The sequence below is a fragment of the Ovis canadensis genome, chromosome 14, assembly GCF_042477335.2.
Source record: "Ovis canadensis isolate MfBH-ARS-UI-01 breed Bighorn chromosome 14, ARS-UI_OviCan_v2, whole genome shotgun sequence".
Classification (NCBI taxonomy): domain Eukaryota; kingdom Metazoa; phylum Chordata; class Mammalia; order Artiodactyla; family Bovidae; genus Ovis; species Ovis canadensis.
This window is the reverse complement of record NC_091258.1, coordinates 24,289,688-24,431,779: the sequence shown is the minus strand read 5'-3', so window position 1 is coordinate 24,431,779 and position 142,092 is coordinate 24,289,688. Positions and strand designations below refer to the sequence as shown.

Below are 142,092 nucleotides of genomic sequence, written 5' to 3'. Positions count from 1 at the left end.
TCTAATGAGTCAACTCTTTGCATGACAACCCAACAATAAAAAGACAAGCTAGTTTTTAAATGGGTAAAGTATTCGAATGGATAGTTCTTCAAAGAAGACATACAAATGGCCAACAAGCACGTGAAAAGATGCTCAACACCTTTAGTCATTAGGGGAATGTAAACCAAAACCACAATGAGATAGCACTTCACATCCACTAGAATGGCTAGAATCAAAAAGAGGGTAGTAAGTGTTGGTGAGGATGCAGAGAAATTGGAGTGCTCATACATTGCTGATGGGAATGTAAAATGAGGCAGCTGCTTTGGAAAACAGCCTGGCAGCTCCTCAAAATGTGAAATGTAGAGTCACCATATGACCTGGCAATTCCACCCCTAGGTATATGAAAAGTGAAAACATTCACCCACATTATATCTCATCCACAAATGTTCAGAGCAGCATTATTCATAACAGCCCCAAGTGAATGCAACTCAAATGTCCATCCATTGGTGAATGGATCAATGTATATGGTTTATCCATACACTGGGATATTATTCAGCCTCAAAAAAGAGTGACAGACAACATGGATGAACCTTAGCAATATGGCGTCGAGTAAAAGAAGCCAATCGCAAAAGACCACATAGTGTAAGTTCTATCTACATGAAATGTCCAAAGCAGGCAAATGGCTTGAGACAGAAAGTAAATCAGTGGTAGCTTAGGGCTGGGGAGTTGAGCAAAATGGGTAGTTGGAGGGAATGGAGTTTCTTTTCAGGTTGATGAAAATGTTCTGGCTTTGGGAGTCTTGGTGGTTGCAGAATCTCTGAATAATTTACAAACACATATACTTTACAGGGGTCAACTGCATGGTACATGGACTATACATCAATGACGCAGTTGCACGTTAAAAAGCAGACGGACTTTTAGCTGCTTTGTCAAATTCTCTGCAGATGACTTGCCCCACTCTGGCCCCACCACCTGCAGGCCCCCACGGCCTTGCTCTCGGTCACTCCACAGTGGCGTCTGGTGAGGCCCAGAGTGCAGCAGGCACTCAGGGAGAAAGAGGCGGCCTGCTGTCTGTGCTGTTCCTCCCCAGGCAGCAGTCACGGCCCTGCCATCTGCCTGCCAGGACCCCTGACACACACCCATCATTCGCACATGTCCTTTCACTCCAGTGACCTGTGCAGCCACCCAGATCCTCTCAAAGGGGATCCGTCCTGACCCCTGGTGGGGCGGTAAGCCCTTCCCAGGTCAGGCCCTTCCCAGGCAGCTGGGCTCAGTGACCTGGTGCATAAAGTTCAATCATCTCAGCCCAGCTGGATATAGCACCAAGGGCCACCTCAGCCCAGGAGCTCCTGAGGGGACCAGCCAAGATGCCTTCCTCCTCATGGTGCTGACCCAGGCCCCCCAAATTCCTGCAGGTTGGCTCCCTCGCAGAGCTGGCTTCACGCTACTGGTGTCTGTGGGTGGACATCAGGGATGCTGCTTGACACCCTACAGGGCACAGGACAGCCCTGTCCAAGAGGATGGGCCAGCCCTAATGTCCACGGTCCTGAACCTGAGAACCTGAGAAGCCCTGACAGTGCAGGAGGATTACACTTTTATATACGTGTGTGTGTGTGTGTGTGTGTGTGCACACTCAACAATAGACTCCTATGACTGTGGAAGACAATCCTGTTTCTTCAACAAATAGACTGTAATGAAACAGAGAGGGAAAGGGAGAGACAGGACAGCGGCAGACAGAGAGATGGGGAGGAGGGAGAGAGAGGCAGAGAAAAAACCAGAAAGAAATAGAGAAACTGATGTATTAAATTAGGAGTGTGGGGGACTTCCCTGGTGGCCCAGTGGTTAAGAATCCACTGGGCAATGCAGGGAATATGGGTTTGATCCCTGGTGGGGGAACCAAGACCCATATGCCATGGAGCACCTAAGCTTGTGTGCTGCAGCTACTAAGCCCATGCACCACACTGCACACTGCAACAAAAGATCCCACATGATGCAACAAAGATCCTGCATGCCACATCTGAGACCCGAGAGAGCTGAATAAATAAATTAAAGGGTATGTTAAAAATTAGGGGAGTTTGGGATTAACATACACAAGCTACTATATATAAAATAGACAATCAACAAAGACCTATGTTTAGCATGGGAAACTCTACTCAATATCCTGTAATCACCTATAAGGAAAAATAATCTGAAAAAGAGGAGCTGAATGTATACATACAACTGAATCACTTAGCTGTATATCTGAAACTAACACGACATCATAAACCAACTATATGCCAATATAAAACCAGAAGTTTAAAAGAATCTGTATGTAACTCTTTACAGTGTGGATCCTGATGCAAATCCACCCTGGGGCCAGGCAGCCGGGGGACAGTGTTAAGAATGGAACTAAGCTGTGCACATCTTCATCCCCCAAAGACAGCAGCGCTCGCTCTGCTCTCCCTGGAAAGGCCCACGGCAGATGACAGGCTGATGCCGAGTTAAATGGGCTCATTAATGCGTACGTTATAGTTATGGGGTGACAACGATGAGCCTCGTAAATAACAGTGGGCCTAATTCCTGTAATCTGTGTTTCTCCTTCCATTTCGTCCAGTTCTCCAAACACTGCCTTTTATGACCAAGGGGCCACCTCATCAACCAGCCTCAAGTGCTGCTCTGAAAGCCTCCTCTGCAGCGAGGAACTCAATTGCTTTAAATACCTTAGTTATTGTTTTTCAGCTAGGTTGTTCATACAATGGCTTTAATAGTCAAACATATCATGGATTTCCTCTTTTAATTAAAAAAGATCCTGTTCCTAGGGACTTCCCTGGTGGTTCAGTGGTTAAGAATCCACCTGTCAATCAAGGGACACGGGTCTGGGAAGATCCCACATGCTGTGGGGCAACTAAACCCGCCTATCACAACCACTGAAACCTGCGCGCCCTGGGGCCCTAGAGAAGCCGCTGCAATAAGAAGCCCACTCACTGCAGCTAGAGTAGCCCCTACTCGCCTCAACTAGAGAAAGCCTGCATACAGCAACAAAGACCCAGCACGGACATAAATAAATACATAATTTTTAAAAAAGATCCTGTTCCTAGTACACACCAAAAGAGAACATGATGCCAACACCTGGGTCTGGGTGATACTCCTTCCAGAGGTCGGAGATGGGGCCAGGTTAGACGGATCCAGGTAGGACAACCCCAGGCTACCATAAAGCACCAGTGCAGGAGGGACAAACAGAGCCATGAGAACTCCAGGGCCTATAACATGGAACTATCTCCCAAAGCCTAATTTGACCTCTCTCAGCCAACTCCTCTGTCACACAGCGAGACAAGAGCAGGGCTGGGACCTGAACTTGGATCTCTAACTCCTGAGCCCACTGCACCACGTGTGCCACACGCCACCTCCCAGGTGAGGCCTGTTAGACTCGGCTGCTCGATGACTGATTCTCACAGGACAAAGCAGCTGAGTTAGAACTAACTCTTCTGGACCTTACACTGCCAGTAGCCACTGGGATTACTCAAAACCCCAGAATTGATGATGACACTGAGACTTAAACCTTCCCTTGGCCCTGGGTCCTCAAAACAAAGTCTTCTGCCCTCTGTGACCTCAAGACTGGTCACAGCCCAGCCCTGATTGGCTCCTCATCCTCATCTCACTCTGGAGAACCCTGACCTGCTGGAGTCCTCAAACGTGCCTGCTTCCTCTCATCTCCAGTCCTCCGCACGGGTTGCTCCCATTGCCTGGAACAGTACTTTCCTCCTGCCCACCCCCTTTTCCCCTAGCTCTTACTCCTCTTTCCATTTTCAGCTTAAATGTCTCCTCCTCCAGGAAGCCCTCCTGATTGTTCCAGACTAGGATTGTCCCAAGGCTGGTTTGAATGCCCCTCATGAACAACTCCTGCAGCCCTCAGAGCTGCCTCTATATTTTATGTTTTTTATTCTGTTGTGTAAATGCTTGTTTAACTGTTCCCCTTCCTAATCAGGCCCTTATGGGGGGACCCTTTGACTTCTCCAGGTTTACCCTGTTATTTTCTACCTTCATGTCACTATCATCTCTGCCTAAATGATTACAATGGACTCGTCCCTGCTCTCTGCCTCCCCCTGTATGCTCCTCCACCTTAAAAGTGGTCTTTCTTTCCTGAAACATAAGCTAGACCATGACACTCCCCTGCTGAAGCTCATGGAATGACTCAGAACAAAGCCCAAAGTCCTAGCCAGTCTGCAGGGACCCAGTTATCAGGCCCCATACCCCCAGTGTTCTCTTATTCCTCTCTCCTTCCTTCTCCCTTCCTCCCTCTGTTCAAGCCCTGCCAGCTTCCATTCAGATCCTAGAACCAAGCTGCTGCTGCCCCAGGGCCTTTGCATGTGTTGCTCCTGATGCCTGGAGCATTCTTCCCTCTCTTCACAAGAGTGGACCCTCTCTTTCTGCCCAGCCCAGGTTGGAGGAGCTCCAGCTCTGAAGCAGGTCAACCTAGGATCCATGGGCTTCAGTGCCTTTATAGATCCACCTCCCTAACTGTAATTATTTGCATTCACTTGGTTTTATTTCTAACATTCCACTAAAATAAAAGAGGCAGGAACATTCTATCTTGCACACTCTTATAATTTAGATACCTGGCACATGCCTTGATGCCCAGATGGACTCTGTCAATATTTGTGAAATAAATGAACAGTAAAAGGGACACAAGAAACATTCCCGACCAAGCCATGGGGATGTTGAGAGCCTCAGCAACACTTCAGGGCTTCTCGGAGCTTAGAGGAGACCAGGGACTAGTATCCCCTGGACCCTGCCCCGCTAAAGACACTCAGCCTTTCCGTGATGAGGTTTTTCATTAGAGAAGAGTTGGACACTTTCAAACAAAATAAACATGTCATAATAAATAAATTAAATGGCCAGGTATTGGTACGGGTTTGAGCAGGTGGCTACTGGAAGGAGCCACAGATAGAGGGATAGATGTGCAGACTGAGGGCCAGGAAAGCAAGGGGCTGCCTGATGCCCTGCCAGACAGGCTGGTGGGTTCATGGCTGCCTCAAAGGGCTCCTTAGGACCTTGGTCTAGTTCACAAGCTGCCAAGCTCTGTGCCGTCCTTTCTGCACCTGAGTTCACCTCAGAAGCAAGCATCTGTGATCCATGAGCACAAGGGAAGCTCTGGGCCTGCAGTTGGAGGCTGAAGGGTCATTTCTCTCTTTTAAAGGCTGGAGGGGAAGGGGACGCAGCACATGACAAAGAGAGGTAGGCAAGAGCACAACAGCTCCTCCCCGATCCCATTATCTTTAAGCAGAAAGACTAGGTTTGTCCAAAATGATGTTATTCAGTCTCTTGCTTGCTTCCTGCTATTTCAAAGGTGGTTTTTGAGGATGTGCTCTTGGAGTGGGAAGAGGAAAAAGTCATTCGAAGGGGAGGAGAGGAGAAAAAAGGAAGAAAGGAAGGAAAGGTGAAGAAGAAAGGAAGGGAGGGAGGGACACAGGGAAGAAAGAAAAAGAAAGAAAAGAAAAAAAAAAAGGGGGAGAATTTACACCTCAACCCCTAGCCAGAGAAGCCCCACTGCCCTGGCACCTGAAGCTACCCACCCTCAGAGGCCCTCTTCTGGACCTGGCAGGCCAGGCTTGCTGGTGGGACCCCACCCTGGGCCCAGGCCATCCCCTCCCTCCTGGACAAGACTGGTTACACAACCCCTCTGTGGAAGCAGTCCAGGAGGCCAGTCACATGGGGTAGCTTCACAGGAGGGGCTGGGGAGGAAGGCTTCCCAGACCCAGGCTGTCGCCACCGCTGCCTGCCCTGCCCCCATCAGCTTGGCCTGGGAGCCAGCTCTTCAGCCCACTGGCTCAGCCAGACTGATCCAAGAGTGTTCCCAGATGTGCGCTGCGGGTAATAAAAAGGCAAACGGTTCCTGTCAGCAGCAGGAAACTCCAGGAGGGCGACCCCCAGCAGCCAGCAGGGCAGATGTCTGCAACGTGTGCTCTGGCAGCAGGGAAGGGAGGCCTGAGGCACCAGGACAGCTACCCAGGGCCCGCACAGTGGGTGTCACTGTACCCCTTCTCCTTGGATACACAGCAGAAGGGGTCCCATGCATTCCCCTTGCTGGCCCTGCCCACCTAGCTCCATCTCACCCTGCTTCACCCCACCTTGGACTTAGCCCGAGTGTAGACATCTGGGGTTTGGGTTTTTTCCCATACCCCCACACCCTGCCCCTTGAAACTGCAGAACTGCATCCCTGACTTAGGGGAGTGGATTCTCCTGCACCAACCCTGAGGTTCTGGGGGAAGGTGTCAATCACAGTATTTTGCTCTTGTGCCTTGGCAACACGCAAGAGTAAGTGACCCAGTCCAGGCCAATCACAGTTTCACATTCTCCTAGCCTCTGTGACGTGCAAGGGTGGGCGTGTGACCCAACCAGGACCAATCGAAGTCCTTCCTGAGACTTCTCTAGGAGGATGAGGTGTAGAGAAACACCACTCTGAGTGTGGATCTTGTGGGGAGTGGAGCTAGAAGGATGTTCAGGTGGTCTGACCATCTACCATCCAGACAAGGAGATGAGATCCAGGCTTACAGGGACAGAAGGCGAGGACTGACCATAGTGGATGACCCACTGACCTTGAGCTCTAGAGCAACAGGAAATCGGAGTCACTGGAAGGGTCAGCAGTGCTGCAGCTGGGCAGGGTGGGGAGACCATGCCCAGAGAGGTCACTTTTGCCTTCAGATGCAGGTTGAGACCAATTAAACCAACAGGGCCAGGTCAGACGCTGGCCAAGTGGCTGAGATGACTCTGGGCAGGGGAGGGGTTATATCAGGGCAAGCCTGATTGCCCAGATTGGGACAGGAAGTGGGGCCAAACCAAAGCCAGGTCCTGGAGGAAATGGCAAATTATTTCCTTCAACCTACAAACTGAACTTTTGGTATGGTCTGAGCCTTCTTCCTTTTTCTTAATATGTAAGAGCACCAAGAAGCACACTAAGTTCATCTTGATAGCTCAACTACTCCTCACAACCACCCATGACATACGTTGTGCTTGCCTTTCAGATGAAGAGGCTAAGGATCAGAGTGGTAATTCCAAGTCTCTAAGAACGTGACTGCTCACACGGGCCAGGGCTCTCTCTTTGGCAGCACAGGGCTTTACTGGCGATCTGAGGGACCATATCCACACCTGAGGAGCCACACCTCTCTCATAACTGCCCACCCTCCCGCCCCAGCCTTGTGGCTTCAGTGTGTTCCCTGCCACCATCTGCCTTCATCTTTCTTCTGACACCCAGGTTCTGAGGAGACATCTGTCCTCCGGGCATAGGAGGACACCCACATAAACCCCCACCATGGTCTGTCCTGGAAAAACCTCAGAAGGAAGAAACACGACCCCTTCTGCCTTTCTGGTCTCCCCCTGCAAGAATTGCTGTTTGAGCAAAGTCCATTCAGCTTTCTCGTCTATTCAGGGTGTTCTGTTGGATGTTACTGGAGCCAGGAATGCGGGGGGTAGCATGAGGGGGAATGTTCTCTCTGATTCCAACATAGTCCTGGGTATCTTCACCAGTGTGAGAATTTCAGATGCAGCCTGAGTGAACGGGCTGAAGTCCTGGGGTCTGTAGAGCCTCTGCAAGGCAGACCGGCAGAGTGGTTGGACATTCCCCATTTGGAAGCAGACATGCTGAACTCAAACCTCAACCACCTCTCACAAACTTAACTGTATGACCTTGTCAAGTCCCTCAACTGAGAGCATCGTGTCCCCACCTGTGAGTTGAGGTAACGACCCATTACACAGCTGAGCACTGCTGTCTCAAGACCCATCCTCAGCGAGCGTGATGCATGAGTCCTCCACACAGAGCCAGAGCTGCCACACCCACATCTGTCACCTGCTTGGGGCTGAGGACTCCAGCTCCATGCCCCAAGGGAACAGCCTGGAAAAGTTGGGGGTGGTGGCAGGGAGAAACTGGAGCAGCATGGCCAGCAGGGTGGGGGCCGGGAAGAGAAGAGGCAGCCACAGGAAAGGTGTGGCCGGAACCCCTGGAGCCAGCAGCTGGAAGGAAGGAGTCGCCAGGTGGGCCCCACCCTCGGCAGTCAGTGCCGGGCGGGCAGAAGGCCAGGGCCCTTGGCAGGACCAGTCCAGCCTCCGGAGACCCCGGGATGTCCTTCGAGACTGAGGGCCAAGCATTGTCCCTGATTATAAGAGGTTCTGGCTGGCGGCTTTCACACGGCTCACTGTGTCCCAGGGCCTGTGGGAACTGGCTTCTTTCCCTTGGTTCAGTGGGGTTTCAGACTGGCCCCTCCGTCTGCCACCATCCCTGAGCTCAGCACTGTGCGGGATGCAGACAAGGAGGGAGGGGAGAGGCTTGGACTTGGCTTCCATTCACACAGGCATTCATTCAGGCTGCCTTAAGTAGCCCACTGCGTGCCAGGCCTTGTGCTAGGAACGGGGAGAGACTGGCACAAACTTGGACTGAATCCCTACACCTCTCTTCCTTCTAGTCCTTCCTTTCTGATGCATCAGAGTTCTTGGTCATTAGTGGCGAGAAGCTGGGATGAGGCCAAACTGCAAGGCAGCTAAGCCATGGGATGAGCCGGTCGCACCCAGGCTGTGAGAGGCAGACTCGAGTTCAAGTGTGCTGCTCATCAGGGCTGCTACGCTCGGTTACTCAGCGTGTGCACTGCACAGGTGTCCTATCCAAGGGGATGCTATTCACACTCTAAGCATCTTTATTATTTAAAAACATTTTTGAATTTCTATTATAGCTTTATTGATATGAAAGATGGGCTATTTGCACATCAATTATGCCTATTTTTTTGTCAGATGGCGACAAATGGACACATGACAACAAAACTGACCCCTTCCCTTATTTAGTCCTAATTATAAATAAGGACCCCTTCCCTTATTTATTCCTAATGAATGTTATGAAAAAACTGAATTTCTATTTTTCTTATGTTAAACAGTTTATAGAGAATGCCTTTACATTTGGCATCCTGTTGTTAAACAGAGAAGGGCAAAACTTAAAATTATCTACTGGGGAAGAGGTGGTTCTTCCTAATGAGTCTGGGCCAGATCATCTGCCTCTCTGAGCTTCAGTTCCCACATCTGTCTTATGGACCTAACGGCCAGCTCCTTGCAAGGACGTGTGCAGGGAAGCCTGTGGTGCACAGCGGGCGCCCAGCAAGCTGTATTTGTGGTCATCCTCCCCCAACATGCAGCCCTCCTGGAAACTCACGCTGAAAAGTGAAGGCACCTTGGTGCCTCAGTTTACCCTCCTCCCACCCCCAAGAAGCAAAGGCAGCTGGCCCCAGGACCGCGCGGGGGGAAGGTGCGCTGCCTTTACAGACAGTCCCGTCCCCTCCTGGGCTGCAACGCTTGCCCCTGAGTCTCTCCAAATTTGGTCCTGCCCAGACTCTCGACCCTGTTTCCTGCCCCCACCCCCGGCACCGCCCCTCTGTGCTGGCCGCCACTGCTGGGGGCCCTCCCTTGAGCCCCCAGAAGCCGCCCACAGAGGAAATCCTCTTCCTTCTTACAGGCTGGAAACTACAGAACGTTTCTTTTGGAATTTTTTGGCTTTCACCTAGCAGAATGTTCTAGCCTCATCAGCCACAGGCTCCCTTTCCCTGCTGGCCGGCAATTCTTCTGCCAAAGACGTGCTTGGACCTTACCTCCCCTTACACCACCCCCTTCGCCTATGTTTGCTGCAAGCCAAACAAAATATGCCAAGGAGCCCAGAAGAACCAACCGGAAATGACCCAAACACGCCTACGACTGATCCTTTCCAAAACTAGAGAGGCTGGGGTAGCAGGAACATGACAGCTGCGGCCCCCAACATGACACAGGGCGGGAGGACAGGGGGAAATCAGAAGGGCCAGATCGGATTCTGCCGTGGCCTTTGAAAAGAAAAATCCAGTTCTTTATTCATTTAGCTTCCAACCCTCCCCTCTTGGCAGCAGAATAATTAAATATTCATGCATTTTCTCCTTCCCCTAAGAAAGTGATAAGTCAGATTTCTGCACACACATAGAAAAAGTGCCCCAAGGCAAGGGGCTGGAGCCAAATTTCAGTTGAAGACAAAGCCTCCACTTCAATTTACGAATGAAAACACCCTTCACCTTTGCTGCTGTGAAATTCTTAGATACACATGGTCAAGACAATCTGAGAATTATGAGGCTCCAGGACCAATTAGGGCTGTTTGTGTTGACGTAAAGTCTGGGGGAGTTTTTTTTCTTCCCTTTGCAAGTATTTATGATACTGACAGATGTAACAGGAAAAAAAAAAAATCCCGAATGAGAATAAGCTTTGTGGGACAACGAGGATAAGGATTCAAGGTGAAGAGCAGCCCAGGGTTTTGTTTAAGCTGCCAGATCTGTGTGCGCTGCCACGTGAAGTGAAGGTGGGGACAGAGCCACTGCCACTGGTGCTGACACCCCCAGGTGCACTGCAGGGAGGGGGTGGTTGAAGCTGCACAAGAAACCTGCAGGCAAGGTGTTCACACCATTCTGCAGGTGAGGAAACTGAGGTCCTAGGCAGCCACGCATTTTCTGAAGGTGGCAATGCCAGGGCTGGGGTTTGAACACTGGCTCTCCCAGCAGCAGAGATGACCATGCAGTCTGGAATTCAGTCCATTTAGGTCCTACTGTGTGCAAAGCGCTCTGGGGTGAGGGGAGATGCAGTTGTGGGTTCTGCTCCAGAGGGGCCAGTGGGAGGCAAAGGCTGGCAATCTTGGGACTCTGTCCTGAAATACACTTCTTCTGGGTACCAGCAAAGTCGGAAAAAGAGGGTGAAAGGGTGAAGGCTCCCATCAGACTTCATGACCGACTTGGCCTCCCAGGGAATGCAGTCTCCCCCCCGCATCTCACAAAACTGCCTGGAGAGGAGCACACAGGCACAACCCAGCACCTACTCTGTGCATGGGCACAGTGTGGTGGCATAATAGGGCCTCCTCCTTTCCTGGACAAGCAAGCAATTGAACCCTCTGACCTCAGTGCACAAGGAGAAAAGCCCCTGGGAGGGGGATCTGAAGGACTCCCTGAGATGAGGCAGCACAGGATCTCATGGGTTTATGTACCCAGAGGCTTGGGTTCAGATCCAGCCTCTATCATTCACTGTGTGATCTCAGGCCTGCAACTATTACTAACTAACCCTCTGCATCTCAGTTTCTTCATCTGGAAAATGGGATAGTAACAGTGACCACTCTGTGGGGCTGCTGTGAAGGTTAAAGGTGTTTCTAGTTTGTTAGTACATACATGTTTGAGCAGTTTTCTGTATCGTGCTTCGTAATGTAAAGACTGCATGTGATGGGGAAGAGGCATTGCACACAAAATCCTTTAGCATAGTCTGGGCATACAGTAAATGGTTAGGAAATGTAAGGGCTATTATTGTTATTATTCTATCTTGCAGGTCAGTGGGAGCCATGGAGAGTCTCTGAGTTGTGGGGGGGTGGAGTGGTCCTCACTTAGCAAAGTTCTGCTTTAGGCATATAAGTAAAGATACAGGAGCCAGCACTGTGGATCCAGGTGGTCCTTGGTGTGTGTGAGGAAAAGCTGCCCCGCTGAGTGGCAGAGCCCTATGCCAGGGCACACGGCATGCAGGACACAGCCAGGTCCTCTCCAGAGTGAACCTGCCCAACAGCCCCCGGCAGCAAGGAAAGAAAGGGATGGTTAGTGGAGGAGGTCCACCTCTGAGTGACTTTGCCTCCTGGGCCAGCACCCGCCCCCTCCACAGTGCAGGCAGCCCACACAGCAGATGGAAAGGCTCCCCAGCTGGCATGTGTGTGGGTGGGTGGAAAGGGGGCGGAGCAGCCACTTCCTGTGCCCCAATCCCAGCTTACTCGCTCCCTGACCACATTTTTCCACCTCACTTTTTTCCTTCTAAGATCTAGATTGTTTTTTGTGAATGGAATGTAACTGGAGAGCTGGAGAGGAAAGTCCCGGGAGGCCCTACAGATGGAGAAGGTCCCCTCACTGTGAAAGGCTCCCTGGTGGCCCGGGCAGCCGGTGAGATGGACGGGGCCAGGTGGGGAAGGTCACGGCGCCAGCAAGGCCGAAACAGGAGAGGCCAGGGCTCGCCCCCGCCCCCCTGCTCCCCTACCAGGCCAGAGGCCCCTCCAGCTCTGTTTTCTGGGTTTTGTACTGATCAAACCCCAGCGGAGGACCACCCACGGAGAATCTGACCTCTGCTAGGATGGGGCACCTGGGGACTGTGGCCTCTTCTATGAGGGGTCTGGTGATAGGGGCCCATCTTGCAGTCTCAGCCCAGCCTCCAGCACTGAGTAGCACTTATTCATTTATTCACTCATTCTTCAAAAAATATTAATTACATGCTTAGTACAATTGCACTAGGCACTGGGTACTGCTCTGAAGAGGACAGCTAGGCCCCTGCCGGCATGTACTGATAGGGAAATACAACCAGCACAGGATGGTGAACCAGAGAGCTTCAACAATTTGCATAAGAACAGAAACAGCAAGGTTGGACATAGGTCCCATTGACCCCTGGCACAAGCATTTAACCACTGTGCTGCCCCCAGCTAAGGCCCCTCTACGCCCGGGGAGGCTTGGGGTGGTGGAGAACCCCCAGCTCCACCCAGCAGTCAGGCAGGGCCTGCTCTACAAGAAGGCCGGGCTCCAGCCAGAGTTATACCGCTCCCAGCAGAGCTGTGAAAGGAGCGGAGTTCTCTGGAATCATGAAACTTCCCAAGGCCCTTGCCTTTATACACTGAAGAGAACAACTCTCACCCAAGGGTGAGTATGAAGATTGAACAAAGTTTATCATAGAAAATGAGCTCAGTACAGTTTCTGGTATATTGCAAATGTTCAATAAATGCTGCTTACACAGTGAACAACCTGCCCAATAGTACCTGGCAGTACCCTCGCTATTACCTTTCACTAAAAGGCTATATATACATTTAAATGGAGAGGGTCCAACAAGAGCTGGCCTTGAGGGGCAGAAAGATTTGAATGATGTTTTGACCTCTGAAGAAAAGCAAAGATGTGACTGCCTCAGACACCTCCATAGCTTCTGATATGACTGACCTTTCTGAGCATTTACTGTGCTCAAAATGTTCCAGCAACGTCTATGGACCACCCAGGCCACAAAGATAACCCCTAGCCAGAAGCAGGGGGCCACAACTCTGTGGGCTGCAACATCCTGGAAAGCTAAAAAGGAATGATGACTATCTTACATACTTTCCAGGACTTACAAGGGAAGAGATCCTTGAAAGATTGAAAGCCCTCACTTCCCAGCCCTTCTCTCTCTTTTTTTTAATGTTGAGATATATTTCATATACCATAAAATTCACAGTTTTAAAGTGTGCAGTTCAGCAGGGTTTTTTTTAACATGCTCACGAGGGCATATGCTCCTCAGCACTGTGTAACTGCAGAGCACCTTCCAAAGAAACCGCACATCCTTTAGTGCCACCCGCTCCGATCTCCCTTCCCCCAGCTCTGGCAACCACTAATCTACTTTGCATCTCTGTGAATGTCTCTGTTCTTGACATTTCATACAAGAGGACTCATACAATATGTGGGTCTCTTGTGACTTGGCTTCTTTCACTTAATAGGATGTTTTCAAAGTTTATCCATGCCATAGCCTGTGCTTCATCCCTTTTCACGGGAGAGTAATATCCCAGTGCCCAGACAGACCACATTTTGTTTACTCATTCATCCACTGATGGATATTTGAGTTGTTTCCACTGTGGGGCTATTGTGAATAGTGCTGCTGTGAACACTCGTGGACACATTTTTGTGTGGGCTTTTCCATTTGTCTTGGGTAGATACCTAGGAGTGGAATGCCTGGGTCACGTGGTCACTCTATGTTTAACCTTTTGAGGAGCTGCCAGGCCATCTTTCCAAGCAGCTGCACCAGCAATGCGTGTGAGTTCTGATTTCTCTGCATCCTCACCAACACTTGTGACTGTCCATCTTTTTGATTGCAGCCGTCCGGGGTGGGGCGGGGGGCAGGTGATGTGGCTTCTTTCCGCTCTTAACTCTCTCTTCTGCCAGATATTCTGAACATAGTCTTTACCACCCACAAAAGTGCCAAGTAAGTAAGTAAGGGTTAGTCGCTCAGTTGTGCCCGACTCTTTGCGACCCCATGGACTGTAGCCCACCACGCTCCTCTGTCCATGAGATTTTCCAGGCAAGGATACTGGAGTGGATTGCCATTTCCTTCTCCAGGGAATCTTCCCAACCCAGCGATCAAACCCAGGTCTCCTGCACTGCAGGCAGATTCTTTACCAACTGAGCTACAAAGGAAGCCCCCAAAAGTGCCAAGCTCTTGTTTAAATGGAGGCTGCCTCTAGACTGAGATACCAGGAAGTTGGGGCACACACCTGTCCTGTCCACCGTGGTCCTCCAGGGTCTAGTACAGAACAGCTGCTGAATAAGAATCGTGTTGAATGAACGGATGGCTTTATGACCATCCTAAGCACCCACGTGGGAACATGGATCCTAATCACATACTTCTCTGAGTTCTAAGGACCTTTGTTCATTCAGAAGTCCAAGGAACCAAACCCAAACTGGTGTTCTATGGAAATTTCCAAGTTCTCATTAGGTTCTCCTCTGACATCGTATGGTCACTGAAGGCCCCACTGGAGTGGATGGCATCCTCGAAGTGACTGCCCTGGGAGGCACCTGGTCTCAGGCCACATTCCCTGCCCCACCTCCAATCTGAAGTTCTGCTCCTGAGAAGCACCCATCCCCTGAGTCTTGGCCTCTGCAGTGTCCATCCCAGCCAAACATGGCAGATGTGCAATGCTGCCTTGGGAGGGAGGAAGCACAGGAACTCGGCATTTATTGTTCAGAGAGAAATGTTCTACAGAGGCAAGGAAGACACTGAGTTGTTCTTGTGGAATCAAGGCGCCCTAAGAGAACTCACCCTCCAGTGCCTTGTACAGAGGTGGTGCAGCTTCACTGAAGCCTCAAGACAGTAGAGTTGATCTTGGCTATCCTCTCACTTTCCTGGCTCATGTTCCCCCTCCTCCCTGTCCCAAGCCCAGCCAGGTTCCTGCTCCAGGTCTGAGAACAAAAGTGGCCATCACGTCCTGGGCAGTCACCCCCACCACACCCTTTCAATGGGCTATCTTACTGTTCCTATTTTACAGATGAGGAAAATTTTACAGATGTGGGGCAGGTTAGACCTGGGCCACAGTCTCAGGACTGGGCGGTGGAGGAGCTGGGATTCAGACCAAGCAGTTTGGCTGAGGTCATCCCCAAAAGGTAGACCTAGGCCATAGGGAGCTCAAAATAGAAACAAAATAGGGATCTGAGCATTTAGAATCTGTAAGTGTGAAGGGGCCGCTGGCACCTCATCTGAGGCCATCTGTGTGTATATGCATGTACATACGTGTGCATGTGTGCTGCAGTATTCTTTCCTTGAACAAAATGCTGTGAAGTTTTCTGGGCTTTTGATAAATGTTTCTGGCTGTGCCAAATACAAAGTTGTCTTATCTGCATTCATTTACCCTAGATTATTATTTTTTAATTGTCCTGATTGGTGAAATCAGGATGCTATATGGACAGAAGGCACAGACTTGGGCACCCAACTCTGATCTCCCTGGGCACAGAACACAAGCCCTTCTATGCTTCAGTTTCCTCGTTTGGAAAGCTGGAATAAAGGTGCCCACATCACATGTCCTAGAGAACTGTATCCCTGCAGCCACAAACATCCTTTCCCCTTCTCCCTCACTGACTGTGATGGCTCACCTGCCTCCCAGGTGACATTGCCCTTCCCCTCCAAAGCCTGGGGCCTGTGGATACTGGGACAGGCTGGACAGTAGGAAATTTAAGCTGCACACTATTCACAATCGCTAAGACGTGGAAACAACATTAAGTGGCCAACAACAGAGGAACGGATAAATAAGATGTGATACCTATATACAGTAGAGTATTACTCAGCCATAAAAAGAACAAGATAACGCCATTTGCAGTAACATGGTGGACCTAGAGATGTTCACACTAAGTGAACTAAGTCAGAAAAAGAAAGATGAATACCATATGATATCGTTCATATGTGGGCTCTAAAATATGGCACAAATGAACTCATCTACGAAACAGAATGACAACAACAACACGAAACAGAAACAGTCTCACAGACACAGAGAATGGACCTGTAGCTGCCAAGGGAGAGGAAAGTGGAGGAGAGATGGACTGGGAGCTTGGGGCTAGTTCCTGTGAAAGTCGCTCAGTCATGTCCGACTCTTTGCTACCCCATGGACTATCCAGTCCATGGAATTCTCCAGGCCAGAATACTGGAGTGGGTAGCTTTTCCCTTCTCCAGGGGATCTTCCCAACCCAGGGATTGAACCCAGGTCTCCCGCATTGCAGGCAGATTCTTTACCAGCTGAGCCTCAAGGGAAGCCCTTGGGGTTAGTAGATGCAACCTATTATATATGCAATGGATAAACAACAAAGTCCTACTGGAATAGCACAGGGAACTATGTTCAGTATCTTGTGATAAACCATAATGGAAAAGAACATGAAAAAGAATGTGTGGGTGTGTGTATATATATATATATACATATACATATATACGTGTGTGTATATATATATACATATACATATGTATATATATACATATATATATATATACACACACACACATACATACATACATATGTAACTGAATGGGCCGTAAAGTAGAAATTAACACAACATTGTAAATCAACCATACTTTCATAAATAAAGGGAAAAAAGGATTCAAATTACAGATCAGAAAGCAGGAAAGGGTCACCATGCCTTACTGTCCCCATCCTCTGTGAATGTATGAGATAGACCAGATGGCAGTTTTCAGCTCTTAGACATCACAGGTTGATAATTCTTCCTTTTCCCTAACTTTAGGAACCAGCAGAGGACTGCCAACTCTTTGTTTTGTCAAGAAAGGACAAATTTTAAAGTACCACTTACAACCACTGCCATTTTGTATCAAACAAGAGACACGTTGGCATCAAAAGCAAAGGAAATCAACAGTCTTGGAAGTTTTTTAAAATGGGATCATCCCCACTTTGTAAGTATATTTCTGCATCTCCCATGTCCCTTCCTATTTGCTTTGGACTCCAAATGCTAACCACGCCTGCTTTGGCATGTGTTCAGCCTTCAGGGACCAGTGGCTGGACCCTATGGTGGTGGTGTCCTACACACAGCTGGTGGCTGTCGTGGAGATGTGGCTGAAAAAATTTGGGGACCATTTGGCACTCATTTCCCACTGGCTGGAGCATGCCCTGGTGATTCCATCCTACTGAGGAAATCGGCCTCAAACTGATGGGCCAAAAGTCCCTGAAAAATATACAAAACAGATAACCAACAAGGGCCTACTGTACAGCACAGGGAACTCTGCTCAATATTCTATACTAACCCATATGGGGAAAATGTGAAAAAGACTGAACATGCATATATTTATAACTGAATTTATAACTGAATAACTGTACACTATGATGTACACCTGAAACTAACAAAACTATCTTGTAAATCAACTGTATTCTGATAAAATTAAATACACACACACACACACACACACACACACACGAAAACCAAAACTCCCTGTAGAGAGCTCCATCCATCCTGAGGGTGCTCTGAGCTCCCAGGAAGGCTAGGCTGCATGTTAGAAATTCTACTTCACCTGCTGGCTGTTGGTTCCCTGATCTGGCTGTTCCCCCTGGAATGTCCACTCGGCAAACACAGGGCTACTGCTCCTTGATGTGGCTCCAGTGCCTAAGAGATCACTGGGCACAGACTAGCCACTTAATAAACGTGGACTCACTGACTGAGTCCAAGTACACATACTCTCATGAAATATTATACAGCCATTAAAACAAGGTCAATGACTGACAAACATTAACAGTGTCTGAATCTAGATGGTGGGGACACAAATTATACTGTCCTATTTTTTTTTTCCACTGCTGTATATATTTGAAATCGTTCCTGATAAAAAGCTGGAACAAATAATCCAAAAATTATACTCATGCAGAGTTTATAAGAAACAACATGGGGAGGCCTGTGAAATGTAGAAATTATGAAATCATACAAATTATTTACCAAAGAGATTATAAGGTAACATACCCCAATGTAACTAATGGAAATTTCTGGATGTGGGTTACTGCCTTTTCCTCCATACTTTCTACCTATGTTTCTGAATTTTGTATAATTAAAGGGGAAAAGCTTTGCAAGAAATATAAATAAGATGCATCTCAGGGTTTTCTTTTCCCACCACTCTTCCCTTTCTCTCTTCTCCTGGGGAGTTGTTAATTGCTCCCAAATTGTCTTCTCTTTGCCTAGGAGGGAACAAGGCTTTCCTGTTCTGGAAATGTTTGTGCTGCCAGGAGTCCAGAAGATGAGAGAAAATGGAGAGAGGCCCCTTTACATGGAGCTGGGGCTGGGCTACCAGGAACTATGGGTTCCCAGGACAGTGCCGAGCTGTGGGCTGAAAGCATCTCAGAAAGCTATATAGGTCAGAGAGCAGGCTGTTCTGGCATATGGAACTGATGACAAGGCTTCAGAAGAGTTAGGGGGATGCTGGGTCCTACCCTCCAATTATACAGATAAGAACACAAGCTCTGGAGAGGGGGAGTGACCTGTCCAAGGTCACACAGCATCCGGCAGCCAAGGCAGGACTTGATCCCACAACTTCTGAGTTCTCCTCCCAGACTCCTCTCCAAGGAGTGCTCCTGAATTTTTCTGTTTGGTGGACCCACACAACTACTCCAACCCCTCCCAACATCCTGCATCACCAGGTTTCAAAATCACTCCTGGCTTTCCAAGGGAAACATAGTTTGGTTTTGGTTATTTCTTTTCTTCCACTCATATAAGGAAATCTGAGAGCACTTTCTAATTGTTTGGTCAAGACTGCAGACAGTCAATGAGGCATGCCACAAATAATATCCTGAGCCTGGGGAATCCAAGGCCACCACTGGCCTGGGGAAAGATGGGACACCAGGCCTGTCCCTGGTGCTTGTTCAGCACATGAGTGCCGAGTTCTTAGAACACAGGGTGGGGTGTTTGCCAAGCTTCCCAGATCCCTGACGCTGGGGCCCTGTCAGGGGAGACAGAGGGAGTCTATATTGAGCCCCTGGAGGCTGGGGCTTTAGTGGCTTCAAGTGCAGACTGAGTCTATGTAGACTTGGCACCTGTGGGCCCTCCCAGAAGAGGGGCCGTGCAGTTTAGCCTCTCTTGCAGCGAGGTGTGGTCATGTGACTAAGTTCTAGTCAGTGGGATATGATCACAAAGTGATGTGTTCAACTTAAGTAAAGACAGAGGCATGACCTTCTTTGTTCCTCCCTTCTTGCTGATTAGATAATAGATGTGATGACCAGAGTTCTAGCAGCCATTCTGGAGCCTGGAGGTGGATCTAGGAATAGCAAGAACAAGACAGGAGAAATCTAGGCCTTGACGTTATGGAGTCTCCCACAGTGAGAAATAAATCTCCATCTTTTTTTTTTCTTTTGCCACACTGTATGGCCTGTGGGATCTTAGTTCCCCAATCAGGAACTGAACCCAGGCCCTCAGCACTGAAAGCTTGGAGTCCTAACCACTGGACCACCAGGAAATTCCCAATTTCCATATTCCTAAAGCCACAATTATTTGGCGTTTCCTTTGATTTGTGATACTATTCTTAAGTAATGTACCATTTTTTTGGCTGGGAAGTGAGTTGCAGTCATTTGCAGAGGGTCTATGTGTAAGAGGCTCAAGGAAGCTCTGTGATGAGACTGATCATTATTGTGCGTAAGAATAATTGCTGACATTTATCAGTGTGTGTGTGTGTGTGTGTGTAAAACACTCAGCCCAGTGCCTGGCTCACAGTAAGAACCCAATAAACGTTAGCAACTGTATTGTCACTGTAGGTGATGAAACCATGTATCCTGGTACACAGGACACAGAGCGCTGTCCGAGGAGGAGGCATCTGAACTGGGCTCTAAAGATGGGACTCAGGAAAGCAGAGACTGGTGAGCAGGCACTGGGACCATGACATGATCTGGATTATATTACAGATATAATTTCACATAATGCCTACAGAGGGCTTCCTTGGTGGCTCAGTGGTAAAGAATCTGCCTACAGTGCAGAAGCCACAGGAGACATGGGTTTGATCCCTAGGTCGGGAAGCTCCCCTGGAGGAGGACATGGCAACCACTCCAGTATCCTTGCCTGGAGAATCGTACAGGCAGAGAAACCTGGCAGGCTACAGTCCATAGGGTCACAAAGAATTGGAGATGACTGAAGCAACTTAGCAAGGCATGGCATGGCAATGCCTACAGAACCAAGTGGAGTAGGTGCGCGCCACCCTCATTACATGGTGAGGTAGCTAAGCCTGGGGGAGGACAGGTGGCCCCCACCGAGGTTACCCGGCAGAGCCGAGTTGGGCTCTGCATTCTGAAGCTGTCTGTGGTTGTCCCCACTGAGGGTCTGTAGGGTGAGAAACAAGGCTCAGGCAATGGGAGGGACAGGAACAGAGGCTCCCCAGGAAAGTGCCGGGGTCCAGTCCAGAGCTTAGGCCCCGCGCCCAGGAGAGGGAAGTGTGAGAAAGGCCAGTGTGTGTGGAAGGCAGGGTCAGTCAGCACCCCCATGAGTCCTCTGGTCCCCCAGGGTTCACACTGGCTCTGTGTCCTCTGTGATCAGCCCCAGAGGGCGGTTGAAAGGCCAGGATTTGAATTAAAAAGGAGTTTCCTGGGACTGCCGTAACCAAATGACCCCAAGCAGCACACGTTTATTATCTCATGTTTCGGAGGCCAGGAGTCAGATCGGGAGCAGAATCTGGGGGGTGAGGGGTGAGCAGGATGAGTCCCACCCTGCCCCCGACGCCTCCCATTGTGTGAACTTGGGACACTTTGTGCCTCTTGACTGCTCTCTGCCATTCTGAGGCCTGGCATGGTTCAGGAACCTTTCCTATCTCCCCCTCTAGCTGTAGCCCCCCCAGCTGGCCTGATGCCCCCAGTGCCAGCCTGTCCAGGATGGAGCCATTTTTGGGGCAGGGGTCATCCCACTGCTTTCACCAAGCAGGACCCAGTGGGGCCCTCCCTGATCCCAGTCCCCCTGGGACCTCCAGGCACATCCCCCAAGCTGGGCTCAGAGTCAGAAGAAACGCCAGTCTGGCAGGGCTACAAAGTCACTGCCACTGTGGGGTCTGCAGCAGCCCTGACTGAACGCTCCTTTCTAAGTTTACATACCCACCTGCTGGCTTCGTGAACCCTGTGAAACGCCAGCTTGGTGTGATACATCGGCTAAGAAAAAATTATTATTCAATCTTGAGCGGCACTAAAAACGTCAGGGTTTAGATCTGGGAAGGCAGAGCTCCCTGGAGGCAGGCGTAGTCAGACCTCGCATGGGAATGGGGCACTGGCAGCCACCCCTATCCCACCCAGAGCTACTGTGGCCAGACACCAAAGATCCCTCCCCAACACCATCTCATGTCCTTCCTGAGGTTACCCTGTGAGGCTGGATAACGACTCACCCCACTGCCCAGATGAGGCTCAGCAGAGTCCTGGCCTGCCTGGGGCCCAGCTAGGAGGAAAGGGCCTGGACTTGGCCCCCGGTCACAAGCTGCAGGACACAGGGACCCATCTGCCTGTGTAGAGATATGTCTCTACCCAGCCACCCAGGGCCAGGGGTGGCAGAGACACTAAGCAAATGCTCGATGAGGGATGGAAGATGACTGAACCCAGATCCTGGGCTCACCAGGCCCTAAAGAGGCACAGATGGTGAGAGCCAGCGTCATGTGGGGAACAGCAGAGGGAAAAGAGTCAGCTATGAAGACAATCTCATAAACTGGGGCAGGGCTGTCTCTGAGTCCTCCTGTCTAGGTGTGAAACCTGCATCCAACTCCACAGAGCTCTGTGCCCCAAAGTAACTGCCCCCCCAACCAAAAGAAACATCAGAATTGTGCCAGCTAAGGACAGAGGGTGACCCTGGACTGGCCCCTGGAGCAAGAGAAAATGATCTGTTTGCTTACGTACCAAAATGACATTTCGGGGACAAGTATGAAATCTGAATACAGTCTGCAGATTAGATAATAGAAGGAAAGAACACGTAACAGTGCGAATGGTCTGGTTTCAAGATTTGTTTGTGGCTGTGTGTGAGGCTGGTCCTGCTCTTAGGAAACATATAGCAAATATTTTGGTAAAGGGGCATTGGGTCTGCAACTTGCTCTCAAATGGTTCAGAAAATAAAACAGAAAGAGGGAGGGAGGGAGGGAGGGATGGAGGAAGAGAAGAGAATGAAAAGGCAAACTCAGTAAAATGTTAACGACTGGAGAAATTAGGTGAAGGAATTCTTGTACTATTTTTGTACATCAGGAATTATTTCTGCTACAAACAGAAAGTCCATATCCTAAAAGGAAAACGCCTGGGGTGCCATTCTCAACTCAATGAGAGCAAACAGACTCAGCAGGAATTGCAACACACCCCGAATCAGCAGGAAAACCAGCCACCAGTGCTTTGGTGGGACAGCTGGGGAAACATGATGATGCAGAGTGTTGGATGCCAGCGCCGCATCCCACTTTCCTGGGTGTGAAGGTCACATGAGCTCTCGCAAGACGATGTATTTGCTCTCTGGAGGTGCACACTGCATTTGGGGGCAAAGGGTCAGGATGTCTAGAACCGGCTCTCATACGGCTGAGGAAAAAACAGTTTACAGCAGAGAGACTGAGAGGGTCGTGGGCTCTAAACGAGGGGCACACAGGGTTTGTGCCATTGTTCTCAAGGACACGGATATGCTTGCCCCTGCAGCCAAAGGCAATGAAGGAGTCTGTGCCCCAGCCTCTGCCGCCCAGTCTCTTGGCTTTTCTCTGGCCACCAGATGTCTCTGTTTGGCCCTTTCTAGAAGGCAGTTTCCGTTCTTTAAAGCTCTTAAAGTTCATAGATGACCCGCTGCCCTTTCTCTCTGACCCGCGGCTCCTTCTCCCATCCTGCGTGAAGGCATGTGCTTCCTCTGCTGCATTGCCTGAGGTCACAGCCCGCTCTGCCCGCCACATGGGAATTCCTCACTAGGGGGTCTCTGCTGCCCTCTGGTGGTGTTGCTGAAAACATTGACCCCCCGCCCCCATCTTCCAGGAGCCCCAGAAACCGGAAATGGCTTTGTAGCCAGTCCTGCTCTCCTGGTCCTAAGAGAGCTGGGGGCTCCACAGAAACAGAATCAATCGAATAGATGAGGAGATTTATTTTCAGGAACTGGTTCACATGATGTGGGGGCTGGCAAGTCTGAAAACCACAGGGCAGGTTGGAAACTCAGGCAGAAGCTAATACTGCCGGTTTGAGGCAGATTTCTCCATCTGCAAGAAAGCTCACTTTAGCTCTTAGGATCATCCAGTGACTGGGTGAAGCCTCCCCTCCGCCCCTCAATCACTTAGGGTCAGGTCATTTACTTAAGGACTGTGATGCCCACCACATATGCCAAGGCCTTCCCAGCAACCCATGCATGTGTGCTAGAGGAAACCACAGGACACTAGGGCCCGGTCAAGAAGACACAGAAGCCTGGCCATCGCAGTCAGTGAACTGAAAAGGCTGTATTTAAAAGTGAAATGTCATGCCTCAATTATGTTGTCCTGCTGATTCCCAACTCCCACTTTAAAAAACAAAAAGAACAAAAACCCACCCTTTTGAGTGTGTGAGTCAATCAGAGTAGGACAGGCCCAGGGCTGCCCCACAGGTATTGCTGTTATCGTTGTGACAGGAATCACTTCCATGAGTTGTTCATGAAGCTGGAAACGGACGAGCAGCGGGAAGGAAGGAGGGAGGGGGAGGGGAGAGACAGCGTGCGCCAGGGAGAGAACGAGGCCCAGGGGTGGAAATGAAGCTCTTCTCTAAACGTGCGGGAGCAAGGGATGCCAGGCCTGGCTCGTGGCCACCCCCCTCCAGGCTCGGCCCGCTGTCGCACGGCTGTCTTCCCTGTGTGTGCTTCTGCTTCCTCTTCTTCTAAGACCCCAGTCATGGGACCACAGGCATCTTGCTTTGCTCCAGGAGGGCTTACTCAGCTAACAACAGCTGCAAAGACCCTTCTTCCTAATAAGGTCACTCTCTGAGGTTCTGGGTGGATGTGCATTTGGGGGGACATTATTCAGTACCATGCAGCCCCCACAAGAGATGGAGCCGACAGCGTGTCAGCACAAGAAGGATGTGACCCCCACATACATCCAGGCATCATACAGGCAAGACTCGCACAGTGACCAGCAGAGCCTCAGGGCGCTGGTCAGAGGCACCACCTGGGGAAGTCAAGGAGGTGACATGCTCCAGACAGGAATAAACCGAGGTACGTGAATGCATCACTCAGGACCCGTGGGGAGCCCTCGGCTCCCATGAAGAGAGACAGCTGGAGTGATAAAGGAACCATACAGAGATGCAGGGGAGGGCAGGTACCAGCACAGGACCAGCCATAGTAGCGCTGTCGCTACCAAGGGCTGGCAGTCTCAGAATTGCCCTGGGGGCTGCCCTGCCCTGTCCCTTTACTGTTGCACCAGGGACTTAGTTCTCCTAATAACAAGGCAAGGAAAGAGGGCCGTGATCCAATTTTACAGGGGAGAAGACTGCTGCCCAGTGAGGTCAGGGGACTTGCCCCAGGTCACACAGCAGGGCTGGGGGCTGGGATCTGAATCTGTGTTTAGCTGACTCTAAAGTCCTTGCTTTAAAACTACGATTCAAACACATACATGCACCACAGTGCTCACAGCAGCACTATTAACAATAACCAAGACATGGAAGCAACATTAGTGTCCATCAACAGATGACTGGATAAGGATGATGTGGCGCGCGCGCGCGCGCACACACACACACACACACACACACAGGAATATTACTCAGCCATAAAAAGGAATGAAATAATGCCACTTGCAGCAACGTGAATGGATCTAAAGACCATCATACTAAGTGAAGTAAATCAGACAGAGAAAGACAAATACTATGTGAAATCTAGAATATGGCGCAAAGGAACTTATTCACAAAACAGAGACAGCCACAGGCATAGGAAACGAACTTATGGTTACTGAAAGGGAAAAGAGGGGAGGGGTAAATTAGGAGTTTGGGATTAACATATATACATCACTTTATTTCTGAGCACCAAAGAATTGATGGCTTTTGAACTGTGGTGTTGAAGAAGACTCTTGAGAGTCTCCTGGACTGCAAGGAGATCCAACCAGTCCATCCTAAAGGAAATCAGTCCTGAATGTTCATTGGAAGGACTGATGCTAAAGCTGAAACTCCAATACTTTGGCCAATTGATGCGAAGAACTGACTCATCAGAAAAGACCCTGATGCTGGGAAAGATTGAAGGTGGGAGAAGGGGACCACAGAGGATGAAACGGTTGGATGGCATCACTGACTCGATGGACATGAGTTTCAGTAAGCTCCAGGAGTTGGTGATGTACAGGGAAGCCTGGCGTGCTGCAGTCCATGGGATCGCCAAGAGTCAGACATGACTAAGCAACTGAACTGAAAGCTGAATCACTCTGTAATACACCAGAAACTAGCATACCATTGTAAATCTATGTTTCAATAAAAATAAAGTGCTTACTTTCACATACATTTTTTAAAAAGATCGCTCTTCATTATGAAGACCTCCGGGCATATACAAGTGAAGACTTGGGCAGTGGGTCCCCCATGGTAACAGTTACCAACATTCTGCTTTTCTGCTTTTCGCCTCTTCCCATCCAATCTCCTATCATTGTTGTGGTGGTTAGCTTCATAATTCTTTGGGTAAAATGTAGATGTACTGAAATGCACAAATCTAACAATTAGCAAAATGTACTCTACTCAGTACAGTTTGATGTGCTGCTGTATCCGTTTCTTTTTGTGTCATCTTTGTTTTCTTACTTTCCTAACAGTAAAAGTAAGTTCTTATAAAACTAAAAAGTAAGTTGATAACAAGGGGGAAACAAGCAGCAAAAATGAGGGTTAACATATTTAAGACATATTTATACCTCCCCTCCATTCAGCAACAAGTCCTCAGGACCCCCACATCCCCTCTGTGCTTTTTCACACACCTCTCCTGAGTAGCCAGGTCTCTCAGGAGCCTGGGGAGGGCGGGCGGCCTTCTCATGGGAGGAGTCCCAGCAACAGGACCCATGAACACAGCTAGGCCCAGGGCTGCATCCCAGGCCAGCAGCCCTAAACCCAGTCCCTGCACCTCTGGGGGAGCCCTCACACTGCCAGGTCCATAAGAACCTCTGTCTTCACCAGAGCAGGGGCCTCTCTGGGACCCTACCTGGACCAGTGCATGGCAGGGTGAGGCCTCCTAACCCCGCCTGGGGAGGCTGGCCCCAGGAGAGGTTGCCCTGGTGACCAGCAGAGGCTCCTCCCAGGGTTACTGTGGGCAGCCACGTTGCCCAGCAACCAAGTGGCAGCGTCCCCTGAGCCAGGACCACACAGCTGCGCCCAGCCCTGTGCAACTTCTCCCAGGCCTGGGGGACCCCTGGGGCCCTGCCCTTATTCCCCAAGACCAGGACAGCTGCTGCCTCTGATCACTATGAACATCATTCTCTCCAGGTAAGCAGCTCCATGCTGGCCCCAGCTGAGAGGGAGGGGGGCAACCAGGTTCTTAGGGCCAGATTAACTGAGACAGATGAGGCTGCCAGGACTGCTGAGGGGGTGGTGGTAAGGATGCTCTCCTGCCCGCACCACACACACCTCAAGGTCAAGGGACCATGGAGGCTTCCAGACTCTGGCCTCCATCTACTTCTCCAGCATTTTTGCCCACAGACCTGGGGTAGCTAAATTTACACGGTCCCCTCCAACTTCTCTAGCTCATCTCTACCTAGGAAACCCCTTCATGCTTCAAAATCCCACCAGGCATCATCCCTTCTGTGGAACTGTTCCCAACCCCACTGCCTACAGCCTGATTCGATCACTGTTTTCTCAACCTGCCTGTCCCTTAGCCAGCTGTTTCCACACCTGGATCCTCTGGGGATTGCAAACTCTGGACCACCTGATGTGTTTATTTACAAATGGAACCCCTGGGCCCCACTCACAGGAGGGTGGGCTGGGATTCTGCAGGCTTAACTTGTGCCCTAGGTGATTCTGATCAAGGGGGTCGAAGGACTCCACCTGGAGGGACAGAGAATGCAGCTGGCTGTGTGACCTGGAGCAAGGTGCTTCACCTCTCTGGCCTCCATTTACCTTGCTTGCAGGGTCATGCACACGATGGGCACTGCACCAGTTAGGGTTTCTGAGGAGGACAAAAAGCCCTCCTCCCAGCTTCCAGCCTTAGAGATACGATTAGAAGAATGCACGGCTGGGAGGTTTGGTCAAACAGAGGCGGCTAGGGCAGCAACCACCTGGGATGAGGGATGAGGAGAGGGTGCAGTGGGATGAGAGCGAGGCGAGTGTCTGAGGCTGTGCCACTCAGCTGTCTCAGGAAGACAAAATCCAGCAGGTCCTCACTCACTCTGTACTTCTTCATGGAACACCTCTGACGGGCAGGCTGCCGGCTAGCAGCACACAAAACATGAGTCAGCAAGCCCTCGCTCCCCACTCCTCTGCACAACAGGAAGTGATAAGTGCTGAAAAATGGTGCACCACAAGGACAAACAAGGTCCAGGGCTGGGAGAGGCAGGAGGGACCCAAGGGCAGAGCACAGGGTCTTCAGGGCAGTGAAACTTCTCTATGATGCTGTGATAGTTGGAGACAGGGCATTGAGCATTTGTCAAAACCTATGACATGTACCACACCAAGAGGGAACCTTCATGTAAATAAGGGCCTTTAGTTAATAAGAATGTATCACCATGGGTTCATCTTTTGTAACAAAGGTCCTGCAGAAAGGAAGGCTGTTAATAATAGGGGAAACCACTTGTGAGGGAACGGTTTGTGGGAACACTCTGTACTTTCCACTGTTTTTCTGTAAACCTAAAACTATTTCCCCCCCAAAAAAAGTTTATTAATTCCAAAAATAAAAGCTTTATGATGCAGAGAAGGCAGAGAATTTCAACAGCCCAGGAAAAAGAATCAGGGAATTTCATAGAAAAGAGGCCACTGCCCCTCAGGATGGCTGGAATACAGACCAACTCTACCGGGAAGATAAAGCCCCTCTAAAGGCTCTCACAGTGCGAAAGGCCAAGTTAGGAGACAAACCCACCTTGCATGCCTGCCTGGCCACTGACCAGTCCCATGACCCCTCTGGCCTCTGGCATCTGCCTTGCTGGCCTGACCCAGAGACTGCGGGTATTATCTTGGGGAGCAGGCGCCTGGGCCTGAGGAGGAGAGCAGTGGGTGGGCGATCCCTGTGTCACTGAGTGACCTGGCTGGGTGTCACTGCCCAGCACGGCCCCTCAGGCCCCTGCCTCCCCAGGAACAGCCAGGTGCGGGTGATGGAGGACACAGTGACCAATGCCGAGAAGTCCTTTGGCCAGTTCTGCTCACTGCTGGCCGCCTACACCCGCAAGACAGCCCGGCTGCGTGACAAGGCCGACCAGCTGGTCAAACAGCTCATCAGCTTCGCCAATACGGAGAACCCAGAGATGCGGGCCACCCTGAGGAACTTTGCTGAGGACTTGGCCAAAGTGCAAGATTACAGGCAAGCTGAGGTGAGCAGGCAGCTCTGGAGGACCCACTGCCCAGGGTGGGGGGGGCAGCCTGAGGGTTGGCGCAGCCTGATGGGGTCCACAGTTAGTGGATGCATCTCCAGCAAAGACATCCCCAGAGGAGCCAGGGTCAAATCTTAGTTTATAGAACTGAGAGCCTGGAGGCTTGTGCAAGACAAGAAAGATGCAGGGAGTCAGGGTAAGAATTAAAAATGGAAACTCCACGTGGTGTATATACAACGGAACACTACTCATCCATTAAAAACACCAATAATGCCATCTGCAATAACATGGATGGACCTAGAGATTATCATACTAAGTGAAATCAGAAAGATAAAGATAAGCGTCATAAGATATCACTTATATGTGGAATCTAATATATGACACAAATAAATATCTACGAAAAAGAAACAGACTCACAGATACAGAGGACAGACTTGTGGTTGCCAAGGGGAAGACGTGGGAGAGGCATGGATTGGGAATTTGGGATCAGCAGAGGCAAACTATTACATATAGGATAGATAAACAACACGGTCCTACTGTAGAACACAAGGAACTATACTCAATATCTTATGACAAACCACAATGGAAAAGAATGTGTAACTGAATCACTCTGCTGTACAGCAAAAATTAACAATATTGTAAATCAGTGTTTAGGGATAGACTAGGAGTTTGGGTGGAGAAGGCAATGTCACCCCACTCCAGTACTCTTGCCTGGAGAATCCCAGGGACGGGGGAGCCTGGTGGGCTGCGACACGGACACGACTGAAGTGACTTAGCAGCAGCAGTAGCAGGAGTTTGGGATTAAAAGTAAAATGAAATAAAATAAAACTAATAATCTCCAGCCAGCCCCCCAAAATCCCCTCTGCTATGGTAGAAAAGACTGAAACAGCTTTTCTATCGAATAAGCATTAAACCAGAAGAAATGCATGTCGCAGGTGATCAGATGGCAAAAACAGAGAATCCTCACTCCCCACCAAGCGCACTCTCTGGAGATCGGAGATGACTGTCCACAGGGAGGGGATGCCCTGAGAACAGGGAAGGGACAGAGCCTCTGTCACAGAGGACTTCCTAGTTCCACCTGGTGATTAAGGGGCCAACTGGGCTGGCCAATCATCTTTATCCAGAGAAAAACTAAAACCTCTTTCTAACAAGCAGGTAGGTACAGCCTGGAGCCAGGTGCCAGGGAAACTTCCTGGAGACACTGTCCTCCTGATGTTTACAGTTCAGAGATGACTGGCCTGGCCTGGTTGTAAAACCAGCCAGAGGCTTCTTTAGCTTTTAAGAGGTTTATACCTACCTCAAAGGGACAGACAAAGGATCTATAACTGCCAAGTTTTTCCAAAGAAATGCTGTACACAAAAGGAGGGGAATATGTTCCTTTCCCTTTTGGCATTTGGGAAAATTATTATTATTTTTTTAAGATTTGCATTTAGAAGAGCCACAAGCCTTGACAGAAGAGGAGGAAGGGGTTGGGTAGGGATTCCAGCTCCCCTGGCCCGTCTGTCAAGCCAGACTCAGATCTTATTAGAAAGGCAGATTTTGGGGCCATGCCCTGGACCTGCTGAGTCAGAACCTCTGGAGAGGGGGTGGCTGGTGATCAGGGTTATAAGAAAAGCCCTTGGAGGAACCCCTACGCCTGCTTAGTGTGACATCCACAGGGTAAGCACTTAATCCACAGCAGCTTTAACTGGACTGTTACTATTACCGATAATGTTTATTTAAGTGTCTAGCGTTGGGCTTGCACACAGACACTGACCCGGGGGCGTGAAGTGTCCCCCTCACCTACCCTGCCAGTCCCTGGGGCTTCACAGCGTGGTCCACTCTGGATTCTCTGCTAGTTCGTGTTCCAGGTGAATCTGTCAGCCTCCCTGGTGACGACTTAAGGCAGTCTGGAGAAATAAAATGCACTGGGTCCCACCCAGTTGCTAAGAAAGCCTGGGCAGGTACACTCCTTATACCCATTTTACAGGCCAGAAAACGGGGCTCATCGAGAGTAAATGTGTGACTGTGCTCTTGGGAGGCAGAGCCCTGAGCCCAGGCTGGTGCTCGCAACCCCAAGGCTGAGGGATGGCCCAATGTACAGTCCTGGGTATGCAGTTGGAGCACTATAACTGCAGGCCAGGGACAGCACAGCCTCTCAACATCTCTCTGGCTCCACCTGTTCTGACTGTGTGTGTGTTTATGTGCCCCCAGGTAGAGAGGCTGGAGACCAAGGTCGTCAACCCCCTGAAGTTCTATGGGATGCAAATAAAGCAGACCCGGGTGAGCAAGGGCATGGCGCTGCGAGGTGGGCCACAGGGAGGGAGACACTGGCTGGGCTGGGACCTCAAGAAACCACCCTCCTCCTTCCTTAGGCTGAGATCAAGAAATTCAAAAGTATCCGGAACGATGAAATCAAACAACTGGAGAAACTGGAGAAGCTGAGGCAGAAATCCCCTTCGGATAGACAGACCATCGTATCCCTCCCAGGGCAGGGGCTGGGGGCGGGGGGCCGGGGCAGCGTGTCACTGCACCCTCTGGGTGGGGGCTGCGTGGGCCACCCTAGGGGATGCTGGTTAACCTGGATCCCTAACAAAACCGTTCTTAGTCTCAGGTAAGCGTCACAAATCTGGGTGAGGAAGGCAAGCTCACATGCAGGTAATGAATAGACACACAAAATGGCAAGGTGAGCTCTACCCAGGCAGGTGTGCGCAGGGCCCTGGGCTCAGGATGGGAGGGTCAGAGGTGTTGGGAAAGCCATTGGTTGGGACTTGGGAGACCTGGGTTCTGTCCCATCAGCAATGCTACTCAGGCAACTAGAGGAGTCACTCCTCACCACAGCCTGCTTCCTTGTTGGGGTTACCTACTTACTGCTTGTAGAAGGCAGGCACTTGTAGATGAGGAAATTGAGAAAGGTGACTTGCCCAAGGTCACAGAGAGCTAAGGGGCCAACCCCAACTCAGCTCTGTGTGCTCCTTCACGTGCCAGGCCTGCCATGGAGTCAGGCCATAGAGATTAAATCAAAGCAACCAATAAAGTAATCAACTACAATTGTTCCACATGTAGGAATTAATTATCAGCAAATGTGGAGTACCTACGGAAAAGGCGATGGCACCCCACTCCAGTACTCTTGCCTGGAAAATCCCATGGATGGAGGAGCCTGGTGGGCTGCAGTCCATGGGGTCGCTAAGAGTCGGACACGACTGAGAGACTTCCCTTTCACTTTTCACTTTCATGCACTGGAGAAGGAAATGGCAACCCACTCCAGTGTTCTTGTCTGGAGAATCCCAAGGACGGGGGAGCCTGGTGGGCTGCCATCTATGGGGTCGCACAGAGTCGGACACGACTGAAGTGACCTAGCAGCAGCAGCAGCAGTGGAGTACCTAACAGATTATAGTCAGAGTAATAGCTCAGCTGTGCCCACTCTTTCATTCTTGGAACAGTCCTCCAAAGCAACCCTTATTACTGACCCATGTTTGCAGGCAAGTACACTGAGACTCTGAGAGGTTAAGCCACTTGACTGAGGTCACACAACTAAGAGGGTCTGTCGAAGTGGCAGCTGCCCCTTTTGCTGTGGTCCTACTTGGCCATTCCTTCGATGACCCAATTGGCAAGAGGTGCCTATTACACAGGACAGCTGGCCCAAAAGTAGGGCAAAGGAACAGAAAATGATTCAGAATGGAGTCCCCATGACACTTTCTATCTCTGGAGCCAGGCAGAGACCAGCGTGCACAGGGCCTCAGTGGATGCCAGCCGCACCTCCCACCAGCTGGAGGAGACAGTGGACACCTTCCAGAAGCAAAAGCTGAAGGACATTCAGGTAGGGGTGGTTGGTCCCCAGTCAGAAGTACTCTGAGCTGTCTCGTGTGTGAAATTTGGTGTGTTTGCTCATGTATGCCTGTGTATTTGTGTTTGCACTTGTGTGAGTACACATGTGTTCCCTGTGACAGTGTGTGTGTGACCTTGTGCCTGCCCAATTCTCAGGGCCCTCACTCCCAGAACAGTAAATCCTGCCGTGGGCGGTAAGAGGCCGGCTGCTTGGGCAGCTGTCCTGCACAGCTGTCTGCCCGGAAGCCAGCACTGGCAGCCCTGACTCTCACACCCGGCTGGCTCCCTGCCTGCCAGGAAAATTGGGCAGTCTGTCTCTCCCAGGCCCCTGCTTTTCCACACAGGACCCTCAGGGCTCACCCTGACTGCCTCCTTTCCTCCATGAAGCCCCAATCACACATAGCCTTCCTCCTTCCACCCAGACCCCACCCAGAAAGGCCCAGCACCCCAGCTCTTACCAGAGCCCCCAGGGAGTCAGGGTCTTTAAGGGCAAGATGGTCACAGAGGGCCCTGCACCCACTCTTGACCCCTCCTTTAATCCATTTTCCAAATTGCAGCCCCAGGAATCTCACAAAAGGCAGCTCTGATTTGTCACTGATGTGGGTTTAACACGTTCTATGCTTCCCTTGTTCCAAGAAGAAAAGCCGAAATCCTCCCAAGGTCCTAAAAACCCCAGTCCAGCCCTCTAGCCTCTTCTTGGACACACCACTCCAAGCTTGCCTGCACCAAGGCCTTTCATAACTCAGGGCCTTTGCACAGGCTTTGTCCTCCACCGAGGAGCTCTGGCATTACTCTGCATTGAATCCACACCTCCTTGTCCTTCAGAGAAATTCACCTGCCCCCTAGACTTGGTCCAATCAACTGTTAACACACCCCGATCCCACCCTGGCTTGGCGGCGGGACCGGCGGGACGGGGCGGGGGCGGGGGGTGGGGGGGTGGTGGTGGTGCGCAGCACAGTTATCCCTGAGAGTGCGTTCATTGTATCTTTAATTCACTGGTGAATCTAACCCACGTTGAATACGCACTGACTATGTGCAGGCACTACGCTTGAGGCTGGGGACACCACAGCCAGCCAAGAGAGGCCCTGTCCTGACAGGGCTGACACCTTGGGGGAGACAGATCATGCGGAGCCCTTGATGGGGTGGTGGAGAGTCTGGGAGAACTTGCCGTTCCATGCCTGCCTCCCATACAGGCAGGGGCCCTGCCTGCCACGGCCCCTCCTGGGTCCCGGGCACCAGCTCCAAGGCAGGGCACTCGGTGAGTACTCAGTTAACGTTTGGGAAATGAATGAAAGAACGAACGAATGAAGCGAGTGAAACACTAATAATGACGGCTCAAGCACGCACGTTGCAGGCAGAACCTACAACCGCCGGCAGCCTCTATTCTACACCCGATGCGCCGCGGCCAGCGCATGCGCACACGATGCTCCAGGGTCAGAGGCCGCCGGAGGCACGCGGGGCGCCGCGGGCGTCCTTCACATCTGGGGGATTCCGTCTGTAAGAGACACTTCCCCGAACCAACAAATTTTCAAAGAGATCAAAACCAGAACTGGAAATAATCGATACCGTTCTGTGGGTTTTACGTCACACTTCTAATGAAATATTTACAAATGAACTCCGACGCCGAGAAAAGAACAGAAGCCCCGCTCCCAAGCAGAGGGGTTCGCTTACCCGAGCGGGCGTCAGAAATCCCCTGGAGGGCTCCTTAAAACGCTGCCGACGGGCCCGCCTCGGAGTGGCAGCCAGTGGGCCCGGGTGGACCGGGAATCTGCATCCCTGACCGGCCCCCAGGTGAGGCCGGCGTCGACGAGGCGCCACAGGTCGAGGGCCGCGGCCCTGGCTGAACCTCTCACAGGTCTCTGTGACTGGGACCACTCCTGTCCCTCGTGTGCTGACGAAGAAACTGAGGTTTGAGAGGGAACGTCATTCCCTCGGGGACAAGCGCCAGTGAGGGGCAGGAGGAGGCCTCGCCTGACCGCCAGCACTGCCTCCGGCAGGGCACGAGGGAAGGAGGCGGGAAGCAGGGATTTCCAGCCCGCGCTTTGCCTCCTCAGGCCTTTCTTCTCCCAGGTGGCTTTGCGGCCCCCGCTGTCCCGCCGCCTTCTCCCAGGTGGCTTTGCGACTTTCTCTGGTCTGCCTACCCCAGGTGCTTCCCGTGTGACCGGAAAAGGCGAGCTCCAGAACTGCGGAGCTCCTGCTCCAACACCAAGCATGTGTCCTGATGATGCTTCCCTCACAGTGGGAACTTGTACTGCACACAGCACGTAGGAGAGGCCTGACACACAGTAGGTGCCTCCCCTCCGGTCTGGTGCACAGTAGCTGCTTGTGCTGGGTTCACGGTACAGCAGAAACCCCCACTGGGGCCTGAGACACAATAAGAGACTGTGCTGGACATGACGCATAGTAGGAGCTTATCTGGGCCTTGCACAGAGCCCCCACCGGAGCCAGCCACGCAGCAGGAGCTCTGTGAGAGTTTACTGAGCCAAGCCGAACCATCTGACCTAGAGAAGCAAAACTCTTTATCACTAATAACATTTTGACAAACTGGTCCATCAGGTTGTGGGGCCAGTGGACCTGGCATTGTCTTACCAGCAGCGCCCCCTTCCCATCCTGTAAGGCCCACTTCCAGTCTGTGGGCGACAGAGGCTGCAAGTTTGTAGCTGTCAATTTGCAAACACCAGTCCTTGGAGTGAGAGAAACAAGGGCTGAGTGAGGAAGCCCACCAGTCCTTGGAGTGAGAGAAACAAGGGCTGAGTGAGGAAGCCCAGCTGGACGAGAGCTGAGAAAATGACACCCTTCAGAAAGTTCACAAGACCTCACACATTTCTGGAACAACCCCTGTGCAATTTTTGAACCATGGGAATGCATTAACGGTTCAAACAAAAATAATTAGAAATAATATATTGAAATTCCCCACTGAGGACTTGCCCCCTGGTTGGTCCACATCTGAGGTGAGCCCAGAACAGTCCTTCTGACAGCATTACTTACATGATCTGGGTTTCTCTCCCCACAGAAAATTTTTTCAGACTTTGTGACCATTGAGATGGTCTTCCATGCCAAAGCAGTGGAGGTGTATTCCAGTGCCTTCCAGACTCTGGAGAGCTATGACCTGGAGAAAGATCTGGAGGTGGGTCACAGACACCCCATCTCCTATTTATGGGGTGGGGCTGAATTTGGGGGTGTTTTTGTATTTTTTTATTGAAGTATAGTTGATTTACAATGTTGTGCCAATCTCTGCTGTACAGCAAAGTGACTCAGATTTACACACACATAATTTTTTTTTTAAATATTCTTTTCCATTTTGGTTTATCCCAGGAGATTGGATACAGTTCCCAGTGCTATCAGTAGGACCTTGTTGTTTATCTATGCTATATATAATAATTTGCCTCTGCTAACCCCAAACTCCCAATTCATCCCTCCCCCATCTCACTCTCCCTTGGCAACCAGTCTGATCTCTGTCTGTGAGTCTGTTTCTGTTTTATGGATAGGTTCATTTGTGCCGTATTTTAGGTCCCGCATATAAATGATATCACATGGTATTTGTCTTTCTCTGTCTGGTTTACTTCGCTTGGTATGATAATCTCTAGTTGCATCCATGTTGCTGCAAATGGCATTATTTAGTTCTTTTGTGGCCAAGTAGTTGGTTTTGTCTTGATAGAATCAGTTTTTGTTGGCAACATTTTGTAATTTCTCAAACTTTGAAGGCTGGTTTTAATGAACTCTTTTAAATATCTGCCCCTGGGCACAGAACCAGAGGTGGAAAATTTCCCCAACACAATCTTTATGGACTATTCGTGAGTATCACCATCACCTGGGTGCTTAAAAACAAATGAATCAACAACAGCAAAAAGCATCTCCAGGCTGATGCCTGCTGTACTTTGCATGTAGACTAAGAGCTTATGGTCCTTATCTGATGTGATTAAGATCTAACATTAGCCTTCTGAGTTCTCTACAACGTCCCGTGCCATGCCTTGTGGTCAAAGCAGCACAGCGATTGTCTTCCTTGATTATCTTCTGTGGTTCTAGGGTTGGCGGGTTCAGCTGGGTCGTCATCACTTGGGTCTTTCAGCCACTCTGTAGCTGGGGCTGGAGTGGTTTCAAAGGCTTTCTGGCTCATGTATGGCTGTCATCTGGGTCCAGGACATGATTCACAAAGTTCAGGGCAAAATGAAGACACTGGCCCTTTGTTCAGTAATTATTAAGACTTCCAAGATAGAGGAGTCCTTCTGAGCTGGGAGCCTTGGAAAAGTGCATGAGCTGAACCCCCACAAGGCCCACCCTGTGTGGTCTGCAGTGGGGTCTGTGACCAAATAACTGCCCATGGCCCCTCCATAGGGCATAGGCTTCCTCACATCATGGCGGCTGATCCAAGGGTGAGCATCAGAGACAGAGCCAAGTGGATACTGTGTCGACTTTTATGACAGCTCTGCTACATTCTGTTTCTTAGAAGTGTGTCACTAAGGCTGTATTCAAGGGGAGGAAGATTGTAGTCCAGCTCCTGATGGGAGGAGTCAAAGAATTTGTGGATGAGCTTTAAAACCATCATAGGAGGGTCAGTGAAGATTAGCCTGGCTCTGATGCCTTCACTCATCTCTATTTTGGTGATGGGGGGAGTGTGACCTCTAATCTTCCTGTGGGACTATGGACTTGTTACCTAGCCTTTCTGGGCCTCAGTTTTCCCATCTGTAAAATGTGATGACAGTACCCACTAATGTCAGTCTGCTGCAGATCATATGGCTCTGATGGACCTGGTGCAGGCGGACGTCCTAGCAGTGACCTCTGCACCAGCCTTTTGGTTCTGCCTTCTTTCCTTCCTGCTCCCACCACTTTGTTTCCTGACCAGATCCAACCCTCCTGACAGGATTTTAGAGCCAAGATGCATAGAGTTTATGGGCGTTGCGATGCTCGGCCAGCACTCATGGACACCACCCTGTCCCCAGCTCTCCCATGGTCTCTTGCCCAGGTGAGTACTGGGTGGGGCGTGAAACCTGTGACAAGGTGAAGTGACGAGAGGCCGGCTGAGAATTCAGGTCTGAGAAGGAGGTGCTGCTCGTGGGGGTGGGAGGGTGGCCCTGAGTCTGACCTGGACCCTCCTGAAGCAAACTCAGGGAACCACAAGTGGGGATGAGGAGTGTCTCCTGCTTTCTGAATAATTCTCTCCAAAGGCAGTGGAGGAAGTACAGTCCCAAGCCAGACTGCCTGGGTCCAAACGCACTGCTCCCAAGCTGTGTGACCCTGGGAAAGCTCTTTAACCTCTCTGTGCCTTAGATTCCTCACTTGCAAAGTGGGGCTAATGATAGTAACCCCTCAGAGGGTTGTGGTGTTAGGTGAACCCATCTACCTGAAGCACTTAATAAATAATCCTTGTCACCATTATTATTATTACTGTTATTGTTGCTGTGATGATGATGATTTTATTATTATTGCTACTCTTATTTAGAGTTCTCAGAGCACCATACAGAGCCAGAGAAAAGAAGCAGTGAGTGAGGATGACTCTGCTGAGGAGGACCCCGTGGAGGACCTCAGGGGACAGGCACAGAGGCTCCATCAATAGGACAAGAACTCCCCAGTCGGGAGATGGGGCTCACACTGGACCCTCACAGGCTCTACTGTGTGCAAGTCACATGTTTTCTGAGTCCCGGTTTCCTCATCTATACGACAGGGATCATATCCCTTGGCTCACAGGCTGCCCTGGGGACCAAGGTGCCCAGCAGGTGCTCAGTAAACATGGGTGCCTCTCACCCTAACTCATACTGGGTCTCATTTCCTGTCTTATGACCAGGGCTCCAGCGTGTTTAAGCCTGTGTTAATGTTGAGAGTTTGGTGTGTTACCGAACCAAACTCAGGTTCACTTGCCTGTGTGTGGTAAAGTCACTTTACTGACACCAGGCTGTGGTGAAGGAAGTGAAGTGCTTATTGCAGGTGCGTGGCAGAGTCCTGGGCAGCTGGTGCTCAAAAGGCCTGAACTTCCCATGGCTTTCAGAGAACGGTTTTTAAAGACAAAGGGAGGGAGGGTGGCTGTGGGGTGTGTAACCTTGGGACCAGGGACATATCACCAAAGTAGAGGGTGAGACTACAGACTCTGCTGGCTACCTGCAGGAGCCCTCTGGGTATGCACATTTGGGGAGAAGAACCCTAATAGTGTGGGGGGTCATCTGAGCACTGGGTCACTCAGGGCTCAGCACACCTCCCACTGCCTCCTGGAGACCTCTGCTGGGGAGAGGATGTCCTGCAGCCTCTTGGGAGAGACGCTTGGCTCTGCTGATTTGATTCCCCATAGGGGCACCACAAGCACCTCGTCAGCAAAGTGGGAAAAATAAACCTTCCTCGTGGGTGTGAAGAAAAGGGTGGGAATGTAAGCTGGTGCACCCACTGTGGCAAACAGTTTGGAGTGCCTCATAAAACTAAAAGTAGGATTAAAACACCTTTGCTCCATCAGAGCTCTGGTCCCCGTGTCTCTCTCTCTGTCTTCCCCCCTCTCTCTTTCAGGCTGATCCCCTGGAGCACAGAGGCTCTCTGAGTTCACTTTGCTCCGCGGGCTTCTAAGACCCTCTTGAGAAGGCACTCTGCACCTTCACCCCATCGAGAGGGCACCTGAGGCCTTTGTGAACAGAGCAAGCCCCATGCAGGGGCTTTATTGGCTTTCTGCATAAACCAAGGAATATTAGCCTCTTTCTCTCCTTTACTTTCTTATCATTGACTCCGGACCACCAGGTCCATTAAAGGACCTCAACAAGTTGCACCCGAACAGGAGCCTGGTACACTTGGCAGATCGGACAGAGTGACCTCGAGGGCCTATTGAGGCCGATTCGACCAAAGGCGGCCCCCAGCATTCAAAAATGGAGATGAAACAAGAACCCCAGGAAGAAGAAATTCCAATACAGGCTATGTCTGCTCTAAAGATCTCCAGAAAGCACCGCCCGCAGTGGCATCACCCCTATGATCTCCCCACTTGGGGACAAATAAAAACCCTTACTAATCGAGCTGAAAATTTGGTCTCTCAACAGGGATTGCCTCCGAGTCCTGAATACATTCTCCTGGCAATGTTCAGTCTTTTGGCCTGTACCTCCCCCGCTCCAGCTTAGACTAATACCCAACCCCCTCTATTACAGGTGGTCGAATGGACAGAGATAGGACCAATCATTTCAACTAATGACTCTACACATATGCTTTCTCCCTAGTACATGAAAGGGCCCTCACACCCTGGGCAGGAAAGAAAACTAATATTTCTTTATGAAGTCCTTCCCTTGTGCATGGGCCCAGCAAAATTGTGCATAAACATCAGCCAACAAACCTGGGCTTTCGTCCTGCCTCCAAAAGAAGACTTTCAGACATTGCTTAGATTATTTACTGCCCTTTCTTTGTCTGTAAACCATGTTTATACTACTGAGACTTTAGGGAACAAGTTAGGGAAAGAACAAAGAACATTATGCAAAGGGTTTACTTATAAACACTTTACTTATACTCCTGTTTGTTGGGACAAATGTCAAACCAAATCAAGAAAATCAATGTTTGTGGCTAATCATACAATTGTTGATTGGGGACCCCATGGTATGTGGTTATCTGACTGCTCAGATGATATTAACAACACTGTGTGTGATATGGAAGGTCACTGACACTCGATGGAACATTACTATGACAAAGGACTTCTTGAGAGGCTTGACGGTGGATTAGCCCCACCTCGTCCTAGGATCGTCCTCGATAAACAGTGGGCCTCAACAATGGGCCATTTGGAAACTTGCTGCAAGCACCAGAGCACAGAACAACTTGGGACTTGGACCGGACATTTCATAGGGACCAGTCGTGGTCATAGTAACTATTTCTTTCGCTATAATCAGCCATGTTTTATACAGGCCTGTGTCCCACTTCCTTTTGTTACACACATAGAAAATTTACTATTTAATAAGACTTTTATGTTCTGTAACTTGTATTAATTGCAAACCATATACTTGTATTATTAACTCCTCTATTTCTTTAAGCTACTCAATTTTGTGTTATTCCTGTTCAATCATAGTGCCTACAACTGGGAACAAATCAAATTTCATTTACAAAATATACATGATCATGCCTCTCTGTACAATTACTGCAAAAGAAAATCTTTAAAACTTCTTCTAAAAATCTGCCCTCTTCCCCTAATTTGGAAATTTTAGCTGAACAAATTATCTGGGCTAGACCCACGAGGATAGTTTCAAAGTATTACCCACAGTATCAGGTCTGGAACTGTAACTTTGGTGATTGTCTTGATAATTATATTTGTTGTTTACCGTCACCTTTCTGTAAGGTTGGTTAATACCTGTGGTCATGTATGGATGTGAGAGTTGGACTGTGAAAAAGGCTGAGCGCCGAAGAATTGATGCTTTTGAACTGTGGTGTTGGAGAAGACTCTTGAGAGTCCCCTGGACTGCAAGGAGATCCAACCAGTCCATTCTGAAGGAGATCAACCCTGGGATTTCTTTGGAGGGAATGATGCTGAAGCTGAAACTCCAGGACTTTGGCCACCTCATGCAAGAGTTGACTCATTGGAAAAGACTCTGATGCTGGGAAGGACTGGGGCAGTAGGAGAAAGGGACGACCGAGGATGAGGTGGCTGGATGGCATCATGGACTTGATGGACATGAGTCTGAGTGAACTCCGGGAGATGGTGACGAACAGGGAGGCCTGGCGTGCTGCAATTCATGGGGTCGCAAAGAATCGGACATGACTGAGCGACTGAACTGAACTGAACTGAATACTAACCAAACTCATTTGGTCAAGACCCTTTTTACAAATATAATAAAATAGGGGGAATTGTCAAGAAGCATTTAACGGGAGGCTTCCTGTGTGCTGTTTTGGATCTGTCAGGAATTCTCTGCTCCTTATTAATTCCTGAATACTCAGGAATTAAGAGGAGAGGCAAGCCTCTCCCGGGGGCTGAAGAATCCAGGCATTTCCTTCATTAGTTTTTCTATACAGTGATAAGTACCCTCTTCCTTCTTGTGAACCATAGGGTAAAAGTGATTGTTTACAACTCTCTTTCCCTTTAATATGGATTGCCTATGTTTTGTAAGTCTGGAATTTTAATCTTTATCTTTGCTGAGAATAACTACCTTGTAAGACAGTATATATGCCCACACCATGTTGATTAAAACACCTTTGCTCCATCAAAAAAAAAAACAAAAACAAAATTAAAAGTAGAGCTACCATAAGATCCAGCAATCTCACTCCTGGGCATATACCCAGACAAAACTATAAAGCTATAATTCAAAAAGGTATATGTGGGGACCCCCTGGTGGTACAGTGGTTAAGAATCCACCTGCCAATGCAAGAGACGTGGGTTCAATGTCTGGAATATTCCAGACGCCACGGAGCAACTAAGCCTGTGCTCCACAACTACGGAGCTGGCGCTCTAGCACCCACACTCCACAGCAGGAGAAGCCACTGCAGTGAGAAGCCCACACACCTCAGTGAAGAGCAGCCCCCCTCACTGCAATTAGAGAAAGGCTGCACACAGCAACTGAGACCCAGCATGGCCGGAAAACACAAAAGGGACATGCATCCCTATATCCAGCAGGGCTGTTCACAATAGCCAAGTCAAGGAAACACGCTAAAGGTCCATCGACAGAAATGGATAAAGATTAGTACACATATCATCGATTGCATTATATATTACGTATCATCACATTTTACACAGTGGAATATTATTCAGCTATAACAAGGAATGAAATGCCATTCATATGGCAATATGGATGGAGCTAGAAGTTATCATACTATGTGAAGTGAAGTCAGACAAAGACAAATATATGATATCACATATGTGGGATCTAAAATATGACACAGATGAACTTGTTTTATACACATACATATGAAACTGACTTACCTTGCTATATGCCTTAAACACATCATAAATTAACTATATTTCAATTAAAGTTTAATTAGTGACTTTTATTACCCAAAATCCAGCTTCAAGATACCTCCTTGGGGAAGCCCACCTTGATTCTACCAGGAAGGACACTCACTCCAAAAATAACCAAAACATTCTGTATTTCCTATACTACATAATTTATACAATATCAATTGTATTTCACATCACATTTTACACTATATGTTATCTCATACTTTTATACTGTGCGCACACACACACACACACACACGTACCTTTTTTAACCTCAGCTGTCTCAACCCCACTGAGAGTTCCTGAAGGAAAATGACTTTGCTTGTTCATCTTGTGGTCCTGGAGCCTGGTGGTACCTGGCACATGGTGTGAGCTCATTAAAGGTAAGTTGATGGCATAAGGGGCCTCTCCCCTCCCCGTCTGGTCCCAGTATGCCCAGAAAAGACCAATTGTTCCTAATTCCAGAGTTGGGCATTGGCCAAGCTTCATGGGCTCTCTCCTATGACAGCAAAATTCCTAGTTTCCCTCCTTTGGGCACAGGAGGTGGAAGGAGGGGTGAGCAAGGGCAGGAGCATAACTTTCAGGGTCTCCTATAATCAGAAAGAGAGGAAGTCGACCACTTCACCAAACATGCCTGTTGACCGAGCTGTGAGAACTGGCATGAAGGTGTCCTGTTGCTGCCAGGCAGGAGTGGCACCCACAGCCCTTCGGCCCCCAGAGACAAATAGTGAGGCAGCTGGGGCTCAAAGGCAAGGCCAGGATGCCAGCTGGAAGGGGGTGGAGGCATCCCAGGGGCCAAGGCTCCTCTATGCACTCACACATGCCCGATGGCAACGCAGTGGACACTGCTTCTGCCCATCAGCCTTCCCACGAGACACACACACATCTGCATAATACTCAGCTGCTCGGCCTAAGTGGGGAGAGTGACTATTTGACCCCAGAAAAGTGCTCCTTCTGAAAAGCCACTGCTGTCAGTGAGAAGATTGCAAATTCCATTTGTAAAAGGTGCTCATGGGTATGTGAGCACAAAAATTGAACATCAACAGACTGACTTCCTTTTTAGAGATAATTTATTTCAGTTTCCACCTTTCGACAATCTGAGGTGCAATATATGGACTTTTTTTTTTTCTTCACAGGAAACAGCTTTGATTTTAGCGCGGTTTTGAGAGCTCAATCTTAAACTTTCTCCACCTGAAAACACAGTTTGTAGAACATAATCTCATGGGATATAAGACTGAGAAACCATATATACAACACACTCGAATCACTGACCCTGATTCCTGGGTCACTAAGGGCAATGTGTGGAAGTGGCCAATGGGATGTTTGGGTCCAAGACTAACGGGTGGGAGAGAAACAGGGAAAGCACGTGGGAGACCCTCCTGCAGCCCAGAGGCCATGGTTAGGGCCACGAAGCTCTCTCACCAACACATTTTAAGGGGAAGGGCCTGCCATCTGAGTGTGAGCATCTCCTTCAGTTGGCCTGTCCTTCTCAAGGTGTCCATGGGACTGCAAGCCTCCAGCACAGGGACAGACCAGGGCCCTCATGTGGGGCCCATGCATTGGAACAAAGCCCACTGAGCACTGTTTCCATAAGCGTATCATCCTGGACCAAGGAGAGGACAGATGTAGCCCCCCTAAGGGTGCAAGGGGCATCACCAGCAGGAGCCCTCCTCTGAGCTCAGCACACCACTCAGGAGGGTGATGGGAAACAGCACCCTGGTCTGACCCTGCAGGACATGTCAGGATGCAGGTCATCCCCGCCTGCACAGAGATCCTGTGAGAAGTGATGGGAACACAGCAAACCCAGACTGTTCTGACTGAGAACTCTACAGCAGGAACAGGGCCCCCCTGAATCCTGGGGACACAGCCAAGGGGAGGGTCCTCTCCCCAGCTCTCCGCTCATCTCAAGCTCAGACTGACCAGCTGACTTGGGGACACAGGCCAGAGCCAGGCCACCTAGGGACAAGGCAGACCGTGTCTGAGGCGCTTGCCTGGGGAGGGACAGCAGAGAGATGGCGGCAGAACAGGCCTGGGGAGCCATGAGGAGCATCTTGATGCTCCTGGATGGGTACCCCTGGATGGGAACCATCTGGAAATGCTCCCCCCGTCTGCTATCTGGATAACCCTCACAGCCCTGCTCCTGGCCATGTGGCCACAGGGAGGTACCGTGGCATGTGGCTTGAGAAAGGCTGGGCTCCAGCCCAGGTCTGAGCGTCACACACCAGCCAATTAGGGAAACTGTCGCCAACACCATTCCCCTAAAGGGGGCAGTGGGGAGGGGGGAGAGTCAAAAGCTTGTCAAGCAGCTCTCACCCTTGACAGTCATAAAAAGAAATAAACAGTTTACAGGAAGATGGGGGGAGACCTCTGAGTGGTAGGAGCCGCGGCTCAAGGGAATTAAAAGGCTGTGAGTGGGGGAACAAGAAGAACCCTGGGGCAGTGGACCCCCAAACCCGCAGCTCTGTCCCTGGCTGAAGAAGTGAGTAGCCAGCGGGGTGACCAGCCTGGGATGGCCCAGCTGCTGCCGCCTCCCCCGAGGCTGCAGCAGGGCCCTTCCCCGGCCCCTTCCTTCCCAGTGTCCCCACTCCTCTGGTAAATGACTCTGCCCCCTGGCTTCCCAGCTGTCTCAAGTTGCAGGTAATTTGGCCACACAGCTTATCTGACCACACACATGGGCCTGCCAGATGCTCCTTAACTGAAAAGCCAACCGGTCAGGCCTCAGTGAAACCCAGGGAGGTCAGGCTCAAAGCTGCGGCCCTGACTTCTGGTTGTGGTCACCTGGGTTCAACAAAATCCCTGACAGACTCCTTTGTGGTGTGAACACATCTTTTTCTCACATCAGGAGGCTGGGATACAGTGCTCTGGGTGATAAATTAACCAACTTAAAACAGCCTGCAGAAAAACACACCTCAAGGCTGCCACCTTCTCTCCACAGCAGTGGACGTCACCATCTAACTGGGGAGGGACAGGTGAGCCCTGGCTCCGGGAAGGAGGAAAGAGGTCAGGCGGCGGCGTGAACTCCATTCTTGGGTCTCCATCCTTGACCCAGCATGGGCTCACCTGTGACCTTGACCCTCCGAGGTTTCACTGGAGCACAAATCTCAGAAATTGAACTCTCTTTCTAGTCCTCCTTTTGGTAAATTAAGAGCTCCTTGGCCTGTTTTGTTTTTTTTTTGTTTTTTTTTTTTTTGGCAATAGGAAAATCACGGTCTACTTCATTTCACTGTACAAATAAATTATAGTATCACAACTTGGTTCTTCTGCCTTTGGTTAAACATGCACACACAGCAGATACAATCTGAATGTTAGCATGTCCCTCTTGTAGCAGCTTAAACACCTATCAATATTGTTAGAAGTCTAACAAAGGCTGAAGACACACAAAGCCACATCTCAACAGCATCCTGTTTGCAAAGCAGGGTACTTTTCGCTTGGGAGAATCAGCTGTCTGGGCTCATTACGTTCACAGAGCCCTGAAGGGCAGACAGCAGGAGGCCCGCCATGTCATTGCTAACACAGGCCTTTGAAGCTCCGGCTTAGAACGCTGAACATGCTGGGATGGGGAACTCACCTGTGGATGCGACCCGATGCTTCCTGCCCTGAGCCTAAGTCTACAGGAAGTCCCTGAGTGTACAGGAAGGGCCAGCAGAGCGCTTTCTGCAGAGCCTCCTAGGCATGCGGTGGGTGAGACTTCTGCACACGCTGGCACCTCTGAGCACCCGCCTGGGGCTATCTGCTCTGCCCGGGCCTCACAGGGAAGATCAAGTCACAGAGAGGAAGTGTGAGCGAGGCAAGCGGCCAGCTTCTGCTAGGGACACTGTGCCTCCTCTGGGTGATACTGGCCAGACACCCTGAGGTGACATACTCAGACAAAGACAGTCACCAAGAGGAGACAGCAAAGCAGCCTCCCAGTCACCTCGACGTCGGCCACTCCGTGAGGCCCGTGGTCTCTGGTGGTGTCCCCTCATGGGGCTCAGCGTTTTGGCAGCAGTTTTGGGGTCAGACTTACTCTCTCAGGAGTTAGATCTATTAATATATGAAGAAGGGGAGGGGAAAAGACCCAAAGCCACCCTTGTTTCTACCTTCAACTGCTATTGCAAGAGACCTATATGGGGAAAAAAAAAAAGGTCTCAGGATCATCCTGAAGTGAAAGTGCTTGGAAAAGCCCAGAGAAGTCAAAGCTGCATTTCCTTCCTGGTTTGCGTGGGTCCTCCCGCCCCACCCAGGGGGAAAGACCCCTCCACTCCCCAGCACCCCTGGAAAGGCCCGGAAGCTACTGTCTTCCTCCAGAAATCAGAGTGAATCACACTTCCACACAAATCATATATATACAAGGATAAGTCTTTTGGGCACCTTAGAATAAAATGTTAATGCATTTCAACTAACCACTAAGAAAAAACTAAGAAAGCCAATGACACGCAGTGCAGAGATGGCCCTTCAAGGGCCTCAGACAAGCTGCTCACTGGGCATGGCCCTGACTTCAATGGGGGGCAGCACAGAGCATCAGGGGGTTGCTGAACATCTTAGAAGGAGCAGCATCGCCTCTAGGAGGCACTGGAGGAGGGCCTGCACACTTGTGAGCTGGATGTTATTTCTCTGAACTGCATTCAGGAGAGACATATCCGATCACTGGGCCGGTTTCCAGCTGGCGTGACCTACCCCCACATAGGACAGGCAAACCAGCCACATGACTGTGCTTTGTTTAGAGATGTGGCCAGAGAGACTGCCAGCATACACACACACACACACACACACATACACACACACGCACACGCACACGGGTGTGCCTGCCATCATGAACACAGCGGGGATCCTGGAGCCCAAGCCCCCACTCCCTGCCTCCCGGCAGGACATCTCACACCAGTGCACTCGAGTCCCGCGTGTTTCCCATCGCCTCTCTTATGATCACCAGGACGTGCGTTGCTCAGCTCAGCCAACACTCGCTCTTCTCTGGAACGTTCCAGGGAGGCATCCCCCATGAGGGAACCTGTGAAGTGCCGCCTGCAGGGCGGAGTCTCAGACATGTCTGTTGTACTGCAGGAGGTGGAACGGGAACGCGGGATGGACGGCTAGGGCAGGAAGGACAGAGCCCCGCCGGCCTCGCAAGGCCAGCGCCCCAGAGCCTGACCCTGCGAATCGCACAGTCCCCACCAGAAGCCACCTGGGCCACGATGCCTGTAACTGACACAGATTTTTCTGTCTTTTAAAAATAAAGAGCAGCACTGTTTGCTTTTAGAAAGGGCAGATGTCTTGAAGCTACTGAAGAAAATTCTCTTTTCTGGGCTTCATCATGGCCAGATGAAGACGGCCCCAGGGAGTGAGTGGTGGAAGTCTCTCTGCCCCAGAAGCAAGCGGTCAGCTGACCAGGAACATCTCAGATGCTTCACACAGACACCTGAGGGCCGCGTGGGTCCAACACAGCCACTTGGAGCCATGACGTCCCTGGAACCCCACACCCGTGACTGTGGCTGGGACTTCTGCAGCCAAGAAAGCCATCCACTGCCTCGGACTCTCTACTGCCCTGAAACAGAGGGTGTCTCTCTCTTCCTGGAGCTTCCTGTCACACAGAAAGGAGACCCAGTACCAGCCCAGATTGACACTCAGAGGCCACCTCCGCTCTGCTTGGCTGTGGAAGGAACCCAGTCCCGCCCTGCAGGGAGGGGCCCAGATCCTCACTCCCAACTGCCCATGTCACTGGCATGGGACTGACGTGTGCCAGCTCACATCTGTCCTTCCCTACCTTCCCACACTCCCCATCTTCTCAGCAGGAGGCTGTGATGGACACGTGCCCGCCTGGGACCCAGCATCCTTCCTTCTGTGGCCCCTCAGTCCCAGGTCGCAGGCCTGCCACTCGGGGGTATGGACAGTCACCTCGGTTTTAGCTGTGTAATCCCAGGGGCACTTTGGCACGCAGGTGGGGAGCAGACACAGGCAGAGGGAGGCGGGGAGGACGGGCAACCAGATTCTTCTAACCGCTAGTTCTAGGGCGGCATAGGTGCTGCCGATGTCATGCAGAGGGGGTGACAGCCAGCTGCAGTCCTCCTGGGGGCGTCTCGGGCCACCTTCTGTGGCCTACTCAGTGGCCATCTGCTCGATGTGGTCGCTCAGCAGCTTGTACTGCTCTGCAAGAGAAAACAACGTTATTCCTTATGAGGGAGAAGGCGACACAGACAGGCAGGGTCTTCTCACAGGCATGGTGAGTGCGAGCTTCCGCAGGTGTGCCCGCGGCCTGGATGTGGTCTCCTGCGAACCAGGCTGCATCTTCCCACAGAAATGATGCTACAGAGGGCAGGCCAGTAGGCCCAGTAGCCTGGTGTGGGCGGAGGAACGTGTCACAGGACCCAGGCTTGGGTCCTGGTGGGGACATGGTGGGGGCATGGTGCTCTACCCTGTGCTGTGTGACAGGGCCGATGATAGCACCATGAGGCTGTCCAGGGCACCTCCTGAGGCCGCCTGTTCTTGGCCTTCTTTGACTTGGTGCAGGGTGGAGTTTTGGACAATACTGGTCTAGCCAAATGCATGTCTAAGTGCAAGGCTTTTGGGGGGACAAGGAAGAGGCATTCAGTACCCATCATGTGGGATGATGCAGAAAGGCCAGCTGTTTATTAAGGAAGTTGACATCAGCAATGCATCTCCTTTCATTACAGAAGTCAGAGATTCTAGAAAAACCAACCTCAGGACCTCCGACCCTCCCGCCCCCAGACCTCCCAGGGCAGTGTGGTTCAAGAAATCAAGGTAGGCCATATGCTGGTCACTTAGAAGGGCAACTCGGGGCCAGAGTCTGTCCATTTTCAAGGTCAGAGTCTGAGTGCCAAGTTACATCTTTACTTGGACCCTGTTGTTAAGCACTGACCGGGCAGAACCCTTCCCCCCACCCCGACCCCCCAGCAAGTCCTACCTAGCAGAACTGGGTTTCCAAATGGAAGGAAACGTGTCCCACGCACTTAGGCAAGCAGGAACATATAACATCCCATTTCTAAGTAAAGCAGGGATAATTCTCTGATTGGGACAGGGATCCTACATGCCGCCCGCTTGGCTCCTGAACCCCCAGCCCTGCCGACCTGGCCGGCACTCACCCTCGTCCAGGTTGCCGATCACCGCCTGCTTCTTCAGAAAGTCATTGCACAACTTCTTGTTCAGCCCGAACGCCAGCATGTTGTGCGTAAATGTGCTGGGGGGACATGGCCGTGAGCTGGCACCCCCCCACCTCCTGGGGCGGCGCGGGGTGGGGAGGGAAGGGAGCCGGGGGCCCAATAGGCAGCCTGCCAGGAATCATTAGAAAGAAGTAAAAACCAATTGCCTCCTTAGCCAGCCAGCTTCACTCACCGTGAAACGGTGTGGAGGCCAAATGGAGTGAATCATGTGCTTCTGAGACATTTAAGAGCTCATGGTGGTAACAACCCTGAGTCAGGGGCGTGTGACATCATAAGGGTGGTGCTCCCCCAGTGGAGCCCCCGCCAGAAGCATCTTACCCAGCAGCCCCTCCTCACTGAGTCTGGGCCTCAGTATCAGCACCCAGCCCCGCCTGCCCAGTTTTCTCATCCCAGGCTGCCCTGGGTGGCAGCACTCACCCCAGCTGCCCGAAGGTGATATTCTCGTTGAACCGCAGGCTGTCGTCCCGCTCCTCCTGGGTCATGTGGCACCACCGCTCCCTGCAAGCACAGGAGGGGCAGCAGGGAGCTTCAGGCCCGCGTCCAGGCATTAAATCCCCAAACCACCACCCGGCTCAGCCCTCCCCTACCCTGACCTACAGGTGCTGGCCTCCCTGACACAGAGGGGACTCCTGGGCCAAAGAGCTGTTGGTGCTGCTTCTAGGAAGCCTACCCGAGGGGGCGGGGGAGTGATACACACACACTCATCACCTTGTCCTGGTGGAGATGAGACCCAGGGCCCTGAGAAGGTGTGTGCTTAGCGGTCGCCTAGAACATTTTCTAGGAAATGAGAATCCCGTCCCCCACCTTTTCAAAGGTTCAAGGACAAAGGAGGCCACAGCTCATGTTACAGGCAGGGACAACTGCACAGGCCAGGGCCTCACCGGTGTCTGAGAAAAGTGGGAGTCAAGAACCCAGCAAGGAGGCCCTGGGGCTCCCCTTCCACTACCTTGGGCTCTCCAGCAGGGTCCACAGCCTCTGACCACATGCTGCCTGCCAGGCTGGCCCAGCTCGGCCACTCACTCTGCTCCTGGCTTCCTCATGGCCAAGGCCCGCCCTGCATAGCTGCCCCAGGGCCGGTGACTGCTACCCTGTGACCACAGTGAAGATGGCGCAAAGCGTCTATGCAAAGATGGGAAACTCTACGAGGAGGGACCATGGTGCAGGGGCATAGGGTCAGGGCTCAGGGCTCAGGCAGGGAGGGTGCTCTTCTGAGCCTAAGGAGCTGTGTCCACGAGTGAGAGCCCAGGCCACCCGACCCCGCAGGGCATCGGCCCCTCCCCTTACAGCAGAGCATCACTAGTCTCTGTGGCCCAGGGAAGTCAGCCCCTCAACCAGCCCACCCCCCATTCCCCAGGCATGACAGCCCCATGGCCATCTGGGAAATGAGTAGATGCCTACTTTCCCTTAAGAATTACACTCTGGACAAGGAGTCTGATTAAAACAGGGTTGAGAGAAAAAAAGATAAAAGGGAGAGAAGAGGGAGTATGAGGGGGGTCAGGGTGATGGAGAAGCCAAAGGAAGTCGAACAGAACCAAGAACATCAACTCTCGACTCCTCTCCCTCTTCAGGCTGAGGGAGGCCACTGGTGCTGGTGCAGCTGAGTGGGAACCACAGGACACCACGGCGCAGCAGAGGCAGGAGGAGGTGTCACTCCAGTCCCCTCAGGCTAGCAGAACAGCCACGAAGACACCTGGAAGGCGCTTCCAGGCACTATGCTGATCCCATTCCACGCTCCTTCCCATCCCCTTTCCCCTGGTAGATGCCCTTAGGACTGTCCAGGCATTAAATCCCCAAACCACCACCCGGCTCGCTGGGTACAGCTGCACAGGTCGTGCACTGTGCAACCCCATCCCATGTGGAAGTGGCTCCCTTGCAGTTGTGCGGCACAGTAGTCCTGACAGTAGATGCAGAGGTGACTTTTTTTGCTGTGGTGAGGACTAGAGTTGGGACACTTAATCTGATCTCTGATGAAATAGGCAGAAGGTCAATCAGGGGATGCCTACAATCAAATCAGTTCTTTAAAACTGAGTCCAACGTCCAATATTGGTGGAAGTCTAATACCACAAGAGAGCAGGTCATGTGTCTAAAATGCCACAGTGAGAATCTGGATGTGATGAGCAGGTTACAGGACAGACCTCCTGAGAACAAAGAGGATGCTGACGGCGTTATCAGCCGACTTTGCCAGAGAGGAATCAAGCTGGAGACACAAGGTTGCCCAAGGACCCAGAGCTGAACTCTGGTCCTCCAGTCTCAGGGTGTCCTGGGGGGCAGGTCTAGGAGGTGCATGGCCAGACCACACCTGCCCCGGGGAAGAAGGCCTGTGAGGGCCACAGAGTCACTTGCCCTCATGAGGCTCAGAGGCCACGATGCTCTGACCCTCTCAAACCTCGGCCATGGTGCTGGGAAAGCTGGTTAATCACCCTCTCCCTTAGAGAGACTGTGGGAACTCGGGGGCTTTTTATGAACGGAGGTAGCTGCTGTGCTTAAGCGCTCCTTTTAAAGCCATAATAAGGCTGCATTGGGAAAAAAAAAAAAAAAGACAAGATTTCACATAGAACAATAAGCACTAAAAATACATCACTGATTAAAGGAAGCATGCTTTGGGAAATTTCCACCAAATTTAAAAAAAGCACTGTTATCAGAAATTATATTCTGAATAGGCAGGTCTTTAACTCTAAAAATATCTTAGGAAGCAATCTAACACATATCAAGTTCAAACAAAGTCAGAGCCCATCGTGGGCTCGCAGGAAACAGCCAGTCCTAGACATTTGCCTTCAGGGGCCCTTGACACGCACAGGCCCCACATCACTCAGTGGCCGGGGGCATGGAGCAGCTGTCCTTTCTCTGGGACCCTCAGACTCGTCCGAGTGGGCGAGGGTCTGCCAGAGCTCACACGCCTCTGGACATGACTATAGAGACAGGTCCTCTGGCCGCACTGGCGGCTCCAGCCAGGATCAATAACCAAGTGGGCAACAAGTGACCCCGAGGGTGTGGTTTCAGGGTCTGCTTGGAGGGCCAGAGCGGCCCGTGGAGGCTGGCTCACTCACGGTCAGAGTTGACCTTCTGGACCTCACTGTCCCTTCCTCTCGGGACACACGCCAGGCCTTGCAGGGTTCTTGGGGGCTGTGTCTGCCTCCTGTCCATTTTGAAGTCTCTGTCATGGGCTAGCTCCCCACCATCATCAGCCTGTCCCAGCGCTGGGCCCGCCAGCTGCGAGTCCCACCTGCACCTGGGTGCCCTCCCCCAGTGGCCCTAGAAGGGCCCCGCACTGTCCAGGGACAGGCACGTGGACACACACCTCTTCTTCTCCTCCTCTCCAGCATCCCCTCTGGAGCGGCAGCAGAAACAGGTAAACAGAGGAACATGTCAAACTCATGCAAGATATGTGGATGGAAAAAGAGAGCAAGCGCGGAAGGAGGGTTATCACAGCAGAGACGGAGATGAAGACGGGGTTCCGGGTGGGTGGGGGGCGCTGGCCGAGAAGTCGGAGAGCAAAGCAACACGAGATGCCCCTCGCCTACAGGCGTTTCCTGTGTCTGCGTCTCCCAGCAGAGCAGAGAATTCTGTCTAGAATCCTAAGGAATGGTCGAGGACCTCTTCCCCCACGTGCTTCCCTGCTTCCCAGGACACACAGCCACAGCAGGCCATCCCGCCCCCATGAAGGTTTACTGACTTCCCCCTCCAAAAGAAAGATTTCACTTAAGATCCCCTAAGTCCCAGTGGACTGAAGTCTTAACCAGCAGGTTCTGCCCTCTCTCCTGCCGGGAGAAAGGTTCTGAGGTCTCCCCAGTGTTAGAGAAGAAGGGGGTTCATCTCATTAACAAGAAGAGATGCAGAGACTTCAAAGTCCCATGACTGGAGGGGTAGTGACCCAGGCCTGGGAGGCTGCTGCCCCCTCCCTGCCCCATTGCTGCACACAGCAGGCGCCAACCTTGGCTCACTGAGCCCCAATGCACACTCCTCGCTGCTGATGGTTTACAAAGTGGGGTCTCCAAAGGGGCCCTGGGGAAGCTGCAGCCCAGAGGAGGCAGCTGAAAGTAGAGACTGCCTTCCCCAGACATGAATTCTGCAGCCAGGGTCCCAGCTCAAGAGCCTGGGTTCTTACAGAGACAGTCCGAGTGGGTCCAAGGGGGCCCCAGGGGCTTCGTTCAGTGGGAGTTCGCATTTCTGAGGAGGGTCAGGCCAAGTCATGCCAGAGCCCCAGGGGAAGAAGCGCTCATGCAAGCTGGGCCCCCACCCAGAAGCTGTGCGCCCAGGACCCTTCAGGCAGCTTGCAGGGCACCGGAGCCAGAAGGGTTCGAGGGAGAAACACAAGACGCGAGGACTCAGCCATTCTGTCCTTCTGCTCTCCTCTTCAGAAACGGGACAAAAAAGCCTCTCCCTGGTCCTCTTTCCCGAGGCAAAGCAGGCCTGGACTTGGCTCCTACCTGGTCGTGGGAGACCGCTTTCTCCTCTCACAGTGGACGGCATCGAAAAAAGCTGCATTCCAGAACCTCAGTGTGTGCCTGCAAGACAGACAAGATGGGAACACAGTGGGTCACAGGCCCATGTTGTTCAGTTGCTAAGTCATGACCGATTCTTTGCAACCATGGACTGCACACGCCAGGCTCCTCTGTCCTCCACTATCCCCTGGAGTTTGCTCATATCCACATCCGTTGAGTCACTGATGCTTTCTAACCACCTCATCCTCTGTCGCCCCTTCTCCTTCTGCCTTCATTCTTTCCCAGCATCAGGGTCTTTTCCAGCGAGTTGGCTCTTAGCATCAGGTGGCCAAAGTATTGGAGATTCAGATTCAGCATCAGTCCTGCCAATGAATATTCAGGGTTGATTTTCTCTAGGATGGACTGGTTGGATCTCCTTGCAGTCTGAGGGACTCTCAAGAATCTTCTCCAGCACCACAATTTGAAAGCATCAATTCTTCAGTGCTCAGCCTTCTTTATGGTCCAACTCTCACATCCATACATGACTACTGGCAAAACCATAGCTTTGACTGTATGAATCTTTGTCAGTGAATCATTGTCTCTGCTTTTTAACATGCTGTCTAGGTTTGTCATAGCTTTCCTTCCAAGGAACAAGTGACTTTTATTTTCATGGCTGCAGTTACCATCCACTGTGATTTTGGAGCCCAGGAAAATAAAATCTGTCACTGTTTCCACTTTTTTCCCTGCTATTAGCCATGAAGTGATGGGACTGGATGCCATGATCTTAGGTTTTTTAACACTGCGTTTTAAGCTAGCTTTTTCACTCTCCTCTTTCACCCTCATCAAAAGGTTCTTTAGTTGCCTCTTTAGTTCCACGTGGCCCAGAAGGGTCTATGTGCCTTTATCCTCAATGGAGCTGGTTTCCTGGGCCTTGGCAGTCATCTGCATGTCTCCTAGGACCTATAATCTGGGAAGGTGGAACCTTCACCTGTAGGACATGGATGAAGCTACTTCCCCTTCTCGGTCTCCCACTGAGACTCCCAACAGGAAGCAGAGGCCTCAAGGAGACCTGCTTTTCTACAGCAGCATCTATTAACAGAAATGGGAACTTGGCAGGGACAGGCCATGTGCAGAGAGCAGATACGCTCATAGGGTCGCACAAGACAGAACCATTCTTCCCAAAGATCAGAGTCGGCAAACCTATGGCACATGGGACAAACTCAGGCCTCTGTGTCTTTGTGTAAATCAAGTTTTAAGGGCTCACAGCCACGATCACCCACTTACATCCTGTCCATGGCAGCTTTTGCACTACAGAGGCAGAGTAGAGTGGTTGCTGGTAAAGCCTAAAAGATTTATCACCCAGCCCTCCACAGAAAAGTGTGCTGAGCCCTGAAGCAGAAGGTAAGACAGTAGCCTAGCTGAGCCCAAAGGGGCCTGAGTTAAATCATGGACGTGGGCCCCAGGCTGGTGGGCTTCTCCCTGCTGCCACCCGAGCCTGGCCCTGCAGCCTGGGGCCACAGGTTTCCAGCCAGCTGCCGCCCAGCTCTGGCCGGCTACACAGCTCCCACGCCCTGTCCTGTTGTGCCAAGCTCTCATGCCGCTAGACGGTATTCCTCATGGGAGGGGAGCGTCTGACACCCTTTGGGTTCCAAATGCTAATCTGCCTCCAACTTGTGAGTAAATAAAATAAAACACGTGGACGGAGAGGCTCTGGAGGGACGAGGGTGTGCTCACAGCAGAGGGTGGAGTGTTCCCTGACCATGGGTTTCCCACTCCATGGCCTTTGTGTGCGTATGGTATTTATTATGTAAAACAGCTGGCGGCTGCTGCTGCTAAGTTGCTTCAGTCATATCCAACTCTGTGCAACCCCACAGACAGCAGCCTACCAGGCTCCTCCATCCCTGGGATTCTCCAGGCAAGAAAACTGGAGTGGGTTGCCATTTCCCTCTCCTAAAGCAGCTGGACTAGGACATAATTTACATACCAGAAAACCCACACTTTCAAAGTCTACCACTCAGTGGGTTGGGTTGTGGTCTATCCATGGACTTGTGCAACTGTGCAACTATTACCGCTGTCTGTTTCCGGGACCTTTTCATCATCTCATTCCCTGCTTCCCCCGGACCCTGGCAACCACCAGTTCACTGTCTCCAGAGCTTTGCCTCCTGGACACTTTATGTAAATACACTGCATGGTCCTTTGGGCCTGGCTTTGGTCATTTGGCATAATGGTTTCCAGGTCCACCCACGCTGTGGCGGGTGTGGGTGCCCCATTCCTTTACGTGGCTGAGCAACAGCCCACACTGTGTGCATCTGCATGGACGGACATCAGGTTGTTCCCATCTCTGGGCTCTTATGAATAGCGTGTCATGAATGTATGTGCACAGATTTTTGCCTGAGTACCCGTTTTCAATTCTTTTGCACATCTACCCAGGAGTAGAATTGCTGGGTCTTGGGGTAAAACTCTGTTTAACCTCTGAGGAACTGCCAGGTCGTCTTCCAGAGTTGCTGCTGCCTCGGACAGTCCCACCAGCAGTGTATGAGGTTCTAATTTCCCCGCATCCCCGCCAACACTCACTATTGTCATTTCTATGGAGCTGGCGGCTGCTGCCACAGGTGGAGGGTGGCCTTACCAGATGGGCTGCTGCTTCAGGTGTGTGTACAGGTAGATCTTCTCTCCTTTCCTCTCCTCTTCCGGGCTGCACACAGTCACTGTGGGACGGGGAGGGAGACTTGAGCGGGGCAAACCGCCCCAGCAGCCCTCCCAGCAGGCCCCATGTGCCCCCAGAGTCACATAGACACGCAGTGGAAATTCCAGGGCACCTGCCCTGAGGCCCACATCAGTAACGACATGCTCAGGCCTGGCCCTGAGGATTCAGTCCAGAGAGGGCCCCACAAATGGCTCCCCCACCCCAGAAATATTCCTTGATGTCCCTATGATGAGGAGTTGGTCCCCAGAGAAGTGGTTTTTCAATAGAAATTCAGTACTAGATTACAGGCTGGAGCAGGGGCAACTGGGGAATCACGCAGGACAGTGTCTCCTGCTACGGGGAGCTGGAGCCCCAGATGTGTGGGCACCTGCCCAGGGGGGGTTGCTGGTTTGCTGTGGGCTGAGCTAAGGCCCCGAGGGGCTGCAGTGGTGCCACCCGGGCGCCCACAGCCCTGGGGCCCAGGAGGCACTCACCCGTCTTCCGCGGCTTCTCCTGGGGTCTGCCCTCTTCCTCCCTTGGGGAGAGAAACCACAGAAGTGACAAAACAATCCCCTGGCCCCAGTTTCCCAAAGAACCCTTCAACATTGCTTAAACAGGATTATGTCTCATGACCCATGTGTACATTTAGGTGGTTTTCTGAGAGCATGTGCATGAAATCAATGCTACATTTACCAATCGCCAGTCTTTTAGAACTGAGATGTGGAAAACTCTGGAGGGCGGGGAAGCAGCTGCGCTTCCCAGAGCGGCTCTCAAGCCCCAACGACAGCCAAGGAGGCTGAGGTGCTTCCGTCACCAGGCCAGGGAGCAGCCTCCTGGTCACACCCGTGGCCGGGGAGGGGCGCACACAGGGCACACTCACTCGCTCCTCCTGACTGGGGGCCCCTTGGGCTTGGTCTCCAGCCCAAAGAAGCCCTTGACGTTCTCCGTCTTGGCCGACGTGTTCTTCAGCAGCCGCTCGGCAATGTCCTTCTTTTCCGCCAACCAGCTGTTGGCTGACTTCAGGTAGGAGTCGATGCTCCCAGTTGGCTTCTCCTTGGACTCCATGGGGAGCAGGTGCGGTTTACCTGGCGGTGGGAGAGCGATGAGAACCGACTGGAACCACAGAGGCCAGGGTCACCGCCTCCGCCATCACTGGACAAGCTGATGGGAAGCGAGGGGCTCAGGGATGCCCTCAAGAAGGTGCAGGGCCTGGGCCCCTGCGCTCTCAGGCAGTCCCTAGGCACCTATTGTGTCCAGGTCAGCCAGGGGTCACCAGGGACAGAAGAGGAAACAGGCAGGGACCCAGCCCCCAAGAAGCAGTGAGTCCAGAAGGTGGGTGCGCAGCGCACATAGGTAGAGGGCAGCACAGAGTGTGCTGAGTGGCACCTGGGCTCGGCCTGAAACAGGAGGGTGTTGGGCACAGGAGATGCTAGAGGAGGGCAGCCAGGAGAAAGGAGGAATGTCCCTCCCCAAGGCTGTGTACCGACCAAGGTCCAGGCAGCCCCGCAGGCCCAGGTTGCTCTCTCAGGCCAAAGGGCCCCAAGCTGAGGAGTCAGGCCAGTGGCCAGTAGGATGGAGTTGAGATGCAGAGGAAGGGGATGCTAGAGTGAACCCACGGTGCCAGTGCTGCCCTGACCCAGCTCCAGCCCCTGAGTGGGCTCCCAGAAGCTGTCTCCTTAAGGAGGCCTGAACAAGCGCCTGTGGTTGCAGCTCAAGGAGCTTAACAGGGGAGCCCTCTAGCTGCGATGTACCGCGAGGCCCCAGGGCCATGAGCCAGCACAGATCAACCTGCCCTCTGCTCAGAGGCAGCTCCAGCCCACAGCCCAGCTGCTCCTCTTCACCGTTGTCCACAGCTGACCCTGCATTCACATTCACCCAGAATATGAGACCTGCACATCCTCACACCAGCCATCCCAGCATCCACCTGAAGCATCCTGCCCCATGTGTCCACCTTCTCGTTTCCTCATAGCCGACCCTCAGCCTCCCGACCCTCAGCCTCCCGACCCTTCTCCTCCTGTTCCAGGAGTCTCCCTCTTCCTCAACCCCACCCTAACACCAGCTCCCTTTGTTTTCTGGGTGCCCCGCAGCTTTGCCTTAAGAAATCCTCACTTGGGGACTTCCTTGGAGTTCCAGTGATAAAGAGTCTGTGCTTCCACTGCAGGGGCTGTGGGTTCGATCCCTGGTCAGGGAAGTAAGATCCCACATGCTACGCAGTGCAGTTAAAAAGTAAAAACTAAGTAAAAAAGAAATCTCCACTCGATGGGCGTTGGAAGGTGAGGGTCTGCCCTCCCCGTGAGCCGCGCCAGGGCCTCACCGATGTGGTAGTAGGTGAAGCACATGGTCATGAGGTTCTTGGCGGGCCCGAAGTCATCCATCTGGTGACACCTGAAACGGGGAGAGCGGTGACTGGCTGATGGGTCCCCCGACCCGATTCCCTCTGCATGTTCCTGAGAGGACCAGCATACTCACAGACACGTCTAACTGTTACCTCACCCACCTGATGCTCTGGAGGAGAAGCCACAGAAAGAGCTCCCCGGGTCCAGGGACACAGCCTGGGAGAAGGTCTGATTCTGGGTGGGAAGGCCCTCGCCATCCATCTACCAGGCCTCTTTCACTGTCAAGGTGGGACAGCCAGGGCCCAGGAAGCTCGACCCTGCCCCAAAGGGCAGCCCCAGAACTGGAGGATGGGCCTCGCATCTCAGGCCTACACCTGCATCTGGCCCTACTTCTCGGGAAGGAGCATGGGCTTGGGTGATACGCAGACGTGGGCAGCACCAGGGTCACCTGGAGAGCGTGTTAAGATGTGGATTTCTGGGTCCACCCTGGAGTCTCTGGGTCAGCAGGTCTCAGGCAGGGCCCAAGAACATGCATCTCTAACAAACTGCCTTGGGAAGCTGATGTTCTGAGGCTCCTGGCCCAGAGATAGCACTTTGAGAATGACTGGGAATATGAATACCTACCTACCCTATACCACTTGCTGAAAATCAAGGTAATCGATTACATACCAGAGCCTGCGCTAGGCTAGAAGATGTCCTAGAGATGTAAAGGACTGTACTTACTATATTTAGAGTATGAGATACACATGGATCCATTCAACTCAGCAAACAAAAAAAGGGGAAAAATCTTCAAAAGCAGGACCTGCCTGCCCCTGGGAATCTGTAGCTGCAAAGCTATAATGATGTCCACTGGTGCTGCTGCTGCTAAGTCGCTTCTGTTGTGTCCAACTCTGTGTGACCCCATAGACAGCAGCCCACCAGGCAACCCTGTCCCTGGGGTTCTCCAGGTAAGAACACTGGAGTGGGTTGCCATTTCCTTCTCCAATGCATGAAAGTGAAAAGTAAAGGTGAAGTCACTCAGTCGTGTCCGACTCTTAGTGACCCCATGGACTGCAGCCTACCAGACTCCTCCATCCATGGGATTTTCCAGGCAAGAGTACTGGAGTGGGGTGCCATTGCCTTCTTTGGATGTCCACTGCAGTACCATGAATTAGAAAAGAAAAGGAGGAATCAGCTAAAGCCCATTAACAGGGCAGGTGCTGAGTAAATCTTGGTATAGTCATGCATTCATATATTACAACACCTCATAGCCATGGCCGGAGAAGGCAATGGCACCCCACTCCAGTACTCTTGCCTGGAAAATCCCATGGACAGAGGAGCCTGGAAGGCTGCAGTCCATGGGGTCGCTGAGAGTCAGATACGACTGAGCGACTTCACTTTCACTTTTCACTTTCATGCATTGGAGAAGGAAATGGCAACCCACTCCAGTGTTCTTGCCTGGAGAATCCCAGGGATGGGGGAGCCTGGTGGGCTGCCATCTATGGGGTCGCACAGAGTCGGACACGACTGAAGCGACTTAGCAGCAGCAGCAGCAGTAGCCATGGCAGACGCACCACTGAATGCAAACGTAGGGGACTGTACTTTTAGAAGAAGCATGTCCTTGCTGGCGCGTGCGTTATTCAAAGTGGGGTTATCGCTGGGAGATGGACCAGAAGTGAGAGAACCTTTCCTTTTCCTCCTAGGCTTCGGTGCCTTTCCATTCTGTTCCCTCATGCACTTTCTTTCCTGTTTAGTTTTTCACTTCAGATAAGTATTTCAAAAAAGAAAATCAACAGACATTATCTAAACAGTGGGATGAGGGCCACTTTATCATTTAACATAAAAATAATCCAATAAATCTAAAAAGCTACATTTCTATAACTTTTTTTGCAACCATAAAAAAAATATGCTCACAAACAAAGTCATGGAAGGAGTCTGTGTTTAAAATTTAACTCCCCCAACCACCCAGTGTACTTATTTAAGGAATAATTAAAAGAAAAATGGAGAATTAGATAAGCATGTTACCATATGGGGCATAGCATATGTGACACCATCTATAAGCAGTATACATTCATGAAAGTTCCTATAGATACAAATGTCTGGAGGTGGAAGTGTCCTCGGGGCGGGAGAGCATGCTGACCCCCGACCTCTGTGCAACTCCCAACGCATCCCCAGAGAGTGTGGGCCCTTGACTCCCTCCACAAGGCCTCTCCACCCAGGCCAGGATTCCTCCTGAGCACACCCGGAACTTGGCACATTCAGAGTAAGTGTTAAGAAAAATAGGGGCTCCTTTCTTTTGTCAGTTTTCCTCCAGTCCATGCCCTGTGTTCATGGGGAAGAGAAAAAGGTGGGGAAAGTGGCCACAGCCTAAGCCACAGACCAGGACCTGCTCTGAGGCCACACTGAGTTGATGGGGCAAGTGGGTTTAAATGACGGTCAGATCAGAGTCAGGGCTTCCCTCTGCCCCCAGTTTCCCATGCACCTGCCCCATGATTAAAGTCACTGCTTAGTTACCCCCGGGCAGACACGGCTCCTCCCGTTCACACTGCAGAGGGCATGTCCATCTCTGAAGCAAGTCAGGGAGTCTGAATCAGGTCGAGTCCTAAAGCCCCAGGCCTCAGGAGCAGGAGCCCCACGAGTCATCGGCCAGCCTCCACGGCCACACGTTGGCGGGGGGCTTCCTCCCAGCCCACATGGTCCAGGACACCCTCTGAGACAAAAGGCCCCAGCAGTGCCTCACTAGGACTCCGGGCAGGTGACATCATCCAGCTATCTCATTACTGGGTGATGAGAGTGTGTGTGGAGCAAGTCACTACAGGAAGTCCAGAGAACCCCGATCTGGGCTGGAGGAGGACAGGGCGGGCCGTGGAATCACAGCCTGTCTCCAGACAGGTGGGGCGGGGGGAACTGACTCACACCCAGCTGTGGCCCTCTCCTCTCCTGCCGGGTGGGGACTGTGCACTTTCCCGTGAGATGCTGGTCATGACTCCCAGCAGATGCCGGGGAGTGCCAGAGCAATCGAGCTGATGACGCATGTGTGGGGCAGGTACTCATGACTGGGGTCTCGGGCGGGGAGGGAGGAAAGATGAGCAGTTAGGACGGAGGCTCTGAGCCACAGCATCACTTACTCGAACAGGACCACCGCGAAGGACTGCACCAGGCGGTAGAAGGTGGGCTCTGAGACGCACTTGGAGTTGCAGCGCTGTCCAGGAAGAGGGCAGATGGTCAGGCAGCCGCTGGCAGAGCTCTGCTCGGCTCAGAGGGGCTGGAGGCTCACCACCACTTCTCTAAGTGCCGAGCATCTCTAAGTGCAGCCCCGCTCGGGCCCAACATGAGCCCTGCTCCACAGAGACCCGGACTCAGCGAAGGGTTGCCCTGCCCCCAGACCGCCCCACATCATTCCCTGTGTCTCTTTGTGAGATTTTAAAAGCTAGGAACTTTACCCACTCACCCACACATGGGGAAGTATGGAAGGATGCGACCCCAAGGTGACAAGGCTGGCTATTTTTTGGATAGGGGATTTATGGGCACTTTTTCTACTTTTGCTTACCAGCATTTTCTAATTTTTCTTGTGAGAATAAATTAGTTGTGATAAAAAAATACATTTTAATAAATTTTATTATTGGAGCATAGTTGCTTTGCAAAGTTATGTTAGTAAAAAGTACTTTAAAAACTAAGAACTTCATCCATTTTACAGGAAAAACAAAAAAGAACCCATTGGCTATTTACAAAACTTCTCATCTGAGCTTCCACGGCTGTCATTGTCTTCAATACTTTACGAAAACTGAATGTCGTGGGTTCTTTAATAAAAACATGCGGGGACACAGCCCACGTCCTTGTCCTTAAAAGACGAACATATCTGGAATTTCATGTGGCTGAGAGGCCAGGCTGCATCTTCCACTATTCTAAAAAGGCCTTTTTGAAACATCTCTAGATGAGCTTCACATGTTTTTCCGGTGGGGTCGTTTCTCCCGAGCAGGTGACAGCCCTGTCACCCCCTTACCTGGGCGCTCACATACCGGGCAAACCATTCCCGGCCTTTCCCGTTCTCGCTGCTGCAGTACTCGCCAAACTTGGCTTTCTCCTCCTGGTCCAAGTCCTCCCTGGAGAAGAGGGCAGAGGAGAAAGACAGGAAAGCTTTAATCCTCTGGAACTAAAAGGACTACAGTCGGGGAAGAGGAAGGACAGCACACCTAAGTGCAGGCGACGCTGGACCCTGGACCCCGATCCTCGCCTCGGCTCCCCAATGGACTGCACTCCACCAAGTGCAGAGGCACATTCTAGCCTCTGGGCAACCTTGAGAGCAATGGGTTTATTGCTGTTTCCAAGATGAGGACCCTGGCTGGAGGGTCAGACACAACTGGGGAATAGCAAGCAGGAGCCCCATGTAGACTTCCTGGCTCCAAAGCCCACGAGACCACCCATCGCAGTGAGTGCGATGGGCACTCACAAGGTCCACAAGCCTCGGACAGCTGGGCTCTCCAACTCACCTGACCTCCCCTCATCTTTAGAGCTGATGAGGTATGGAGCCACCCACTGGAGTTAAGAATTCCTAACCTGCTCAGTTTCAGCAGGACATACGGAGCCCACGGTCTGAGGCCCCTCCAGCCATCAGAAGGCCTCGTTGCTTATTCCACTCACTTCTGAAGGGCCAGTCTGCTCTCTGATGCTCCCCAGCTCTGTGTCTGAGGGGTGAAGATCGGGGAGGGGGCCCCAGGCCTGCGAGTCACCACCACCAGGGTGGACAACATGCTCACCTGATCTAAACCACTTCTAATCACTTTCGTGGGGGGGCGGGGCAGTACTCTACCTCCAATCTAATGACTAAATTGGGGTAGCAGAAGGCTGAAGATCAATTGGCTTTTGTAATTTCATTTATTTAAGGTTTCATAGAAAACATCTTGGCCTGATTTATCCCAAAATACCAACACCAGATGAAACATAATAATTTGCCAGGCATGTGCATGGAGCTTTGGAATGAATGCTCTTGAAAAGACATCTGACTCAGTTGTCCAGGTTCCATACTGCCGACAGACAGGCTGCCACAAATCTCGATTGGCCTTCCTGGCAAGTCAGTGAGCTTCTGGGCTTTCTCCCCTTTTCATTAACTGGGTGTACTTGGAGAAAGCTGACTAATTTCAGTGTGAGTCAAACAAAATAAGTAGGAAGCCACATCTACTGCTATCCCAGAATGCACTCAAAATCACACATAAAAGCATTTGGGGGATGGACAATTATTGGGATGCTAATAAACTCTTTTCCTCTCCAACCACAGAGAAAACTGAGCCACATCTGCCAAAGGTGGAAATCACCCTGCCAGTTCACCACTGAGGGGCTAAAGCACAACAGGAAACAACATCCTCGCCGTGTGCCGTCAACAGGCAGAAATCCTTCTTACACTTTAACGAAGCTGGAAAAGGGTTCCTTTGGCCAGAGCTCCTCAGGCCACATGTGCCCATCTCAGAGGCCTTGTTAAAAGCAGATTCTGACTCAGGGGGTCAGCTGGGACCCACGACTCTGCGTTTCTAACAATCCATTGGTGCTGATGCTGCAGGTCCTGAGGAGGGACCTTCAGCATTTCACGTGCTGCTGTGCAAAGATGCAAGAGCAGCATCGAGACCTGAGGCCTGAACTGAACCCGTGTTTCCCTTTCCCCTGCTGAGCTGGTAACAGCTGTGAAACAGATTCCCAGGTCCAGCCTCTGCTTCTGCACAGCTATCTATGCTCCTGGTTCAAACCATCAGAAGCCACCAAAGCGAGGTGGGAGAAAGGTGCGAGGGCAAGTCCCCATCCTAGCAGCTGAGTCATGGTAGCAAGAGGCATTGGTACCTGAAACCTTCTGGCCTTACAGCACCCCTAATTCGCTGTCAGCTACAACACCTTGGAAGGCATGCCCACGGGGGCTCACCTCAGATGCAGAGGAAGCAAAGCCCAGCCCTGAGCGGGGGGAAACCTCCCCAAGGGGATCTGCAGGCAGCGTGTGGTGCTGAGCCAGGGAGGTGCCAGCGGCGGGTGAGGGCTGGGGCTTACCCTCCGGAGAAGATCTTCTCCACGTAGCCGCGCATGAACTCGCGGAGCTCCAGCAGCTCCTCATCCTTGGCCGAGTCAGCGCTCTGGTTGGAGGAGAAGGACTCGTTGGAGGAGGAGCGGCGGTACTGGCCCCAGGACGGGTGAGAGGGAGACTCGCCCATGTCGTTCTCGCTGTCCGCAGACTCCGTGGTCTCGCTCTCCGAGGCTCCCTCTTCCGGGGAGCTATCCCCATCCTGCAGCTTCGGGGGCGGCGCCTCCAGCGGCGAGGAAGCAGATGGCTCGGCCCCAAAGTCAATCAGCGAGCCCACGGGGACCTCGGGGGCCTCCATGGCTCAGGTAGGGGGGCTGCAGACCAGGACGTCGGGTGGGGATGCTGGGGGACGGGGTTCCCAGGTGCGTCAGCAGGAGCCGGAGGCAGAGCGGGAGCCCACCGGGCGCATGTGCGCTGCTTGGAACTGCTGGCGGCTGGGACTGACTCCTCCAGATGGCCCAGGGGGCCCTAAGGCATCTGTAATGGAAGCAGAAACACATCATCGTTCTCACCATGAGAGCTTCCCAACTTAGATGAAGGAATTAGAGCACTCCTGCCCCATCAGAAAAGTAAAAGTAAAGTCATGTCCGACTCTTTGCAATCTCTTGGACCACCTGGCTCCTCCGTCCATGGGATTTTCCAGGCAAGAATACTGGAGTGGGTTGCCATTTCCTTCTCCAGGAGATCTTCCCGACCCAGGGATTGAACCCGGGTCTCCCGCATTGTAGGCAGACGCTTTACCATCTGAGCCACCAGGGAAGTCTTCTGCCCCTCAGAAGAAGCTCCCAACTTCCAGAATTTGGGCCAGCTCTCTGCTGATGTCCTCTGCCACTCCCTCACCATTAAACATCCGCCATATGATGGGCAAACAGCGAACAAACACACCAATCAGGCTTTCTCCAGACTAAGCAAACAGACCTCAAGGGGGGCTGCTGCCGCTGACCCGCTCCCCACTCCAGCTGACCAGGCCGAGGCCGATAAAACCGGAAATCACCCGCCACCCGCTGTTACTGGATCAGCAGCGGTGGAAGACGGTGTCCTCAGGGGCAGGCTAGGCACATGGGCTCCTCACCTCCAAGGCCCGAGGCTCTCCCTTCCCGGTCCCCTTCTCAGCTTTGGCCGACTTAAGACCCAGGGCCTCCCCGGCTGTCACATGTGGGATCATCATGACCCCTCAAACCCTTCCATGGTTTCTAAGCAGCATTTGCCAACCAGACCCACCTCCTCCTCCCTGCCCGCTCCCTGCACCAGGGCCACCCTAGGCAACGGCATCCACCTCCTGGTGCCGGTCCTTCTGACCCTTAGGCTGTGTGGTCCTCTCCCTTCTCCTCCATCTTCCTCGCCCCACCCGGAATTCTATTCATCCCTCTAGACTTGGCTGAGTACCACCTCTTCACAGACACTTTGCTCAAACCCTGTGCAATCTATTTACTGATTCCTGTGTGGCCACACTGGAACTCTACTGACACTCATTTAATAAGTCTGCTTGTTTGACAGATAGATATTAGTATTCCTGCTAACCCCACTAAAGTATAATCCCCTGAGGGGTGGACCATGCCTCAGTCACCTTTGTAGCAATATGTGAGCGCCCAGCACAGTTCAGTTCAATCGCTCAGTCATGTCCAACTCTGCGACCCCATGAACCGCAGCACTCCAGGCCTCCCTGTCCATCACCAGCTCCTGGAGTTTACCCAAGCACATGTCCATTGAGTCTGTGGTGCCATCCAACCATCTCATCCTCTGTCGTCCCCTTCTCCTCCTGCCCCCAATCTTTCCCAGCAACAGGGTCTTTTCAAAAGAGTCAGCTCTTCCCATCAGGCGGCCAAAGTACTGGAGTTTCAGCTTCAACATCAGTCCTTCCGATGAACACCCAGGACTGATCTCCTTTAGGATGGACTGTTTGGATCTCCTTGCAGTCCAAGGGACTCTCAAGAGTCTTCTCTAACACCGCAGTTCAAAAGCATCAACTCTTCACTGCTCAGCTTTCTTTACAGTCCAACTCTCACATCATACATAACCACTGAAAAAACCATAGCCTTGACTAGATGGGCCTTTGTTGACAAAGTAATGTCTCTGTTTTTTAATATGCTGCCCTGCACAGAGTCTTAACTAAGTGTCCACTGTATGTTTGCTGGATGGATGACCAGACCTGACCGTGAACATGTGCTTGGAGTTGGGAAGCTGATGATGCAGGCAGAACTGGGATTAGGATCTCTGCTTCTAACCAGGTCTCCACCAGTCAGTTCAGGGGTCACCTGCCAGTTCTGGGGTGCCTCCCCAGTGACAAGAGAGGAGCCCTCCTGATACGAGTCCACCTTGATCCTGGGCCCCTGTCCCTGTCCTCTGCCTCTACAGATCCCAAATATCTAAGACAACACCTGGCAGATAGGTGGCTTCCCATACCGTACAACTAATGCATCTTGTGAGGCAATTCAGTATCAAAACTGCATTTACTGCCTCTTAAGAGCTTAATGTCCATGGATTGATGATGGGCTCCTCCAAATGCCCCAGCCCAGGATATTTTTAGATGTCCTGAGTCAGAAGGGTGGGATGGCTGCCTCCCTGTCACTGCAGAGGCAATGGCCCCCTTCAGGAGAGTCCGACAAAGACTGCCTTGGTCCAAAAAAGAGCTCCAGCATGAATCCCAGCTTGAACTTTCTGGGCCAGAAGAGCAACACAAGGTGTGCAGAGAGTCCACAATTACGGAGCAGTGGGCTGGGGTCGGGCCAGCCCTGGGCACTTTGTGCCAGCAGGCGGGTGAGCTGTGGCCTCTGCTCCCCGGGCCGGGGTCCCAGTCAGAGACATCAAGGGCAGGGGAGGGCTCTAAGGTCCTTCGGACAACCATGCTCTCTGCTCTCCAAAGAAGAGAAGATCACACCTATAACGACTCACCAGATATTAAAAATGGAAAATCACACACTAGGAAAAATGTGTGTAGCTACTATGATAGGAAAAATTGAGTTAATTATACTTATGTGAGAAATTCACCCAAATCCAATTTTAAAAAAATCTATAACACTACTCATTTAGGCAAGGCATACAAAAGGAAGCTATTAAATTCTTAGACAATTCTTCAACCCATACTAATAACCACACATACAGATAGGCAAATCAAAACAATTAGGTACCAGCTTACACTACAATGTAAGCAAAAATTTGAAAACTATAAATTTTCAAAGCAGATGAGATTGTGATAAAACTAATATTTTCAAACAATTTCAGCAACAAGGATAAATATTAATAAGATTTTAGAAAGCAATTTCCATAATTTTTAATCTTCTTTCCTCTGATCCAAGAATTCAAATGCTTGAAATTTATTCTAGGAAAGTAATTCCAAACAGTCAAAAACAGTTATGTGGTCTGTAACAGTATTTATAATCCTCATAAATTAGGGGGGAAATCTAGATACAGTAAAGTGGCAAATAAAATCTAACAACTTGGTGCAATGGTAATCAGTGTATGATGCAATTAGAAGAATTCACTTTATACTTACATAAACAAATATTCTACAATCAACAAACATTTACTAAATCCTACTGCATGCCAACCTCTGTTCTAGGTGCTGGAAATACTGAAGTGAATGAGTTTTAATTGTACTATAATTACAATCACGTCCACGTATGAAAAAGGACTGAAAAAGCAGACAGAAATGTATAATATTACAGTGCTAAATGGCAACCCACTCCAGTATTCTTGCCTGGAGAATCCCAGGCACGGAGGAGCCTGGTGGGCTGCCGTCTACGGGGTCGCACAGAGTCAGACACGACTGAAGCGACTTAGCAGCAGCACAGTGCTGGCACTGAGATCTCCCTTTTTTATTTTGCTATCATTAACCATGTAGTTTACAATGAATAAAAATTCAGAGGAAAAGGAAACAAGTATCTTGAAACATTTCAGGATTTAGTCTGAAGGCTCCATATTTACCAAAGCAGAACCCGACAGCACTGAAGGGCAAAATCAGACCCTACTGTCACGGCTATTTCTGGTCAGGCCTCAGGCGCTTTCAGAGGCTGGTGGGGAGCTCTCCCAGCGCCTTTCTAGCTTGGAAATTCACGGTGTGCATGAATCATTCTTTCCCAGAAGCCTCCTCAGTGGGCTCAGGAAGGAGGGGACAGGGTGAGGAGTCTGGCCCTGCAGGAGAGGAAGCACAGGTGCAGGAGGGTCCTGGGTGCCATGCGGGCACTACGGGCTGCAGGGTGCATGCCCCTCTGCCTGGGGATCTCTTCTCTCAACCAAACCTGCTCCCGAGGCTGAGATGCAGGTGAAGCAGCCGCTTATGCTGAGGGGCTTGGAAGTACCCCACCCCCTTCCTTCAGGAAGGGAACAGAATTATGGGCCTCCATCCAGGACAAGGTGACAGTCAGTCTCAACACCCCAGGATCACACACCTCACTCGACTCCTGTGATCTCTAGCTAGAGAACTTAGAGGAAGTGGGCCCAGGGGGACTGACTGCACTGTCCCTAGGTAGGGCCAGCCAGGGGCTGCCGCTAAGGTTTGTGGGCCCAGTGGGATCAGACCTAAAGAACTTTCTCTCTCAAAGTGCTGAAATCCACTTTGTGAAATCTTCTATTTTATTTCAAAATACCTCTGGGCTAAAGAAGACATGTCTGCAGGTTGTACTCAATCCCTCTGCTTTGTCCTGCTTACAAGAAGGTCCCCAGACCCACTCCAGGACCACAGCTCTGGGTTTTAAATCAGAGTGGAACCTCTGCAAATAGCACTGATACTAAAAATGTCTTCTACAGACTTGCAGTCAAACAGACCTTCCTGCAACTGCATCCTCACAATTCACCTCCTGGGCCCTAGAGCAGAAGCCTCTACCAACCAAGTGAGTGAACCAAACTAGACTAAAATCCTAAGTCAGCCTATGGCTCTAAGAGGAGCCTTCTTCAGACTCGGGGTCAGAGAAGTGGGTAGCTGAGCCGAGATGGAAGACTCATAAGAACCCATAAGACTCTAGGGTCTTCTGAGCAGAAGCCAGTGTCTTAGGGGAAGGAACAGCCCACACAGGGGGCCTAGGCAGCCATGACTTTGGAAAGTTCCAGACAAGGGAAGGCTAAGGAGGGAAGAGGTTGGTAGGGTGGAGGGGCTGCAGATACCAGGACCCTGGGTTGGGTGCTCAGGGTGCCTGGCAGGTAGCCATGGCAGCAGTGTGGAACAAGAGCAAGGGGGCCAGGGGAGCTGGGCGCGGTGGGCGCGTTCTTCCAGGAGCTTTCCTGACCTCGTGCTCCCCCCCACCCCCGCGCCCCACTGTGGCAGGAACTCGGAAGGAGACTGCCTTCTGTGGCTGCAGACCACATCTCCTGAGGCTTTGCTCAAACCCTGATTTCCCCAGCACCCAGAGCACCTGGAGCGAGCACTTCTCCAGCAGGCTGGCCCTGGGCAAGCACACAGGTTCCCAGGGCCAGGGGAGACTCCAGAACCTTCTGCAGCTCTCCCCTGCCATCCGTGTCAGGCAGCTCCCTCTCCTCCAGTGCCCCTGAGCCACCAGAGGTGCTGCATCTCCCACCAGAAGAGAGGACACGCTGGCTTCTGCTCCCTCCATCCAGCCCACCCTGCCTCTCACAGCATCAGGGACTCGAAGCTGGGGGGCGGGGAAGCAGGGGGCCCCCTGTACATGGTTAAGAAGTGACCAGGCACGGAGTCCAAGCTCAGGTCAACGTCGAGCCCAGGCTCTCGATCACTACGTTGTCCCTACAGGGGCCTCTCTGATGCTCTCCTGTGGGTCAGTCACCTCCCGAATCTACACCATGGCCTAGAAGGTAGGCCCAGGGCCACTCTTGTCAAATGCCCTCCCTGCCCCGGAGCAGAGAACCTCATGCAGGTCTTCACTGCACTTGCTAGATGGCTTCTCCCCTGCAGTCAGTCAGGCTTGCTTGAGGATATTATTTCACCATTTCCCCTTTATCATAAAGAGAAATTAGAGAAAGATCTGGAAACACAAGAGGAGGAAGAAAAAGCTGATCCCACCATGCCAACAAAACCCCACCTCCACCTGCACAGCTGCCCTCCTGGTCTCGGTCAACAGGAAAACTCCTTTCCAACCACGGCAATGCCGAGAGAAATCCAGATGTGCGTCCTGCACCTAGCAGGGGCAATCCCTCCCGCGACAGCTGCAAACCTCAGGTGACCCAGTGAAGATGGTCTTGTCCAGTCCCCAAGGAGTGTCTTATTTCAAGCAGACCTCACGAAAGGTCAACTGACAGTCTGGGTTTGGCTGTAGGGACAAGGGGAGGGCAGATAGGCCCCTGCCTGAGGTTGTCTGGGGCTGTCTTGAGACAAGTGAGCTGGATCCGTGATTAGACTAGTTATCTCTTTCGGTTCAGCCATTAAGAGACTCAATAATGAACAGTTTCCAGGAAAACTGCACCTCACTGGAATAGCTGGAGGAGAGGGGAAGGAGAAGAAATAGGGGACACCTTTCCCACGTGCTGCTGCACCCATCGCCCAGTAGAGAGGCTGCTGCAGCCACGATGGGTGGTTCCACAGAGCCCCGCTCCCCTCCCCGGGCACCCGTCTGTGCCCTGGCAGGGTCCCAGCAACATGGAGTGCGGCAACAACTTCCACACCTGCCCAGCCTGCCACAAACAGTCAGCCTCACAGCACAGAGATTCTTCCTGGGGCTCCATCAGCATCTGTTCTGCGAGCGCCCCTCCCCCTCTACAGTCCCAGGGCACAGAGAGCCCCCTGGGCTGGCCTGGGGCTGCGGGGGTGAGGAGGAGCCTCAGCCTGGCTGCAGAGGCCAGCCCAGCAAGCCCCAGCCAGATCTCAGCCACTACTGAGGCTTGTGGAAACCTGCTCCATGTTGCTCAGAACCTCTCCCACAGCAAGACGACAGCAGAGACCTTCATCCACCTCTGCAGGGGCTGACCAGCTCAGCCCCCAGCTCCTGACAGATAAATCCGCTCAGAGATTTCTGGCTGTGTGATAACTGACATTGTTCTGGAATCAGGAAGAAATGTGGGGCCATTTGGGGCTTTGAGGCAACAGTCATTCCAATGAATGAACACATGTCAAATAAGAAGTGTCAGGGCTGTCCTTTTAGATGTCAGCTGTTCAGATAGATTTATGCCCAGCCGATGTGGATCGAAGATGACATCAGGCCAGGGGGATCAAAGGAAACCATTACTGCAATTGGGCAATTAATGTAGTGGAGCTTCCTGGCAGCCAAAGCAAAAGGGGGAATTATGCTCAGTCATAAGATTCTTTCCATTCTGACAAATTCATTTGTAGATGAACCTTATCGAGATACCAAATTTAAAAATCAATTTGACAAGAAAATCCTCATATGAAGAGTGCTGATTATTACAGTGAAAGTTTCTAACAAGTTTCTGCAAAAGATACATGCCAAAGAGATGCCAAAACACATGTTTTAAAAATGACTCTCCAGGACTCCCCTGATAGTTCAGTGGTTAGAACTCTGTGCTTCCAATGTAGGGGATGGTGCAGGCTCAACCCCTGGACAGAAAATTAAGATCATGCATGCTACACGCATGGCCAAAAATAAATGAAATGAAATGACCCTCTAAAACCCAAAAGGTATATGTTACATCCATTGGGAGCAGGTATCTGTCTGGCTGGAGCATGCTACGGGGTGAAGGTGAGCTCTCGTTGGTGGTGCCAGGATGGAGCATCACGAACCTGGAGACATCACAGTTAATATGCCCGCAAGGGTCCCTCTCCCTCAAGTCCGATGTCCCTTCAGGGTTTCTGGCCAGCCCCCGTCACCAACCATTCACGGCTGAACTCTCTGAAGAGCACTTGCACCAATATTCTAACTTGGTGATCAAAATAGGGCAATGAGAGCTGGAGGGGGGCAGGTCAGTGGCGCCCCAAGGCCCTGCTCGAGGCACCAGCTCAGGGTTTCCTATCAGGATGGGAGCCCACGCTGGTTACAGAGATGGGAGCTGAGCACCTGGGGATGAATCACAACCCACAGTGGGGAGTCTCCGAATCACATCTCTCACTGGTGAGGAAGTGGAGAAGATGGGTGGGGAGTGGGGAGGAGGACAAATATAACCGGGTTTCAAAAGGGAAGGCGGTGGATGCTGGGACAGAGTGAGAGCTGCGTCAGGGAACACCCACAGGTCTAAGCAGGGTGGGTCTGTGAGCACAGGACTGTGGAGCAGTGAGGACGATGTCAGAGCTGATGCCAAACTGAGCATGTGTGTGTGTGTGTGTGTGCCAAACTGAGCGTGTGTGTGTGTGTGTGCCAAACTGAGCATGTGTGTGTGTGTGCGTTTCTTGCAGATTCATACACCAAAGCAATGCTGTGGGAACAGCACGTGGGCTCGAGCAAGGACTAGAGAAATGCATTACAGCTTTGAGGACAAAACAAAAAAAGGTGGCCCGAACGCTGTGTTATTAGGTGGATTCACAGTTTTTTGCATTTTAAGATCTCTGAGATCAGAGGTGTCTTGGCACTGCTTCCAGCTAGGCCCATGAAGATACATTTGTCTCTGCTTGGAGACAAAATTGGTACCTCTTTTATTTTTTTTAATAATTTTATTATTTATTTTTTTGGCCCCGCACCATGCGGCATGCAAGATCTTACTTCCTCGACCAGGAATTGAACCTGCACCCCTTACATTGGCAGCTTGGAGACTTAACCACTGGACTGCCAGGGAAATCCCAGCCTCTGTCTTCGAATAACTCATAAATTATTCGTGTGGGAACCTGACATTCCAACTCAGAGTTTCACAAGTCCCCGGTATGCATGCCACGAGTCTATGGGTTTGATGCTGATGAGAACAACAAACTCAAAACTGACCTTCGGCTGCAATGTCAGGAGTACCCGATCCAAAACCCGAGAGATGGTTTCAGTCAACTCTGCCTCCGCTGGTCAGGCAGCTCCTGGAATATTCTGTCCAATCCCACACCCCAGAAGGAGTTGGCAGCTCCTCTTAGGGCAGCAAATCGGAGTAAACATGCCTGGAGACCCAGGCCTCAAGCTCCCTAGTCATAGGGCCCAGAGCAGCCCAGCAGGATACATCAGTTTGGAAAAAGTAATAAACTGGCAAAAGTATTTTAATGTGATAAATGCTTGTAAGACTTGTGGAAAAGGAGAAAGCTATTGAGAATCTGGAGTGTGCTTAGTCGCTCAGTTGTGTCCGACTCTATGCGACCCCGTGGACCATAGCCCGCCAGGCTCCTCTGTCCATAGGGATTCTCCAGGCAAGAATACTGGAGTGGGTTGCCATGCCCTCCTCCAGGGGAATCTTCCCAACCCAGGGATCAAACCTGGGTCTACCTGTATTGCAGGTGGATTCTTTACCATCTGAGCCACTAGGAAAGCCCAAGAAGAATCTGGAGGGCAACCCAAAAATGATAATAAAAACAAAATCCCACCTGATAACCGTGTCACGTGAGCAATGGTGAGAAATTCAAGGGGGATTTACTGAGGGGGTGAGTAACTTGGGAGAAGAGACAGAGGCTTCAAATCTGGGAGGAGCGGCCGTGTGACCAAGCAATCAGATTGTCCCCTGTGGTTCCAGCAAGAAGAGCAGATTCCCAGCAAGGCAACTGTCTCCACCCCCAGAATGGACCCTCCAGAGTCTCCTTCTTGAAAAGGAAGTTGGAAGCAGAAGGTGTTAGTGGGAGAAGCCACGGGACCGTTAGGGTCTTGTGCCATTTCCAACCCGAGATAACACTTTATGACACTGAATGCAGGTTTTTCTCCATTGCAGCTGTTGTAATGGTTATAGCCGAAAACGGTTCCTATTTTATGACCTCCAGGAAGAAGCAAAGGTCTAAAATATTCACAGTTCCCAGGAAAAAGAGATAAGGGGCCATCTGCTGGCTCCCTCACACCTGACCCTGGTGGGTCAATATTAAAACTGCCAGGATGGGCTGGGCAGTGTGCTAAGGTGGGGAATAGGGTCGTAGAGGAGACAAGTTTCCTACAGTCTGGTGCAGGCTGCCTCCCTTGGTTCAGCAACACTGCAGAAGGCTCCAGGAATTCAACCAGCCGCAAGTGGATCAGGGAGGAAGAAAAAGGTATACGACAATTACAAACCACTGGCTCCTCCCCAGTCTAAGTCTTTGAAATTTCTTAGTTTTTCCAAAGTTGCTCTAAGTCTCAACTCAAAAGTCATCTCTCATCAGTGCCTGGAAATACCTTTTGCACTTTACTGATGTCTAATTCATCCCAGGTAATTCCTCAACGAATTGGCAAGTCTTGAGTTTAAGGCAACAAAGGAGGAGTTTGGTGACGGGTGTTTGCTATCAATTCCCACCACTGACTTACCGGGTTGACTGCACTACAAACAAATGTTAGAACTTACTAGGCACACCCCGTCCCTCCATGAGCAGCTGCACTTCTTTTTTTTTCCCACACCTCTAGGCAGTTGGGATCTTAGTTCCCCGACCAGGGATCAAACCTGCACCCTTGAAGTGGAGTCCTAACCACTGGACCACCAGGGATGTCCCAGCTGCACTTCTTTAGTAAAAGGACACAGCTGACAATTCAGTGACAGCTGGGTTCCATCTGGATACAGATGGACTTGGCCTTCCATTCTTCTGGGTAATTTGGCAAAATAACTGCCTCCTACCTGAGCCCCTGGCACAGAGATAGCCGCACTTTATTGAATCGAAATAGGCTCCCTAAAAATATCTGATCCTTAGTCCTTCTAGAGCCCAAGGCAGGCGAGGGATGGAACTCAACAAACGTCCATCCTCTTTGAGCTCAGTGCTTTGCCCCTGCAGCCCAACACAGGGCCAAGACAAAGAGCCGTGTGCCCCGGCCACCTGTGCCTCCTCAGGAGGGTCAGCTCTGGGCAAGTCCTCCTGGACGCAGGATCACCTGGAGGCCTCGGGGGGCCCTCGGCTTGACACTGCGAGTGACCATCACCAGTTGGCCATGACATCGTCATCTCTGGCTGGTGGTCGAGGTGCTCTGCCACCTGGAGCTGGTCAAGGCTGCTCATGCAGCTCTCCAATGGCCACATGCAGAGGGGACGCTGCTCTCATTCAAAAGCAACCCCACGCAAGCATGAGGTTGTTGGTTTCTTCAAGATAGAACTTTCCTATAATCAGGCTAGTTCCCTCTCTCTCTTTCCCCCCATCCCTCCCTGTCTCCCTCTCTCTGACACACACCGGGCCTTTGCTAACACTTTCTTCATTTCCTTATACACACCACCCACCTTCCTCTGGCTAAATCTCTTGGCACATCCAACTCCTGCTCTGCAACGTGGAGAAATCTGAAAATTGTGGTTGTGTCACGCTGGTGTTCTCTCTAGGTCACCTGTGGTCTTTTGAAATCCTGTTGAAATACATTTAACAATATTTTTAAAGCCTATCTAATTTATCCGAAGAAAATAGCCCCCAAAACCTCTATGCAGCAAGCTTTACAACAGCAAAAGGAAAGTGAAAATAAACTAAACGATCAACAAGAAAGTCGTGTCAATTTTGCTATTAATTCTGGCACTTCACTGAAATACAACAGAGAAAATAATGACAACACGGCACTGTGAAAATGCTTATGTTAAATGAAAATGAAGCAGAAAATGAAAAACCAAGATGTAATATTATATTGTCCCTGTAAACTATATAAAAACAATACAGAACAATGCCACGGCTATCCTGTCTGCCTCACACTGTTCTTACAAGGATCAAATGAACTAATAAAGCAAGCCAGAAAAAAAAAGTCAAATGGCTAAAGTATCATATGAATTCTGAATCGTATTTGTATTAGGCATGTGAAGAGTGTTCAGTACATGAACTGACAGGGCAATGGGGACTTTAAAGATGTCATCAGTATCAGAGACCCTGGAGAAAACGGCCGCTTTCAAAGTTCTGCCTTATGATTTTCAATGCTCTTTGCTTTCGTTTGTGTCAACAAGTGTAGACAGAAATTCAGTGACAGTCATTGGTATTAATGGTCCTCTCATTCAGAAAATCTTTTAAGAAAGCAAGAGTTATTCTTGCAATAAAGGCTTTGCTTTACTTGAGTGAGACAGAGAGGAAGGGAGAGGGGGATGGGAGGTAGGGAAAGAGAGAAGAATCTACTTTAAGAGATTAATTCTTTATCAAGCACAGGTCAGATTCTGTAGCACGAGGCTATACACAATGGTGACCACCTGGATACAAATACTTCAATACGCTAAAGAGTCTCGACTCTCGGAGAGATCTTTCCCAGCTTCTCTGTGCACACATTTCCTAATACCCCAGAGAGGAATACAGCTCAGGTGCCTGCAGTCAAACCATTCCCTTCAGCCCGGCAACCTGATGAGTGCAAGGGAGATGTGTGATGATGGGGTGAGGGGCTCAGGGGTTCCTTCCATCCGTCCTCTACGTGATGCTGCACATCAGCTATTTCTGTTACTATTTTCCAAATCCTTCAACTTTCATCCTTTTTTCCTCCTTCCCCACATGAACCACAGTTCTCCTGTACCAGCTTCATCCTGATTTCCTGATGTCTCTGTTTAACCCAGATCTCTTCATTGAATGCCTCTCAAACAGCCATCTTCCAGCTTCCTTATGGTTCTGACTGAGCAGAGTAATTAAGCACACACTCCATCCCATCTCACCCACTGAATGTGGCTATAAAACCTGGGCAGGATGGACAGGGCAGCTATTCGAGGGCTCTGAAAAGCAAACAGTAGCAGGCTGAGGAGGGAAGATGACCAGAATTTGAAGCCCTGCCATAGTGGGGGTGATTCTGCCTCCTCCCGACTCCAGGACCCCAGCCTGGACTGCATACAACCCAGTACCAGAAAGCGGCCTCAGCAGAGCTCCAGAAGCTGGGCACTGGCATGGGGAGCAGGGAAGGGGCTGCCTAGTTCTCAGAGGCAGCAGGCCCAAACCCAGGGCTGTTCCTCTCCCGCGCTTCTGTCTTCCTGCTATTCTCATGTCCCAGCCCCCAGCAAGCCCCAGCTGCAGAGGGGTGCACAGGTGCCTAAAGCTTTGAGGCAGGAAGCTTCCTTTCCAGCTAGAGGAGCTGAAGGAGGGGAAAACCCCACTGGACTTTTCTCTCTTGGTCATCCTCTTGCTTAGTCATGGATGTGAGCTAAGTCCCAGCAAGAGCAGGAGAAATAAGGCCCCACCTTCCAGGCTGAAGAGCCAAAGAAAGAGGCCTCTGGAACTGGAAAGGGCCGGGGAGACAGTGGAGCAGGAGACGCTCAGGAGAACAGCCCCATAGAGCGGGGTAGGAGTCCTCCCGGAATCAGCCCTGAGCTCAGCATGTGCAGATACAGGCCTGAGTGGCATACTGTGGACTCAGAGCACCAAGCCTCGGGAAAGAACGCGGAACCACACTGGGACACACACAGCAGAGCTGAAGAGCATCATGAAGGCTTGGAAAACACAACTGATGCGGAAACCCACAGAGGGCTGGCAGGGATCTCGAATCTGAACTCAAGCGGGTCTAGCACTTGGTACAACAAAGATGGCAGCATTCTCCACAGGATTTAAATAAGACCCAGAGTCTCATAACATAATATTCGTATATTCAGGATCAACCCAGAATTGCTCAGTATACAAAGAACCAGGAAAATCCTTAACTCACATAGGAAAGGATAATCAGTTGATGCCAGTGCCAAGATGACAAAGTATTAGAATTAATTAAGACTTCAAAGTCATTATTATAAAGCATACTCAAAGGAGTAAAGAGGAATGTTCTTGAAATAAAGGTAAAGACAAAAAGTCTCAGCAAAGAAACAGAAGAAATGAAGTGGAATCAAACAAAAATTTTAGAAGTACAAAATACTGTAACTGAAAAATTTTAAACCTCTAGAAAGGCGCAATAGTAGGATGAATATGATAAAGAAAAGAGAAAGTGAACATGAAGACAGATCAATAAAAATGATCTAATCTGAACAACAGAGAGGGAAAAAAAAAAGGTTTTTTAAAAAGTGAGTAGAGCCTTGGGGACCTGTGGAGCAAAACGGAAGGGTCTAACATCAATGTCATTAGAGTCCCAGAAGAAGAGGAGAAAGAAGACAGTGCAAAAAATATACTCGTTGGCCATGCCCTCCACAGTGTGACGTTGCTGGGTGACAGACACACAGACAGTGAATCAGGACAGAGTCCAGAAACAGCCCCACACAAGGAGAGCCAACCGAGCTTTGACAAAATTCCAAAAGCAACTCCATGGAGTGAGGACAGCCATTTCAACAACAAATGGTGTTGGAACAACTGGACATCCATGAGCAAAGAAATAAGTAAACAGATAAACCTTGACCTGAAACCTTCACACCTATTAAAATTATCTCAAATGGATCACAGACCAAATGTAAAACTTTAAAAACTTTTCAACTAAAACAATGTGAAGAGTTCTAAGATATGACATTTGAAAGCACAGTCCACAAAAGGAAAAGTTGATATACTAGACTCCATAAAAATTAAAAATTTTTCTCTGTTAAAAACACTGTTAAAAGAAAAGACAAGCTAGAGACTAGGAGAAAATATTTGCAAATCACATATCCAATGACGGACTTGTATACAGAAAACAGAAAGAACTCTCAAAACCTAACAGTAAGAAGACAAGGAGCAAAAGAACAGACATTTCACCACAGGTGATACAGATGGTAAGTAAGTACATGAAAAGGTATTTGACATCATTAGTCATGAGGGAAGGGCAGATTAAAACCACAGTGAGCCACCAATTGGGGTTTCCCTGGTAGCTCAGCTGGTAAAGAATCCACCTGCAATGTAAGAAACCCCAATTCAATCCCTGGATCGGGAAGATCCCCTGGAAAAGGGATAGGCTACCCACTCCAGTATTCTTGCCTGGAGAATCCCATGAGGGATCCCTCCTTCTCCCCAGAGGAGCCTGGAGGGCTACAGTCCACGGGGTCACAAAGAGACAGACACGACTGAAGCAACTTAGCACAGAGCCACCAATTACATACCTGCTAAAATGGCTAAAATAAAAAATATTAGTCATATCAAGTGTTGACAAGAATGCTGAGCAACTGGAACTCTAATATACATTGTTGGCAGGAATGCAAAAAGGTTTGCCAGCTGTTTTGGTTTTGCTTTTTAAGTAAACTTTGAAATTTTAGGGTAGTTTTAGATTTACAAAAAAGCTTCCTTGGTGGCTCAGATGGTAGAGAATTGGCCTGCAATGAAGGAGATGTGGATGCAACCCCTGGGTTGGGACGATCCCCTGGAGAAGGGAATGGCAACTTACTCCGGTATTCTTGCCGGGAGAATTCCGTGGACAGAGGAGCCTGGTGGGCTACAGTCCATGGGGTCACACAGAGACAGGCATGACTGAGCAGCCAACACTTTCACTTTTTTCACTTTACTGCAGACCTACCATATACCCCACATCGCCTTCCCTATTGTTAGCATCTTGTATTAGTTAGGTGTATTTGTTATTGTCCATGAACCAGTATCAATCCATTCTCATTAACTGAAATATGCACTTTATTCATACTTCCTCAGTCTCTTCCTAATGCCCTTTTTCTGTTCCAGGATCCCACAAGACACTGTCATCCTGTCTCCTCAGGCTACAACAGTTTCTCAGATTCTCCTTGTTTTTGAAAACCACAATAATTCTGAGGTATATTTGTGCGTATTTTGTAGAATGTGCCTTAGTGGAGATCTGTCTGGTATTTTTCTCATCGTTAGACTAGGATTATGGGTGTTGGGGAGGAAGACCCCAGAGAGAATGTACCATTTCTATCATATCATTTCAAAGGCACATACTATCAATATGACTCCTCCCAGGTGACCTTGATCATCAGGCTGAGGTCATACTTACCAGGCTTCTCCACTGAGAGTGCTCTTTTGTTTATCTCCCTTTCCAAACTGTGCTGTTTGAAAGGCTGTCGCTGTGGGCAGGCCCCCTTTAAGGAACGGGAAGTTATGCTCCAAGCCCTTCAGGGTGGAGGATAGACAGACATCATTTGGAATTCTTCTGGGTGGGAGATTTGGGAAGTTTCTTATAAACATATACTTATCACACACACCCACTCCTAGATATGTATTTAAGAGAAATGAAAACTCAGGGTCACACAAAAATCTGCACACCAATGTTTCTAGCAACTCTATTCATAACTATCCCAAACTGAAAATACCCCAAATGTCCTTCTCCGGGTGAATGACTAAACAAACTGTGGTGTACCCATACTAGAGTTGACCTCTCGGCAATGAACTCCCAGCACACGTAACACCTTGGTGAACCTCAAATGCATGATGCTGAGTGAAAAACACTGTCCTTGGAATTTCACCTACAGCCTGACTCCATTTCTAAGACGTGCTCCAAAAGATGGGGGTCAGAGGCTGCCAGGAGTTAGGGATGGGGTGCAACAAACAATGAAAGGAAATGCGAGGGAGACGGAGGAAGTGTTTTGTCTCTTAACTGATTTCGTGGTTACACAAATCTGTACCTATTTTAAAATACACAGAACTGTACTCCAAAGAAGTCAGTTTTACTATTTGTTGTTTAGTCAGTCAGTCGTGTGCAACTCTTTGCGGCCCCATGGACTGCAGCACGCCAGGCTTCCCTTATCTTCCACTCTCTAAAATTTTACTATACGTTAATTTTTTAAAAAGAGGTGGAAGCAGCGAGCCAAGTGCTTAGAACAGGGGCTACTAAGTAAATAGTAGTTCCCTTCTCTTACAAAAAGTGGGGCCCTAGAGACCCCAGACCCCACAGCTCCGTGGCTGATGTTCATCCAGCCTAGCGCATGACCTAGATTTCTTGGCTTGGCAGGTACCTGTGTCCACATTTCTCCCAGGTGTCCATTTGGAACCACACACCCTTCCTGACAAACAGGTCTGGACCTGAATTCTGGGAGAACAGGGTCAAACAAATCAGTCCTTTCAATCCCTGTGCCAGCCAAGCTTACGGGACACCACCTGCCTACACGTGGGCCACCCTTCCTCTGCAGGCAGACAGGGTCAGACACGTGAGACAAGAGTCGTCATTTTTCCATGATTTCTCATCCTTTGTCTACATGGAGGAAGGGGCCAAGTAGGAAGAAAGTACTCTGGATCAAGTCAGTTTGGTTTCAAAACAAAACAGGTAAGGCAATGCTAGTAGAATAGCCACATATCACAGGTGTGGGTATGCAGTGGAGACACACAGTAAGAAAAGTTTAATGAGAGAAAAACTCAAGAGAGAGACGACTTTCCCTGGATTCTCTACAGGAAGCACAAATAGCCAAAGGCCAAAGTAAGGACAGTCAAGAGCAACTTGCTGCATCAGGGAGAGAGGGCGGTGGCAGCGCAAACACATGGCCCACTGGCCTCCCCGGGGCTGTGCACAGCTTCCCACCCCCAGGCAGTGTCTCCTTTCCGACCCCCTTCCTCGGCTGGCGGCCACTGGAGGATGAGCCTCACCCATGGGGGGGGGTCCAGTCACGGGCCTGAGACAAGTACGAAAGCCCAAGCTGGACATAAGGATCAGGGTCAGCCACCTGGAGGAGCTCCATTAAGCCTAGTGAGCTGACCACTGGGCTGAGAAGGTCAACTGAGCCTGCAGAGGCTGGAAAACAGGCCCCCTGTGGCCCCAACATGTGGGGCAGGGCTCGGTGCCCTCCTCTGCAGTAACAGTGACTTGGGATCACTGAATCTTTGAAATGGAACTCAATTTCAAGAGCCCCCTGAAACTGCCTTAAAATAGTCATGGGCCCGCTCCTTAAGAACCAAATGAAAGGATCCACTCCCCAGAGAGCACCCCCACTTTACTGTAAGAGCTGGAGCAGCTCTGGGAGGACCCCGGCCCCTCTCCACCCACCCTTTCCTGCCGAAGAAACATCGGGGAACATGTCTGTCAGAGATCACGCCCGGGCTAGGGATGGACCCCCCTTTCAGTGGAAGGAGCTGCTGGGAGAGTTGGGGGTCTTAGGCTTCTGCACACAGAAAATGCAGTAAAGCTCCCCTCTGGGACCAGAGGGAAAGCCTGGGCTGGGTGACACAGGGCTCCCTGGGGACTCAGGGCTCCTGACTCGCACCCCAGGCCCCAGGTCACCACCTCCTCCCTTCAAGATCACACTATGGACCCAGCTTCCTCACGACTGATTGGACAAAGGCTGAGCTGCAGAGGCTGCACCAAGTGTCTATGCGGAGAAAGGACAAGACTTCTTATTTCTGAGCTGCTGTGGTTTTCAGGAAACAAGAGATGGGGAAATGCTCACGCCTTTCTAAAAACATGAAGGTCCACGGAAGGCATCTGAGGCAGTTGAAGTCAGTCACACAGGACAGAACCACCCGAGAAAGAAGAGACCAGCTCTGTGGGGCGGCGTCTGCTCCTGGAAGCAACGTGGCCGCCGGGGAGCGGGCCATGCTTCGGGCTCGGCCACGCCTGAAGCTCTGCCAGCCATCAGCCCATCCCTCCAACCAAGGCCCAGAGTTCAAGAGAACTGGGGCGATGCCTCTGGGTCCCCTGCCAAGATGAGACAGGACACCCGCCTCCAGGCCGCCACCTCCACAGCTGGTTTTGCTTGTTCCTTCCTGGAGTGACTGGCCCCTGTGTCCCTATTCCATGTGTGTGTGTTGGGGGGGCGGGTGTTCGTCGTTCAATCGTGTCCAGCTCTTTGAGTTCCCGTGGACTGTCAGTCCGCCAGGCTCCTCTGTCCATGGGACCTCCCCAGCAAGAATACTGGAATAGGTAGCCATTCCTTCTCCAGGGGATCTTCCCAACCCAGGGATCCAACCTGCGTCTTCTTCATTACAAGTGGATTCCTTGTACTGTCTGAACCACCAGGGAAGCCCCCATTTTCCCACTGCTGCCCCCTTACTGAGCAAATGTGTCTTCCTAAAACTCCACTCCAGACTCTCGTGTTAACAGAAGAGATCCCATGTGCTCTTTAGACTGAGTATTCCTGAAAACATGACTGGAGGAGAGTGTCATCCCATCAAGAAGACCAGACCAGCGCTGCTAGGTTGTTCCAGTGACCAGACCAGCATGGTTGTTCCAGAGAGACAGACAGACAGAGGGAGGCATCGGGGTGGGACAGTGGTCCAGCACTGCGGGACCTGATGACAGGGCATCCTCGATTCTACAGACAAGTCTGAGACGCGGAGCCAGAGTCCTTTATCAAGCCTTTTCAAGATCCTTATACCACTCATGACAGAAGCTACACACAGTTACATTTTTCCAAAAATTTTCTCCCCTTGCAAATTTGAATTTGCATAAAAGGACGGCATTTGCAGACGTCGCAAAACAGACACTGCTCCTACCTCTCAGCAAGCACCGGAGACCTCTGGCCACACCCGAGCACTGCCGTGGTTCCCTCCTCCAGAAGGACTGTTGCTTCAGCCAGCGACAATGGTACGAGAAAGCCAAGGTGGCTTGGATTGTCCTTTCCCATAATGCTGTGACTATCATTTAGCACTTTTTAATAATTAACTGATAATTACAATCAACACTCAGTGTATGCTCATGACACACCAGGCCCCGAGCTAGCGCTCTATGTGGAGAACCGGCTTTAATTCTCCAATAACACAGGAGCTAGGTTAGTACTATTCCCATTTTATGGCTGAAGAAACTTCAAGGCTTACAGAAGTTATCTAAAGAGCTTTTCAGATAACTATTTTAAACTAACTGTCCAAGGCCACAGAACTAAGTAAGAGGTCTAGATAAGCCCCAGCGAGTCTGGGTCCACAACCTTGCTGCTCACTGGCAGACAGCTAAGCATGCTCCAGGGAGCTGTCAGCAACCGGAGTGGATTACTGCTCCCTCATCAATCCCTAAGGGAGAAGATAAGCTATAGGTCTTCCTGTTTGGAAGTGATGCAGGCAATGTCAGATTTAGCAGTGTGACATTTTTTAGAAAGCATTTAAAGAAGTTTTTAAATTCCTACTTTAGTAGAGACTGGCAAACACACAGGGCTTAGTGCTTTTCACCTGCAAATGCTAGGTTTTCCTATTAGTTACTCAGGGCGGTTAAAATGTCTGCCTGCAACGCAGGAGACCTAGGTTCAATCCCTGGGTTAGGAAGATCCCCTGGAGAAGGAAATGACAACCCACTCCAGTATTCTTGCCTGGAGAATCCCATGGACGGAGGAGCCTGGTGGACTACAGTCCATGGGGTCACAAAGAGTCGGACATGACTCAGTGACTTCACTTCACTCACTCAGGGTCTTAATGGGGAAAACAAAAAAAACTGAACGATTTTAAAATAATAATAAAAGAACAAAAGGAGATGTTGGGCTTCCCTGGTGGCTCAGATGGTAAAGAATCTGCCTGCAATGTACAAGACCCTGGTTTGATCTCTGGGTCAGGAAGATCCCCTGGAGAAGGGCATGGCAACCCACTCCAGTATTCCGTCCTGGGAAGTCCCATGGAAAGAGGAGCCTGGTGGGCAACAGTCCACGGGGTCGCAAAGAGTTGGACAAGATTAAGCAACTAACACTTGCAAAGGAGCAAGAACAAAAACAATTATCCACTAAGTGATTCCAGATTTTATTTTACTCAAATAAAACCCCAAAGCGTTAGTATCAGATGAGACTTAAGATTTCTAGAAGACAGTGGGGGCTGGCAGACAGATGGGATGGGGAGGGGCTTCTCCCCATCTCCAGTGGTTAAAGCAACGTGCTTCCAAAGCAGGGGTCCTGGGTTCAATCCCTGGTTGGTGAACTAAGATCCCACATGCCGCTCAGCACAGCCAAAAGATTAAAAAAAAAAAAAGATTTTTGTTTTTTTAATTAAAAAAAAAGGGATGGGGAGGCTGACAGGAAGCTCAGGGGAAAGGTGCAGACTCACGGAAGCAGCTCTAAGATGGGAAATGGTGACACAGGGAAGGGAAGGGGTGTCAGCAAAGCGGCACAGTGGTGCACACGCAGCTGCGTCTGGAGCCCACACTTCTGCCCACAACAGCACCAACCGAGTGAGACAGAGAACTAGGGAGAGGAGGGAGCACTCCTGCCCCGGGGCTGGTTTGACATCTCTCTGCTCAGTGCCGAGTCCTGCAACTTTCATTGTCCAAGGCCAAGGACACAGCTGCTGCCTCTCATCTCGGATGGAGGGAGTGCCAGCGTGACGGATGAAACGTGTTATCCTGTAGAGTTCAGGTCGTGTGTGTGACCATTTATTAAGTCCTTACCAAGTCGTGGGAATTGCGATTACGTTCTAGAGACACAAAGATAAATAGTATATGAGCCTTCCTTTCCCAAACACCATCTAAGAAGAGACAGACATAAATGAATGATTATAGCAAGGGGGACCAGCGCCGTCATTCCAGGATGCAGGCGTGAATGGGAGACCGGAAGCAGAAGCAGGCGATACTGCCTGGGGAAGACCTGGACTGCACAGTTTGGGTGAAATCTGGTGGGAGCCTGCCAGCCAGGCAATGGGAGACACTGCAGAGAAAACAGCACGGGGCACTTCCGACAGTCTAGTGGTCAGGGAGTGTGGTTCTATCCCTGGTCGGGGAACCGAGATCCTGCATCCTGTGAGGTGTGGCCAAAAAGTAAGAAGAAAGAACAAAGAAAACAGCAAACAGCAGCAGGTGAAAGACAGTAGTAATTCCCACACACACACACACACACACGAAGCAGCAGGCGAGAGACAGTAATAATTCCCAACACACACGCGCGTGCACACACACACAGATGCTCAGACTTACTCAGACCCAGTCAGAGGACTGAGCATGAGAAAGATCATCAAGTGTAGCACAATGCCACTTAATGTTTGCAAGTATTCTCTAAAAGTGTAAACCTGAAGCTTGTCATCAATCCCTGTCCTACCCACAATAGTATGGGAGCTGAACTCTCTGATTTTGGGGAGTGTTCATATTTAAGAAGAATTGAAACAGGTGAGATTCTGCAGTGCAGTCCTGCTTATGAGTGTTAGTACATGTCTGTTTGTTTGCTTGAAAATGTAGATGGCAGATGTTGACTTCGAGGTAGGTGGCAAGAAATGGGTTTCTGCTTCTGCTTTGCTGCGAAGGTTTCCAAACAGCTTCCACGGGCGTAAAGCACACAGATCCACTGTTCAGCACGGGCTTCTCCAGACATCTTCCCTGCAGAATTCTAATTCGTGCTACAAAAGTGGAATGGCATTTTTTTCATCTCAAAGGCTTTAGCTGGAGGCAGTGCCTGTTTGGTCTGCCCTTTTAGGAAAAGAAATGCTAAGTAGGGGTGGGTTTACATGAAAGGGAGACAAGGGAATGAAAAGATGGGGCTGGCACAGAACCTGTCAAGTTTCTGGAGACTAATAACCTCCTTGACGTTACCAGAGGCAACTCAGAAACGCAGCCAACAGGAAGCCACGCTGATCAACAGCAGGGCTCCAGCAGCACGCATGCTGGATAATTCTCAGCAGTGGGGGCTGTTCTGCGGGCTCGGCAGTATCCCTGGCCTCCACCCACAGGTGCCTGAAGCACCATCCAGCTGTGATGAGCAGAAGGTCCCTAGATGTTGTCCCCAGTTGAAATCCCTGATCTAGATTAACTCTGAGCACTAACAACACCACAGAGCCTCAATCCTGTTCACTGCTTCCTTTTGAAAATCCTTTTCTTGGTAGTATCACCATCACCCGGCAAATAAGCTCAGTAAAGAACTATTGCGACAGGCCTGTGACATACTCAAGTCCTGATATGAAGCAGTTAGAGACCTACGAGAAACAGGAAGCCTTATGCATGAAATTCCCCTGATTAAAGGAGGCTCTAAGTGGCAGTGACGACTATTCAGTTGCCTCTGGGATGTGAAGAGGAAGGAGATGTGGTTCATTTGTTCGGTCATGTGTTTGTTTGATCACTCAGCAAACATTCTTGAGCATCACAGGGTGCCAGGTGCCATGCCAAGTGGACAAGGCAAACAAGTCCAGGCCTCCAGGAGCATGTGCTCAAATCAGAGAAGAGAGGTAAATAGGAGGCAGCATGCTCCCCATCGTAAGCGCAGTGATGAATGAAACAAAAGCACAAGCAGGACAGGTCTGCAGCCACTGTCCCTGTGTGGTCCTTGAGCCAGGGAACGCAATTCACTCAGACTGAGATGTGCCAACCACACAGACCCCAGACTAAGTGCAGGAAGAGAATGTAAGCTGTCTTGTTAACAATTTTTATATGATTAGATATGTCAATGATCATGTCCTGGGCATACTGGATTAAATAAAATCTACTATTAAAGTTAACTGGGACTGTTTCATTGACTTGCTCGTGAGGCTGCCCACCAGCAGCCCGGCCCCAGCAAACAGCAAGTTCACAGGCTCTGTGGTGGGAATGAACTTGGCCTGGTTGAGGCTGGTGGGGTTGCCAACTGCTAGGCAGGGGCTTGGGAGCCAAGTTAAGGAGTCGGGGTTTCATCCCAGGAGCACTGGGAGAGACCTGGAAGGTGTGCCTCAGGGGAATGCCACGATCTGATTTTAATTGTGCAAAGATGCTGCGCTCTGGTGACTGTGCAGAGATGGGACAGGTGAGGACAGAGAAGGACCACTGGGTGGGAGGGGTCAATCCCTGGGACCCCTCAGGTTTTGGCCCCTTGGGGTGACCTGAGAGATGGAAGTCCGAGAGGCTGCTTCCTTCATGGGGCACAAGGCTCTTACTAATTCCCTGTACATTACATTTGATTATATGGACAACCTTTACTCCACGACAACAGGAAAATGAACTTCTTTCATCATCCAGAGCAGGCCTCGGGTTCCTGAGAGTGATCCTGCTGCTTCTCGAAGTCCAGCATAACCTGCCTCCCTCCAGAGAGGGATGTGGACCAGCCTCCCTCTGTGAACCAGTTTTCTATTTCCTGTGCATCACGACACGAATTAAGCTTTTCACTGTTGGATCTCACCGAATTCTTTGGCTTCATTCTTGGCATTTACTATGAACTTTCAGTTCAGTTTAGCTTTCTTCTCTTGTGAGGCTTTCCCCCTGACACACTTTTCCTGGGCTCTATTTTTGCATCTTAGCTTCCCTGTTTCACCCTCAAAGCCCCTCACTCGAGGATGCCAGCTGAACAGGAACCCTCCAAGCTCACTAACTCTGGCATTTTCCCTTTGTGCTGCTCTTTCTAGATTCTCCTTTTCCCCTGCTTGTTGGTCATCGCTGCCACCAGTGAGTCATCAGCTCTGAGTCATGCCTGGCTGGGATGCAAAGGCCTCGGAGCACACCTGTCTGTGAAAGGCTGGCCCTTGGGAACACAGCCCGTACCCAGCACAAGCTTCCATACATGGATTCAGTAATGAGGAGAAAAAACAAGCCCCTTGACTCTTTTTTTTTCCCCTCCAGATTTACCATTTCTTTCAGCTTTTGGTGGAGATGATTCCCACAGTGCAATGCGTCTTGATCATTCACTTTGCATTTTCAGAGGCGGAAGGACGTTTCCAGAATGAGCTGAGCCCAGAAGGCCCCAAGGATGAGAGGCTTTTCTTCCATGACGTCCCTCCTCTGTCATGGGACACGAAGTATCACCCCGTGTGCCACGCTGGGACCACACCACCTTTTGAGAGCTATGAAGATACCACCAAACTGTGCACAAAGCATGGAGGATGGGCTCCCCCCCAGACCAGGAAACTGGAAAGATGAGCTGTAAACACAGCATGGTACTTGGACCAGACCTGTGTGACCTGAGAGCCAGCGCTGCCCTCACAGGCTGTGACGGGAGGCACACAGGCCTCCTCACCAGGGCTAACCCTGAAGCTCAAGGCACCGGATCAGAACCCACAAATACAAGTTCTGCTCCCACACTCCTCCCTGAAGGCCCCACGCTCTACCATTACAGATTCCTATTTTTCTAAGCATCTCCCTTCTAAATATAAAACTCTTGGCAGAGGTGTTCCCATCAGGTCTCAGCACCTGGGAACAGACCAGCCTAACAGGTCCCCACAGCAAGGGTTCTGAAAAGGCAAGAGGCATGAAAAGTCAGGATGGGAGTGCAGTGTGTGGGATGACATGGGGTGGGGGTGGGGGTGGCACTTGGGGACATTAAAGGACATCCAGTCTCTGCAAAGAGACACAGAAATGGGCAGAGATGGTGCCGCTGGGAAGGAGACGGAAGCCAGGGGAGGGGAGGTGGAGACAGAAATCACTTTTCCCTGGACATCCTCCCGTATCATTTGAGTTTTGTACCATCTGCATGAATTACCCAGCCAACAAACAATTAAATAGGGGAGGGGTGGGTATTGGGTATCTGGGTGAGACGAAGCCAGCAATAAAAAGACATCTGAAGGCGAAGGGACAGGTTATATTGGCCGCTCTGCTCACAGGCTGCCCTGCTCTCACCACCCTCAACGCCACTCTCCACCCACCAGGCCCTTCCACAAGTTTTTTAGCAACTCCTGCATGGCCCTTTTTCTGAACCTTTTTCAGGGTCAAAATCTGAGACACTGAAGCTCAGAATTCTCAAAAGCCTTACTTAAAAGCCCCTCAGAATCACTGGGAAAGTCCCACAAAGGGAAAATGTGACTCTTCTGATGTTGTGGCCTCCAGCTTCGACCGGCTGCACGAGGCCTGACACGGGAACATCATGTCCAGCGGCACCGTTTATCTCACCATCAGGGAGCCAACCCTCCGCCACAAGGACGGGGACAGAAGTGCGCCAAGGGAGCAGTCATGCCCCGAGGGCCCTCTGGAGCTGTCGGGGAAACTCCGCATCCTGCCCCGGGCTGGAACCACCAGGGAGACCTAGCCACCAGCAGTTATGGGGAGAGGCCACGGGCTCTGCAGTCAGTCGGGAGGTTAGTGCGGTCCTGGATGACCCTGCGCAAATCACTCTATGAGTCAGACCCTCCCTCTCCTTGCCTGGGACACACCTAGAGCACAAGCTATAAGGTGCAAGTTGTAAGGATCACAAATACTTTAGGCACAAACATCCAAATCCATGTCATTAACCCAAAAAATAACCCCCTCCTCCCAGTTTTACCCCTTAAAATGTTACTGGATCTCAAAGTTAGAAGGTGTTACGCTTTGAGCATTCCATGAACTGAACCACGGAAAGAGATGCTGAGGGATCTCCCTGGTGGTCCAGTAGCTAAGACTCTGTGTTCCCAATGCAGGGGGCCTGGGTTCTAGATCCCACATGCCACAACTAAATATCCTGCACGCCGAAACTAAAACCTGGTGCAGCCAACTAAACATTTTTTTTTTAATCATAAAGTCATAATGGAATAGGTTGGGCCCCAAATCCAATTTGACTGGTGTCCTTACAAGAAGAGACAGGGAGACACACACAAAGGGACGATATTGTGAAAACACACATACATACACACAGCCACATAGGGAGAAGGTCATGTGACCAGAGAAGCAGGGATGGGGGTCATGCAGCTGCAAGCCAAGGGACAGAAAGGGTGGCTGGAAACCCCCAGAGGCTGAGAGGGGGCAGGAACAGATACTGCCTCTGAGACCCCGAGAAGGAACCAACCCTGCTGACACCTTGATTTTGCACATCTTGTCTCCTGATCTGTATGAGAATAATTATCCCTTCCTTAAAATCCCCCAGTTTGTGGTACTTTGTTACAGCAGCCCTAGGAGACTCATAAACTGATCTGGTTTTACTGTCTAAAGCTTAAAATTCTGTGGCCTGACAGTCAGCTGACCAGCCTACGGACGGCTGTCTCTAGTAAGAGACGACTACGTTATTATCTACCAATGCAGCAATCCCTCTTATCTTTGACAAGGTCTGTTATAAAAATCATTCATTTAGCAAATATTTATTGAGCACCTACTACATGTCAGGCGCTCTTTGCACTGTTGATGCGATGTTAAACGGGGAGCCGGCACTAAAAGTACATACACATATGGCCATTTCTGATACCAATGATGAAAGTAAAACGATACAACGTGAGCAAAGTGGGTTGGGGACCAGGATGAAATTATTTAAATTGTTAGGGGAGCTCCCACTAAGCTTGTGACACTGGACCAGTGACCTGAATGACAAGGAGTCAGCCACAGGAGAATCTGGCTGGAGGAAGAGCCAGTGCAAGTTAGACCCAGTCAAGGCCCAGAAAGAAAGAGGGACTTTTGTTGAGGGAGGGAGTAGCAACTGATGAAGCTGGAGCAACAAGGAAGGTCAGTCAGTCCTTGCAGAGTGGGCCCAGGTAAGAAGCTTGCATCTGATCCCAAGACTACTGAGATGTCACTGGGGAGAGACACGATTTGATTCAAAGTTGTTTTTGTTTTAAATCACTCTGGGACTTCCCTGGTGGTACAGTGGCTAAGAATCTGCCTGCCAATTCAGGGGACACAGGTTCAGTCCTTGGTCTAGGAAGATTCAATATGCTGCTGAGCAACGAAGCCTGCAAGCCACAATGACTGAAGCCCGTGCTCCTCCACACGAGAACTTTCACCTTTGTCATTCCAGATCTACACAGCCACTGATGCGCCCCCGACTGCCTTGACTTTTTTAAAAATTGTTTTGTACAACTGACCTGCTGAAACACACTCAGATAACCTCCTCCGGTGTCCTTTTTCAGATCTAGATGCTCAGAGCTAGAAAATGGGATTCAAGCTTATTCTTCCCTAATGAGAACAGCTGTGCCCTCTTTAAAGAGGAAAGGAGAAAAGAAAAAAAAAGCATCACCATAACGCAAACAATGCCATGTATAAAAAAAGCTGGATAAAACAAAAGTACTGGGTCAACTCCTCAGGTTTCACAACCACTGCATTTTTCTTCTGGGTGGAGGACAAGGAAAACGATTATGGCAAGTTTCCCTAGAATTGCCTGGGTCTGTTGCATCATATGGCTGAAGACACCTAGACTATTAGGAAACCCCGAGCGCTTGAGCAAAACACACTCCCTGCAATCATACTTCCCACTAGGTTTCTCAAGGACCTATAAACAAATCTGAGTACATGCAGACACTCAAGCCTGGGGTAGAAGGAAGTGGTGGAGAGCATCTACGCTTGAGAGTCATGCTGCCTTAGCAAGCAGGGAAAGCAGTGGAGACAGGGATGCTGGGAATCCCTGGAGCCTGGGATGCGTCTATCATCGGCCCGCATCCTGCATCCTGCTCAGCAGAGCGGTGATGGGCCACCGCATCTGGGGTCAGACAAGTAGGCTTAACACTCTGCTTTGCTCCTACTAGCTAAGTGACCATGAGCAAGCCATTCAGCCTAAGTGTCCTCATCTGTGACATTTATGAAGATCAGTTAAGATCCTGCATGTGAGAGCCCTTTGCAAATTACTCAGTGGTGTAAAAGTGAGGGGTTATCATTGGCAATAAGGATTTTTACTCCTCCCTTTGCATGTCATATGGGTTGACTTTCCCTGACTTTCTCTCTTCCTAGGCTGCTTTTGATGTTTCTTTTCACCTGATTATTTTCTTTTGAGAGAAGGGAAGAGAGACAGAGGCAGATAGCATGATGACTCATTTCACCTTAAACCTTCTGAAAAACTGTCCTAAAAAATGTGCTCTCAGAGCCATTTTGTGGCTGCTCAGTCGTGCCTGACTCTTTGCGACCCCATGGACTGTACCCTGCCAGGCTCCTCTGTCCATGAGGTTCTCCAGGCAAGAATACTGCAGTGGGTTGCCATTTCCTTCTCCAGGGGATCTTCCTGGACCAAGAATTGAACCTGTGTCTTCTGCATTGGCAGGCAGATTCCTTACCAATGAGGCACCTGAGAAGCCCTTCAGAGCCATTTGGAGCCATCCTAAAGCAATTTACTTCCAAAGAACCAAAGCTATTGTCATGCAAAAAGGACCATGTCTAATATCTGTGGATATTCTGCACTGTCTGGAAATCTGTAGCGAATTATTTAAGGTTTGTGATTTATTCAGGTCACTGAGTAGTTTTTCATTGGCCTTAATTGCTGTGTTCTCAAATAATACAAACTATCTTCACTTTAACCCACACAAGCCATACAAAAGACAAAGACGGAAGACTGTATTCCAGAACCAATTGAGAAGTTAGAGATAATCTGTTCAGTAAAGTGCATATGCTTGAGTCCTCAGCCATCTTCGTCTCTTTAATGGGAAAAGAACCTCACAAGTCAACTTTCTCATTGTGAGCTGATCTCAATAGCCGATCACCCTGTGCTTCAAATGCGTAAGCAGTCCTATTTCTGCACCAAGTGGAAATAAAAGCCAGTGACAGCCCAAGGGAGAGATGGAACAAGGGGAAAACACACACTTCCAAACAGAACCACGGAATGATGGAAAGAAGCGCTCACGCGTAATACAACTGAATTTTTTTTCTTTGCTTAATTCAGTGTTAAGCATCTTGGTTGCCCTGGTTTAGGCTGAGGGAGGGGGTGCCTCGAATCAAATGAGCTCCAAACCTCAGCTTTAGGTGACAATGGTCTGGAGGGTGGCTTGCTCCCTGAGCGCTGTCAGCTTGCCTCTATCATTTACTCACCCCAGAGAGTCAAGCTGCACGTCAAGCTCCTCACCTGTGCCAGCTCAGAGGTGAGTTCCTGCTCAGTCTGCAGGCTGGCACCCTGGCCTCACACTTACCCGGAGTCACAGGAGCTGGCCAGTCCCTACTGACAAGTCCTCTTCCTCCTCCCAAACGCAATCAACCTACAACCCAGGGAAGCCCAGACCCCACGCAAGGCGAAATTCGCACCCAGCTCCAGAACTTCCCCCATCCTGTCCTTTCCAAGACCCTGGTCCCTGGGCCAGGCCACCCTGAACAAGCTGCTCTACACAGCTGCTCTACACGGCCCGCGGCAAAGCTCCTTTTGCTCCCGACCACCGTGGGGAGGGGGCCCCGGGGAGGCGGGCCGAGCCCTTCTCCTGTGCCCCCATTCCGCCCCCGCTGCCACCTCAGAAGCAGAGGGGCAGCAAACTTAAAGCCCAGCACGCAGCACAGCTCACCAAGAGTCTTCCCCACCCCGGTTCGAGGAAGCCCCTTCCCGGCACGCTCGTCCAGGAGTCGGGGGGTTCCTCCCCCAAAACTGGGTAGCCGGCTCCATTCCTAAGCCACCTGGCGACACCGTCAGCTGCCAGGGATGGGGACACCTTTTCCGGCTCCCCCAGCCCCCAGGGAGCGCCCCGCTCCCCACAGGGTGGGCTCTTGGCCCCCTCTTTCCGTTTCCTCGCCTCAGCGCGAGCCGAGGCCGACCCCGCAGAGCCCCCCGGGGCCCCGGTCCCCACCCGACCACCCCTCACCCGCCGGTCCCCGGGCGCTCCAGGTGTCGCCCCTCGGAGAGCGAGTCCCCGCGCCGCCCACAGAGCCCGGTACGCCGTCCCCCTCACGGGCGCCAGCGGGCCCCCCGCCCCTCTCACCGCGGCGGGGGTTGGCCGGCCGGGCGGGCCCGGGAGCCAGAGCGCGGGCGGGCGCCTTCGGGATCGGCTGTGCGGCCACTGCGCCGGCCCCGGAGCCGTGTCCTTCTGAGGCGCCGGCCCGCGCGAGCTGTCAGTCAGCAGCCCGGGCCCGCCCCCCCCGCCCCCAGCCCGGACTGCGCAGGCGCGGTGCGGCCCGGAAGCGGCGTCACTGGCTGGGGTGGGGCCGCCATCTGCGCCCGACGCTCCGAGGCTCTCGGGCACCTCCGGTCCCGGCTCGCTGCGGGCTGGGGCCGCCTTTCGGATGCAGGCGTGCTCCCCCGCCCCTGGGAGCACTCTTGGGGACCTCTAACAGAAGGTCGCCGCAACGACGTTTCCTGGATCTGCTCAAAACACTAGAGTGTTCTCCCGGGCCGACCAGAGCTGTGGGGTGGAGGGTGGGTGCAGGCCTTTTTGCGGACAGATGAGTGGATTATTTGATGATTCTGGAGGTGGGGGAGCCCGGGAAGGGAGTATAACCTGATTCGGGTTGCTACCCCGCCCTGGTGTCCGCACCTTTAAGACAAGGATCCCCTTATGCCATTTCCTGCTCGCCTGTTGCAGTTAGGCTGAAGCCTTGACTTTAAGGAAAGTGCTTGTGAAACAAGTCAGGCAAGGATGTATGGAACGGAAGGGCACTGTGAGGCCGATTGATTTTTTTTTAAACGGGGCATCTTAAAAAGCTGATGGATTCCACTTTCTGCTCCAGAACTCCTACGCCCATCAGCATCTTTTCACCAGATACAGTAACCACAATTTTCGGGCTGTCCAGCTTGGGTTTCTTCCACATCTCTTCAAAAGAACAAACCAAAACCACAAAAGGTAAAAAATATGTGTGCTTCGGACACTTATTTTTTTAAAAACGCTTTTTATTTTATATTGGAGTACAGCTGATTAACAATGTTGTGGCAGTTTTGGGTGGACAGCAAAGCGACTCAGTCATACATATACATGTATCTGGAAGATTTTTCAGTTCAAGAGCAAGCATAGGAATGTAAATGGACACCCCCCTCCCAAAAATCTTGGGGTTATGGCAAGCTTGGTTCTAGCACCTAGTGAAACACTGAATTCTGACACTGCAAATTCTCTGAAGACAGTTCCAGAGCTACACTGCAGAGCTATAGAGCGCCTTTGGGTTGGGTAACTAAGCTGTGTCCAACTGTTTGCGACCCCATGGACTGCAGCCCTCCAGGCTCCTCTGTCCATGGGATTTCCCTGGCAAGGATACTAGAACGGGTCACCATTTCCTTCTCCAGGGGATCTTTCTGACCCAGGGATCGAACCCGCATCTCCGGCCTTGGCAGGCAGGTTCTTTAGCCCCGAGCCACTGGGGAAGCCCTAGTAAAGCCCTGCCTCTGAATGAATGCCCTGGCATCTGAACTAGGGCAGAATGTCAGCTTCAGAAAACTGGGGTGGGGGTTGTTCTCGCAAGTCCTAGGGGTTAGGCAGGAGGAACTGGAGTTCTGCCACTCGGAAGAAAAGATGGCCTGTGGATTGACGGTCAAGTATCTTTCTTGTGCCCCACACATGGAGCTGCTGGTCCCTGGGAAAGCGGCCTGTTAAGACTTGCTTGGGAAAGTTTTAAGGGACCAACGGGAAGGAAAGAGCTGGGAGCTGTGGTTCTACAATAGGCGTGGGGGCCTTGAGCACCTCAGCAGCTTCTGGTCCATTTCCGATTTGCATGACCAGCTCCGTGTAGCCATCATTTGTGAGAAACCAGATCTCTGGGTATTTTAAGCTTCGTGTGAATTCAGAGAAGTGTAAGACAGCGTTCATTCTCTTATGTGGGCACTACAGATGGGGGGCATCACACAGGCTACAAGACCATCATGAAGACTGTATGGAATGGAGGAGGATCATGTCTGCCGCTGGAGGAAGTCCTCCCTTGGTTCAGTGAGTGAACCCAGCACCAGGAGCAGACTCTTGCAGCCTTGTTTTCACTCTGGTGATACCAGCTATTCAGGAAAATTGGAAAATGAGGGTTCATTCAGGGTCAGACTCCATTTGGGGGAAATATCATTTGTCCTCAAGAGATTCACCTATTTCTCCAAGCTTCATAAAAGATCTTGTGAACTTGCCAGAAGGTTGGAGAGAAGCACATGACATGGCCATTTTACTTAAAAAGGGGAAGAAAGTAAATTCTGCAAACCACAGACCAATGAACTAGACATTGGGCCTGGGAAACATTCAGGACAGATGACTCATGAAAAACATCTATGACCCCTCAGAAGAGGAAGCACCAGTGGCAAGGATCAAGTCACGCTGGGTTAACCATGAGATTTCAAGATATGAAATCTATACTGGTAATTCGAGGAAATAGGATAGAACTAGTGTATTTGGACCTGGGACGTATATTTACCACAGTGTAAATGTGTAAGTGACAAAAGTCCAGGCAAACTGGTTTTTCAAAAAGAGGGAATATAGGGACTTCCCTGGTGGCCCAGTGGTTAAGGCTGAGCTTCCACTGCAGGGGGTGCGGGTTTGACTCCAGGTGGGGGAACTGGAGTCCTGCATCCCTCAAGGCACAACCAAAAAAAAAAGTGGTAATAACAGGAATACAGTGGCTTACATGACTGAAAAGTTCTGGGGTTGGCCCAGCAGGATCCAGGGGCCAAGTGACATCATCAGAACTTGGTCTCGTCTCTCTTTCCTTGACTGCTTCCCTTTGAGGTGGGCTTCATTCTCAGATCAGGTTCTTTTTTTTTTTTCAGGTTTTTTTCCTTAGTATCTTTTTTTTTGAGTATCATTGCTTTACAATGCTATGTTAGTTTCTGCTGCTGCACAACAAAATGAATCAGCCGTGTGTATACACGTTTCTTCCTGTAGAGAGTGCTTCAGGAGCGGGAGGCTATGAGCTCCTCTCCCAGTTGTATGACCCTCAGCACACTCCTTAAACTCAGTGGGCCTGTTTCTTCATCTGAACAAGGGGCCAACCGTGACATGTTTGTTCATTCATTTGCTGCGTATTGCACTGTCGCAGGAATGGGAGAGAAGGAGGAATTTTTGATAATGTGCCGGGGAGGAAGACATGCTGAAGGGCAGGAGAGGGCCAGCTTGGGATTCCAGGGAACACAGAGCCCAAGGCACAGGCCTGCTACCCCCGAGGGCTCTACCTGCAGCTGGAGGTGAGGTGACCCAGTGAAAAGGAATACAGGAATGTGTCACCACTTTGGGTTGTTTAGACTTCCTGGGCCTTGTTCAACACCTTGGGTTGGAGAGCTCCAGGCTTCTGGCTTCCCTGATCTGGCTGATGCATTCAACATCACAATCTCAGTGGAAAAAATAAGAAACCACCCAACTCCCTTCTGAAGAAATTTCTGATTTTTCCACTGTACAGCCCTTGAAGTCTATTTCTCTCCCACTGTTAAAGTACCAGCATACAAATCATAAATGTACAAGGCTGAATTTTTACCAAGTGTGCACTCGTACAACCAGCACCCAGCTCAAGAAATGGAATACTACTAGGCCCCTAGCATCCCTACTACCGTGGTAATCACAGCCCTGCCCTGTCTTCCTATACCAAAGGTCAGTTTTGCCCAATTTTGAACTTTCATTCAACATCCTATTTGTGAGACTTACTTGTGTGTAGTGTACACTTTCTCTGTATTCTGTTTCACTGTATGGGTATGCTACATTCTAGCCCCAAACTGCAAACAACCCAAATATCCATAAACGATGCCGTACAGTGTACTGTGGGACTGTTCTATCACAAGTCTTTCGATCTGTCTTCAGCAGACACTGCTAACGGTCCTGTGGGGTGGTTTAACAATCGCATTCCTGCCCCCGGCAGTGAAGTGGATGGAAGCCCCAGCTTCTCTGCGTGCTTACCAGCACTTGGTGTTTTTCATGTTAGCCATTCTAGTGGGTATGTAAATAGTATTTCATTGTGGTTGAAGTTTGCATTTCCCTGATGACTAATGAAAATGAGCATTTCTTTCATGTTTGGATTTTCTTCTGTGAAGTACCTGTTCAAGTGTTTTGCCAATTGTTCCACTGGGTTGTCTCATTTATTTTAAATTTTTATGTATTTTAAAATGGATACATGGTTTACAAACCTAACAAGTTACAAACCTATTCCTTGTACATTTTCCCAGGGATTGTATATACAAACGTATATATGCCCCAGATCGTCTTTTTCAAATACAGTTTTACACCGTAATTAGTTGGTGATGGACAGGGAAGCCTGGCGTGCTGCAGTCCATGGGATCGCAGAGTTGGACATGACTGAGCAACTGACCTGAATTGACACCATAGAGCTAATATACCTCAAATATCACTGCACAGTATTCCATTCGTATGTATAACATACTCTACTTAATATACTGACAGCATATAGGGCGATGCATTTTTATGCTTCTACAAAAATTTTATGCTTCTACTATAAATACTGGAGTACAAACATCTTTGTGTGCATGAGGGACTCTATCTGGAGGATAAATTGCTGAGTTGGGTCAAAGCGTAAATACAATTAAATTTTTGTGATTCATACTTCTATCTTGCTCTGCAAAGAGCTGAATAAAGTGCCAGTTGCACCAGTTTGCTCTTCCTGGCCAATGCACAGAATTGCCAAACTTTAATGTTCATCAACTGACTAGGTGAAAAACGGGATCTCTTGATACTCTTAAATCTGGATTCATTCCTTTTACTTTGAATGAGGCTGAGCATCTTTTCATGTGGTTGAACAGAGGCTCCACTTTAAAAGAACTATTTCGTGGGATGAATGGTTAGCTGCACACCAGCTCCTGATGGATACAGAGAACTGATCCTGGAGCTGAGATGTCCTCGTTCCTGTGAGGACGTCCAAGGGTAGGTGTTTGGTTCCATGGGCCTTATGAAATCAAGGAGAGACCCCCAAAAAAGTGTGTTGAACCACAGTCTCAAAATAGGAAGAAACCTTAGAAATCAAGTCTAATCTTGTATTTTTTTAGAGATTAAAAAAAAGCTGAGGCTTAGAGAAGGGAAATGCCTTGCAGAAGACCACATACCAAGTCTGTTGAGAAAGAGATGAAAATCCTTGATAAGAGTTGAATTGTTTTTGTCAACTGCTGTCATCCTGTTAGATATTTTAATGAATGATTTCATCATGCTATTTCCTTTAGCAACAGCGCAATTTTCAAGTTACAGTAAACAAGCCCATATAAGTGTGGGGGCTGAGGAGAATTACAAGTCTTTTTTGTGAAAGACTTTGAAATGGGTCACAAAATTATTGCGTGTCTTCAATGGACAACTAGGTGTTGTCATGCACACCCTTGGATTATCTGGGTCTATGGATCTTTTTCTTTGCTTTAAGCTATTTCTAACTCTATAGGTTTTTAAATTTATTTATTTGGCAGCCTCAGGTCTTAGCTGCAGGCCTAGGGATCTTTCGTTGTGGTGAAGGGACTCAGTAGCTGTGGCACGTGCAGGCTTAATTGCCTTCCAGCACACAGGATCTTAGTTCCCAGGCCAGTGATCGAACCCATGTCCCCTGCACTGGAAAGTGGATTCTTAACCACTGGCCCATGAGGGAAGTTCCATTCTATAGGTTTAAATTTTATTTATTTATTTGGCTGTACTGGGTATTAGTTGTGGCACTTGGGATCTTTAGTTGCTGTGTGTGGGATCTAGTTCCCTGACCAGGGATCAAACCTGGGCTTCCTGCACTGGAAGTGTGCAGTCCCAGCCACTGGAGCCAACAGGGGGGGTCCCAACTCTATAGGTTCTGGAGAACAGACGGCAAGGCAAGTGATTCTGTTACCAAGGCTGTTGCCCCAGAATCTTACCCTTGCCCTTCCTTCAAATAAAATGTGTTTTTTTTCTTTAATTTACTTTTTAAATTTTTGGCTGTACCATGTAGCATGCGGGACCTTAGTCCCCGACTAGGGCCCGAATCTGTGCCTCCTGCAGTGAAAGCTCAGAGCCCTAACCACTGGGACCACCACAGAACTCCAAAACCAATTATTCTTATCTAAGGAAATCCCGTGGACAGAGGAGTCTGGTGGGTTACAGTCCATGGGGTTGCAAAGAGTTGGACATGACTGAGCGACTGAGCAGCCACAAGTTTCAGGAGGAAGATGCAAAGAGACAAAGTAACAAGGACTGGTTAGAACAAACTAGGCCAAAGACTGGGGAAGATCTGGCTTCCAGGGGACCTTGAGTCTCATTATCACCTCACGGTAATATATTAGCACACGCTAAATGACACACTCATCAGTGCCAGAACAGTTGACAACTGCCAGGACAACAACTGAAAAAGCCCATACAAGCACTGCAAAGGAGAGGTGCAACAGTGCCAGGTCCCAATGACACCCCTGTTCTCCACTAAGTCATGAATATTCTTTCCACTCCTTCCAATTCCTTCCTTTTAACCTTGACCTTCTAATATATTTGGTGGCTCCACCAGAATTGGGTTGAGAGCTGATTTGCAAACTAGGTTCCCCCTTTCCATTCTTTGGTCGTTGAATATAGCCTGTGTGATTCCACTCTCAGCACCAGTTTCAGGAAAAAGACAAGAGGTCTCCATGCAAGTCCAGTTGACCTGCTTGGTAACAATGCCTGCCCACTGATATCTGACATTTAAATGAAGCTTGTCTGGCAGAAGTTCAACTGACTTCCCTACTGTCAGTTCAGTTCAGTTCAGTTGCTCAGTCGTGTCCGACTATTCGCGACCCCATGAATCACAGCACGCCAGGCCTCCCTGTCCATCACCATCTCCCGGAGTTCACTCAGACTCACGTCCATCGAGTCAGTGATGCCATCCAGCCATCTCATCCTCGGTCGGCCCCTTCTCCTCCTGCCCCCAATCCCTCCCAGCATCAGAGTCTTTGCCAATGAGTCAACTCTTCGCATGAAGTGGCCAAAGTACTGGAGCTTCAGCTTTAGCGTCATTCCTTCCAAAGAAATCCCAGGGCTGATCTCCTTGCAGTCCAAGGGACTCTCAGGAGTCTTCTCCAACACCACACCTTAGTAGTAACTTTTCCAGTCCTGTGGCCACTGCTGAGTTGGTTCCAAACTTGCTGGCATATTGAGTGCAGCACTTTCACAGCATCATCTTTCAGGATTTGAAATAGCTCAACTGGAATTCCATCACCTCCACTAGCTTTGTTCGTAGTGATGCTAAGGCCCACCTGACTTCACATTCCAAGAGGTCTGGCTCTAGATTAGTGATCACATCATCATGATTATCTGGGTCGTGAAGATCTTTTTTGTACAGGTCTTCTGTGTATTCTTGCCACCTCTTCTTATTATCTTCTGCTTCTGTTAGGTCCAGACCATTTCTGTCCTTTATCAAGCCCATCTTTGCATGAAATGTTCCCTTGGTATCTCTAATTTTCTTGAAGAGATCTGTAGTCTTTCCCATTCTATTGTTTTCCTCTATTTCTTTGCATTGATCGCTGAAGAAGGCTTTCTTATCTCTTCTTGCTATTCTTTGGAACTCTGCATTCAGATGCTTATATCTTTCCTTTTCTCCTTTGCTTTTCGCTTCTCTTCTTTTCAGAACTATTTGTAAGGCCTCCCCAGACAGCCATTTTGCTTTTTTGCATTTATTTTTGATTTGGTTCAATTAAGGAAATTCTTTTCTTAATTTTTTGGCCACACTGCGCGATGTGGGATTTAGTTCCCCAACCAGGGACCGAACTCGTGACCCCTACGTTGTGAGTGCAGTGTCTTAACCACTGGCAGCATTCCTGACTGCCTACACGTACTTGTCTTTTGGATTCATTGTTGAACCACTTGTATCATTCATCTTACCTACTTTTTCCCTCATAAATTAGTGAGTTAACTCTTTGACACGTGTATGAGACATAAATCTTTGACATATTGGTATGAGAGTCACGATTTAACTTTTAAAATTTCTCAGATGTGTTTATTAACTTTTTTTTTTAACTTTTTTTAAAAGATACTTTTGTGGGGAAGGATAAATTAGGAGGTTGGGATTAACATATACACACTGCTATATATAAAACAAATAACCAACAAGGACATACTGTATAGGACAAGGAACTATACTCAATATTTTGTAATAATCTATAAGGGGAAAGAGTCTGAAAAAGAACATATACACATATATGTATAACTCAATCACTGGGCTGTATACCTGAAACTATATTGTAAATCAACCATACTTTAATATAAAAGAAGATATCATTTAACGTTGTTCATAGCAAGTGTATCTTAAGCATAGCAGCCACTTGCAGTCTCGACGTTATCCAAAGACAATCATCCTTTCTTTCAGCCTATACAAAAAGAATTGTGCACAGATTGGAAGCCTACCTCTCCTTTATTCCTTGTGGAAATAAATAAGCCAGGAGATTAGGAGGGCTTCCCTGATAGCTCATCGGTAAAGAATCTGCCTGCAATACAAGAGACACAAAAGACTCTGGTTCAATCCCTGGGTCAGAAAGATCCCCTGGAGGAGGAAAGGGCAACCCACTCCAGTATCCTTGCCTGAAAACCCCCATTGACAGAGGGCTGACAGTCCAAAGGGTCACAGAGTCGGATACAACTGAGTGAATAAGCACAGGAGACTCAATGAGGATTGACTGAATATATGAAAGTGAAAGTCGCTTAGTCGTGTCCGACTCTTTGCAACCCCATGGACTATACAGTCCATGGAATTCTCCAGGCCAGAATACTGGAGTGGGTAGGCTTTCCCTTCTCCAGGAGATCTTCCCAACCCAGGGATCGAACCCAGGTCTCCTGCATTGCAGGCGGATTCTTACCAGCTGAGCCCCAAGGAATATATAGTACCATATTAAATGCACAGGCACAGTAACAAAGAAACTTTTAACAGTTGGAACTCAATGAGTGATGCACCTTTTACTTCCAAAAGCTTAGCTGCAGAAGCATATCTGGGATCAAGAATGGTAAACTGTGAGAAGGTGGCTTGCAGACAATGAGATTTCTTTCTATCCTTCACCCTCAATTCAGTTCAGTTGCTGAGTCGTGTGCGACTCTTTGCGACCCCATGAACTGCAGCCCGCCAGGCCTCCCTGTCCATCACCATCTCCCGGAGTTCACTCAGACTCACGTCCATCGAGTCAGTGATGCCATCCAGCCATCTCATCCTCGGTCGGCCCCTTCTCCTCCTGCCCCCAATCCCTCCCAGCATCAGAGTCTTTGCCAATGAGTCAACTCTTCGCATGAGGTGGCCAAAGTACTGGAGCTTCAGCTTTAGCATCATTCCTTCCAAAGAAATCCCAGGGCTGATCTCCTTCAGAATAGATTGGTTGGATCTCCTTGCAGTCCAAGGGACTCTCAGGAGTCTTCTCCAACACCACAGTTCAAACTCATCAATTCTTCCGCGCTCAGCTTTCTTCACAGTCCAACTCTCACATCCATACACGACCACAGGAAAAACCATAGCCTTGACTAGACGGACTTTAGTCGGCAAACTAATGTCTCTGCTTTTGAATATACTATCTAGGTTGGTCATCACTTTTCTTCCAAGGAGTAAGCGTCTTTTACTTTCATGGCTGCAGTCACCATCCGCAGTGATTTTGGAGCCCAAAAAATAAAGTCTGACACTGTTTCCTGTCTATTTCCCATGAAGTGATGGGACCAGATGCCATGATCTTCGTTTTCTGAATGTTGAGCTTTAAGCCAACTTTTTCGCTCTCCTCTTTCACTTTCATCAAGAGGCTTTTTAGCTCCTCTTCACTATCTGCCATAAGGGTGGTGTCATCTGCATATCTGAGGTTATTAATATTTCTCCCGGCAATCTTGATTCCAGCTTGTGTTTCTTGCAGTCCAGCGTTTCTCATGATGTACTCTGCATAGAAGTTAAAGAAGCAGGGTGACAATATACAGCCTTGACGTACTCCTTTTCCTATTTGAAACCAGTCTGTTATTCCATGTCCAGTTCTAACTGTTGCTTCCTGACCTGCATACAGATTTCTCAAGAGGCCGGTCAGGTGGTCTGGTATTCCCATCTCTTTCAGAATTTTCCACAGTTTATTGTGATCCACACAGTCAAAGGCTTTGGCACTCTCAGTTAGTTTTTATCAATCTTTCAAGTTAGTGGGTACTTAAAGAATTTAACAACAAACACTGAGCGCCTACTTCCCAGCCCTGAGGAAATTGTTCCTAGTATAGGAAATACCCGGCCCCTGCCCACCCACCCCCGCCAACCACCACATACATAAACAAAGCTAACCACGTTTCTACCTTCGACAAACTTAGGACTCAGCCATCTGTAAGGGGTCGCTGGGACGCTGAGGTCCCCACGCCCCCCCCCCCCCCCCCAGAGGCTGTTAATCGGGAATCACGCAAACAGCGGCGCTTCCCCATCCCCCAACTCGCTTTCCGGCCCAGGCTTCCCCCTGGCGCTTCTCCACTAACCCGTGACCGGATTTCTCATCCCCGCGCGCCGCACGCACAGCTCGCACCTCTCGCTGGCTTCACTCGCGCCGCCGCGGGCCCCTGGACACGCGGGTCCGAAAGCCTGCGGCAGCCCGTAGCCCCCATCCTTTCTCTTCCCCAGACCTCAGCTTGCACGGATCGCTTTATTTTAGAAAGCGGAACTTGAGACTAAGGAGAGCTATCTTTCCCTGGAACAGCCAGTTTTCAGAACCCGCGGCCCCAGAGTCGCAGAAACCCCGCCCCCGCCCCCGCCCTCGCCGCCGCGGCGCGGCCGGATCTGCGCAAGCGCGGCGTCGCCGACCCCGCGCGGTTCACTTCCGGGAGCCGAGCCTCCGCGCTTCCCCGGCCTGCCTCCGGGTCTCTTGTGCCCCTGGGCGGCCGACCCCCTCCGACCGGCCCGGCGGGACCGGGCCGAGCCGCGGGGCCCGCCGTGGCCCGGCCATGAGCGCGGCCGCATGATGCGTCCCTGCCTCGGCCGCTGCAGTCGCCGACGCCGCCGTCGCCGCCGCCGATCGGGAGGAGCCGCAGCGCCGGGCGACCCCGCCCGGGCCTCGGGTGAGCGCGGCGGGCCGGGTCGGGCGGGCTGCTGGCACCCGGCTCTCCCAGCCGCTCCGGGCACCCCCGTCCGCCAGTCTCGGGCTCCTCGCTCCGTCCTGCTCCACCCGGGCGCGCCGCCCCTGCGACCTTGCCGAGTGCCTCTCGGGGGCACCTCTGTGCCGGCGCTTGACTCCTTCCTCTGCCAGGTGTCTCCTTGTCACTCCTTGGTGCACCTCTCGGGGTAGGACCTGAATCGCAGCCCCAGGTTGTTGCCTGACCTTGGGCGTGACACTCAGCTTTCCCAGCCACAGTTCCCTCCTTTTGATAGCTAATAAGGGGGTTGTTGTTAGGGCCGGAAGACATAATAGCTATAAACCCTTTGTAAGCTGTAAAGAGTAGTTTATGGGCAAGCATTGCAATGGGCTTGCTTAAACATCGCCTATGGCTTCTCAAATGCGCCTGTTCTTCACTCCTTTATACGTTTTTAGCTTTTCTTTTTTGTTCTTTGCCCAGCTCCCTCCTCTTCCCTTACTCTGCCCAGGATCTTTTCGGGGGTTACCTACCAGGCCACCTGGGACAGTCAGGTCAGCCTTCAGGGCAATGTTTGAATCTTGCTGCAGCCAGAATCATCTCTCCTGAGGAGTCATTGCTGCTGGAACTAAGTCTCTCTTCGCTGTTGGATGGAGAGACTTTATTGGCTTGTGGGTAACCGGTTTTGTGAGTGTAAGAAATGTCCATATAGCTGCTCTGTAGCTTCTTTTGCTGACTAGGTCCTGTAAAGTGCAGTCCAATCAATGCTACAGTGTTTAACGTTTGCAGTCTGCTTAGCATTTGTACTTAATGTACATAGATTTATCTATTTTACTGCTACTGTCTCAAATCTCGGTCTAGAAAGCTAGAACCCGGTCCGCCAATCTCATCCGCCAATCTCGGGCCCCTTGCTCGAGGGTCTAGAAATCTCGGCCAACATATATTCCTTCTTAGACTATTCACTTCAAAGACAGTGAACTGAATCCTCTGATACTTTTACAACTTTAATTTTTTAAAAATCAGACCTAGTTTTTTGATACTGTCTTACAACTTTTACAAAACTGAAGGCAACTTTTAACAGTCACCTTATTAAATTTGCTTGTTAGTAAGTTGGGATACTTGATTACAGAGAACATCTCTGGGGATATTTGAAAAATGTGATGGAACACACATGTTAAATTACATCTTTTGAACATTCTGGTAAAAATGGAAGGGTCAGAATGATGGACACTATTTGGATTGTGTACTTTCCAGAGTGAGGCTGGTAGGTTGATTTTTGAGTTGTGAGGTGGAGGAGAATGAGACTAAATGAAGGTAATTTCCTAAAGAATTCATAGAACAACAGCTGGAACTCTGCACACATCTCACCTTAAAGTCAAGTGAGTAGACATGTATACAGAGGTTTGGTTTTTTTTTTTAACCAGTGACTCAGAGCCTACCTCGATTACAGTGAGTAAATTGGGAAATACTGGCATGACTAGAATGACCTCAGTGAGAGAGAAAGTACTGAAAAGAACTCTATAAGAACTGGCTTGAGCCAGTCAAACATCTGGACGTACCTTTCCACTTTTACTGAAACTGTTCCCTGCAGGCTTGGACCCTTTGGTGACATAGTAATATCATCTTTGTTAATTTGAGGAACTGGACCGAACAGTAAGTTCACATATGAAGTTAATGCTTGGGATGAAATGAGTAGTCGTTTTCCTGATGATTCCAGACGTTCCGTGCCCCAGACCATGCTGAACAGCCCTAAGGATAGTTCTCTTGAAGCAGCTTTTTGGGGGTCAGTCAGTTCAGTCGCTCAGTCGTGCCTGACTCTTTGCAGCCCCACGGACTGCAGCACGTCGGGCTTCCCTGTCCATCACCAACTCCTGGAGCCTACTCAAACCCATGTCCATTGCGTCTGTGATGCCACCCAACCATCTCATCCTCTGTCGTCCCCTTCTCCTCCCGCCTTCAATCTTTCCTAGCATCAGTGTCTTTTGGGGGGTATGTTTCTTTAAAGTAATACTTTATTTAATTTTTTGGCTACACCTGAGGCTTGTGAGAACTTAGTTCCCTGAATCAGGAATTGAACCCATGCTCTAAGCTGTGAAAAGCACAGTCCTAACCACTGAACTGCCAGGGAATTCCCTTAAGTAATGGTTTAATTATAAAATTAATACATACTTGTTTTGTAAAAAAAAGCAAACACACACTGGAGCAGAGCATGAAATATAGATTCCCAAACACTTACTCCTTCTCCCTTTTGTCCGCAAAGCCAGTGTCACGTTAACTTGTGTGTGACCCTTCAGCTGTAGCACCCAAGAAGAGTTGAGCCACCTGCAGAGTTGGTCATCTACAAAGTCGAGAGGGAGCAGTTTCACGTGTCTGTACTTTGCTCTGCCTGTTCTGGGATGGCATTTCATCAGTCACTTGCCTCTGATTTTTTTTTCTCTTTCACCCACTTCTTTGCCTCTATCTACAGACATGTTCTCGTCTCCATTACTGCTTGATTCCATTCTTGAAAACGCGCCAGTAGAATTTTATTAATTGTCTGGTAAAATCCAGACTCCTCATGGGGCCAAGATAATGCCTTATACTGGTACAGCACCTCACAGTTTTGAAAACAACTTTGTTGTCCTGCGGTGCTGTGTGTGTCTCGGGTGCTGGTAGATGTTTGGGGAATGAATGATCTTGCTGGGCAGGGTGGGGGTCTCCTACACCGAGGAGACAGCAGGTGCAGAAGCACGGGGCGGGGGAGGGGGGGGTCCACGGTCACAGCAGGGAGACAGCAGGAAGCTGGGCGAAGAGCCCGGAGGGGCCCGGGAGCCAGCTTCAGTGGAGCCCCGAATGCCGTGGCCCCAAGGTTTGGCCCCTCTATCGGTTAGGATTCTGCAGAGGGACAGCCAGAGGTGAGGGAGCCTAAGCTTGGGTTGTGGGAAGGTGGGCAGGGAAAGGGCGGAGTGGTAACAGAAGCGTTAGCAGCTCCTAGGAGGAGTGACGGGGAGGAGGACTTGGGTCTCGAGGGGAAGGTTCATGGTAAACCCTGGGTGTGCGGGGAGCATTATCAGTTAATGGGAGGAGAGGCCGGCTCTGTTAGCCGCCGGTTTAGGTGGTTCTGGGAGAGGGCACAGGGCGTGTGCAGCCCTGGTAATTAGCAGGAGCAGTAAGGATAGAGAGGCTTCCAGCTTCTCTTGAGACAGGCTTTTACAGCGTTATCTTGGTTGAAATGCTTTTAATTCTTAGCGTTCTGTATTTCCAAAACTCACTCTGTTACAGAATGCATTTTCTAAAACCAAGTGCTCTCGGAAGCCGTGTGTTTAATGGAAGAACATGGGCTCTGGAGTCAAAACTCCGAAGTGTTTTTTTTTTCTTAAACAGACCCCCATTTGACTGACAGGCTGTGGCTGTGGGATAAAGGTGGAGCTTTGGCATGTTGTCCATGCGCCTTCGAGGCTGCTTCGTGCAGCCTGTGCTCTCCTGGTGACACACCCAGAATAAACCCTGCTACTGGGGGTCTCTCCCTCTGCCCTCCCCTTCCTAAGCTGTCCACATTACCCCACCACCACCATCTGACCCCACCCCAGGCTCCCCCTTTTGACCCTTTTCCCTATTCGTGGTCCTGTGGGCTTCATTTTTGCTTTCTCATCTCACTCAACAGGTATTTGCAGAGTTCAGGGTGTGCCGGGGGTATAAGTAGAACATTCCATTGAGGTGATGACAGCAGAACAAGACAGCTGGGGTGGGAGGGAGGTGAGAGGTGAGGTCCGCAGGCCCCGGGCGGTAAGGCTGTGCAGCCACACGGGAGGCATGGGGGTTTTGTTGTAACTGTAGAGGCAGCCGCTGGCTGGTTTTGATAGACCAGGAGTGGCAGGGTCTGACTTCTCTCTGTTGAAACGGGCTCCAGATGCTGATTGGGGATTGGGTTAGGGGCCGAGGAGTAGTTTGGGGGTTGCGCAGAGGCCACGAGTATGTAACAGTGCTGGTTCATGCAGCCCAGGTGAGGGCTCCCGAGCCTTGATCGGGCTAGGCAGGCTGGTGCAGGGTGGCTCACATCTAGGCAAGTTTTGAAAGTCAAGCCCACAGGACCTGCTCATGGGTGAAGGGTGGGGAGCTGGGGGAGAAAAGTGAAGTGAAGGGTGTGTCCTGATTTTTGACGCTGGCAACTAGATGGTGGTGCAGGTGCTGTTTATCAAGATGACAAGGTGGGATCCCAACAGTCTGGTGGGTGGAGGGGTTTCTCCTTTGACCTGAACTGTGGTCTTGTTGAGTAACTGGTCAGACACTCAGCAGCACGTTCTTCGTTTGCGGGTTTCCCACATGCATCTTCTCTAACTTCACGGAGCTGAGCTCTTGGAGATCATTTGGAGAGCACACAGCCACCGAGGGAAGCCCAAGCCCCGCCTGAGCACCCCAACACTGAGGTGTCTGCGGAGGAGAAGGGCCAGCCAGGAGTCTGGGAGTGGCTGGCGGGGAAGGCGAGGAAGCCAGAGTCGCCCCCACCTCCACCGAGAGCCTGGGCTCCTTCTGTGTTTCTCAGTTTGTCCTCTTTTGTTTTAGTATGAGAGACCTTCCGAGAGAGGTTAAGTTTACTGTTCACAGAATGGCAGATGTGGCAGCATACCACTGAGACTTGGCTTTGGTCCGTTGTTTTTTTCCCTCAAAGGTTAATATTCCATTCTTCAGCTTCAGTAATTTGAGAAGAAAATAGTGGTTCATATGGCATATATTATTGGTCTTGTTTGAAAGCCCGAACTAAATCTTTGATGATTGCAAATGGACGGGACGCACACTTAAGAGCATGGTTGCAGTTGTGGTGCGTGCAGCGGGCTGGGTGGTCTGCACGCTCCTCTCCTCACCAGCTACAGGGAGCAGCCTGTGTCTCATCTCCCCACCTCCCCCAGGCCTGTGCTGGTTCACTTACACAGGGCTGCACGCGTCCTGCCCTTCTCCTAAGCCTCCCCTGCCTCAGAGCAGCCTGTTTGCAGGGCCACGTGTGACATCTTCCCGTTATCCCCAGTGACGGCACCTCCTTGGAGTTCTTAAAATTCTCCCTGGAAGCTTATTTTTTGGTCATAATTATTTCTCTTACATCATAGTAAGTTGAGAAAATAACAGGAAATCCAGAGAAAAAATTTTAGACCAAATAATGGAAAATGTACCCGGGCGGATCATTAAAGAGGGTAAATCACACACACAGGTGCCCCTGCTGACCCAGCCCCAGGCCCACCTGGCTCCAGAGCCCACCCTCCAGGCCTGTGTGTGCTGCCTGCTCCAGCCGTCGCACGCCTGCCCCCATCTGCTCCGTGCTGGCAGTCCCTCCTGGTTGCTTGCCTTCCTCCTTCCATCCAGTCATGCTTGGTCAGAGATGGCTCTAAAACATCTGTTTACCAAGCCCCAGTGTCTGCCTTTGCAGCAGAACGAAGTGTGGAATTCTAGCCGCCCTAGTGTGGCCTTTGGGTGCTTCACGGGTGGCTCCAGCCTCCGTCCCTGCCTCCCTTACGCTGGGGGTGGGGGGTGGTGCTGCAGCCCGTGGTTCCCTCTCCTGCCTCGGTGTCTCTCGCACTGTTGCCTTCCTAGCGGACACCTTTCTGTTTTCTGGACAGGATGAGCTGTTGTCGGCTCTCTCCGTCATCACCCTCTGCCTGTCGCTGGGGGGGAAAACGGAACAGCACTTAGCAGGCTGGTTCCCATCTCTGGTGTGTGAGCCCTCGTGGGCCGGGGACCTGCCTGTGGTGAGCATCCTGCGGGCCTCGCATGGAGTCCGGAGCTTGGGAGCCCGCCCCCACGTCTGAATGCAGCAGATCTCAGGGCACCGTGTCTGCTTCTCATGCCGCCTCTGTGCCTGAGGCAGAGATTTGCTTACTACTCGTTTTTATAGGTCAGCAGTGGGTGTCTGAAGAGTAGAAGAATGCTGAATGTAAAAGCAGGGTGTTAGCGAAAACATGAACACCAGACTCTGGGGTGGACATTCCTGTTACCGCAGTAGCAACTGATTGCCAAAGAATACTGATGTCTTTTGTTTACTTGTTTTCAGTTTGTTTATGAGATGCATTTTCTGTCTATAGGCATGAGGAGAAAACATCAGGGGAAGAGATTAATAAGACACCTGCCCACAGATAGCATTAAGGGTAAAGTGAGACAGGGCCTGGCTCAGAAGGCTGTGTCTGCAGGGAGAGCACCTAGAGCGGCTGTTACCACACCCTTCATACCTGCACACGCACCAGTGCTGGGCATTTTGTCTCTTCATTTTTTAGTTGAGGAATAATTCATGTGAAATGAAATGGGACAGTTTTAAGTGTATAATTTTTTATTTTAAAATATGTATTCAGCTGTGCTGAGTCTTCACTGCTGCATGCAGGATCTGGTTCCCTGACCAGGGACTGAACCCAGGCCCCCGGTCTTAGGAGTGGCATCCTAGCCACTGGACCACCAGGGAAGCCCCGTAACTGTCCTTTGACCGTTTGTTTTGTCCTGACAGTGCGTGTGTCTGTGTAGCCTGCTGCCCTGTCCACGTAGGGGACTTTGCATCAAATCAGAAAGCTGCCTTGGTGTCTCCTTCCTTCCCACTTTGGTCCAGCCCCATTCTGAGCTCTTTCAAAGTACATTAGCTTGGCTTGGTTAGACGGCCATGGAGATTGACTCCTACTGAATACATTCTTCTGTGTCTGGTTTCTTTCACTTAGCCACATTGCTGCATGTATCTAACCTCCCCCCATTTTTTAGTATGATTTGTATGAGTAACTGTGGTTTGTCTGTTCATCCCCTGGTGAGGGATATTTGGGTTTTCTGGTTTGGTGGGTGTGATGAACGGAGCAGCTGTGGACAGCTCTGTACATGTTTTGTGTTTATACGCGTGCGTGTGTGGGGATTGTCCTGACCCAGGAATCAAACCCGCATCTCCTGCATTGGCAGGAGGATTCTTTACCACTGAGCCACCTGGGAAGCCCAGGTCCCATTCACCTTGAGGTAAATACCTAGAAGTGGAATTTCCGAATCACAGGGTGGGTGTTGGTTTAACTCGGAGAAAGTGCCAGACCACTTTCCAAAGTGGTTGCTGTGTTGGTTACTCTTTAAAATTTATGAAAGTAACTGGGGATTTGGCCTCATTATAGAGATTCTGCTTAAGCCCGCGCCCTGGGATGCGTTGACCTGTGTTTTACAGAGTCAGTTTTCTTTTAAAACAGTGTTAACATAAGCCTATTTGAAGATACTCAGAATGAATGTGAATGAAAAGTGGAAAATATTACTAAGCATAATTAGGCATTACTGGTTCAGCATGTTATTTAGCATTTAAAGTTGCTGGCTCCTGCATAGATATTTAAGTAAAGTTACTATGTGTAAATGCCATATTTTAAAAGTCACCTCTGGGCTTCCCTGGTGACTCAGTGGGTAAAGAATCCGCCTGTCGGTGCAGGAGACACGGGTTTGATCCCTGATCTGGGATGATCCCTCATGCTGTGGAGCAGCTAAGCCCGAGCAGCACCACTCCTGAGCCTGAGCTCTGGAGCTGGGGAGCCACAACTGCTGAGGCCCCCATGCTGTAGAGCCTGTGTCCCGCAACTGGAGAGGCCGTGGCAATGAGAACCCTGCTCCCCCAACTAGAGGGTACCCCCTGCTCTCCGCAACCAGAGCAAAACCTGCCCAGCGCTGAAGGCCCAGCACAGTGAAAAATACATAGAATTATGAAATAGATGCAGTTATCAAAAAGAAGGTCGCCTACTTTAGTTTAAGCAGCTTGTTCACGGCCGCATTTGTAACTAAAAGAGTTCTGAAAGGAGTGAGAGTCACAGGTACACCAGAGAACCTTGGTGTGCGCGCCACCGCTGGCCGTGGGCAGGAGGCTGTCCAGCTCAGTGTGGAGGGCAAGCAGGGGAGCCTGACCTCAGAGCCAGTGCGGTGGAAGGGGGCGTGCGTGGCCAGGAAGCGGCGAGCAGCCCCCGGTTCCTGGGGGCCCAGAGCCCGTTCCGTGGAGACCGCCAGGGGAGCTCAGCCTGCCTGCTCCTCAGTCCCACCAGTGCCCTGTCACCTCACCGTCCTCCTCGCCAGCCCTCTGGCGTCTTAAGTCAGGGGTCTGGGTTTCAGACAACAGACACCAGCCGAGGGTTTGCCCAACAGAGCAGGGTTTTGTTGGTAGGACACTGGATGCAAATGGAGCGGACCGGCCCTGAGGCGCCAGGGCCGGTGCGGCAGTGGAGCTCTGCCAGGGAAGGATGTCTCGTTGGGGGCTGCCTTTGCCAGGCATCCCGTTGTTTGGAAGTTTGTCCTCTGATTCCTTTTCTCTCCTATGGTCTTTTCCCCCCCCAGTTTGTTTTTAGTTGATTTACAGTTTTGTGTCAGTCTCCGGTGTACAGCAAAGTCATTCAATTATTATATATATGTGCGCGCGCGCGTGTGTGTGTTCTTTTCCATATTCTGTGCCATTATTAGTCTCAGAAGGTGTCAAATGCAGTTCCCTGTGCTGTACAGCAGGTCCTTGTTGCTTACCTAGTTTCTGTATGGCGGCATATATATCAGAGAAGGCAGTGGCACCCCACTCCAGCACTCTTGCCTGGAAAATCCCGTGGATGGAGGAGCCTGGTAGGCTGCAGTCCATGGGGTTGCAGAGAGTCGGACATGACTTTCACTTTCTAGCATAGGAGAAGGAAATGGCAACCCCCTCCAGTGTTCTTGCCTGGAGGATCCCAGGGATGGGGGAGCCTTGTGGGCTGCCGTCTATGGGGTCGCACAGAGTCCGACACGACTGAAGCTACTTAGCAGCAGCAGCAGCAACAGCATGTATCTTAATCTCAAACTCCTAATTTTTTTCCTTGGCTCTTTTTTGTTTAGTTCTCCTTTCTGGGAGGCGTCCCACTCTCTCTTCCAATCCTGTTTTTAAGATTTTAAAATTCTCTCATGTTTTTATTTTTAAGTAAGTAGGAAGTTCTCAGAATGTTCCTCTTTGTCTCACAAATGCAGCCTCTTATCTCCTCGGTTTTCTTCCCTGTGCATTATACCTGCTCTCAACTCCTGTTTCCCTCTGGTTTCTTTCTGGGGCTCTGTCTCTTAAGAGACCTGGTTGGGGCTTTCTCCAAAATAACTGACTGTCAGCTCTTCGCTCACATTTAAGCCTGAGATCTGCCAGGCACGTGGCAGGGGCTGTGTCGGTGGTCAGCTGTCCTCTGGCAGCCCTGCTCCTGGGGAAGCCTGGCAGCAGTCTGATCTCTCTGGGGGAATGCCCCCACCTTGTGCTGTCGGTCAGCTTTTATTTTGGGGCCAGATGAGTGCTTCCAGGAAGGCAGTGTCCCTTCGCCCACCTGCCGGTGCCCAGTGGGAGACACCCCTCCCCGTCCCACCTGCCCCCTCGCGCACTGTGCCCCTTCCCCAGACCCCTTCCCCGGGGGCCCTGGTGCACCTCTCCCCTCTCACTCGTCTTTGCTGCAATTGCTTGGCTGTGGCTGGTAAAACGGTTACCTGTTGAAATGCAGGTTGACTAGATTTGGTCTGGATTATCCCCAAGGCTCTTTCTCAAGGGATTTTGGCTTACAGGTTTAATTTAAAACCGGGGCTAAAGTAACGGGGTAAAATGGACAGGTTTATAATTTTCAGGGTTCTGTCAATTTACTAGTAATGAAAACCTACAGGAGTCATGATTTCATAGTTAAAGATAGTTCTGAATGCCAGAACAAGCAACTTTTCTAATTAGATTTTATTATCTTTCAGATCCTGTCACATAGGACAGTATGCACCTTAAGATCCTGAAGAAAAGGCACAAAATGTTCAAGTAATGTCTAGTAATAATTTGTGAGGTAAGTGTCTCCTCAGGTATATAATCACTGTTTCCTCTCTAATTGCTCACGCTAACTTGATGGTTAATGGTCACTTCCTGTCAATGATTTGCTGACCACCTACTCTAAGAGGAGAGTGTGTCCTGGAGCAAGATCCCAATTATTAGCAGGAGTTACAAGATGAGGGTAGGCCTCCTAGCTACATGACTGGAAAGGTTTTGCTTGGATGGCTGTCCCTGAAACAGTGGAGATGTGCAGTGTTGCTCCTGGTGTTCTGGGAAGCGAGGCTTGATTTAACACGAGGAGAAACAGGTTCACGGGGTAGACAAAAGCCCGTTAAACTAGCCATGGAAATAGAGAACCGATGACGTGACATCTGCTTGACTGTCGGCCAGCACACCGTGCCTTCGGGGCTCTCTCAGGCAACCTGAACACAGAGCATTCCGTGGGAGATGGTGTGGAGTGAGGCTGCGCCCTCGCCCTGGGGTCGCGTCGCCAGTTGCTGCGCCCTTTGCTCTCACATTCCTAGTGTCTGTAGCTGAGTGAGTGTGAGGGAGCAGTTTCTTCATTTCCTCCCCTCCTTTCCTGCTGCACTGATGCGGCGTAGGTGCTGTGACTCAGCAGAAGGCGCCTGTCTTGATCACAGAGAGCCCAGTGTGTGTGGCCCAGCCTCCCTGCGTTCGTGGACTGCTTTCTTGAAAATCTTGAAGTAACTGTGGGCTATCAGACTATCTGATGGGTGGGTTTGACAAGTCTTGCTCTAAGGCACACAGCAGGACCCTAATGTGCTTCTGGGATGATCCCAGCCCACCCCTCCAGCTCCCCTGGGTTGGTGTGTGCACGCTCTTCCTCACAGTCAGAGCTGCCATCTGTGCCCCTCTCTCTGGACCAGACAACCGGACTCTGACAAAAGGCTTCTCCATCTCTGGACGCACGGCCCTGCGCCCTGCCCAGCACCCAGGTGCCACGTCTCATGGCCTGCGTCCTGCCTGAGGAGCAGCCACGCAGCAGAGGGAGTCTGGCCAGAGGGCTTTCTCAGCCTTGGTGGGCTTGTAGGACCCACTAGGAAGCTGTGTGGCGATCACCAGGCCACTCACCAGATCTGAGAGAGGGACCAGCTTCACACTGTTGCATCTGGTTGTAAATGAGATGAGAGGGGGTTATGGGGTAAAGCAGCAGCAGAATGTTTACGAGGAAAAGTGCAAGTTTGTCTTTAGTTTCTGGCCCTACATGTTCTCACCTCTCAGGTAATTTCCCAGTTAATGTGGGAGGGTTGTCAAAAGAACAGCCCAGTGAGTGAGGGAAACCGTTGAAAGAATGAGAGAGGAAGGGCATTCTAGGAACAGCATAAAGGAAAGATGGAGATTAAAATGGGAGCCTGGCTCAAAAACATGCTCACCCATCGTAAAAGAGTTAGAACTCAGGGAAAGGGAGAGCACACGCTGAGCGAGATGGAGAACCATTGGGCGAGAACCCTGAGCTCTGCATCGGGGGCCAGAGTGGGCACGAGCAGCAGGAGTCGCCTGTCCGCCAGCCTCTCTGCCGCTGACCTGCCTGGGCTCCGGGTGCTGCGTGGGCAGCGGGGTGCCCAGGCCTCACCCTTGGGCTCGGAGCCTGGGCCCCGTAGTGTGCGTCTGGCCCTCAACCTGTGTCGTCCCTGAGGCATGGCTGGGCGGCTGCCGTGACCACGTGCCCCTCGCACCTTCCCGCAGGGAAAGCATGCCGTCCTCAGGACACCGGCTGCGGGACGTCGAGCACCACCCTCTGCTGACCGGGGATGACAGCTACGACTCCGCGGCCTCCTCTCCCGCCGAAGCCGACGCGGCCGACAGGGTATGGTTCATCCGCGATGGCTGCGGCATGATCTGCGCCGTGCTGACCTGGCTGCTGGTCGTGTATGCGGACTTCGTGGTCACGTTCGTCATGCTGCTGCCCTCCAAGGACTTCTGGTACTCCGTGGTCAACGGGGTGGTCTTCAACTGCCTGGCGGTGCTCGCCCTGTCGTCTCACCTGCGGACCATGCTCACTGACCCCGTGAGTGCCTGCCCTCGGTGGGCTTTCTTGTCGGGTCCAGGCTGGGGAGACACCAGTGGCTGTGGCTGGAGGGCCTCGCACTCCCGTGGCCTTGGGGTTTGAGTTCTCGGGCACAGGCTGGCGGCCTGGTCCGCAGCGTCCCTGGAGCACACACAGCATCTGGATGGAAGTGCTATTGGAGTGTATTTAGGGAGTGCAGACTAGAGGCCGGGCGCCAGGAGAGGCTGCAGGGAAGCTGTCAGGAGGACTGCCCAGGGGAGCGCCCAGGCTGCACTGGGATAGGACGTGGGGCTGGGGACCACGGTTCTGGGAAGACACCGACGAAAAAACGCACCCTGCAGATGGCTGGAATGCGAACGTGAGCTTGAGGAACATGCCTCAGGTATCCAGGAGGTTTCTTTGGTGGGGTGAAGAGGGGCCCAACTGGTGTGGAGGAAGCAGGCGCTCCTGCTGTGTGTCTTGGCAAGACCCGGGCCTAGGAGACCCAGCTGGCCCTTCTGCTTCACGCTTGGCCTGGGAGAGCATGTCTTTAGCAACAGAATCAAGTGTAGGTCACCAATTGCAGGGACCTGGGGGAGTCATCGGGCAGCCCCGAGGGGGACCAAGGCAGCTGCCCAGGGCTCTGAGCCGCAAAAAGGACCAGAAAATGCATTTATTTCCTCGCCATCTGGTCACCACTGGTCGCCTAATGAGCACTCTTAAGTGGGTGGTGGGGGGGGTGGGGTCGCGCGCTTACTGTGGAGCAGCGAGTGCGTGTCCGTGAGAACTAAGGTGCGGCGCTCCTAAACCTGGTCCCTTTCTTCTTACGGGACCTGGGACCCTGCCTCCATCACTTCCTTCTGGTGATAGGGCGGCCTGCCCGGCTCTTGGGTGCCTTGGAGCCCAGTGGTCCTCGGTCTTCACGTGCACGTGCTGGGCTTTGCAGACGTGGCGTCGGCCCTCCACGCAGAGTTGGGCTCGGCCCCTGCGTCCCCGGCAGCGGGCTCTGGCTGTCTTTACTCCTGCCGACAGCGGTGCCCTGCCGTCTCCCCCACCCTTCCTGTCCTCACACGCTTGGTCTCCCCTCCCTAGTAGGGCTCCTTCTCTAGAAACACGTATTTCTTTGTGAAGGACAAGCCCCCATGGGGCACAGAAACGAGACCCAGGTTTATTCCCAGTCCACACAGCCATGGCGTCCAGAATGGATCTCCCAGACATGATTTTCACTGCCTGTGTCCACTGCCCAGACAACAAACCCTCCGCCCTGCAGCCTGTGGCCCATGGCTACCCAGCACACAGGGCTCCCTGGCCCTCTGCAGCTCGCCGTGCTGGGGGCTCGCGTGGACGCCCTGTGAGAGCCCCGCTGCCACTCCCACCCCTGGGGCCAGACACAGGGCGTCAGGGGCCCAGGGCCACACTCCCCAGGCTAGTCTGTGATAGGTCTGCAGGGAAGCATTATGCAACTTTAAAACATGAGATAAAGTCTTTTTTCAGACTGTTTTGTTCAGCCACCCCCTGTGTAGCTGATAGGAAACCTGTGGGTGTGCTTATCAGGGACACCCTGCCCAGGAGTGTGGGCAGAACTGGCTGCCCAGGGTGGAGGGGGAGTGGCTGAGCAAACACAGCCAGCCACTGGCGTGTCCTGCATGAAGTTGGAAAAATCCAGGTGACTCGCCAAATTATGAAGGATAATGTGCTATTTGAGTTCTTTTTATAGCTTGTTTTCTTTTTCATGAGAACAAAACTTCTGGTCCTATGTTATGTGAGTGATAGCCATTTTTCACAGTGATATATGTGGCAACAACAGCTTTATGAATAACACCTAAGACTAATTCCTAAATTTACTGGGTTTTTTTTTTTTTTCTTAAAAGTTCGTTCCTCCCAGCTAAAATACATTGTTACTAAACCATAGGGGGCGGTCCCCAAAGGAAACGCTACTAAAGAGTACATGGAGAGCCTGCAGCTGAAGCCCGGAGAGGTCATCTACAAGTGCCCCAAGTGCTGCTGCGTCAAGCCTGAGCGCGCCCACCACTGCAGGCACGGCGGCTCTGCCCTGGGGGGTACGGGCCCCGGGGCGGGGGGGGGGCTGAGCGCCCACCACTGACGGTGGGGAACCCCAATACCCACCACTGCAGGCACGGCGGCTCTGCCCTCGGGGGCGCAGGCCCCGGGGCGGGCGGGGGCTGAGCGCCCACCGCTGACGGCAGGGAACCCAAATACCCACCACTGGAGGGACCCCCATCCTTAGGGCAGCCTGAGCAACACCCCGACGGGACCACTTTGAAAGGACATCCGGAGCACCCACCTTCCCTGGGGCAGGATCCCCCGGGTGGCCTCTTAGCAGAGCTGTTTTCAATGGGTGATGTTTCCTCAGAGCACAGAATAGTAAAAATCTAACTTCTCCTTTTCAGCATTTGCAAAAGATGTATTCGGAAAATGGACCATCACTGTCCGTGGGTGAACAACTGTGTCGGAGAAAAGAATCAGAGATTTTTTGTGCTCTTCACTGTGAGTAAAGAGACTACTCATGTAGTGACTTGTGTTGAGTCTTAATTCTTGATATACTGTCTTACCTGGAGTGAGTGGTTATTCTGACATCAGACCTGCAGTCCCTTCTCTGGGGTTCAGATTTCAGCTGTGTTGTCGCTGGTGGAGAGGCACCCAGCAGATGAGCGTGTGTTGCCTGTTGCTCCAAGTGTTCGCTGTGATTTAACTTTCTCCTGGATACCTTGACCCACCGTTGTCACTAAAATGTGCTTCCCCGCAGTGTATTAGTCTGCGAGATTACTGTCCTTGGTCCTGAGTGGCCCCGGGGAGGCATGTCACCTGCTCCCCCTCACTGCTACTGCCCACCTCCCACACTCTCACTGAGCCTGGGACAGAGCAGTGGGCTCGCGAGTCCACGCCCTCGGGTCCTGGCGCCGTGCTGACCGGTGTCTCCCTGCAGATGTACATCGCTCTGGCATCCGTGCACGCGCTGGTCCTCTGCGGGCTGCAGTTCATCGCCTGCGTCCGAGGACAGTGGACAGGTAGGCCTGGGGGGCGGCTTCTCTTGCTCGTTCCACAGTAGGGGGAGAGGGAGGAAGGGGCCTCCAGTTTCAGAGGAAGTCCTCACAGTTGTTTTAGGAATTAATGGAGAATTTTAAGAGGAGAATATGGGAAATTTCTCATGCTGCCATTTAGCTAGTACAATGAAGACACACACACACACATAACACACACTTGGGTCTTCCTGTCAGCTAACAGTTTCTGCTGAGTACCATTCGTATCCTGCAGACCTTTGAGACTGGGCCAGAATTCGTGTTGTCCCCACAGGCCTGGCGTGTGCTCTAGCCACTGGATAGGCATCATTCAGGGCCATCGGATGAGGCAGGACGAGCCGTGCAGCATGGACTCGTGTGTGCGTCCTGTTCACAAGTGTAGGCACAGGCAACTCCCATCTTTTCTGGCTTTAGTTGTGTTTTAATACACAGTTCAGTGCATGAATACAGTCTCAACAGAACCCTGGGGAGATACAGGGTGTTTCAGATCTGCCGGCCAGGCCGTGGTGGTGTGAATGTTGGCCTGGTGGGGCCACCCTCTGCCCCGGGTGGACAGCAGGTGCGCCTGTGAATGAAACGAGCTCGCTTCTCTGTGGACAGTGGCGCAGAGGGGCCCTTCCGCAAGCTGGACCCACGCCTGGGGCTCGGGACGTGGGGGGTGCTCCGCCGTGCCGTCACAGCCAGCCCCCTCTCGTTCGCAGAGTGCAGTGACTTCTCCCCTCCTGTCACTGTCATCCTGTTAATCTTCCTGTGCCTTGAGGGTCTGCTGTTTTTCACTTTCACCGCGGTGATGTTCGGCACCCAGATCCACTCCATATGCAATGACGAGACGGTATGCCCCTCCTCCGCTGGGTGTGTTTGGCCTCAGTGCACCGGAGTGGGTGGGCAGTGGACGCAAGGGCCTGGTGTTCCCCAGGACGTGGGCGGGGTAGCCCCGGTGCACTGTGACAGCATCACTGCCTGTGTCCCTCTCCCCGGGCACAGCTTGGGGCTCAAAAGTCCCTTTGATTTGAAAGTCAACAGAGCCAGGCAGGTGGAGCCAGCAAACGCCCCGTTTCTTGGAGACCCTGCCCTCGGCAGCTGAGTGAATCACAGGGACTGGATCGCCTTCCTGCCTTTCAGTTGAAGGCCTCGAGCAGGCACTTTGACACGTTTGTAAGACCCGGAAAGAAAATCGGCACCTGGCCCGGAGGCCTGGCCCCCCTCGCGGCCCTGGGGCTACCTGAGCTTTGCACCCGCCTGGAGGCCGCTGCGCAGCTATGTCTGACATGGTCTGGCCAGCGGCTGCAGCCCGGCCGTGTGCACAGTGGCCCGCAAGACTGGGACCAGGATGTGTGGTTCGGGTGGTGCCTCCCCCGTGGTGACCGCTCACCTGCCCTTCCTGCTCATACCTGCCCAGGGTTTTCCTGGTGCTGCCGCCCACTTGCTTTTCTTCCTCCCAGGAGATCGAGAGGCTGAAGAGCGAGAAGCCTACCTGGGAGCGGCGGCTGCGGTGGGAAGGGATGAAGTCCGTCTTTGGAGGCCCCCCCTCGCTGCTCTGGATGAACCCCTTCGTCGGCTTCCGGTTCAGGCGCCTACAGACGAGACCCAGGAAAGGGGCCCCGGAGTTCTCAGTGTGAGGCCTTCTCGTCACTCCAGAACTTGTCCATGGACTTAATTTATCTGGGGTTGGAAAGGGTATCAACAGCTCCCCTGTGACCCCGAGGGCGAGTGGCCCAGCGGCCTGCAGCGAGCGGGACTTCACACATTCACGGTCACAGACGGCAGGTTCCCCACGAATGATGTCACTGTCCAGTAATGGAGGGATGTGGCCGCACGGAGGAGCCAGATGTCATTCTCTCCCTGCACAGTCAGGAGTCTGTTAACATGCTCAGCGTCTGTTACACGGGTTGTTAGAATCCTGTGTGCCGAGCTGCTTTCCTCAGTCATGAAGAAAAGCCAGTCCAGTGGACAGAAGCGCCACGGTCAGTGGCCCTGGGACTCTTCGGGCCCCCTCGGTCCAGGAGGGGTCTGGGCGCAGGAGCCCGTGGGGGCCACGGGAGCAGCCGGGCCATACGCTCGCTCCTGGCCTGGGGCTGGTGGGCCCTGACCCCACGAGCAGGTCCTCGCGTGTCAGTGTGTGTGCGTGCACGTGTGTTTCAAAGTGGGCCGTGGTGTTCAGGCAACGTATCATGGGGGTGTGCTGCAAACAAGCTGTTTTTTAGAAACCAATGTTTCAGGGAAGAGGGGCGAGCTGTGCGGGGCCCCCTCCCGTGGGGCTTACATGAATGTATTGCACACTGGAGAGTATCGAGATCCAAAGAGCGGTCGTTCCTGTGTGGTCCTCTGTTGCCCTCCCTCCTGTTCTCAGTTTATTTTAGCAATCTGGAGTGCGCGACAGGGCTTTGGAACCGCACTGTGTGGTTCCGGCCAGATCAGCGGCGTATGCCGGCCCCTCTGTGGCCCCGGGCTTGCGCAGCTGACCCTGCGGGAGGTGGACGAAGCCCTGAGAAGGGGAGGGGACCTGGAGGCAGGAGCCCTGTGGACTTGGCCTGCAGACAGTATTCAGGATGGCAACAACTGGTTTGATTTTTTAAATTCGTACCTTTTTTGGGTATCATTTTGTTTGTTTTTCTACCCATGTCACAAGTGATAAAATAGGACCCTTGGTGCAGAGCTTAAAATTATGCCAGAAAGCAAACAGCTCCCCAACCCTGGGGATTCGCCTTAAACTTGCCTGGTCTGTCCATGTTTTATGGGATTCCACCATCTCTGACACAGTCTGGGGTCCCGAGCCCCCTTCCATGCTGAGAAGAGTGGGCGTCTCCCTCCTGGTCTCCACGCCTTTCTGCTCACCCATAAGCCATTTTGCTTTTGTTTGAATTAACCCATCCTCTATCCTGATCAGGGCTGGCGCAGAACCACAGAGGGCCTACCCTGACAACAGACGTAGCTGAGGGGAACGGGGTGGAGGGCGGAGGTGAGGTGGCTCGGTCACTGCAGAAAAGGGCTGGGGCGGCTGAGTCACAGCCGAGGACAAACAGGAGGCAGGAGTTCCCGAGATTGTTCTGCACACTCATTTGCACATCTGTCATTGGGGTTGGATGTGTGTACTGAGCTTCAATGTGAGGCTTTTAATATGTATATCCTGGTTATCAATAAAATTATCGAAGTGGTTGAATCCTGTGAGACTTGGCAAATATGTGCAAATCAAGTATACTTGACTTTTCAACCTCTTCTTTCAATGTAACTTTTGTAAGAAATAAAGTCACCAACTGACGTTGTCCAGCAGTCTGTCCAGTAGCCGGTTCTTGGTGGGTTGTGGGCGTGATTCCGTGCTCAGCTTTGCCTCGGCTCATGGACACCACACCCGGGCCAGTGTCCAGAGCCCCTTCAGCGCCTGAGACGTGTGACTTAGCACCAAGGTCGTGCTCACACAGGTCGCCATTTCCACATTTTTCATTTTACTCTCAGTTGATGCACCTCATCTCACTTAGCTTTGCCCTAAAGCTTCCTTAATTTTTTAGTGTGCTTGGAAATAAAAACAGTTTTAAAAGTCCCTTGAGTGCTTGCTGGGATTCACCAGTGAAGCCATCTATTCCTGGACTTGTTGGGAGGTTTTTGATCACTGACTCCAATCTCCACATTAGTTATAGCTCTGTGCAGACTTGATAAAACTAGAAATGAAAGACTATGCATTATAACTGATGCCAGAGGAAGATCACGAGAGACCACGGTGAGCAACTATGGCCAGCAAGCTGGATAACTAGAAGAGGGAGGTCGATTCCCAGGATCAGAAACCTGCTGAGACTGAGTCACGAAGAAACAGCATCCCCTAGAAGGCGCCAGCTGAGATGGACGCCACGGTGTGTTTGGGGAAGCGTGGCCAGTCATCACTGTTCTGGGGGATGCAGAGGCAAGTGTCAGCGGCACATACTTTGTTTTGAGGAATTTGTGGGGGCAACTTGAGACCTCAAATCGCTAAAGAAGCAATGTTCAAATCAAATGAAGCGTCTGGGGTTTAATTTTGCTTCTTCTGTTGCATCTCGTTCTGTCACCCTTGAGGACGTCGTGTGGGACAAGTCAGGAAAGGAGATGAGAGGGCTCCTTCAGAGTCAGCGCCTGGCTGCCGTTGGGTCTGGTGAGGCCGCACAGGGCAGGTGGCCCTTGCAGGTCTGCCGTCTTGGAACAGCTCTGCTACTTCCCCCACCCTGGCCAGCCCAAAGGGGGTCACCCTGCTCGGAGGCCAGCGGCAGGTCTGTCTGAAGGCCTGGAGGCATCATCGGATCACCAGGTGCTGCTGGGCCCACTCTGAAGGGGACGTGGCCCTCCGGGTGCAGAAGCTCTGACTCGCTCGCAACACAGGCGCAGCAACCCTGAAGGCCTCTCCCTGACAGGCCAGGCATGGCACGGCCAAGCTCCACATGCCATCCAGCCACAGGTCCACCAGGAAACTCAGACTTACAGGCAGCAACCAGTCCTCCAACACACCAGTACCATCCCCAGGCTGGGAGAACTTGAGTTCCAAGAAAAGCCCCACGTACATAGATAAATAATGGTAACGATCGCCAAGATGTGATTTTTACATTTCCAGTTTCCAAAGTGTCTTCCTCTGTGACCAGATCACATGTTCCCTATGACCTCCCAGGCTGGTAACAGTGCACCCATTTTATAGACCAACAGACTTTCATCGAGGTTCTCACAGGGAGGAAGGAAGGAGCGAGTCCACATGGACGTTTAGAATAAACACACTGTCTTCTAACCTAGATCCGTCTCTGCTTTTACTTTTTAAAATACTGAGTTCAAGGACTTTCCAGTGGCTAAGACTCCGTGCTCCCAATGCAGGGGCTCAGGTTCGATCCCTGGTCAGGAAACCAGACCCCGCAAGCCGCATCCACAACTGAAGATTTCCACGTGCCACGGCTCAGATCTGGCACAGCCAAACACATACAGGGACCTAAGAATTTTTAAAGCACTGAGTTTGAAAACAGTAATAACTTCCTTGAATAACAAGGAACCGAAAACAATAAATTAAACCTTCACTGATCCCAGGTAGCACAGGGCTGGGGACAATGCTGAAAGCAAAGGAGGGTCAGTCCTCAGCCTGGCGGCGGCATCGCATCCACCAGAGGGCGCCATTGGACAGCAAATGCACCCACACTGCACGCTGCTGAGGCCACAGAAAAATTCCCGCACCATTGTCTCATCCAGCTTGCCAGTCCACAAATATTTACTGAATACCTACTATGTGCTGGCAAGGCCTCTGCCCTCAGTAAACACAAACACAAGAAACTGAATGTGTAATTATATACTGTGATTCATGCTAAAAAACAGCAGCAGGGAGAGGGAGCATTAGTGTCAGTGTGATGGAGACTGAGGATTCGGGGAAGGGCTGGGGCAGGGAAAGGTGTGGTGCTCAACTCTGAATTGGAGCTGGTTAAAATCGGAGAACTCGGGATGGAAGAGCCAGTGAAAGTCACATGTCAGCCTGCTGGGCTCAGGGGAGAGGCTGAGGAGTTAACACGTGCGCAGACACCGAGGTCATCCGCCGGGTGGAGTGGAGGTTCACCTGAAGCAGATTTCTTAGACACAGGCCAATCACCTTCCCCAAAGTCCAGGAGCGAAGCTCTGAAGATAAGGACTTCAGAGACATTTCCTTGTTGGGTGGGTTGTTAGGGCCTTGGTGGGAGCAGGGTTGGCCTCTGCTGTGGGGAGCTGGCCCAGCGTGGTGCAGGGGTGGGGGGTTAAGTGGCTGGGAGGGGTCTGCACATGGCCTTTCTCTGGCCTCGGCCTGGGTGATAGTCTGCATCTGGGTGCCAGAGGAGAGTTGTTCACTGGGTGGCTTCGCAGGCTGGCTGGCACACATGGGGTTCCGTGTCCCAGAAAGCTCAGTGACCAAGCAGCCTCCGTGAGGGTTACTTTGTGGGCAGACCTGGCTTCAGCCTGCGTGGCTGTGAGACATGGTTGAAAGAGGCAGATATGCCACACTGTCCATCCCTGCCACCTCCCAACTGTGTGACCTGGGGCCAGTGCCTCCACCTTTCTGGCCTGTTTCCTCATCTTTACAACGATGCAACACCACTTCCTGCCTCGTGCAGCCTTTGGGAGGGTTAGAAAGGAGGGGCCACAGAGGGCTGGCCAGGAGGGCTGGCGCACAGCAGGCACTCCAGAAACGGGCTGATGCTGACGGGCCATCCACTGGAGGGCTCTGCAGCCACGCAGGACCTCAAGCCAGACCTGGTGTGCAGGGGGCAGTCAGATTCTTCGTCCATCTTGCTTGCCCTTTCTTGGTTTATTTGGACTAACATGGAGTCCTCAGTTAAGATCTTGCAAGATTTTTTTTTTTAACCAAATAAAAACATAACCAACTAAACAAAACCAAGCCCATTTATAACAAAGTCCCACCAGGGCAAACATTTGCAATCTCCCCAGAAAGCATTTTATCCATGGCAGGGAGGCCTGTGGAATTTTAAGAGGCTGCAGCTCGTGTCTTTGAAAACCACCAGCGACTTCGTGTTTGTCTAGGACTCTCTCCCCGCGGAGTACTTTTCCATATGCCCTCATTTCCCAGCAGAGCCTGAGGCCTGTGGGCAGCCAGTAAGGCGCTCTGCACTCAGAGTGATGCCATGGGGCAGAGGCTGCAGGCTGGTGGCCGTGACCTGGATCCAGCCCCCACGGGTGGCTCAGATACCACGGTCAGTTGCTAACATCTGCAAATCAGAAGATTCCACCTAGAAATGCAGATTCACGGCTGCTCGGGCCCCATTCTTCCTGGCCAGGTGCCTGGTGCCAGGGCAGCTGTCCCCACACACACAATCGTCAGGACAGCATTTGAATTCTTTTCAAAGGATCTATGGGGGCAAAATTCACATAAAACTGACCATTTTAAGGCATAACCCTCCCAGACTTCAGACAATCCTACAAAGCTACGGTCATCAAAATAGCATGGTATTGGCACAAAAACAGACATATGGATCAATGGAGCACAACAGAGAGCCCATAAATAAACCCACACGCCTAAGGTCAATTAATCTTTGACAAAGGAGGCAAGAATATACAATAGGAGCCACAGTCTCTTCAGCAAGTGGCGGTGTGGGAAGGCTGGACAGCTGCATGCAGATCAGTGGAGCTGGAACACACCCTCTCACCGTGCACAAAAATAACTCCAAGTGGCTTAAAGACTTAAACAAGAGATGGGACAGAAAACTCCTAGAAGAGAACATGGGCAGAATATGCTCTACCGTAAATTGTACAAATGTTTTTACTAGGTCAGTCTCCCAAGGCAATAGAAATAAAATAAAAAATAAATAGGACCGAATCAAACTTACAAGCTTTGGCACAGCAGAGAAAACCATAAACAAAATGAAAGGACCACCTACAGAAGGGAAGACAGTATTTGCAAACAATGCAGCTGGCAAGGGCTTAATCACCAAAATACACAAACAGCTGATACAACTCAATAACAAAGAAACAAAAAATTCAATTGAAAAATGGGCAAAAGACCTAAATAGATATTTCTGCAAGGAAGAAATACAAATGGCCACAAAACACATGAAAAGATGCTCAACACTGCTAGTTATCAGAGAAATGCAAATCACGTCTACACTAAAGTACCACACTTCACGCCAGTCAGGACAGCCACGATTAAAAAGATGACACAGAACAAAAGCTGGAGGGTGTGGAGGCAAGGGAGCCTCCTACACTGTTCGTGGACATGCAAGTTGGTACAGCCACTGTGGGAAACGTATGGAGGCTCCTCAAAAACTAAAAATAGGATTACCAAATGATCCAGCAATCCGATTCTGGGCATATACCCAGACAAAACTATAATTCAAAAAGATACAGGCACCCAATGTTCACAGCAGCACTATTCACAACAGACAAATCACGGAAACAACCCAAATGCCCGCTGACAGAGGAATGGAAAAGAAGAGGTCGCACAGGAAATACGGTGGAAGATTGTGCAGTCATGAAAAAGAACAAAGCAACGCCATCTGCGGCAACACGGATGCAACTAGAGATTAACATGCTAAGTGAAGCAAGCCAGACAAAGACAAACAGCCATATAACGTATGTGGAATCTAAAACAGGGTATAAATTAACCTATGAGACAGAAACAGACTCACAAACATAGAGAAAAGATCTGTGGTTGCCAAGGGGTTGGGGCGAGGGGGCGGTGGAGCGGGAATTGGGGATTAGTGGAGACACTATTATATATGGACTGGACCGATGAAAAGATCCTATTGTATAGCACAGGGAACTATATTCAATGTCCTGTGATAAACCATCATGGAAAAGAACATGAGAGAAGAATGTGTATGTTCCTACAACTGAATCACTTTGCTGTTCAGCAGAAATTAACACAATGTTGTAAATCAACTATACTTCAGTAAAAGCAAAGCAAAGCAACTGACCACGTTCAAATGAACAATTCAGTGGCCTTGGGCACATTCTCAGTGTTGTGTGACCACTGCCTCTTCCTGGCCCCAAAGCGTTCCCATCATCCCCCAAAACACCCAGCATCACTCACCCCCTTCCCCAGCCCCTGGCGACCACTCCTGTTTGTCCACGGATTTGCCTATTCTGGATGCTTCCTGCGGATGGAACCACACACTGTGCCTGGCTTCTTTCACTCGGCGCATCTTTGAGGTTTACACGTGGGTCAGGGCTGAGCACCGCCCCAGCACACGCTTGTATGCATACTGCAGGCATCTACTTCCATGTCACACGGCAGCCCCGAGGTGGGGCAGGGCGGGCATTCACTCCCGCCTTGCTTGTCTGCTCTGGGCCTGTCCCCTCTTCTCCTGTCCTGCTGGCTTCTACAACCCGTGGGCCACCAGGTTAGCAGCTACCTGCTCCCAGGAGCAGGGTCTCAGGTAGGTAGCTGCTGAGTGGCTTGGCAGTCCCTGGCCTGCGTGTCCCCATCGTGTGCTCGCACACTGACACACACACGCATATGAAGCATGACAGCCCGATCCGCTTGGCGCTTTGCTACTTTTCACTTCATATATCCTGGAGGTTGTTCCATCTCCTGTTCTTGGCTGCACACTGCCCCACTGCCTGGTTCTGGTTCCTAACAGAGCAAGGGCCCGCGCCTCTGAGCCCACATAGGGACAGCCCTGGCAACACTCAGACGCCCAGCCTGGCGTCGCCCTGGCCCCGCAGCCTGGCAAGGGAAGTCTGAGATGTCCTCTCTGCTTTCTTGGCCTCAAATCTCCTCAGGCCGACACTTCATGTGCCTTTATTTTTCCAACACCTGACGTAGCATTTGTACTCTGTAGACGTGTCATAGATGCTTGTTAATCACACAAATGAAAAAAGAAACAACTACTTTTCACACATTGTTTAAGGTCTGGCTCAGATACCACTTCTTCCAGGAAGCCTTCCCTAGTCACCCCTCTCTGAGCCCACAGGCCCTATACTCCCATCACAGTACTTACGCCTACCATCTATGATTGTCAATATCTACCCCATCAGCTATGATTTCTCTGGGTATTGCCTGGAATTGGAGGGATACCCAGCACAGAGCAGTGAATGAACACCAGTGTTATCAGCGTCCGGTCTAAAGCACGCCTAGTGGGTTCAGGTTCCTCCAGGCCCAGGGAGGTGGGAGGCAGGTGCAATCACACCCACTTGACAGATGAGGAAGGTGAGGCTTGGAGAGGCTCAGCATCTTACCTGAGGCCACCCAGTTTCTCACTGGGGAAGGGGCTGGTGAACCCACCTCTCCAGCTCTCCCCAACCCCGAACTTTGCTCCCACCCTCCTTAGGGCTGAAGGGGACCCACAAAGCAGAGCATGCTCTGGATCTTGGGGAGCAGGAGGAGGTTCGGGGGAAATCTGGAGGGGCAGGAGGTGGGCAGTGTCTCCAGCACCCTGGTGCTCTCAGGACCCCAGCAGGGAGGTAAGGACAGCAGGGGAGGGAGAGGTGATCCTCGAGGGAGTTCCACGTGAGCACACGTGTGTCAGCCCCAGGGCCCTTTGACAATGCTGGGAAAGAGGCAGTCATGGAAGACGATGCCTATCAGCGCCCCTTCCCCGCCGCACCCCAGAGCCAAGGGCTGGCCCGCCCCCGGCTGCTGGGACCACCGTGCTGGTTGGGCCACAAAGTTCCCGGTAGACTCTGCCCTCTCTCACCTCTGTTGTGGGAGAGCAGGAGGGAGAAAAGAACACACTCGCTGAGGGGAAAGCGCAGAAGATATTAGGAAGCTTCAGCTCAGGGAGACGTGATGGAGGTCGGGAGCTTGCGGCAGTGAGGTGCACACACGGCCACATCTCCGCCGAGTCCCCGCCAGGTGAACAGTACTTTGTCCTTGCCCATTCGGCTCCCTCCTGCCCCGCTTCCTGCTGAGAGCTGTGTCTTTCTCAGGTGGGCTCCACACTGCAAGCAGAGCTGGGGACAGGGAGAAGCAAACAGGCCCCACAGAGGCTGGCTCCCCATTTACTGTGGAGACTCGAGACCTGGACAAGACCATGAGAAAACAAGCAGAACTGGGGACTTCCTGGTGGTCCAGTGGTTGAGAATCCACCATCCAATGCAGGGGACAAGGGTTCCCTGGCCAGGGAACTAAGATCCCACAGGCCGTGGGGCAACCAAGCCCACATGTCACAACCAGAGGGGCCTATGCGCACATCAAGGCTCCTGCCTGCCTCAACTGAGACCAGACGCAGCCAAATAAGTGAATGTGTGCTTGTATAGAAGAGGACCAGCAAAGCTGCAGATGAAGCTCACTTCCCTGATAAAAGCCAAGCGGGAGTGAGCGGCAAGTCTGAGATCTGAGGTTGGCAGCAGGGCTGCGGCGGATGGCAGGGGAGGGGATCTGGATGGAGTCACTGCACGATGCAAAACACACAGGGAGGAGAGAGAATCCTGAGGAACCGTGGGCTCCCCGGGGGGCTCAGCGGTGAAGAGTCTGCCTGCCAATGCAGTAGGCATGGGCTTGATTCCTGGATCCAGAACATCCCCTGGAAAAGGAAATGGCAACCCACGCCTTACCTAGAAGGTAAGGAAAACCTTACCTGGAAAACCCCATGACAGAGGAGGCTGGTGGGCTACAGTCCGTAGGGTCGCAGAGAATCGGACACAACTGAGCAACTAAACACACACACACAGCCCACACAACTGTGGGCTACGGAGTGGATTCCTCCTGACGTTTGAGAGAAATGCAAGTGAAAATGTAGGTTCCTTCTGAATCCTTTTTGGCGGCTGGACCACACCCCTCTATGATGTTCTCTGGACTGGGCCACCTGGAACCTCGGTTCTTATTAGGGTTCCATCCACAAAGTCCCTTTCACAACAAGGAAATGATCTAATCCCCAGCAAGAGAGAGGGGCTGTCGTCACCCCACATCAAAGATGAGGAAACTGAGGCGCAAGGAGGTCATGTGAGTTGCCCAAGGTCACAGCACTAAAAAGGGGCCGAATCAGGACAAATCCTCACGTTTTCCTGACTCTGAATCCTCAACCTCTTTTCTCTCTCCAGCTCTGCCCCAGGAGAAGGATCCTATGACACTGAATCGTCTCTTTTTCAAGGTTTAATATTTCGGGCCAGATCTGAGTGAGGTTTGCTGTTTCCTCCAAAATTTGGCCTGACCTCAGGGCACCGCTGCCCGGCCACTGGCAAGAGTGCCCTGTTGGCAGCTGTGGGCTGGTAGGCAAGCTGCTCTTGGCACGACACAGTGGAAACTCAGACAACTCAATAAAAACTCTATTTATCTTTGTGGTCAAAACACACAGGGCAATTTTATAGATGTCAAATAGGATGATGGCCAGGGTTGGCATAGATGGAGAGTGGGCACTGCTGCTCTGTGTTAGTGGAGCTTTAAACCCATACGACCTTCGGGCGAGCAGTCTGGCACCATGAATCCCATGTCTTAAAAACGCAAAGCCTTTGAGCCAGCAAGTCCACTTCTAGGAACACAGCCCAAGGCAACAGTCTACTGGACACTACACTGCTCTCACTGCCACCGCGACCGGCCTCAGCCTGGGCTCCTGCGGGGCCGGGGGCTTGCGCCTGACCGCCTGGCTGGAGCTGGCTCACTAGAGGAGTTGTTCTTCCCGGCTTGTTCTGCTGCCCCTATAAGTGCAAGAGCGTTTTGACTATATTGAAAATGAGCATCTAATCGGGCATACATATTTCTATGTATTTCATGGCTTGGCTTCAATCCCGAAAGCAATAGAGCTCTCAGTCTAGAGGGGACATCGGGGGTCTTCTAGTCCAACACTCCCCGAAGTGGGAGGTGGAAGGGTAGGTGGAGTGGGTGCCTGTGTGCCCAGATAAGTTCGGGGAGATGGGCGCGTGCTTCCTCGCGGGCTTTCTCAGAGCCTCTTTGCTTGATGGTGGGTCCTGCAGTTTGCACGAGACAGAGGCGGCGGCGGACTCCTGGAACAAATGGCTACACCCTGGGTGATGGCAAACAGCAGCAGTATCCTGGCTCACACCTCAGAGGCCAGAGGTCTGAAGTCAAGGTGCCAGCAGGGCCAGGCTCTCGGAAGGCTCTCAGCGGGAACCCTCTCTGCCTCTTCCGCCTCTGGATGGACGCGTGCGTCCTTGGGCTTGTGGCTGCACCTTTCCCACCCCTGCCTTCATCTTCACACGTGTCTTCACTCACTGTGTACCAGTCAGTTCAGTCGCTCAGTCGTGTCCGACTCTTTGCGACCCCACGGACTGCAGCACGCCAGGCCTCCCTGTCCTTCACCAACTCCCAGAGTTTCCTCAAACTCACGTCCATTGAATCAGCGATGCCATCCAACCATCTCATCCTCTGTCATCCCCTTCTCCTTCTGCCCTCAATCTTTCCCAGCATCAGGATCTTTTCCAATGAGTCAGCCCTTCGCATGAGGTGGCCAAAGTATTAGAGCTTCAGCTTCAGCATCAGTCCTTCCAATGAATACCCAGGACTGATTTCCTTTAGGATGGACTGGTTGGATCTCCTTGCAGTCCAAGGGACTCTCAAGAGTCTTCTCCAACACTACAGTTCAAAAGCATCAGTTCTTCGGCGCTCAGCTTTCTTTATAGTCCGGCTCACGCATCTATACATGACTGCTGGAAAAACTATGACTAGACCATGTGTGTCACTGGGCCTAAATTCCCCTTTTCTTCGAAGGACCTCAGCCACCTGACTCCAGTCTGACTTCATTCTAACTTCATCATGTCTGCAAAGACCCTAATACGGTCACACTCACAGGTCCACGTGGATATGAATCTGAGGGGGGTGCTCTTCGCTGAAGCATCGATGGAAGCTTCGGGGAGGGGGGCGCCGAGGAGCCGACTGATGTCAAGATCTCCCAGCATCCCTCAACCTGCTGTGCTGGGAGAGTGGGGGTAAGGGTGGGCTCAGGGGGAGAGCAAGTACAGTGAGACCACTATGCCATCCAGACAAGAGGAGATGGTGGCTCGGACCAGGCAGAGACAGTGCAGGTGGTGAAGCGGGTGGCCTGGGGTGTCCCTTTGAAGGTGGAATAAAAGTTAACTCTGCATTTGGATATGAAATAGGAGAAAACGAGGCATCAAGGGGGAGCTCCAGGTTTTAGCTGGAGACACCAGGACAGCAGAGTTGCCATCAGTGCAAAGCAAAGAGCCAACTGGCTTCCGGCACACTCGGGCAGACTGACGCGGACTAGGAGGGAGGGACTGGCTCTTCGGGGGAGCGCGGACCTGGGTGCAGAGCCGCCCCTGCCCCGCCCCATAACCGTCAGTCCTCTCTGTGTTTCCAGAGGCAAGTTCACGACCGCCGCGTGTGCACTGGCCTCAACGCCTCCCGCCAGTCACCGCCTGACGCTCCTCCCCCACTCCCAGGATCTGCGCACCCACCATCTCCCTGTCAACACGGGGGCTGCAGACCTTGGGGCCTCAGTGTCCTCTGCCAGGGCTCACAGGTGGTCTTGTGGTTCTGGGGGAGAGGCAGGACCCTGCCCACACCCACCAGCCCCACGGGGCCTTCCCGGCAGCTGGGGTGCACCCAGGGTGTCCTAGGGAGGGGCGGGCTGGCCCTTCCTGGGAGGGGGCACCACCATGGGCACTGCCAGCAGACAACAGGGGCTGCCCAGTGCAGGAGAGGCCCCTTAGGTGGGGACTCTTGTGGCTTTTGGTGACTGTGTGTCTCAGGCTGGGCTGACCAGCTAGGCTCAGCGAATCCTGCGGGCACAACCTCAGAACTGGAGTCCGCTTCTGTTTCATCGGGGCCGAGGGTGGTTCACACTCATGAAAAAGGGTCTTGCTGCCCAGGCTGAAGGCACTCGCCAGCCGGCCACACCACAGAGTCACTTCTCAGGTTTGCCACAAAGCAGGTTAGGGAGCCACAGTCCACTGTCCTAATTTGAGCTCTGAAACGTCTGTGGACCTCTCCCTTTTGCCGGGAATTCAAAGGACCTGGTCCAACATCTGGGCAAAAAGGAGGCTGGCCCAAATTCCAGGCAACCGTCTGGCCTGGGCAGCAGAAGACGTGGCGATGAACTGTGGCAAATTCCTCAGGCAAGGGGTAGAGCCCTCGGAGCCTCCGTTTTCCCATCTGTAAAGTGGGATGTTACTCCCATATGTTCCGAGGGTGGGACGGCCTCACGGCCTCCAGGCCCGGCTCTGTGGAGAAGCCTGGGCAAGGGTGGAGGCCCTCCTGCCTCCGCTGCAGCCCTTCCTGCCTCAGCCAGAACAGCTCTGGTCACTCTTCCCAGTGAAAGCTCCCCACCAGGATGTGCAAAACCCACTGGCCAGTGGTCCGGGATCTCATGGCTCTGATCCCTGTCTCGGGCCCTCTGGGTTGTGGTAAGAGTCAGCTAGGACCTGACTGTCCACCTTCCTTTCTAGGGTGCTTCTCTCCTATCAGTCATGTGCGGCTGGGCAAGCTGCCAGTCACAGGGCCCGACCACTGAGCATACATGTGATTCAGGCCTGGCCAATCAAAGAACTCCTGCCCTCTAGCCACAGGGATAGGACCAAGCCTTAAGTCATGTGACTAAGGCTGGCCAATCAAGATTCTTCCCTGGACCACCAATATTCTGAAACAGGAAAAGAGATGCGACCCCTTCTCTTTTTTCATCAAGCTGGAGGACCTAAGCCTGAGTTCACATCAGCACCATGTTTCTCACTGTTGGGAGAAAAGCTATTTACTCTCAGAGAAAATGAGGTCCTCATTTTCAATGGGGAAAGTCAAGAAAGCTCACTTGGCAGCAAAGTTCCTGGAGAGGATCTTTAAGTTTCTCAGGGGTTAATGTAAGTAAGAACTTTGCTTTTATTTATTTATTTAGTGGTGTCCTTCCCTGAGAAACCAAACAGTTTGGAGCATCCAGACAGCACTTGAGACAGTTCAAGGGATACAAAGAGGGCAGGCGAGAAGAGCAAGCATAGGGCTGAGCCAGTTTTGAAAGGACTTGGCAACTGGCCAAGAAATAGCCATGCTCTAACCCTCTTGATGTCAGGGAAGACTCTGAGGACTTAGGTGTCCCTACAAAATCACACACAGGGTGTGTGAAGCACTCTTTTAACTCCAGAGCCCATGTCCCCAGACTTTTGAATTTCATAGAAATTTAGAAAAATCTTTTGAGAACTAAATAGGATCGATACAATTCCACAGCCATCTCTGACCAGCATCCCTTCATAAAATGACAACTTAACCCCCAGCAATGGAGGAAGGACATGAGCTATGAGCAAAGGTCAGTCCTCTTGTTTGAATTGTGTTCAGTTTGGAGGGACACTTGGTGATTTTCTCACGTTTCCTCAAAGCACCGACTACTGGGAAATGGACATGAGCAGGCAGTGGGTGTGCAAGTATCCTGGGGCTGCTGTAACAGAGCACCACAAACTAGAGGACGTTGAAACAGCAGAAATGGGGCTTCCCTGGTGGCTCGGTGATAAGGAATCTGATTGCCAAAGCAGGAGACACAGGTTCGATCCCTGATCCAGGAAGATCCCACGTACCTCGGAGCAGCTAAGCCTGTGCACCGCAACTACTGAGCCTGTGCTCTCGAGTCTGGAGCTGCAGCTGTGGAGACCACGCGCCGCAACTGCTGCAGCCCGAGTGCCCCAGAGCCGGCGCTCCACAAGAGAAGCCCCTGCAGTGAGACGCCCGTGCGCCGCAACTAGAGAGGCGCCCCTCCTCCCTGCAACCAGAGAAAAGCCTGCGCAGCAGCGACGGCCCAGCACAGCCAAAAGGAAGTAAAATCAGTAAAAGACACAGAACAAAACAAAACCCAGCAGAAATGTACAGTCCAGAGCCCGCAAGTCTAAAGTCCAGGTGGCAGAGACTTCCCTGGTGGTCCAGAGACAGAGATTCTGTGCTCCCATCCAACGAAGAGGGCCTAGGTCTGATTCCTGATCAGGGAACTAGATCCCACATGCTGCAACTAAGACCCAGCACAGTCAAACAACAAATAAATAAATTTTTTTAATTTAAAAAAGTTTAAAAATATCAAATCAAATCAAGGTGTCCACAGGGCCAAGGGCTCTCTGGGGCTCCAGGGGGGATTCTGTGGCTTGCAGAAGAGCCACTCCCATCTCTTTCTCCATCTTACATGGCCTCTCCCAGGCGGTCTGTGTCTAAATTCCCTTCTTCTGCCTGACTGGATAACGGGGTGAAGCACTGGCTTCAGATGAGAATAAACTTACATTCTGAGTCATTAACAACATAGGGAAGAAAGTGTTTGAGCCAGCTTCAAGTGGCGTTGTAAAGATGAGTTTTGCTTTGGATATGTTATGTTTGCAATGACTGTAATACAAGTATCTGTGATTATATCCTGTAAACAATTATGAATGTTAAGCCTGGACATATTTGGTCTTAAGTTCTGTAGAGATATTTGAAGAAAATAATAAAAACGAACTGCTTTAAAAATAGAGAAGTCAATAAATTCCCCTCTTCTTATAAGGACACCAGGCATTAGATTAGGGCCATCCTAATCCAGTAAGAACCCATCTTAACTTGAAGATATCTGCAAAGACCCTATTTCCAAACGTAAGGTCACATTCACAGGTTCTGAGGGGCAGGACTGGCATAGCTCTTTCTAAGGGACATGATTCAAGCTGGCTGAGCAGGCCAGCATTACAGGGCACCTCCACCCCCAAGGCCCTTCCCATGCTGACAGCAAAGCGTGAGAAAGATGGATCTGAGGGACGGTGCCCTCTCAGCTTGGGGAGAAGGGTTGGACTGCCAGGGACAGCTGGGGACCCCTGGGCGGTCCCAGCTTCCCTCACATGTTTCCATTCCAAGGAGTAACTGTCTGGAGGGCAGCCAGTTGCCAGCTGGCAAAGCCAGGCTAAGACACGGACCTTCAGTGCTGGGCCAGGGCTGGACTGTGACCTGGGCACCTTCCTGGGGAAGAAGCTCAACCTCAGCCCCAGGCCAGGAAACCAGCCCTGCCAAGGGGCAGATTCACAGCAGAGGGATCCACACCTTGGCCTTTCGGATGGCAGGAGGCCTTGACTCTGCTGTGAGGGCCCCTCTGTGTCCTCCCAGGATGCATGCAGAGACGTGGCAGCAGCCACTAACCTGGCCTGACCTTGGTCCTCTGGGTGTGGACCAGAGTTTGCTCACAGGCTCCCTGGAGGCCGACGCTGCAGGGGGGTACTTGAGTCAACCGGAACTACATGCTTCCGAGAGAGGGGTGGTAGCCAGCCTGAGGCCACAGAGAGGTCATTCAGTGCCAGCGTGAGGGACCTGCTTCCCAGTTCCGCCAATGCGAGCCTTTTACCCGCTGAGGTGGTTCTATCAGGGGAGGCTTTCGCCCCTGGGAACCAGGCTTGATTTTATAATGGTTTTACAGTGTCATCAGGAAGAAAGTGTCACCCACTTTGCAGCCAGGCCTGCTGGACACCAGATCTTTGGGAAAAGGAGAGAGAGAGAAGCAGCTCTGACTAAACACCTACTGTGCACCAGGTCCTTCACGCTCACATCCCCCCATCTTACGTGTGAGCGGCAGGAGGCCCCAGGCGGCTAGAGCCATCCAGGGGCTCCCGTCCCCTCTTGTGCCATCTCAGCATGTCAGTTTACTCATCTGTAAAGCAAGATCACAAGCTCAGCATCATAGGCGGTCACAAGAATTAGGGATCCCATCCCAGGAACGGGCACATAGTAGGTGCTCAAGAAAGGTGATGTTTGCTAATTATTAGAGAATGCGGATCCAAACGACAGGGATTTCTCACAGTGGTCAGAATAGCCATCATTAAAAAGTCTACAAAGAGGACTTCTCCTGGTGGCGCAGTGGATAAGGATCTGTCTGCCAACTGGGAACGTGGGTTTGATCCCTGGGCTAGGAAGATTTCATATGCCGAGGAGCAACTAACCCACGCTCTAGAGCCTGTGCCCCGCAACAAGAGAAGCCACCGCCTCGAGAAGCCCCGGGGGCTGCAGCGAAGAGTAGCCCCTGTTCACTGCAGCTAGAGAAAAGCCCGCACACACCAACAAAGACCCAGTACAACTAAAAAAAGTCTACAAACAGCAAATGCTGGAGAGGGTGTGGAGAAAAGGGAATCCTCCTACACTGCAGGTGAGAATGCAGACTGGTGCAGCCACTATGGAAAACAGCATGTAGGTTTCTCAAAAAAACTAAAAGCAGAGCCGCCATATTATCAGCAATCCCACTCCTGGGCATATGTCTGGGGAAAACTGTAACTGGAAAAGATACAGGTACCCCTATATTCACTATTTTTATTAGCCAAGACATGAACGCAATCTACGTGTCCATCAACAGACGAACGGATAAAGAAGGCGTGGTGCGTGTATATAATGGAAACATCACTCAGCCATAAGTAACATTCACAATGAAATAATGCGACTGCAGTAACATGTATGGACACAGAGACTATCATGGTAAGTGAAGCAAGCCAGACAGACAAACATTATACGATATCGCTTATATGTGGAATTGAAAGGGTGGCGTGGGAGTTTGGGGTTAACAGATGCAAACAAGTACACAGAGAATGGATAAGCAAGTCCTACTGCAGAGCACAGGAAACTACATTCAATACCCTGTGATAAAGCACAACGGAAAAGAATGTGACCGAGAATATATGCAGGTGTATAATGGAGGCACTTTGCTATACAGTAGGAATTAACATGACACTAAATCAACTGTACTTCAATAACTTTAAAAACAAAAACACAAAGAAAGGTGGTGTTTTAATTTTCCTCTGCTAATGGAATACTTTTCTGCAAACTTGACCGCTTTAAAGCACATGCTCAGTATCTGCTGTCTGGGGTCAGAAACTTTTAACATGGGTCTCACTGAGCCAAACCGAGGCGTCAGTGGGGCCCCTGAGGTTCTAGGGACAAACTGTGCTCGCCCCTCCCAGCATCCAGCAGCAGCCCCTCTTTCTTGGCGCTGTCTCCATCACCAAAACCAGCGACCCTGCATCTCAGACCCACCTCCATTGCCTCCTCTTTCTCTGACCACAGCTGGGAAAGGGACTCTGATTTCAAGGACTTGTGATTCCACGGGGCCAACTGGGATCACCCAGGACCATTCTGCATGACAAGGCCCTTCACTCAATCACGCCTGCCAAGTCCCTTCTGCCACGTCAGGTCACACATATGCAGGTTCCAGGAACCAGGGCGAGGGCGTCTTGGCTGGGGTGGGGGCAGGCGGGGGGCGGGCGGCACTCTGCTGACCACAGGTGAGCCGAGTTGAACTCCATCGAGCAAGGGAAACCTGGGCCAGTCCTGGCAGTTCTTCCTGAAAGAAGAGGATTCCACTACACCCGGCTCACTCAAGGGCCATTTCCCACCCCTGCTGTTTTTGACTCTCTTCAAAGAAGCTCTGTCTAGCCAAGGAGACAGAGTCAGGGCTGCCAAACCTTTGCTTCAAAATAAACCTACTCGGAAATTTCCACTGGACCAGGCCCTTTCCCCCTCCCAGACCTGCCCGAAATCCCAGACCAAGCAGGGCATCTTATAGAAGCACCATCAGACTCCAAGTTCTCCTGAGAAGGTTTTTGTTGTTGTTTGGGTGTTTTCTTTTCTTTGGTTTGTTTGTTTTCCCCGTCAAACTAAACAGCACCCGGCACACTGTTAACTTGTTAGGACATCACCCTCGACTTAGGAGAGGGTTTTTTACAGTTCTAATCGTCACAAAGACCTTATTTGTTCCCCCACCCAGCTTGTATCTTCCAGGGTCCCTCCTTACAGCCTTCAAAGAGCACACAGCTATCTCACAAGCTCCACATTTACAGGGAGCGTATTTTATAACACAGAGGCAGGCACATATATCCCACTTGCCTAACACCCAGCATCTTTTGATTTCAATGGATTCATGCAGGAAGTCACTATTTACGATGGGCTCAGCATTAGATGTTTTGCATGGAAGATGCACACTTGTTTAGGATTTCCAACAGGTTCACATGTCATCTCATGAATTCCCACCCCAACAATTCTGGGGTCCCCGATTTCCTGATGAGGAAACAGGGTGGGAGAGAGAGGGGACTTGGGCCCTGTCACTTAGCTGATAAGTGGCAGGGCTGGGTTTGAGGCTGGGTCCTCGGACTTCAGATCATCCTAGTTGACTGTGGCCACACTCACTTCTCTTGTGATACTGTGACAGAATAAGAAATATATGCATGGTCTTCGTCCTGGTTCCTGGGACAAGAGCTCCTAGAATCCGTGTAATCTGCCGATGGAGAGATAGGAGTGTCCTTGGCTACTCCTAACAAAACCCTCTCAACCGTGCCTGAGTTTATGCTAATGAGATGATTCTTGGTGCCCCCAGAGAGCTTCACATGGGGGCTGGTTGTGGGGGGAACCAACCATCTGATTAGAGGGCTGGAACTTGCAGCCCCATCCCCAACCTCCAGGGAGGTGCCTGGGGAAAGATCGGTGGCAAATCATTTACTCAGCCACGCCTATATAATGGAACCTCCATGAAAACCCTTCTGGGTTGGTGAACACATCCATCTGTCGAGAGGGTGTGCCACAAAGATCAACAAAGATCAGACCCGAAACTCCATGGGGACAGAAGGTCTGAGCCCATTCCAGACCTTCCACGATGTACACTTTTTCATCAGTATCCTTCACAGTGAATGTAAAGGATTCATATTTACAATAATAATAAATGTAAGGAGGGAATCCTGGTAGTCCAGTCATTAAGACTCCATGCTTTCACTGCTGAGGGCTCAGGTTCAACCCAGATCAGGGAACTAAGATCCCAGAAGCCACGTGGTTCGGCTAAAAAAAAGTAAACATAAGGAAAGTATTTCCCTGAGTTCTAAGAGCCATCATAGCAAGCTACTGAATGGAGGAGGGGACTTATTGATTTGTAGCCAAACCAGAAAGAAGTGGGTGTCACCTGGGGACTCACCACTTGTGATTAGCATGTGAAGTGGAGGCAGTCTTCTGGGACTGAGCCCTTCACCTGTGTGGTCTGCTCTGACTCCTGGTAGTTAAGTGTTAGAATTGAACTAAGTTGTAGGACATCCACTTGATGTCCGTAGAGAATGAGAGAATTGCTTATTGTGAAAAATCCACATATTTAGTGTCAGAAGTGTTACGCATGAAAAACAGACCTTCAATTCAGTTCAGTTCAGTCACTCAGTTGTGTCTGACTCTTTGTAACCCCATGAACTGCAGCATGCCAGGCCTCCCTGTCCATCACCAACTCCCGGAGTTCACTCAAATTCATGT

The 142,092-nt window shown here is 51.1% G+C and overlaps 3 protein-coding genes across 6 annotated transcripts; 2 read left to right on the top strand and 1 right to left on the bottom strand.

The window, feature by feature from the left end:
* Positions 1-26,248: 26,248 nt before the first annotated feature.
* Positions 26,249-37,962, top strand: CIBAR2 (CBY1 interacting BAR domain containing 2). Its single transcript, XM_069549667.1, has 9 exons — positions 26,249-26,371; positions 28,170-28,404; positions 30,598-30,666; positions 30,759-30,860; positions 31,127-31,128; positions 32,095-32,203; positions 35,225-35,338; positions 37,073-37,174; positions 37,652-37,962. Exons 1-9 carry the CDS (start codon positions 26,352-26,354, stop codon positions 37,763-37,765), a joined length of 867 nt encoding a protein of 288 aa, XP_069405768.1. The 5' UTR covers positions 26,249-26,351; the 3' UTR covers positions 37,766-37,962.
* Positions 37,963-45,242: 7,280 nt separating this feature from the next.
* On the bottom strand, positions 45,243-105,340 carry KIAA0513 (KIAA0513 ortholog). 4 transcript variants are annotated; one of them, XM_069549662.1, is made up of 12 exons: positions 105,125-105,340; positions 64,686-65,193; positions 62,659-62,758; positions 61,784-61,857; positions 58,655-58,725; positions 57,221-57,425; positions 56,835-56,875; positions 56,284-56,362; positions 53,661-53,738; positions 49,651-49,731; positions 49,156-49,250; positions 45,243-48,201 (listed from the first exon to the last, which is right to left on the bottom strand). In XM_069549662.1, exons 2-12 carry the CDS (start codon positions 65,012-65,014, stop codon positions 48,152-48,154), a joined length of 1,203 nt encoding a protein of 400 aa, XP_069405763.1. In that variant the 5' UTR covers positions 65,015-65,193; positions 105,125-105,340; the 3' UTR covers positions 45,243-48,151. The 4 variants fall into 4 exon arrangements, with proteins under 4 accessions (XP_069405763.1, XP_069405762.1, XP_069405765.1 ...); XM_069549661.1 differs by lacking the exon at positions 105,125-105,340 and adding an exon at positions 94,769-94,933; XM_069549664.1 differs by having other exon boundaries at positions 46,403-48,201; positions 49,156-49,341; positions 105,125-105,300.
* On the top strand, positions 105,127-123,785 carry ZDHHC7 (zinc finger DHHC-type palmitoyltransferase 7). The gene is made up of 8 exons (XM_069549665.1): positions 105,127-105,700; positions 115,397-115,482; positions 117,174-117,495; positions 119,387-119,511; positions 119,886-119,982; positions 120,422-120,503; positions 121,217-121,347; positions 121,958-123,785. The coding sequence occupies exons 3-8, from the start codon at positions 117,181-117,183 to the stop codon at positions 122,132-122,134; spliced, it is 927 nt and encodes a 308-aa protein (XP_069405766.1). The 5' UTR covers positions 105,127-105,700; positions 115,397-115,482; positions 117,174-117,180; the 3' UTR covers positions 122,135-123,785.
* Positions 123,786-142,092: the final 18,307 nt, after the last annotated feature.

Coding starts and splice junctions, on each gene's coding strand:
- ZDHHC7 (XM_069549665.1), top strand. CDS start 117,181: ATGCCGTCCTCAGGACACCGGCTGCGGGACGTCGAGCACCACCCTCTG. Junction 119,983..120,421: donor GATTTTTTGTGCTCTTCACT/GTGAGTAAAGAG, acceptor GTCTCCCTGCAG/ATGTACATCGCTCTGGCATC. Junction 121,348..121,957: donor CCATATGCAATGACGAGACG/GTATGCCCCTCC, acceptor TCTTCCTCCCAG/GAGATCGAGAGGCTGAAGAG.
- CIBAR2 (XM_069549667.1), top strand. CDS start 26,352: ATGAACATCATTCTCTCCAG. Junction 26,372..28,169: donor ATGAACATCATTCTCTCCAG/GTAAGCAGCTCC, acceptor CTGCCTCCCCAG/GAACAGCCAGGTGCGGGTGA. Junction 30,667..30,758: donor TGCAAATAAAGCAGACCCGG/GTGAGCAAGGGC, acceptor CTCCTTCCTTAG/GCTGAGATCAAGAAATTCAA.
- KIAA0513 (XM_069549662.1), bottom strand. CDS start 65,014: ATGGAGGCCCCCGAGGTCCCCGTGGGCTCGCTGATTGACTTTGGGGCC. Junction 62,759..64,685: donor GAGAAGATCTTCTCCGGAGG/GTAAGCCCCAGC, acceptor CCTCTTCTCCAG/GGAGGACTTGGACCAGGAGG. Junction 61,858..62,658: donor CCCGGTATGTGAGCGCCCAG/GTAAGGGGGTGA, acceptor CTTCCTGGACAG/CGCTGCAACTCCAAGTGCGT.